The sequence below is a fragment of the Ranitomeya variabilis genome, chromosome 2 (genome assembly GCF_051348905.1).
Source record: "Ranitomeya variabilis isolate aRanVar5 chromosome 2, aRanVar5.hap1, whole genome shotgun sequence".
Taxonomy (NCBI): Eukaryota; Metazoa; Chordata; class Amphibia; order Anura; family Dendrobatidae; genus Ranitomeya; species Ranitomeya variabilis.
Window position 1 is genome coordinate 460,449,961 of NC_135233.1, and position 108,963 is coordinate 460,558,923.

At 46.2% G+C, this 108,963-nt stretch overlaps 1 protein-coding gene across 3 annotated transcripts; it reads left to right on the forward strand.

Annotated features, from left to right (window-relative positions):
• Positions 1-51,726: 51,726 nt before the first annotated feature.
• Positions 51,727-99,255, forward strand: RELA (RELA proto-oncogene, NF-kB subunit). 3 transcript variants are annotated; one of them, XM_077287467.1, is made up of 11 exons: positions 51,727-52,041; positions 67,259-67,297; positions 67,951-68,099; positions 69,308-69,456; positions 69,708-69,799; positions 69,904-70,038; positions 84,671-84,775; positions 86,322-86,534; positions 87,212-87,292; positions 95,907-95,966; positions 97,743-99,255. In XM_077287467.1, the coding sequence occupies exons 1-11, from the start codon at positions 52,035-52,037 to the stop codon at positions 98,333-98,335; spliced, it is 1,623 nt and encodes a 540-aa protein (XP_077143582.1). In that variant the 5' UTR covers positions 51,727-52,034; the 3' UTR covers positions 98,336-99,255. The 3 variants fall into 3 exon arrangements, with proteins under 3 accessions (XP_077143582.1, XP_077143583.1, XP_077143584.1); XM_077287468.1 differs by having other exon boundaries at positions 51,899-52,041; positions 86,325-86,534; positions 97,743-98,481; XM_077287469.1 differs by lacking the exon at positions 67,259-67,297 and having other exon boundaries at positions 51,904-52,041; positions 97,743-98,481.
• Positions 99,256-108,963: the final 9,708 nt, after the last annotated feature.

A 108,963-nucleotide genomic window follows, 5' to 3' on the forward strand; every position in this document is an offset into this window, starting at 1 on the left:
ATTCTCGGTGGAATAATAAATCATTTGTAGAACGTCGTTCTTTCTGGGACACGCTGGTCTGCGGAAAATCTGACATCTTACTGTTACACGGCACAAAACCGTCATCAGAACAGGGATACACACACCGACAATACGCAGAACGGCTGCAACTACCTAGAAACAAACACACAGATATCAAATACAAAACTTAAGGGCTTTCAGGACACTATTATTGATCAACTTCAAAATTTACGCCTGGTGTTTTTATTACATTTTAAAATCCGCACCATTTTACAGGACCGGCAAAATGTTTATGGGCGAGTCGAAAAGTAATCTCATCCGCATGTTGCTTTTTTATGCAGAGTCAGAAATAGGGTTTTATTGCATTTAAAAAAAAAAAGAAGAAATTCCCATCTTTTAATTTTTGTAGCAGAAACACAACAGAACCCATTCATTTAATTCTTGTTGTGTTTTTTTCTTGTGTTTCCACATTAAACAAAGGCACATAAAAACGCATGTATAAGTGTGGAAAATATGCATGTGTTTTAGAAGTAGAAATGAAAGATATATCAGTTTAGAAATACAAGCTTAAAATTTACACCAAATACGCAACATGGGAACAAGCCTAAAAGAAGCTAAAGGTATTAGAGGGGTTGCCCAGACATGCCGCTCAAGTCTGCAGTCACTCTATGTGACTGTAGACTTGTGAATCCTAACAGTGCGCACAGTGTGTACTGTCAGGATTCTACAGTGTCGGCGCCAGGAGGGAACATCATGTGACGGCAAGTTTGCAACTTGTATACTTCTGGCTACATCCCAACTAGACGTGTCTGGCAACCCACATCTAGTTGGAATGTGACCGTATGTATGCAAATCGTACTTGCAGTCAAGCGCTCGCCCACTGGAATTCTGACAGTGTGCACTATGCATGTTGTGAGGATTGGTCCTGAACTCCAAGCCTGGACAACCCCTTTAAAGAATTATTATGCCATTCTTTTCAAAAACTGTTACCTTGTATCCCTATGAGGTGATTTGGCCATAGCGCTTTTCCAGAATGATCCATGGAATCGGTGGGATGGCATTTCTTAGTAAAGTTGCTACAGTCTGCTGGCAGGTTACCTATGACTGTGTGGCAGGATTGCTTGCTTATGGCACAACTACTAGGCGTAAGATACTCATAATGCATTGGGATGATAGTTTGCAATGGCTTCATGTAATTCTCCTGTAAAAGAGAAAATATAAAGACATTATAAATTTAAAGTTCAGAAATTCCGAAAAACATTTACACAGAATAGTAGACGTGAAAAGAAGTGACTTTGTATATATCTTATCAGACAAATAAAAAAAAAAATCATCATCTCCTATAAAAAATGCAATATAAAAAGCAACATAAACATCGTATGGACTCTAAAACTGTAACAATAAAAGTGACAGCTCGTGTCAATGGGAAGAGAACAAAAAGTTCTGGATCTTGAAAGAAAATAAAAAAAATGACAAAAATGAAAAAAAAATTTCCTGCAGTCAAAAGCAGATTTTTATGTCATCCGATTGCAGTCCGATATTTTCCATTGGCACATTGACTTGCATGGCCGAGTGCGATCTGAATATCACATGAAACATGGAGATTCTGCAAGTTCCTTGGACTGGCTTGGTCTGAGGCAAAAATCGGACATTTGCGTGGCCCCACAGAAGAACATTGGTCTGTGTGATCCCCTGTTATTGTTAGGGTAGGGTCACACGACCGTTGTCGCCACATCCGAGAAAAACAGTCCAGTTATTCTGATCAGAGATTGATTAGAGTGGCAAAATTAGACCTGTGCTCAACCCCATTGAATATCATGGGTACGAGTGTTATCCGGGAAAACCACAGATATCACTCATCTGAGAAAATCAGCTATGTGCAGGAGCCAACAGGATTCCACTTTGTTTCACACTCCTGGAGTTTATCATGTGGTTGTTCACATGTGACTTGCATTCTTGTATTCACATGCCAACTGCTTTCCCTTCTGCTTCTCTCAATGGTCTCAATGGTCAACCATCTTTTCTAGGTGTAAGGAGATGGACATGCTGCCCACGTTAACTATTACAGCAAAAACTTGTTTCTTCAATATGTTATGTGATGTAATGTGAACTGTGATGTATAGTGTGAATTTTGATATGCATTCAAAGTGTTAGTAGGATTGGTAAAGTGTGTAGTGTGACAATAGAAAAAGTGAGAGTTAATGTTTGGAACGAGCCCATATTGAGAAGGATATGTTGAAGGGAAAGTGACAATTTCCTGTCAGAGAGGCATATAGGACATGGGAGTCCATAGAAAGAGGACTTAAGGTCCATTGTGAGCAGTTCCACATCCTGGGGTGTCCTTAAAGTAAGAGGAGACTGAAGGAAAGAGATAGTGAGATCTGGAGCAGAAGTGATTAAGAGACAGAGTGATCAATAGGAGTTTGTAATTCATGAAGGCAATGTGTCCAGACAGGACTGAATACGTGAGAAGTCCCTCGTGGAAGTTCCAGTGTCAGAGAGCTTTTTATTATTATTATTATTATTATTATTGTTTATTTATATAGCACCATTAATTCCATGGTGCTGTACATGAGAAGGGGTTACATCAAAATACAAATATCACTTACAGTAAACAAAACTAACAATGACAGACTGGTACAGCGGGAAGAGGACCCTGCCCTTGCGGGCTTACAATCTACAGGATTGTGGGGAAGGAGACAGTAGGTCAAGGGTTGCAGTAGCTCCAGTGGTGTTGAGGTGGCCGTGTAGTCTTTACAGGCTGTAAGCTTCTTTGAAGAGATGGGTTTTCAGGTTTCTTTTGAAGGATCCAAAAGTAGTGGATAACCGGATGTGTTGGGGCACTGAATTCCAGAGGATGGGTGATATTCGGGAGAAGTCTTGGATGCGATTGGGTGAGGAGCGAATAAGCGTGGAGGAAAGGAGGAGGTCTTGGGAGGACCGGAGATTACGTGAGGGAAGATATTGAGAGATTAGTGTGGAAATATACGGAGGAGAAAGATTATGGATGGCTTTGTAGGTCAGTGTTAGTAATTTAAACTGGATACGCTGAGAAATTGGGAGCCAGTGAAGGGATTTGCAAAGAGGGGAAGCAGGAGTGTAGCGAGGAGAGAGATTAATTAGACGGGCAGCAGAGTTAAGGATGGACTGGAGGGGTGCGAGAGTGTTAGAAGGTAGGCCACAGAGGAGTATGTTGCAGTAGTCGAGGCGGGAGATGATTAGGGCATGCACGAGCATTTTGGTAGAGTGTGGGTTGAGGAAAGGACGGATTCTGGAAATATTTTTGAGCTGGAGGCGACAGGAGGTGGCGAGAGCTTGGATGTGCGGTTTGAAGGACAGGGCAGAGTCAAGGGTTACTCCGAGGCAGCGGATTTTGGGGACAGGGGAAAGTGTGATTTCATTTATTTTGATAGATAGGTCAGGTAGGCAAGATATGCGAGAGTGAGGAAAGAATTAGTTCAGATTTGTCCACATTGAGCTTGAGGAAGCGAGAGGAGAAGAAGGAGGATATGGCTGATAGACACTTTGGGATTCTGGAGAGCAGGGAGGTGACATCTGGACCAGAGAGGTAGATCTGAGTGTCATCGGCATATAAATGGTACTGGAAGCCATAGGACTTTATGAGTTGTCCCAGGCCGAGTGTATAGATTGAGAAGAGTAAGGGTCCTAGGACAGAGCCTTGAGGGACACCAACAGAGAGGGGGCGAGATGAAGAGGTAGTATGGGAGTAGGAAACGCTAAATGTGCGGTTGGCAAGGTATGAGGAGATCCAAGATAGGGCGAGGTCTTTGACCCCAAAGGAAGAGAGGATCTGTAGTAGGAGGCAGTGGTCAACTGTGTCAAAGGCAGAGGACAGGTCTAGGAGGAGGAGAATAGAGAACTGTCTGTTAGCTTTGGCTGTAAGTAAGTCGTTAGTAATTTTGGTCAGGGCAGTCTCAGTGGAATGGTGGGGACGGAAGCCAGATTGTAGGTTGTCGAAGAGAGAGTTAGATGCAAAGTGAGAGGAAAGTTCAGCATGGACGTGCTGCTCAAGGAGTTTGGATGCAAATGGGAGCAAAGATATGGGGCGATAGCTGGACATGGCGCTTGGGTCAAGGGATGGCTTTTTGAGGATAGGTGTGATTGTGGCATGTTTGAAGGCAGAGGGGAAGGTACCAGAAGTTAGTGAAAGGTTGAAGAGATGGGTTAGGGATGGGATTAGTGTGGTGGTGAGGTTGGGGAGGAGGTGGGATGGGATGGGGTCAAGTGCACAAGTGGTGAGGTGTGATTTGGAGAGAAGATGAGCAAGCTCCCCTTCAGAGATTTTGGAGAGTGAAGTTATGGGGTTTGGGCATTGATCTCTCATACAAAGGGGTAGTGGTGGTTGGACAACAAAGACTTGCCTTGTTTGGTCTATCTTATTTTTGAAGTGCGTGGCAGAGTCCTCGGCAACGATTAGGGAAGTTGGAGGGGGCAGTGGTGGGCGGAGGAGGGAGTTAAAAGTGTTGAACAACTGTTTGGGGTTGTGGGATAAGGAAGATACGAGGGTTGTGAAATAGGCCTGTTTAGCAGAGGTGAGAGCTGATTTGAATGCCAGTGTTGCTTGCTTGAGTGCAGTGAAATCATCTTGTGAATGCGTTTTCTTCCAACGCCGTTCTGCAATTCTGGACATTTGCCGAAGCTTTTTAGTGATGTTATTGTGCCAGGGTTGTCTATTGGTTCGTCGCGCTCTGCTATGCATGACAGGGGCAACCGTGTCAATAGCTGATGCAAGAGTGGCATTGTAGAAAGCAGTGGCAGTGTCTGTGTCTTGTAGTGAGGATATAGAGGACAGTGGTAGGATAGAGTCAGAGAGTGTGTGGGTGTCTAGGTGTGCGAGGTTCCTGCGTGGGTGCGCATGGTGCTGGACATGGGTGACAGGTGAGGAGGGCAGGGATGAGAAAGTGAGTAGATGGTGGTCGGATAGAGGAAGAGGGGAGGTTGTGATGTTAGATAGGGGGCATAAACGGGTGAAGACCAGGTCTAATGTGTGTCCATCTGTGTGGGTGGCTGAGGAGGACCACTGAGTAAGTCCAAAGGATGAAGTAAGGGACAGGAGTTTGGAGGCTGCTGACTGGTGGGTGTCAATGGGGATATTGAAGTCACCCATGATGATGGTGGGAATGTCAGCAGAGAGAAAGTGAAGGAGCCAGGTGGAGAATTGGTCAATAAAGGCAGTGGCCGGGCCCGGAGGTCGGTATATGATGGCCATTTGGAGGTTGTAGGGGGAGTAGATGCGGACAGAGTGGACTTCAAAAGAGGGGAGGATAAGGGAGGGTAGAGGTGGGATTGCGTTAAAGGTACAGTTGGAAGAAAGGAGAAGGCCCACTCCTCCACCATGTTTGTTGCCAGGGCGAGGAGTGTGGGTGAAGTGGAGGCCACCGTAACATAGTGCAGCAGGGGAGGCTGTGTCAGAGGGTGTCAGCCATGTTTCAGTGATGCCCAGAAAGAAAAGATTACGAGAGGTAAAGAGGTCGTGAATCACATGGAGTTTATTGCAGATGGAGCGGGCATTCCATAGTGATCCAGAGAGAGGTTGCAGGGGGGTGGGTGTCATGGGCACGGATTTGAGGTTGGCAAGATTACGGGTATTTATAGTGGGTTGGGAGCGATAGGAGGGGGTAGTAATGGTTGGTATGAGCTGTGGGGGTCCAGGATTGGGAGATATGTCACCAGCAGTGAGGAGAAGCAGAGAGAGACAGAGCAGGTGAGAGAAGGAGAGTGGGCGGCTTGTTTTGTGTTTTATTAGGAGAGATCTGAGGTTGAGGAGAAGGTCAGTGGAGGAGGTCAGGTGGGGAGGCAGGAGGGAAGGAGAGATTATTACTTGGTTAGGGGGTGCTGGTGTTTGAGGATAGCGAAGGAGAGTGAGGAGTAAGGGAGCCAAAACTGTTAGAGCGTATGACAGCATAGTGTGGCAGAAAGTTAATGAAATTGAGTACAGTTATTAACAGGGGTTAGTCTTACCTTCTGTTCACTTCTGGCTCATTTCTGGCATATTTCTGCTATAATATTTGTTATTATCCTTTTAGCGACATCCTCATAGAGACAGACCAAGGTCCAGGCAGACCTGTGACTCTGAATTTATAACAGGCTAAGGGCTCATGAAATAGGCCAGGTGTGATCAGGAGGGAGGGGCAGCAGGGAGACTGGTCACAGACACAGGAGGGGATTAATTAGAAGTCAGAAGGGAAAATGCAAGGGGAAATAGACCAAAATGGAAAGATAAAGCCAAACTGTGTATTGGCATCAAGGAGTTACAATGAGAAAACATGCATGGGAAGGGGGAAAAAACAAAGAAAAAAAAAAACAAACACAGTCATAGCAGCCAGCGGACATACCAGGAAGAAATATCAGGGTGAGGAAGATCAGGAAAGTGGGGTGATGGTGATGGGATTGGGGTAGCAGCCAGCGGACATACCAGGAAGAAATATCAGGGTGAGGAAGATCAGGAAAGTGGGGTGATGGTGATGGGATTGGGGTAGCAGCCAGCGGACATACCAGGAAGAAATATCAGGGTGAGGAAGATCAGGAAAGTGGGGTGATGGTGATGGGATTGGGGTAGCAGCCAGCGGACATACCAGGAAGAAATATCAGGGTGAGGAAGATCAGGAAAGTGGGGTGATGGTGATGGGATTGGGGTAGCAGCCAGCGGACATACCAGGAAGAAATATCAGGGTGAGGAAGATCAGGAAAGTGGGGTGATGGTGATGGGATTGGGGTAGCAGCCAGCGGACATACCAGGAAGAAATATCAGGGTGAGGAAGATCAGGAAAGTGGGGTGATGGTGATGGGATTGGGGTAGCAGCCAGCGGACATACCAGGAAGAAATATCAGGGTGAGGAAGATCAGGAAAGTGGGGTGATGGTGATGGGATTGGGGTAGCAGCCAGCGGACATACCAGGAAGAAATATCAGGGTGAGGAAGATCAGGAAAGTGGGGTGATGGTGATGGGATTGGGGTAGCAGCCAGCGGACATACCAGGAAGAAATATCAGGGTGAGGAAGATCAGGAAAGTGGGGTGATGGTGATGGGATTGGGGTAGCAGCCAGCGGACATACCAGGAAGAAATATCAGGGTGAGGAAGATCAGGAAAGTGGGGTGATGGTGATGGGATTAGCTTGAAGCTAAGTCCGGCCATACTGGCACTCTGAGGGGAGGGAAGACATGAAACCGCAGGGCGAGGAAAGGGCTCTTACCAAGCAGGACTGTAAAGTAGTGAGAAACAGTGGAAACGGGAGGACAAGTAGAAAGAGTAAAGGTGAAGATAGAGGTGTAAAGAAAACGGTCATAAGACTGTATACTCACTATCTCTTGTATATATTCCCTACCATACTCCCCTTCAGTAAAAAGTTCATTTTCAAATGGTGGCATTCCTCACTGAACTGTCCAACATCTGGTCCTGGCCAACCAGCAATATCGGTTACACTCGCCTTTACGGGCGCAGCCCTCTCAAAGCACAAGTCCACACAACCAGCCAGGACATCTACCTTCATGTCACGTGCCGGGGTGTAACAGACGAGTACCCAGCCCACGTCTACCTCCCCACGCCACGTTACACTGGTGCCTATCTAATTATGCATTGATTTATAATGGGATAATGTAGAAGGGCAATGTGTCGCAATCATATAAGAAGATAAGGGGATTTCCACGTCAAACTGTTTTTTAGTACACAGGTTTGCTTTGTCTGAAAATAACAACATTCTTTCTTGTGATGAACACAAGCTGGAAGTTTAGGTGCCATGATCTGAGATTGATGGAGAACAATAGCTGCCACGAGAGGTGGTGAGTTCTCCTTCAATGGAGGCTGGACAGACATCTGTCTGAAATGGTTTAGTGAGTCCTGCATTGAGCAGGGGGATGGACACGATGACCCTGGAGGTCCCTTCCAACTCTAACATTCTAGGATTCTATCAGTGGAGATTTGCTATAAGCACCTTAGTGAATTTTATAGAATTACATCAGAATCTTGAAATCAGCCATTGTGGTGATATGCATGTATTGTGTTGCGGTGCAGGGCCGGCGTCAGCATCCGGGCAAGTGCCGGGGCCCTGAGCAGGCAGGGGGCCCCCTCGCCGTCGGGGACACTGGCGCGCTATAGTGCCAGCCCCCCGTGGGTGGACCCCCCCGCCTGCTCCGGGCCTCAGCACTTGCGATACTTACCTCTCCCGTTTCCAGCGCTGCAGCGTCTTCCATCCTCTGACTGTGACGTTCAGGTCAGAGGGCGCGATGACGTCACCAGTGCGCGCCCTCTGCCTGAGCAGTCACAGCACAGAGAGCAGGAAGACGCCGACAGTGAGGAGTCCAGAGCAGAGCAGCGTCAAGCAACGAGAGGTGAGTATTTCATTTTTTTTATATATATATTTAGAGCAATATATGGGGACCATCAGAAGGGGCCCATATATGGAGCATTATATGGGGCTAATTCTATATGGAGCATCTTATGGGGCCAATAATATAGGGAGCATCTTATGAAGCTAATTAAATAGGGAGCATTATATGGGCCCAATTTAATATGGAGCATCTTATGGGGCCAATTCAATATGGAGCAGTATATGGGGCCAATTACATATGGAGCAGTATATGGGGCCAATAATATATGAAGGATCTTATGGGACTAATTATATATGAAGCATTTTATATGGCCAATTATATATGGAGCATTATATGGGACCCATTATACATGGAGCATCTTATGGGGCCAATTATTTTTGGAGCATTATATGGGGCCCATTCTGTAAGGAGTATTATATGAGACCCATTCTGTAAGGAGTATTATATGGGCCCATTCTGTATGGAGCATCATATGGGGCCCATTCTGTATGGAGCAATATATGGGACTCAGTATACTGTATGGGGCCGATCGTATACTGTATGGAGCATTATATGAGGCCCATTATATATGGAGCAATAGATGGGGCCCATCATATACTGTATGGAGAATTATATGTGGCTCACTATACTGTATGGAGCATTATATGGGGTCAATTCCGTATGGAGCAATATATGTGGCTCATTCTGTATGGAGCACTCTGTGGTGCCCATTATACTTTGTGGAGCATTATATGAGGCTCATTATTCTGTTTGGAGCAATATATGGGGCTCATTATTCTGTATAGAGGACTATGTGGTGCCAATTATACTGTATGGAGCACTATATGGGGCCATTATACTGTATGGGGCAATATATGGGGCTCATTATTCTGTTTGGAGCAATATATGGGGCTCATTATTCTGTATAGAGGACTATACTGTCCGGTTTCTGAGCTAATGTAGAATGTACAATAGATATCACTCATGTAATGTAAGAAGTAAGTGAAATCTTTGGCATTGTACTATACCTTTATTTCTCTGCCTTATCGGTGCATTATGAATTGTGGTATGTGTCAAAGGAACCCACTGGGACTCTTTCGCCCAGGGCCCATGAAAACCTGGAGCCGGCCCTGTTGCGGTGTATTGATGTAGCAGCCGAACGTATCCGTTCTGAAAACCGAATGACAGACATAAAGGGTATGTGTACACATTTTATTACAGGCGGGTCCTTTCCAAAACTCTCCAGAAAAAAACAGTAACTAAATGTTCAAAAGAATGACCATACCCATAACTAAGTAAAAACTACTCGTTTTTTTGAGCGTATTGATGCCAAGTGGATAAAGGAAGTGAGATGATCGATCTTCAGGCATTCTCAATGCGAAGACTCAAAAAGAAGCCCGGATGATGCAAGGACATCTGTTGGAGCTTCAAAAACCACTATGGGAGGTAAAATATATAAAAAAAATAGTTTGTAAAACATCAGAACAAGAAACGCTCCAAAAACTATGGGAAAACGCTAAAAGAAACCAATGGAAGTAGAAGACACTAAAATAAGAGCTCAGGAAACAACCCAAAAAAGCGTCTGAAAAATGCTTCATAAACATCTGAAACTCTTGAAAAACTCGCCTGGAAAAGATATTGTGTGAACATACCCAAAAAAAAGTCCCAAACCTGATTAATTCTGACATTATCAGTCTTTGCAGCCAAATGTGCCAGTTCATGTTCAATTCTTTGGAAGTCCCGCAGCAAATCCTGATTTCTTCGATGTGCCTCACATTGTCTCTGGCACACGACGTCCAGCTGACGGCACAGCTGCATTTCTTTCTCCCTGCAGAGAAAAGAAGCACAAACCGATTCACACATCGAGATATACAATAATAAAACCCACAAAGGGATTGTTACAATCTGGAGCATTGGGGGAGTGAATCAGTAGGTAATTGGTAGTTTAGTATTTTTTTTTAATACATTTAATATTTGCCTGTTTAAGTCTTTGTAAAATCCTTCAACCCCTGAAAGGGGTAAAGGTCTGCAGTCACTCTACGTTTTTTTCAAAATTTGACGGATTGTGACTGATAGCAAAAAACTGATGTGTGAAAGTGGCCTAAAACATACAAAGACGGTGAGTCAAAAATCCACCAGGTTCTGCTCCTTCTCTGACCTAGGCCTGGTCATCCTGAGGTCAAATGATGAGATAACACAGTGGAGGCTTGTGAGACCATGGCTGGTCACCTTTTCATTTAATATTTAACCAGTTCAAGACCAGGCCATTTCGCCCCATCCTAACCAGCCACATTTTTGGGGGCTTTTTCATACATGCCGTTTAAAAACTTGTAAAATTCAAATGATTTTTGCATTTTTTTTCCTGATGTGTGGGTTCTAATTTTTACGTTATTTTCGTATTCTTTTTATTCTTAATGCCAATATCTGTAGGAAAATAAAGGAAATACGTGTCTGCTTTTCACTTATTTTGTTATGACCACAAAGGATAACCCTTAGGCTATGTGCACGCGTTGCGGATTTGCATGCGGATCCGCAGTGGATTTCACGCTGCGGATTCGCAGCAGTTTTCCATGCGTTGTACAGTACCATGTAAACGTATGGAAAACAAAATCCGCAGTGCACATGGTGCGAAAAATACCGTACGGAAATACTGCGTTGTATTTTCTGCAGCATGTCAATTCTTGTGCGGATTCCACAGGTTTTTACATCTGTTCCTCAATAGGAATCTGCAGGTGTAAAACCGCAGAAAAAACGCACAAAATTTGCGGTAAATCCGCAGATAACCTGCAGGTAAAACGCAGTGCGTTTTACATGCGGATTTTTCAAAAACGGTGGGGAAAAATCTGCACACGAATCCGCAATGTGGGCACATAGCCTTAATATTTTCTGAAATGCATTGCACCTTTCAGTGACAATTATTTTTATACATTAGATGCAGGGAGGAGGGTATTAGAGGGGGTTTTAAGGGGAATGTGGCTTGTAACTACAGTATGGTTTGGATTGGCAGTGGTTTTTTTCTGCTTTTTTATCATTTAGTTAAAGGGAACCTGTGACGTGAAAAAAAAGCTGTTAACTTGCAGATATTGGGTTAATCTGCAGGTTAGTAATGTTCTGACACCATGCTGTGCCTGCACTACGAGCCCCGCTGCTGGGAAGAAATGAACTTTATCCCCCCCTTCCTCGGCAGCATTCTGATTCCAGCCATGGGAGTGGCTCCGATACTGGTTCAGTCACCACACTATGTATAGAGAGCGGCGTCTGTAACCACGTCCCTGGTACTGACTAACAACTTGCTTATCATTAGGGCTGGCTGTCAGTCACTGTCCGGGGCGCGGTTACAGCCGCTGCTCTTTATACACTGATCAGTGACTGAACGCGCGCCGGCGCTGCCCTCGTACCTGGAAGCTGAATGCTGTCAGGAGGAAGAAAGTTAATTTTCTCCCAAAGAGGGTCTCTAAGTGTGGGTGCTGGGCAGTTTCAGAATGCTTTTAAACTGCAGATTAACTCCATGTGTGCAGATTAGTAGCTTTTTTTTTCACATGGCAGGTTCCCTTTAACACCTTGTGCACCACATATGATCCTAAAATACCTTTATGGTGCATTTAGAACTTTGATTTTGATCTGATTTTCCCTGTAACTGGGGCTGGTATAATAGCCACATTCACAGTGGAAATTCAGCCTCCTGGATGAAGCACTTGTTCAAAGCTATGTATACAGCAATCAGGAAGGCAGAGATGGTAACAAACGATCTCTGTCTTCTCTATGAGGTGTACAGCTGTGCCTAATAGCCGGCTTCCTGCGCCCACAGCTGCATTTTGCTGTGCAGTTGCTCTAAGGGCTGTCCCACACGTCCAGATAATTCCGGTACCGGAATAAATCGGTACCGGAGTTATCCGTGTCCGTGTGCCTGGGAACTCTCGTAGGCCATACGTGCGGCACACGTGTGCCGCCCGTATGGCGAGTGGGTACCACACGGAGCATGTGGTACCCACTCTGCATCGTGCTGAAGCCGCGATTCATATGTTCCCTGCAGCAGCGTTTGCTGCAGAGAAAATATGAATAATAGTGTTTAAAATAAAGATCTATGTGTCCGCCGCCCTCCCACCCCCTGTGCGCCCCCCCGCTGGTCAGAAAATACTTACCCGGGTCCCCCGTCGGCTGTAGCTCCTTCCTGGTCTGGCCGCGGCTTCTCTACTGTATGCGGTCGATTACACTCATGAATATGTGGCTCCACCTCCAATAGGGGCGGAGCCGACTATTCATGATTGTAAATGAGCGTAAGGCCGGTTTCACACGTCAGTGGCTCCGGTACGTGAGGTGACAGTTTCCTCATGTACCGGAGACACTGACACACGTAGACCCATAAAAATCAATGCATCTGTTCAGATGTCATTGATTTTTTGCGGACCGTGTCTCCGTGTGCCAAACACGGAGACATGTCAGTGTTCGTGGGAGCGCACGTATTACACGGACCCAATAGAGTCAATGGGTCCGTGTAAAACACGGACCTCACACGGACGTTCTCCGTCTGGGGTCCGTGTGCGTGCAGGAGACAGCGCTACAGTAAGCGCTGTCCCCCCCACATGGTGCTGAAGCCACGATTCATATGTTCCCTGCAGCAGCGTTTGCTGCAGAGAAAATATGAATAATAGTGTTTAAAATAAAGATCTATGTGTCCGCCGCCCCCCCACCCCCTGTGCGCCCCCCCGCTGTCCTGAAAATACTCACCCGCTCCCACGTTGGCTGTCATTCCTTCCTCTCTACCCCGCGCCTCCTACTGTATGCGGTCACGTGGGGCCGATCATTTACAATCATGAATAGTCGGCTCCGCCCCTATGGGAGGCGGAGCCACATATTAATGACTGTAAATGATCGGCCCCACGTGACCGCATACACTAGAAGCCGCGGCCAGACCAGGAAGCAGCGAGGGAGGCGGGTAAGTATTTTTTGAACAGCGGGGGGGCGCACAGGGGGTGGGGGGGCGGCGGACACATAGATCCTTATTTTAAACACTATTCTTCATATTTTCTCTGCAGCAAACGCTGCTGCAGGGAACATATGAATCCGCGATGCAGGGTACCAGACGCGTGGGTACCACACGCTCCGTGTGGTACCCACTCGCCATACGGGCAGCACACGTGTGCCGCACGTATGGCCTACGTGAGTTCCCAGGCACACGGACACGGATAACTCCGGTACCGATTTATTCCGGTACCGGAATTATCTGGACGTGTGGGACAGCCCTAACATACAGTGTACCGTCACTGTGCACCCTCGTTTGTATCTGCCGTCCCTGTATAATGTCCTCACCCCATGAAATGGGAAAATAAAGGACTTTGATTGCAACACTACTTGGTGAGTGCCACATCTTCATCTTTTTCTTTTATAAATATTGCAAACATTCTTTGACGCATGATGTTGAGCACCATGTTAAAAGTGTGAATCACCACCAACTAGCGGTTCAACGGACTATCCATTTAAGATATAAAAACTGCCACTTTACCTAGTGCCGTTCTACCTGCTCTCTTTTCGGAAAATAACGATAATAGTGCAATGCAAACAAGTTGACGATCACCCGACGAAAGAGCAAAACGCTAAAATGATCTTTTGGCTGGCTCAAGTGATCATCATTCTCAGCAGCAGTCGAAAAAAAAGCTCGAGCTGCGGCCGGCTGCATGACTCGTGTATGTTCGACAGCCGCAACACAAGCAAGGTTTTCCTGTTTGTTAGACAATCCCTGCACGTGTTGCCACATGAACAGCCACAAGACATGCAGCCACGGGGACCCTAACATATTTTTCGAGCACTTGATTAAGACACTAGCATGCTCAGATAACACCTTATCGCAGCATGGCTCACTCATCACTAAAATATTGCTTGTGAACCTAAAGCAGTGACTACCAACTTCCAGCTTTCTGTACTTTGTCTCCATCTAGTGTTATGAGAGGTCAATAACGATCCTCATTTATTCTTTCTAATATCTTGATGACAAAACTAACAATTAACCCTTGTGGAATGTTGCACTAATTTTATGTTTATTTTAAAATTGACTTTTGATTGACTCAATTTTTAATGGGTGGAAATCTGAGTGACGGGACCATAATCCTCCTAAATTCACTTTAATTAGCACAACAGAAGGTTCTCTGATTTCTACTTGTGTTTCTAGTGTTATATATATTTACAGTAATGCACGGTCAACAAACATCAGACGGAAATAACGAAGGAAATCAAAAGGTTATGGTCGAAGTGGAATATAAAGAAATCCTGGCTAAGAATTGTATCATCTTCTGATCTTGGTTCATGTTACATGTGGGTGTTTTTACCACTGACTAACAATGATGGGAATCAGATTTAGACTCCTTTTTAATGAGTATTTTGGTCAGTATTTGTAAGTCAAAACCTAAAGAAGGGCCGCCCGGAATACAGTAGAGGTTGAAAAGCTTGTTTAACCCCTTCACGCCGCTGCCCATTTTCTTTTTCGCGTTTCTGTTTTTTGCTTCCCTGCTTCCCAGAGCCATAACTTTTTTATTTTTCTGTCAATATGGCCATGTGAAGGTTTGTTTGTTTTTTTGCGGGATGAGTTGTACTTTTGAACAGCACCATTGTTTTTACCATATAGTGTACTGGAAAAAGGGAAAAAAATTGCAAGTGCGGTGAAATTGCAAAAAAAAAGTGCAATTCCACAACTGTTTTTTTAAATTTTTAATGTTTTTTAAAACTTTTTTTTTTTTTTTAACTTTACATTTGCTTCAATAGTCTCCATGGGAGACTAGAAGCTGTGATCATTCGATCGCTTGTGTTACAGAGAACAGGACTTTAGGCCTGCTCTATGTAGCAGAAATGCTCACTTCCTATGAGGTGCTTATATGACAGTGCAATGACAGTCCCATGGGTTTCCTGAAAACTCCGGGTTGTCATGTCAACCCACCCGCGACCCACGGTGACACAGGCACCAATGGGCGGGATTAGTGACGCGCTTCCGGTGCGATCACATTAAATGCCACTGTCAGAGATTGACAGTGGTTTTTAACAGGTTAACAACTGCGGGTGGATCCCAATTCCACCCGCGGCTGTGAGAGGCACATGTCAGCTGCTCAAATCAGCCCGCATGTGCCAGAAAAGATGTGGGCTCAGCACCGGAGCATGTCGTGAAGGGGTTAAAAAGAACTTGACTGGAGACTCATGCTGCTCAAACCAAGGGTGGCATGAATTAGAGCCATGCTCCTATTTTTGTAGCCACTGCAGTGTTTAGAGAAAACATAGTCTGAAAAATCACCGGGGGTCCCTGATGACTAGTCCAAGAGGTCAATCTCCAGTGGCTTCTTGCCGCCCTCCCCCCCTAGACTGACAGGTCTTTCTTTATGTGGATACATAGGGAAAAACATGTCGGTCTAAGGAAGCGGGATAGTGAGAAGCCATTAGGAACTTACCTCAGACTAGACATATGAGATACGGCTGGCTTTTCACAGTGTGCTTTTTCTGAAACACCGCTGCCATTCAGAGTAAATCATACACGGCTGCAATAACACATCCAGTGTCTGGCTTATTCTGCTCATGACTTTGCTCTTAGCTTCCCTTTAAGAAGGATCTTTCACCAGTTTGAGCATGCTAAACTGGTCACTTCATGGAAAAGTGGTTGCAGAGGTGGTAAAACACAGTTTTTATTTTTTCATTTCTCCTCTCCATTTGGTAGATATTAGCTTGTAAAGTTTAGGTTATAAGTTATGTTATAGATTAACTGGGAGTTATCAGTTATGCTTCTTCCCCTGCATGAGGTTGACCAATTATAAGCTGTAGCGTCATGCAGGTGAGAAAAGAACATCCCCTTCCCTCTTCACTGATCTCTGCAGCTACTGAGATCAGAGCTGAGTTATTTATCTATCACGCTGCTGCTCTGCAGATAAATGCAAGCTCCACTAGATGGCAGCAGGGTGGAGAGAGGGCTGAAATCCTGCTCATAGCAGACCAGCAGAACTCTTGCAAAGCAGTGCAGCGCCCCAGAGTCCTGGTCGTTGCAGTACTGTGGCTCCGCCACTATGGGGAGCTATGGTGCGTCCGATGGCACTGAAGGAGTTCATCTGATCAGGTATCACAGACACCAATAGATTTCACAGCTGGGCCTCCGGGGGAAGCTAAGGGTTCTATTCATTAGGCCACTCCCCACCATAGTGGGTAAACTGGGGGTCAGGCAGGAAGTTAGAGGAGAAAGCTGACTGGATTGAACGAAGCAACACCTGGTGGCAGAGGGTGTTGTGGAGGAAGAGACAGTAGGGTCTCTGTCAGGGGTGGGATCCTGACAGAGGCTTGGCATTGAAAAAGAACGTAACGGGTCCGCGCCAGCTCCGGGAAGCGGCGGGACCCAAGAAAGGACTAGAAGCGAGATAGATTGTGCTGAGTGAGAAACGAGATCAAGCAATAGGAGAATACCAGTAGGGGTCATGCTGTAAGACCGGAGCAACACCCTACTGAGGCGCATTACCGGTGGCCGGAACGCCGAGGGAGTATTTCATTAGACAGCTTCAAGCAATACTCTAAACAGCGGCAGGACAGTCAGTCTCAGGCGGGCTGTCTCACCTAAATCACCTATGAAGTCTTGGGAGGCAATTGCGGGAGAGGGGCGTCTCTAGGGTCCCGGAAGAACTCCAGGCCTACCCGACAAACGGGTGCCGTTCTAACTGCAACATCAGGAAGGGACGGAAGATTAGCAGAAGATCAGTTAATCGAGTTGTGAGGGAACACGAGAAACAGACACAACGGTTGTGGGGTACTTTCCGTAAGCATAGCAGGGAAGGACTACAACACATAGCGCTAAGAAGGAAGGCACCGATTTCCACCTGTGAAGTGAACTCTGTAGGTGCCATTGGACCGGCCGGACTTGCGCAGCCTGGTGAACCATATTCTGGACTGAGGACTCAGAGATCTCCAGTAAAGAGGTAAAGAGACTGCAACCTGGTGTCCTCGTTATTTACCGCGACCTGCACCCCACAACTGCACCACCAACATCCACACCTATCATTCACTGTGCGCCCCACGGCAGGGTCACGGACCGGGGCCTAGCCGCCGTGACAACCCCAGAAGCAGAGACTCAGAGGCCCGGTACCGGGTACCCCTCGGCCCTGTGGCAGTGGGGGCGCTACAACTTGGCGTCACGAACAGGATCTACTTAAGCCTGAAGAATCAGGTCATGTGTGTCTTGGAACTGTGATTTGTTGTGCTTGGACTGTACTTTATTGCAAAGACTGTGCTGCGCCATTTGCCGCCAAAAGTTCGCGCCAAAAGCCGCCGCCATTGCTACGCCAGAGAAGAAGGAGGGCGTGCCATGGGAGGAGACCACCAGAGTGGCGCGAGAAATGGCTACCGCCCCCTGCGCTTCTGGCTGCAAAGTGAGGACCTGCCCAAGCAGAGGACGACCCCCTGATTTGCAACGGCGGGAACGAGGTGAGGAAGGAGCCCGACCCCGGAGAAATGGCGGAGTCCGATGCATGCATTGCCACCGATCAGCAGATCATGATGAAGAACAGCGAGTGTCGGAATGGGGAAGGAACAGTCCCGGTTTGCCCTCGTTTATCGGGAGCGGACCCTTGTCCCCTGCAGCCGGAGGATCCGAAGCTCCTGGAACAGATAGCGGAGCTGAGTCCACCAATCCCGACCTCGGAGTCAGCGGAGGAGGAGTCACAGCGAGCGGAGCCGGGTTCGGGGACCGCATTGGAGGAGCCGCGGTCCGAGCAGCAGCCGACTCCAGCGTTCTTGTCAGCGGACCGGTTCGACACCAGTGGAACCACATCAGGCGCAGGTACGACAGATACCCCTGCCCCCACGTTCGATCCCGCCCCCGCGACCGATCCTTCCTGCAGCAGTAATCCTTCGTTCACCATCGAGCGGGTGGTCCTCGGCCCCAGCGCGATCGGGAAGTTGTTGCCGCCACTACCAACCAGGTGGGGGGAGCCCATAGAGATGGGCCCGGACGGAGTGATGTTCCGGTGGGACACCCCCTGGGTTGAGCAGGATGGGGTTCCGGTGGATGGTCTCACCATCGCGATACTTACCTGGGACCAGTACAATCAATGCGTGCTCCAGCACTGGAAACAGCGAGGTGAAGTTGAACAACGGGAGACGCAACGCAAGAAGTTTGTACATAGTGGGAAGGACGTGGTAAGGCGGGGAACTGTGTCGGCCTTCCACCCCAGGAAAGGATGGGGCCCTATACAAGAACCAGGTCTATTGACTGGCGTCTTTGTTGCTAGTTACGACGTGGAAACTCCCTGCTGTGATCGGGATGGCGAACCATTACGGGAAGGGGATCAGGTGACGTACACCCGTCACCAGAACGCACAGGGATGGCGTGCCCGGAATGTTCAGCGGTGTGAGCCTGAGAGAGTCTCACCTGTGGCCCCAATTATGGTTGATCCAGAGTTGCCAGATCTCGTTACTGTCTCCACTGTGCGCTTTGTGGCAGCTCCCGAACTCGCCAGCCGGGTCAGTCTTCAAATTCAGACACCGGGTGACCTGGTGGTCCCTGCGGGGCCTGCCGCTGGTATCCGTGCCACAGTAGTCGGGGGCCAGGGGCCAAGGCCACCTGAGTAAGAATAAACCTCGATACCATGAGTATGTAAATAGTTACTGTTTTACTGCTTTCATGTTGCTGCTAAAACCCGTACAGGGTAAACTCTTAAAGGGATCCCTTTGTTGACCCGGGATCCCTATTGTTTTTGGTTATTTTCTATTTTTCTATGTTATTTAAAAACTGCTGAAATCATGAACAGTGCATGATCCGAACTTTTTGTAAATAGTTTGCACCTTATTAAAGGCGCTCCCTACTGGTTTTATTTAAAGACTCTTAGCGAATATACCGCACTGGAACCTTTGCTGAGCATGGACTGGTAGTCTGAGAAGACGAACTACCTCAGAGAGACTTGATCCCCTCTTAAAGGGGATGTTCATTTGTCGTATTTTGATAGTAATATTGCTTAAGACAAGTAGCAATAATGTTGATGAGAGAAAAGTGATGATAATGTTTGCACGAGGAAGTTATATGTGTTCAATTGGTTAATTGTGAAGAAATGTTAATGATGTTATTTGAGAAGAAAAAGGTGAAAGATAGAAGAAGGATGCAGTGGACCCGTAGGGATAGACGTGGTCTCCAGCATGCATGATAGAAAGAAAGATAATGAGAAGGCTTAATGTTCAGGAGAAAATGCTTGATAATGTTGATAGATAGTTAGGATAGAAGGTAAACCCTGAGTCCTCCGTGGAAAGCTAGTTTATTGAAAGAAAGAGTTAATAATGTGTTACCGAAGACAGAAAGTGAACCCGTAGGGGTTAGGTAGTGAGTCCTCCTAGGAGCCATCTGAAGAAGGCTCAGTAGTCCTAAACTGAAAGTATGTTATGTTCTATACTATGTATAGTAGTAGAAAAGACAGAAGGCTCGGGCTGAAAGGAGCGGTCCTGTAACAGAAAGGAGAGGCAGTAGGTCTGGTGCCGATAGGACAGGCGGTCCTGCAGATTCAAAGAAGGAGAATGAAAAGTTAACTTACCTTATAATGTGATTATAGGAAGGCCTTTGGTGGATACAGAGTGTATGTCCTTAAAGGCAATGTTAAAGTACTGTTCAGCAATTTTTGCACTTAGTAGAATACCCGGTTGGGTAACAGGAGTTATTTATAGCCTGTAATTTATAATGTTTAATGTTTAACCATGTTTTGTAACGTTCAAGTGTCCTCACCTCCCATAAAGGGAAGCTTGTTCAAGTATACGTATTGTTATTTGCACTCAACAAAAATTGTATGTCTTTTTGCTAAACTTGTATTGTTGTTTTCTTCCCAGTCCCGGAGTACTGTGTTTAACCAGGGGGGAGTGCAGCGCCCCAGAGTCCTGGTCGTTGCAGTACTGTGGCTCCGCCACTATGGGGAGCTATGGTGCGTCCGATGGCACTGAAGGAGTTCATCTGATCAGGTATCACAGACACCAATAGATTTCACAGCTGGGCCTCCGGGGGGAGCTAAGGGTTCTATTCATTAGGCCACTCCCCACCATAGTGGGTAAACTGGGGGTCAGGCAGGAAGTTAGAGGAGAAAGCTGACTGGATTGAAGGAAGCAACACCTGGTGGCAGAGGGTGTTGTGGAGGAAGAGACAGTAGGGTCTCTGTCAGGGGTGGGATCCTGACAGAGGCTTGGCATTGAAAAAGAACGTAACGGGTCCGCGCCAGCTCCGGGAAGCGGCGGGACCCAAGAAAGGACTAGAAGCGAGATAGATTGTGCTGAGTGAGAAACGAGATCAAGCAATAGGAGAATACCAGTAGGGGTCATGCTGTAAGACCGGAGCAACACCCTACTGAGGCGCATTACCGGTGACCGGAACGCCGAGGGAGTATTTCATTAGACAGCTTCAAGCAATACTCTAAACAGCGGCAGGACAGTCAGTCTCAGGCGGGCTGTCTCACCTAAATCACCTATGAAGTCTTGGGAGGCAATTGCGGGAGAGGGGCGTCTCTAGGGTCCCGGAAGAACTCCAGGCCTACCCGACAAATGGGTGCCGTTCTAACTGTAACATCAGGAAGGGACGGAAGATTAGCAGAAGATCAGTTAATCGAGTTGTGAGGGAACACGAGAAACAGACACAACGGTTGTGGGGTACTTTCCGTAAGCATAGCAGGGAAGGACTACAACACATAGCGCTAAGAAGGAAGGCACCGATTTCCACCTGTGAAGTGAACTCTGTAGGTGCCATTGGACCGGCCGGACTTGCGCAGCCTGGTGAACCATATTCTGGACTGAGGACTCAGAGATCTCCAGTAAAGAGGTAAAGAGACTGCAACCTGGTGTCCTCGTTATTTACCGCGACCTGCACCCCACAACTGCACCACCAACATCCACACCTATCATTCACTGTGCGCCCCACGGCAGGGTCACGGACCGGGGCCTAGCCGCCGTGACAACCCCAGAAGCAGAGACTCAGAGGCCCGGTACCGGGTACCCCTCGGCCCTGCGGCAGTGGGGGCGCTACAGCTACCACTAGATGGCAGCAGAATAGTCAAACAAGCCGGGTCGATACCAGAGAGTAGCATAGTACCAAGGGGAATTCCAAACACAGAGTCAGAGGAGCGCCAAAAGGTCAGTACCGGTCCGAAGCAGAAGTACCCGAAGGAAGAGACAGAATCAGGTCACAGCCAAAGCAGAGTCGAGTACCAGGGAGTCCAAACACAAAGGGGAACACAGAGTCGGGGCGGGAGGAGAGGAATGTACAGACACAGGCAAAGACAGCTAAACGCAGCAGGACAAATCAGGGTTTCACCAGAGCCAGCTACATATGCCATAGACTGGAAATATAACTGACACTGCCTGCAGGATGCAGCGCAGAGAAATAGCAGACCTGACACTGGAACAAGGCAGAGAAAGTTAAACCCTACCATGACTAGACCGGGGAAAGGAGAGACAAGACCCAAAACCGGGTCTGGATCATGACAGTACCTCCTTTCAAGGGGGGCCACCGGACCTTCAGGTTTCCCAGGATAACGTGGATGAAAAGCCTGAACCAACCGATCAGCATAGACTGATCGCGCCGGGACCCAAGATCGATACTCAGGACCGTAACCCCTCCAATGTACCAAGTACTGAAGCGAACTGGGAACCATCCGAGAATTGACAATCCGTTCAACTTCATACTGTGATATATGTGATGGTGTAGTGACCCCTGTGGCAGCTAGGGGGCGCTCTGTGCGCTCTGCGAGATATGCATGGAGGCGTATCTGTTGTGGTGATATTCGTGGTGAACCTGTGATCGGCAGTGTTGTGAATGGCCGATATGTGTCGCAGAGGGAGTCTGCGTAGTAAGTCTGATGTTTTGTGTTTATGCTGGGACCTGTAGTCCCTCAAGAGTTTCTGTAATGTGTATAGTTAAGTTTGGGTGACTTACTAGGCTAGTCATGAGAGACGGGAGGGTCAGACTAGCCACACATCCACACACACATCCAGGGGTGTGGTTTCAGGTATATAATGTGACCAGGATGTGGGTCACATGGGAGGTGTGTCCGGTAGGTCCTGTGTGGTTCCTGTGTGGAACCTGTGTATGGACCTGACCGGTGAAGGTGCTGGATTGGCCTGGGAATGACCAGGGTCCTGCAAGCACCTGGGAACGGTGCGGGATTGTCCTAGGAATGACTAGGGTCCCGGGGACTGTCCTAGGAATGACTAGGGTCCCGTATGGTGCTGGATTGGCCTAGGAATGACTAGGGTCCGGAGAGCACCTAAGACCGTGAGACTTTGCTTCGGGTGGCCTGGGTATTGGACGTGCCCGGCTGCGGAAGGACGTCCTGAAGAATACCCGGACTAGGCCACCAGCGTGATCCTGGTAACCTGAGGTAACGGGTGGAGGACGGGGTCCAGGACCTAAGCTGACAGGTGGAGGACGGGGTCCAGGACCTAAGCTGACAGGTGGAGGACGGGGTCCAGGACCTGTTGTGACAGGTGGAGGACGGGGTCCAGGACCTAAGCTGAAAGGTGGAGGACGGGGTCCAGGACCTAAGCTGACAGGTGGAGGACGGGGTCCAGGACCTGTGGTAACGAGGTGAGGACCAGGATCTGCGGAGCCAGAGACTGTTCCTGTGTGGGGAAACTGCAGTCCTTCGGTGAGGTCCGGACTGACTACTGTGTGCCGGACAGGCAAGTTGGGGACCCCCGTTAGGCAGCTTACCCAGAAGCGTGTTAACAGAGTGTGGGGAAGCTGGAGTCCTTCGGTGAGATCTGGACTGACTACTGTGTATTGACCAGGCGAGTTGGTGATCCCCGTTAGGCAGCTTACCCAAAGGCTGTTGGAAGAGTCGGCAAGGTGGAGCAGGAGCTCCCGTCAGGTACCAAAGAGACTGTTGGTGCCTGTTGTATTCTATGTAATGAACTGTGCTTAACCCGGTTTATGTGGCTTAATAAACCGTATGGACTGCTTTCTTTTATAAACCCGTGCTGTGTGCTTAAATATCGCGGTCAAGCGAGTGTCCCCCAACACTCTCAGTAAGAGATACCTTACAATACTCAATTTGTCCATCCACAGACACAGGAGGCGGAGGGAGTGGAGACCCAGCAGAGGACGGTACAAATGACTTAAGAAGGGACTTATGGAACACATTGGGGATGTGAAGTGATGGAGGTAAGTGTAAACGAAAGGTAACTGGATTGACAACCTCAATGATCTCGTAAGGACCAATAAACTTGGGACCCAGCTTAACGGAAGGAAGTTTCAGACGTATGATCTTAGTAGACAACGACATTTTATCTCCTAACAGAAATATAGGTCCTACAGATCGTCGCTCATCAGCAAAATGTTTCTGTTTGCCCTGAGCCACCCCAATGTTTTTCTGGACCTCCCTCCAAACCTCCCCCAACAGTTGAACCGCCGAATCAGCCCCTGGACACCCCGAATCCAGCCTGGAAAATTCACCAAAATGGGGGTGAAAACTATAGTTACAGAAAAACGGAGAAGTGCCAGTGGACTGATTAACCCGATTATTAAATGCAACCTCAGCCACGGGCAACAAGGAACACCTATCATCCTGCTGAGACATGGCATGACACCGCAAAATTTGTTCAAGTGACTGATTGGTCCTCTCCGTCTGACTGTTGGTCTTGGGATGGTAGGCCGAGGAGAAGGTTAAGCTAATACCCAAGCTCTTACAAAATGCCCTCCAAAATTTGGACCAGAATTGCACCCCTCTGTCAGACACCAAATTCAGAGGCACGCCATGCAACCGCACAATGCGCTCAATAAAAAACAAAGATAGTGTTTCAGAATTAGGTAGTCCTGCCAAAGGTACAAAATGCACCTGTTTGCTAAATCTGTCAACCACTACCCAGACCACAGTTTTGCCATTGAAAGGAGGGAGATCGGTGATAAAATCCATGGACAAATGAGCCCAAGGTCTATCCGGAATTGGCAATGGCACCAATTCCCCGGCTGGCCGGTTATGGAAGACTTTAGCACTGGCACACGTATCACAGGCAGACACAAACATGCAGATGTCAGAAGACATGTAGGACCACCAAAACAGTCTAGCAATAGCTCTCCAGGTGGCCGCAACTCCCGGGTGTCCACTGAGAGCAGATTTGTGGAACTCCCGGAAAACCCTCAACTGATACTGAACTGGGATGAAGAACTTGTTATCGGCCAATGACGGAGGAGTAAGAGACTGAGCCTCACGGATTTCAAGTTCCATTTCAGAAGACACCCCAGCCTCCACCACCCTATGCTGAAGAATGGAGGAAGGAGGTTGGGGAGGAGATATCGGATCCAAGATGTGTGAAAAGGCATCGGCCTTGACATTCTTGGAACCAGGCCGAAAGGTGATAGATAAATGAAAACGTGAAGAAAAAAAAAAAAAAGCGACAACCTCGCCTGTCTAGGAGTCAAACCTTTGGCAGACTCAAAACAGGTTTTTGTGGTCCGTAATCAGTGATCCAATGAACAGCCCCCTCCAAAAATGCCTCCATTCTTCAAAAGCATCATCATTTCTCTCAGCAGGAGAAAATTTCTTGAAGAAAAGGCACAAGGTCTTAAGTTAGGTCTTAAGTTAGTCAAAGTGACGGGTCCCTGAGAAAGCACCACACCCACTTCCAGCTCCGATGCGTCCACCTCTACAATGAATGGTTCAGAACTTCCACAATAAAACATAATCTCCCTTCACATCGTCAATTCCTCTCCTTCTTCTTGAGGTTGGTCCCAACCTCCATAGGTTCCGTGTATGGCAACACATCAGAATTAGCAGGATGTACAGGAACCATTCGCTGAATTACACCTCTCTCCTGCAATCTCCAATCCATACAAATGGCCTGAGTCATGGCCTCCTCCAAGGAGCTGGGTGGCGTATGGAGAGTCAGAACGTCTTTAAGATGATCCGACAGTCCTCTCCTGAAGTGACATCTTAGCGCAGAGTCATTTCAGGACACTTTGGAGGACCACCGTCTCAACTCTGAACAATACCATTCGGCAGTGAGTTTACCCTGGGAGAGACCCATGATCGTGTCCTCTGCCATCCTTACCTGGTCTGGTTTGTCAAAAATAAAGGTACCTTCAAACGAAACAACGCTGCAGCGATAGCGACAACGATGCCGATCGCTGCAGCGTCGCTGTTTGATCGCTGGAGAGCTGTCACACAGACCGCTCTCCAGCGACCAACGATGCCGAGGTCCCCGGGTAACCAGGGTAAACATCGGGTTGCTAAGCGCAGGGCCGCGCTTAGTAACCCGATGTTTACCCTGGTTACCAGCGTAAAATGTAAAAAAACCAAACAGTACATACTCACCTGCGCGTCCCCCGGCGTCCGCTTCCTGCACTGACTGACTGACTGAGTGCCGGCAGTAGCAGGGCACAGCGGTGATGTCACCGCTGTGCTGTGCTTTCACTTTCACTTTGCGGCGCTCAGTCAGTGTGGGAAGCAGATGCCGGGGGACGCATGTAAGTATGTACTGTTTGGTTTTTTACATTTTACACTGGTAACCAGGGTAAACATCGGGTTACTAAGCGCGGCCCTGCGCTTAGTAACCCGATGTTTACCCTGGTTACCAGTGTAAAATATCGCTGGTATCGTTGCTTTTGCTGTCAAACACAACGATACACGGCGATCGGACGACCAAATAAAGTTCTGAACTTTATTCAGCGACCAGCGACATCACAGCAGGATCCTGATCGCTGCTGCGTGTCAAACTAAACGATATCGCTATCCAGGACGCTGCAACGTCACGGATCGCTAGCGATATCGTTACAAAGTTGTTTCGTGTGAAGGTACCTTAAGTCTTAAAGCTTCAAAGAACCTAACCACAGACACACGTTCAGGGACAGTAGCAGGTAAACAAAAAGCCCAAGTTTGAGGACCCTCCCAGAGTAATAAAATAATTATCCCCACCTGTTGACTCTCATCACCTGAGGATTGGGGTCTAAGCGAGAAAAGCAGCTTACAACTCTCCCTGAATGTATAGAACTTCTCCTTTTCTCCGGAGAAAGTATCTGGGAGCCTGACCATAGGTTCAGGAGAATGTAACAAGACATCCATGGGGTCCGAGTGCTTACAGGCTGATTGTGTAGTAGAACCCTGAAAAGACTTTACCGTCTCAGTAAGTTCCCAATGGAGTTGATTATGGGAAGTGGCCAGGGCTCTGTGTTCCACAGACAATTCCTGCATAATTAGAGTCAAATTAGACATTTGATCCGCCAGGGTACAAAGCGGATCCATAAAGAGAGGAGAAAAGAAAAAAAAATGTCTGTCTAGGGTCAGTTATAATGTCACGCTGCTGCTCTGCAGATATATGCAAACTCAACTCCACTAGATGGCAGCAGAGTGGAGAGAGGGCTGAAATCCTGTTCAGAGCAGACCAGCAGAACTGCAGCGAGGCTACCACCAAGTGGCAGCAGAATAGTCAAACAAGCCGGGTCGATACCAGAGAGTAGCGTAGTACCAAGGGGAATTGAAAACACAGTCAGAGGAGCGCCAAAAGATCAGTACCAGTCCAAAGCAGAAGTACCTGAAGGAAGAGACAGAATCAGGTCAGAGCCAAAGCAGAGTCGAGTACCGGGGAGTCCAAACACAAAGGGAAACACAGAGTCGGGGCGGGAGGAGAGGAATGAACAGACACGGGCAAAGACAGCTAAACGCAGCAGGACAAATCAAGGTTTCACCAGAGCCAGCCACACACGCTGTAGGCAGGAAATATAACTGACACTGCCTGCAGGATACAGTGCAGAGAAATAGCAGACCTGACACCGGAACGAAGCAGAGAAAGTTAACCCCTGCCATGACCAGACCGGGGAAAGGAGAGGCAATACCCAAAACCCGGTCTGGATCATGACAGTATCGTTACAAACACTTTCAGATCACACCTCACAGCAGTCAGTGTGGGTGAAGGGCGAGAGTTGACAGGATTGTGACATGAGATCTGGAACTGTTTGTAATGATACATAACTCAGTTCTGATGTATCTCTACACAGTAGCTGAAGAAATCAGTGAAGAGATAAAGATGTATCATTTCCTTTGCACAGAGTGGCTGGAAGTCGAATGCTTGTGGGGGGAATAAAGTTAATTTCCTCCCAGCAGCAAGGCTCTCAGTGCGTGCACTGGGTAGGTTCAGAACGCTATTAAGCTGCAGATTAACCCCATATCTGTAGGTTAATAGCATTATTTTACATGACAGGTTCCCTTTAAGCATACATCCTTTTCCTGGTCTTCTGGCTAGTAAGGGGATTTTTTTTCAATTCCTGATCGAAGATTTCAATCAGTATAACTGAGTCACCGTCACTATTTATTTTACTTGTTTTCACTTCTGTAGAGTTGGCATTCCTGCACACTTCCCATCCTCCTCTTCCACTGCAGAGACGTCAAGTTACTCACCGCCCCAGCCCTCATCCCGCGCATCCTCCTTCTCCTGGTGCTTTCCGAGGTTTGCGCATGCCTGACAGATTCCTGGGCACTGAGCTTAGGGTGCGTGCTTGCCCTCGGTCTTTTAAAGAGACAGTGCACACAATCCAAAAGAGTCCCGAGCTAATGGCTGGGTAACACTTATCATTTAAGGCACCTCCTCCTGTTGGGAGGTGCCTGAGCAATGTGTATAGTCAGTTAGTCTGCACACTTGTGAGTTCTTAGGTCCCCTGACTGTTAGTATCTGCCAGCACTCGTTAATGCCTACCAGTAAGTGCTTGTTCTTGCCTGTCCCTGCTTGTGTCTTCCAGCATCTGCCTGCCTGTGTACCAACCATACCTACCTGTGCAGCGCCCCAGAGTCCTGGTCGTTGCAGTACTGATGCTCCGCCGCTAAGGGGGGCTGTGGTACGTCTGATGGCACTGAAGGAGTTCACCTGACCAGGTATCACAGACACCAATACACTTCACAGTCTGGCCTCCAGGGGGAGCTAAGGGTGCTATGTATTAGGCCACTCCTCACAGTCTGGTAAAACTGGGGGTTGGATAGGAAGTTAGAGAGAAAGCTGACTGGGGATCGAACAGGCAACATCCCGTGGCAGGGGGTGTTGAAGGGAGAGACTCAGGGGGGTCCCTGTCAGGGGTGGGATCCTGACAGAGGCCTAGCGAACAGAGAGAACGTTACGGGACTGCGCCTGCACTAGATAGCGGCGGTGCCCTAAGAAAGGACAAGAAGCGAGGTTTATTGTGCTGAGTGAGAAACGAGATCAACGCAACAGAAGAATACCAGTAGGAGTCGTGCTGTAAGACGAGGCAACATCCTACTGAGGCGCGTAACCGGTGGCCGGAACGCCGAGGAAGTATAGAGCTCCAGGCCTAACTTCAAACCTACGGCAGGACAGTCAGTTATAGGCGGGCTGTCTCACCCAATTCACCTAAGAAGACACAGGGGGGGTAACAACAGGAGAGGGGTGACTCTAGGGTCCAGGAAGAGCTCCGAGCCTCCCCGTCATACGGGTGCGTCTTAGCCATATCATCTGGCGGACGAAGAAGAACATCATAATCGAGTTGTGAGGGAACACGAGAAACAGACACAACAGTTGTGGGGACTATCCCGTAAGCACAGCAGGGGAGGACCACAACACACAAGCGCTAGAAGGTAGGCACAGATTTCCACCTGCAAAGGGAGCTCTGGAGGTGCCATCGGACCGGCCGGACTTGCGCAGCCTGGTTAACCGTATTCCGGACTGAGGATCCTGAAGCCTTCAGTAAAGAGGTAAAGAGACTGCAACCTGGTGTCTTGTTATTTACTGCGGCCTGCACCACATCATAACATCGTCACCATCCCTCCATCTTCATTGTACGCCCCTCAGCAGGGTCACGGACCGGGTCTAGCCACCATGACAACCCCAGAGCAGAGACTCAGAGGCCCGGTACCGGGTACCCCTCGGCCCTGCGGCAGTGGGGGCGCTACACCTGCACCTGCCGTGTCAGTCTGTATGCTAGTTGTACCTGCCTGCACTTTCTGTACCAGTCTGTATACCAGCCGTCCTTCCTGCACCTACTGTGTCAGTCTGTATACCAGCCATACCTGCCTGCACCTGCTGTGCTCGTTTGTACACCAGCCGTACCTGCCTAAACCTGCTGTGCCGGTTTGTATACCAGCCGCACTTGCCTGCATCTGTTGTGCCAGTCTGTATACCTGCCGTACCTGCCTAAAAATGCTGTGCTTGTCTATACACCAGCTGTACCTACCTGCACCTATTTTGTCTTCCAGTACTTCTGCTGTGCCTGCCTGTACTTGTCCAAGTCCATCCATTCCTGGCCATTCCAGAGCAAATACTAACCCCACCATCTGGGGCTCTAGGGAAGAGTCGAGTGTTCGCCTAGTCACGCCCCTCTAAGCTCTCCTCGGTCCATGACACAGTGGTTCCACCACTATTCCTGTTACAACTTCAGGACTTGTTCAGGCTGTGGTTCCCTTATGGGTTCCCTCCTTATTGGTCAGGGGAGCAAGTGTGTGGCCATCAGGTTCCTCTCCCCCCATACAAACCCCAGGCTCCTCTCCCCCCATACAAACCCCAGGCTCTCCTCTGTTTGGAGGGGAGGCGATCTAGACTGTGTTCTACTCCTGCTTAGATGACAGCCCAGGGAGATGGTGAGAGCAAGATTTGAGTCTCCCTACGCTTTCTCTATGGGAGCCCATTAGTCTATGACCCTTGCTGTTGCCTTTTGGCTCAGAGAGACAGTGTGGTTTATTGGAGGCATTTCTCCTTTCGGAAAGGGTTGCAATGGACTGCATCCTAGTGCACTTTTTTGTGCCACTTAGTCACTTTTTAAAGGGCACTCAGGTGATAGAGCACAGTTATTGGGATAAAACTCAACAATGCAAATTTATGGGTCAGTGAAAAATTAGCACAGCTCTCGGATGCCATCTGTGTGCTGTCCATTTTCTTGGACTGTTTGTTAGGCTACTTTCACACATCAGGTTTTCAGTGTCAGGCTAAATCCGGCGAATGTTGGAAAAACAGGATCCGGCGCAGATTTTGAAAAACTGATGCGACGGATCCGTTTTTTTGACGGATCCGGCTAGCCTATCTAGATTATTGGATAAAAAAAAAAATTGGAGCATGCTCAGTTTAAAAAACCGGATCAGGCCACCGGATCCACCTTTTTCCGGATGCGGCACCTTCCGGCTCCCATAGGCTTTCATTGTAGCAAACAGCCGGAAGTGCTGGATCCGGCACGTCAGGCTTTTTCTCCAGAGACAAAAAACATTGCAGTAGATGTTTTCCAGACGCGGGAATCGGAATTTTAGCCGGATCCGGAAAAAAAACGGAAGGAACGCTGGGCCATGCGGCGCGATCCGGCACTAATACAAGTCAATGGGGGAAAAACCGATTCCGGTTTTTATTTTTTCCGGTTCCGGCTTTTCTCTAAAGAGACGGATTTAGCCTGAAACAAAAAGACGGATGTGTGCAAGTAGCCTTAGAAGCTTGAGAAACCTCCATCCGTTTTTTTTTTCATCTGAGAGAAACTGATGAAACGTTAACCAAACTCATTTTTTATCATCAGACACTGACCAAACTCTGATGAAGCTCGTACCGTTTCTTTTTCATGCAATAACAATCACTGACGTCTGAATGAACAATAAGTCCCTATTATTATTCTGCTTATTTTCCACCTTTTATATCAGAATTCTTAAATTCTTTAGACCTCAACTTTAACTTTTGTACTTGTCACTTATACATGTTAAATAATCTTCAAATGCCTAAACTGTGAATATAAACACCCTCTACGTCTATAAGGGATGTCACAATAGTATCTAAAAAGAATAGGAATGTAATAATAATAAAACATGACTCTTATCAGTCTATTCTAGACTACTAAAAGTTATGTTTTGTTTTTTTCTTTTAGCGGACTCTATGTACCTTTCTTTGTCCAGTATTACTTTTGAGTGTATTAAAAGTGGTTATTTCACAACCAATAGTTTTTAGAAAAAGTACCGTACCTGTTAACTATTTTTACTAAACAGCTCTTTGTTCTCCTTTTTATGTACTTCAATGCATACTGATTGCATCTTTCTCTACATACCGTATGTCGGTTTCAAGGGCATAAATATTGTATAGCTCAATATAAAAGTAAAGGGGTAACTACTGGGGTGGAACCTTCATTGAGCACCTACACACATCATCTCTCCTTCTTTAAAGTCAGTTTAGCATTTTAGATACATTAGATCAGAAATTGGAATCAAAGGTGTACATGGGTCCTAGTCTCTCAAATTGTAGGTGGTCTTAAAAGCAATCTCTCAGCGCAAAATGACTGTTCAAACCAAGCACAACACTCTGCAGAGGACATAATATTCTTACCTTAGTGTCCAAATTTGTGGCTGCATTTTCCAGTAATGATTTCCAATATGCTATGGAGGGTCTCGGTGCGCCCTTGTCAAGGTTCAGCGCACCTCCACCCCTACAAGCTTCCATCTACCTCCCGCTCTCCTCTTGTTCCTGATAAAGACAGAATTGTCGATCAAAGAAAAGGAGGGAGGAGACCGATACATAGTAAGGAGGTGGGAAGGAACTTCTGGTCCGTCCCAAGGATGTACCACGTGCCTCATTAAAATATCCGACTTAAGAGCATTTTTGGGGAAAAGCACAACAGATTTGGACACTAAAGGTGAAATTTTTATCAGGGCCATGTCCCCTACAAGGTGCTGTGCTTGGTTTGAGCAGTTATTTTGTGCTGTCGGACTCCCTTGAACTTGAGTGATCAGCAAATACAGCGCATTGATTAAACCTAATTATTCATCTTACCTCACCTGCTGCTGTTTCTTCAAAACCCTCTGTAGACTCTGCAGATTGGTCTCTGCTTGAGGCAATGGCAGAAAAGGGAAATATCCACCTTTCTCCATTTATGCATGTAGTCCACCTTTGTTATATTGCCAGAATGCATCATATGTCTGCTTGTTTTATCAGACAGAACATATCGACTCTTAAAAGCTGCTTCTTAGCTCCAGGAAGATTAAGAGACTTGGTAAATCTTGTCACCTTCCTTCTGGCCCTGTCACTCTAAGGACAGGCATCGTAAGCATATTAACGCTTTAACTTTCCATCCAGCCGACACCTTTAACTTTGAATAAACCAATATAAAACCAGGCTGCAGTCGCATTCCGGAGTTTTGCAGGCTATAAGCCTTAATGGAAATCCATCAGCATGATGTAGGGACAGAGACCCTGATTCCAGCAACATATCACTTAGTTTACTGGGTGCAGCAGTTGTAATACAATCGCAGTTTTCTCTTCTTCAGATCTAGCAGAGCTCAGAATGCTGAGCTGTGTATAAACCAGCCCACACCACTGATTGGCTGCTTTCTGAGTACACTGTATATTGACAAATATAAGGTTGGACCAAGAGGCACAAGACATCTAGTCCTGTAGTGATAATCTGCTGCTGATAAAACACTGATTTCATTGAAAGAGCATAAAGGAGCACAGTAAGTGACACATTGGTAAAATCAGTGTCTCTGTGCACACGTCATGCTGCTCTCAGACTACATAGCCGAAAACTGAAGATTCCCTTTAAAGGGTATCATTTCAAATAACCTTTCACAATGAACTGTCATGTGTGCGTACATGAGAAATATCACTATCTTTTGGCAATATACTCTGCATTTTTCACCTGTTTCAGTTTTCCCCTCTGCAGGTTCTATCTCTTAATTTGCACTTAACTCTGAGCTGGTGAGTATAGATGAGCTCCATCTATAAAAGATTTGGTAGTTAACAGCCATTACAATCCCCCCAAAACAAAAGAAACATGGCTAGTTAATAGATCGCTGGGTACGTTTAAAAGCGGTCATTGCAGTTTCTGTAAGTGTATTGTACCATCTAGTACATTCCAAAGTTCCGTTACCAAAAGAGTATATAAAAACAGATACTTCGGGAACTGTAAAACAGAGGGAGTATATATGTCTGTACCTGTTCTTGTCCCATGGACTACGTGGGAAAAACGAAACGGCAGCTACGAGTGAGGATAGGTGAACACCTGGGTGACATAAGAAATAAACGAGACTCCCCTCTAGCTAGGCATGTGAATTCGGTACATAACGGAGATGTGGATAGCATTACCTTTAAGATCATTGAGGTGGTGCATCCGTCAATTAGACAGGGGGACTGGGACAAAAAGATCCTACAACGAGAATGTAGGTGGATTTTTTGGATGGAAAGTATGAGCCCTGGTGGGCTAAATGAGCAATTGACCTACACCTGCTTCATATAAAACTGCTTGTACATAGGGATTTTATTTCTAATAGAGGACTCTTTTAGTCCATCTTTTCACTAACTTGTAGTCTAATCTATGCGGCTGGGTAATTGTATCCATGCAGTAGTACCTTCATCAGTATCTATTTGAGGGCTTTTATATAAAAATTTTGGACACTTTAGCCCTCAAGTGCACAGCAAGATATGCAGAATATACTTATCATAGGATGTGAACAATCAATTACTTAATTGATTGAGGTATAGCCATGATTGGGCACGCAGGGGCGGATTATCAGAGGGTCAATATGGGCGGTAGCCCAGGGCCCAGTGGCTTGGGGGGGCCCTGGGCCACCGCAGATTGACCCTCTGATAATCCGCCGGAGTGTGACTGAATGCCCGGCCCGCCGGCATTTATGTGCCCCACCCCCGGACCCGGTGGGCAGAGAGAGGGGGTCCACATCGGGCCCCTTCTCATCTGCTCACCGGGCCCCTTCCGGCGCTGCGGCGCTTTCCTTTTGACATGCGTGCGCGCGCGCGCGCCCGCACCTCAATAGTTAACAACAGCCGCCAGCCAGCCAATTGGAGGCTGGCAGCTGAAGTCGGCCGCAGCTCACACGTCGCCGGCGTCTGACGTCATTGTCAATCGCCGGCGAGTGTGAGCTGCTGGAGGGAGCTCGCCGCGTGGAGCGCTGGTAAGGTGAGGAGACTGTTTTTTTGTTTTTTTTTTCGGTTTTTTTTTATAAGCTAACGGTGGACTGTGGACACATTGGGGGCAATGCTGTAGACACTGGGGCAATGCTGGAGACACTGGGGCAGATTGCTGGAGACACTGGGGCAATGCTGGAGACACTGGGGCAATGCTGGAGACACTGGGGCAGATTGCTGGACACACTGGGGGCAATGCTGGAGACACTGGGGCAGATTGCTGGAGACACTGGGGCAATGCTGGAGACACTGGGGCAATGCTGGAGACACTGGGGCAGATTGCCGGAGACACTGGGGCAGATTGCTTTAGACACTGGGGCAGATTGCTGTAGACACTGGAGCAGATTGCTGTAGACACTGGGGCAGATTGCTGTAAACACTGGGGCAGATTGCTGGACACACTGGGGGCAATGCTGGAGACACTGGGGCAGATTGCTGGAGACACTGGGGCAGATTGCTGGAGACACTGGGGCAGATTCCTGGAGACAATGGGGCAGATTGCTGGAGACACTGGGGCAGATTGCTGGAGACACTGGAGCAGATTGCTGGAGACACTAGGGCAGATTGCTGTAGACACTGGGGCAGATTGCTGTAGACACTGGGGCAATGCTGGAGACACTGGGGCAGATTGCTGGAGACACTGGGGCAATGCTGGAGACACTGGGGCAATGCTGGAGACACTGGGGCAATGCTAGAGACACTGGGGCAGATTGCTGGACACACTGGGGCAATGCTCGAGGACACACTGGGGCAGATTGCTGGACACACTGGGGCAATGCTGGAGGACACACTGGGGCAGATTGCTGGAGACACTGGGGCAATGCTGGAGGACACACTGGGGCAGATTGCTGGACATACTGGGGCAGATTGCTGGACACACTGGGGGTAATATGCTGGAGACAATGGGGCAGATTGCTGGACACACTGGGGGCAATGCTGGACAATTGGACATACTGGGGCAGATTGCAGGACACACTGGTGGTAATATGCTGGACACACTGGGGCAATATGCTGGACATACTGGGGCAGATTGTTGAACACACTGTCTGGGGGCAATATGCTGGAGTCAGACACTGGGGCAGATTGCTGGAGACACTGGGGGCAATGCTGGACACACTGGGGCAGATTGCTGGTTACTGGGGCAATATGCTGGACACACTGGGGCAGATTGCTGGACACACTGGGGGCAGGACTGGAGGCATGGGCAGAATGTAGACACGGGGCAGAATGAAAGACATGGGGCAGGATTGGATCATGGGGCAGGAGAATACGATGGAGACAGATGGGGCAGGATGGGGAGATCACATGGGGTAGAATGGATACTCATGAGTGCAGGATGGGAGAACATATGGCAGGAGCCAGGAATGAGACACACGGGGCCAGGGTGGGGAATATTATTACCATAGGGGCTAATTAAGGGATATTATTACTGCAGTGATGTATTTATTTTATTTTTTTAGTATACTGTTTTAAATGGGGGGGGCGGTCCTGTTACTGTGCAGAGTGACTCTATATCGCCTTTTTTTCTTCATGTGTAATGTAGAAGTTGTGAAAAATTAAGTAATGTGTTCTGCAAGCAGAGCTCGAGATAACTGTGTTATTTCCTGCAGAAACGAGTCCTGGCTGGAAGAAATGATGGCGGTCTGTGCTGGATGAAAGATGAAGGACTTCACCTAGAGACGTCATTGGTGAGTCAGTGTTACCTATACATTGACACTATACACTATACTATATACAGAGGTCCTGTGTACAATGTCACCAATGATCACTGTATTACCTATACACTATATACAGAGCTCCTGTGTATAATGTCACCAGTGATCTCTGTATTACCTCTACACAGACACTGCATACTAAGTATAGATCTCCTGTGAATACTGGCACTTATGGTGACAGTATTGTGGGTTTTTTTTTCATTATTACTGATCAGTATTGTAGTATTCAGTCACTATGTGGTGGTAATATGTGGTCTGGAAATGGTGTTGTGGTGTTTGTCCCTTGAATGTGCTATTTGGTCACCAAGTGGTGGTAATATGTGGTCTTGACATGGTGCGGTGGTATTTGTTCCTTGTATGTGATATTATTCGATCACTGTGTTTGTAATTTGTGGTCTGGTCATGGCGCGGTGGTATTTGTTCCTTGTATGTGATATTATTGGTCAAAATATACCTAAATTATATTGCAGATTTTAACAAATATTTAATAGGTTACAGTAGAGTAGGGCCCGGCCATTTTTCTGGAATAATCTGGTTCGGGTATAATATGACCCCCCCCCCTGTCACATGACCCCCCCGTCACATGACCCCCCCGTCACATGACCCCCCGTCACATGACCGGGGGGGCCCACAGTGTCTGAACAGCCCGGGGCCCTGGCTACCCTTAATCCACCCCTGTGGGCACGTAAATGGTTAAATGTGTAATCTTTTATGTGGGTCCGTTTGCCCTGATTGTGGGGTTCTTTGATAGCCATGTATTTAACCTGGCATTTGGTTGGTAACCACTAATAGCTTTTGGCTGCGCATTTACTTATTGCCCGCTAGCACTGTGCGCATTATCAGACTTCTGGGATGTATCTGAAGCCTTAGGAGGAGGCGTGGCGCCTAGTCACGTCGACGGCACTACAATGCGCATGTCCACCTCTTTGAGACGCATCTGCATTCCACTAGACCGTGAGGTAAATGTGTACCGGAAGTTAGAGACAGAACGAGGCGTGGAATACTAGGTGGCGTGCGCTTCATGACATAAGGCAAGTGCGCGCTTTATGCAATGGACTAGCAGCGCAGGCAATGGGATGAATTATGGTATGCATCCATTTTATTGTATAAATGCTAATGTTTTAGAGTGATTACGGTAACGGAACCTTTATAGTGAATGAACCTACCTCGCTGTGTTCACATTCACTTTTGGAGCCACTGCAGCCAGATCCCAAATGGTCCCCTGATGAGCCCCTATACTGGGAAGGGGCGAAACGCGTAGGGATGGTGATATGGGACAGACTGAGTCACTTGTATTCAGATAAGTAATGCTGTGATCATGGCAGACTATGCCCGGCACCTCATGGCAGTAACATGTTAAGTGCTTCAGATTTGTAGCGCGGTAGCCATGAGGCATTAGTTATGGCTCTTTGTCAATGAGGCCTGTATGTATGTCTGAGATACTGATATGCAGACATGGTATTTAGTATGGTATATAGATGTGACCGAACAACCGACTGAGACTGCATTTATTTTTTGCTGGTAGTCCTTGATAGGTTCTTTATTGCATTAAGAATATGTTGAAACACGGAACAGGATGGCTATTAGTCACCAGCGATAACTCTAACCTATTTGAAGCCGTATTTCTTGCCTGCTATGGTCACGACTAGGTCAATGCTAATGTGCTTATCTAATTATTTATGGCAGCAGTAGACTGCGATTTGCACGCTAGCACCTTAGATTATTAGGGCCTCCAACTATTGATTGTTGAAGAAACCCGTTTTTGCTCACCTGTACTCTCCATTTATAACATCCTGTACTGTATAGATAAAGGAGACCACTATTTAGCTTAGACAAGATACCCCCTTTTTTTGTTCTCATTAAACAGAGTGAGCCTACAAGGTACTTATTTCTGTGCATGATATAGTGCATGTATCTGAGGTATTTACAGCAATATTTTTTGTACTGTTTATTTTTTAACATCTTTTCACATTTACAGTGTGACCTAGTTTTTTTGTTGTGTGTGTGTTGTTTTTGAGTCTGGGCGTGGGTAGTTGGTAGGGCCTGATCAGGGCTAGGAGGGACAGCCGCCGTTGAGTGGGGGCACCACATCGAATTCTAGGGTGCCAACCTCCGCTGTTAGGAAGGGGTCAGTTTCACTAGGGTCCTTATTAGGGACTTAGTCAGGAATTTTTTCCTTACCAAAAGAGTTCTCGTGTTCCCCTGGCACCTCTTTTCTACCCCGCACAGAACTATTGGTTTATGGTGTTGGTAGTTATCTTGTGGTTATTGATGAGACTTTAAGAAATATTTAATAAAAGCTATTTTTTAGGGTATTTTGGTTCTTCTTTTTTTGGTTTTCATAGATGAGCTCCTATAATGTCTCCTATATGCATTAAAGCACAAAGGGAAGAATTGCTGCTTTTCATTTCTTAGCTCACAAAGAGAGGCAACAGCATAGAGGGAATTATGCAGTACTGAGCTGTGTATAGGTGAATCCAGCTCTGTATTGAGGTAAAGGACTTATTAGAAAGCTCAGCGTGATCTTTTATTGCCCTCCCTCTTTATATATGCTCACTTTTGCTCTTCACTCCTCCTGCCCTCTCCACAAAGTATTACAGGCTGTATTTTGTTGTTGTGCTGATTTTCCTCCCCACAGGGACCTCAAAGATATAAGTGGTTTCGCTGCAACCATAAATGTCAGGTCTATCAAAATGTAAAATTAATTAACTCCTACAGAAGATACCATAAATAGAAAAATAATCAAAATACCAGAATTGCATTTTTCGGTCACCTCCTCTCCTTGGAAAAAAATGCAACAAAAATGAGCAAAACATCCCTCACAAATCTACGGTGACAGAAAATTAAAATTTTTATGGATCTCTGAAAATGTGACTTATCAAAGCTTTCTATGCCAGAATACTGGAGTTAAAGCTTTGATGACCCGGGCCTTTGGTTTTCATGAAAAATATGAGCAACTGCTCACACTAGTATTTAACAGCTGAACACAAAAATATGGAATTTTTAAACATTTTTTCTATTTTATACCTTAAAAAATGCTTACTATTTTAACCCCTACCCGATATCTGCCGCACATGGATGGCAAAAGTCGGGAGTGGGTGGATGAAGCAGTTTACATGACTTGATTCACCAAAAAGAAAGCATTGCACACAAAAAGGGGGGGATATGTCAGTTTTTGATACAGATCGAAATTGTACATTCAAGTCCATGAAAAACTCAAACCGAACACAGATGAATATTTGCCGGCACTATAAAATACATTTTTTTTAATAGGCCAAAAAATGCAGAGTGTGAACATACTCTAAGGCTACATTCCCACGATGAGCTTTTGGCGCATTTTTTTATTTCTGCACCTATTACTGAAAAGACGCGCAGCATGTCTGGAGTCGCAGGGCCGCCGCGTGCGGGTTTCCACGCATAGTGGAGACGGGATTTCATAAAATCCCCTCCACTATGCTGGAGCATCTGGACGCTGCTTGTTTGACGCTGCAGCTCTGCGCAGCGTCAAACAAGCAGCGTTTCCTGACCGTGGAAACATACCCTAATATGTCACACAAAAAAACAACAACTCTGAATCAGTAGGATCCGTTGAAGCATTCCAGAGTTATTACCACATAAAGTGACACTGGTCAGAATTGTAAAATTTGGCCTGGTCATGACAGTGAAAGCAGTCTTTGGGGGTGAAGGGGTTAAAACACTTGGACACTCTAGAAGCCGGTAGAGATATGTGAGATAAGAGTTGTCATGGGCACTTTTACACCTACACCTGAATCTCATGGGTATAAATACCTGGTACTTTCCACTGAACCTTTTATGAAGAGGATCTGTGAAATGAACTTGGTGATAGTTGTGTAATGAATGTTTGAAGTTTATTTGTTGTGGTTATTGCAGTATACGTTTTTTTATTGCTATTTTAGCCTGTTTAGTGTTGTGTTACCCTTTATTATAAATTTGTATTTTGATATCAGACTAGGCTTGCAGTAATAATTATTTTCCATCTAGAATTTTATACTATGGTGTTTTAATTTCCATTTAACATCCAAGTGTTGTGGGTTTTTTTTTCCAATTTTTCCTTCTCTGGCTCCATAAAGCTGGTTCTGTTAATCAACAAAGAGGGGAAACCAAGTAGGTGGCATGTGCACTGAACTGTTTGGCCACGCCATAGTGCACCTAAGGCCAGGGTCACACTTGTGAGAAACTCGCACGAGTCTCGCATCTCAAAACCCGGAACTCGGGACCGAAACGTGCAGCTACATGTAGTTCTATGCAGCTGAGCGCTCCAGTCTGAGTGCCGGCGGCAGTGCCGGGTATTGAGATGCGAGACTCGTGCGAGTTTCTCGCAAGTGTGATCCCGGCCTAACGCCTACTCTTCATTTGATCAGTAATTTTGTGCTGACAGTCCCTTAAGGGCACAGTCAGATGCAGGGCAGCCATCAGGGCATTACTGCTCTTACTGGCGTATGGGGCCTGATGAAGAGGCTGCTGCATTATACTATGGGGCATTGAGGTGCATTATATCCCTATGAGGCTGCTGCATTATACTATGGGGCATTGGGGTGCATTATATCTCTATGAGGCTGCTATATTATACTATGAGGTGTATTGTATCCCTATGAGGCTGTTGCATTATACTATGGGGCATTGGGGTGCATTATATCCCTATGAGGCTGCTTTATTATACTATGGGGTGTATTATATCCCTATGAGGCTGCTGCATTATACTATGGGGAGCATTATATCCATATGAGGCTTCTGCATTATACTATGGGGTGCATTATGTCCCTATGTGGCTGCTGCATTATACTATGGGGCATTGTGCTGCATTATATCCCTATGAGGTTGCTGCATTATACTATGGGGCATTGGGGTGCAGTATATCCCTATAAGGCTGCTGCATTATACTATGGGGTGCATTATATTCCTATGAGACTGCTGCATTATACTATTGGGTGTATTATATCCCTATGAGGCTGCTGCATTATACTATGGAGTGTATTATATCCCTATGAGGCTGCTGCATTATACTATGGGGTGCATTATATCCCTATGGGGCTGCTGCATTATACTGTGGGGTGTGTTATGCGCTGGTGGTTTAGGAGCAACATGGGACGTGCTCTTGAGGAGGTGGTACCTGTACTGACCGCAGTTCCTGAGCTTAACACAACACTAGAAGTAGCCGTGGGATGTTCCTGTCACTCCCTAGACACCTCATCACAGCCAGAGGACTAACTACCCTGTCATGATCTCCATGGCCAGAGAACTAGCATAAGCCTCTATAGGAACAAGCTCTTGGAAGATGTAACTGTACTGACCATGAACTAAACCTACCGCATCATCTAGAAGTAGCCAGGTAGCATGTCCTACTTTTTATCCCTATATGCCCAGCGCCGGCCGGAGAACTAAATAATGCTAGCAGAGGGAAATATAAGACCTGACTCACCTCTAGAGAAATGCCCAAAAGGAGACAGAAGCCCCTCACATATATTGGCGGTGATATGAGATGAAACAACAAACGCAGCAGGAAAATAGTTTTAGCAAATTTGAGGTCCGCTTTCTAGATAGCAGAAGACAGAAAGCATACTTTCATGGTCAGTAGAAAACCCTAACAAAACACATCCAGAAATTACTTTAGGACTCTGGCATTAACTCATAATACCAGAGTGGCAATTCCTGATCAACAAGAGCTTTCCAGACACAGTAACGAAACTGCAGCTGTGAACTGGAACCAAAATACAAAAACAAAACATGGACGAATGTCCAACTTATCTAGTAGATGTCTGGGAGCAGGAACAAGCACAGAGAGGCTTCTGATAACATTGTTGACCGGCAAGCATCTAACAGAGAAGCCAGGTTATATAGCGACACCCAGATCTAATCAGAACAGGTGAACAGGGAAGATGATGTCACAAGTTCAATTCCACCAGTAGCCACCGGGGGAGCCCAGAATCCAAATTCACAACAGTACCCCCCCCTCAAGGAGGGGGCACCGAACCCTCACCAGAACCACCAGGGCGATCAGGATGGGCCCTATGAAAGGCACGAACCAGATCAGAGGCATGAACATCAGATGCAGTGACCCAAGAATTATCCTCCTGGCCGTATCCCTTCCACTTGACCAGATACTGGAGTCTCCGTCTGGAAACACGGGAGTCTAGGATTTTTTCCACAACGTACTCCAACTCACCCTCAACCAACACCGGAGCAGGAGGCTCAACGGAAGGCACAACCGGTGCCTCATACCTGCGCAATAACGACCGATGAAAAACGTTATGAATAGAAAAGGATGCAGGGAGGTCCAAACGGAAGGAAACAGGGTTAAGAATCTCCAATATTTTATACGGACCGATGAACCGAGGCTTAAACTTAGGAGATGAGACCCTCATAGGGACAAAACGAGAAGACAACCACACCAAATCTCCAACACAAAGCCGAGGACCAACACGACGGTGACGGTTGGCAAAAAGCTGAGTCTTCTCCTGGGACAACTTTAAATTGTCCATCACCTGCCCCCAGATATGATGCAATCTCTCCACCACCGCATCCACTCCAGGACAATCCGAGGATTCCATCTGACCGGAGGAAAATCGAGGATGGAACCCCGAATTACAGAAAAACGGGGAAACCAAGGTGGCAGAGCTGGCCCGATTATTGAGGGCGAACTCCGCCAATGGCAAAAAAGCAACCCAATCATCCTGGTCAGCAGACACAAAACACCTCAGATATGTCTCCAGGGTCTGATTAGTCCGCTCGGTCTGGCCATTAGTCTGAGGGTGAAAAGCAGACGAAAAAGACAAATCTATGCCCATCCTAGCACAAAATGCCCGCCAAAATCTAGACACAAATTGGGTTCCTCTGTCAGAAACGATATTCTCAGGAATACCATGCAAACGAACAACATTTTGAAAAAACAGGGGCACCAACTCGGAAGAAGAAGGCAATTTGGGCAGGGGAACCAAATGAACCATCTTAGAAAAACGGTCACACACCACCCAGATGACAGACATCTTCTGAGAAACAGGCAGATCTGAAATAAAATCCATCGAGATGTGTGTCCAAGGCCTCTTAGGAATAGGCAAGGGCAACAATAATCCACTAGCCCGAGAACAACAAGGCTTGGCCCGAGCACAAACGTCACAAGACTGCACAAAGCCTCGCACATCTCGTGACAGGGAAGGCCACCAGAAGGATCTTGCCACCAAATCCCTGGTACCAAAAATTCCAGGATGACCTGCCAACGCAGAAGAATGCACCTCAGAGATGACTTTACTGGTCCAATCATCAGGAACAAACAGCCTATCAGGCGGACAACGATCCGGTCTATCCGCCTGAAACTCCTGCAAGGCCCGCCGCAGGTCTGGAGAAACAGCTGACAAGATAACTCCCTCCTTAAGAATACCTGTGGGGTCAGAGTTGCCAGGTGAATCAGGCTCAAAACTCCTAGAAAGGGCATCCGCCTTAACATTCTTAGAACCTGGTAGGTACGATACCACAAAATTAAACCGAGAAAAAAATAATGACCAGCGCGCCTGTCTAGGATTCAGGCGCCTGGCGGTCTCAAGATAAATCAAATTTTTGTGGTCAGTCAATACCACCACCTGATGTCTGGCCCCCTCGAGCCAATGGCGCCACTCCTCAAACGCCCACTTCATGGCCAAAAGCTCCCGATTCCCAACATCATAATTCCGCTCAGCGGGCGAAAATTTACGGGAAAAGAAGGCACAAGGCCTCATCACGGCGCAGTCAGAACTTTTCTGCGACAACACTGCCCCAGCTCCGATCTCAGAAGCGTCGACCTCAACCTGAAAAGGAAGAGTCACATCAGGCTGACGCAACACAGGGGCAGAAGAAAAACGGCGCTTAAGCTCCTGAAAGGCCTCCACAGCATCAGGGGACCAATTAGCAACATCAGCACCCTGTCTAGTCAAATCGGTCAATGGCTTAACGACATCCGAAAAACCAGAAATAAATCGACGATAAAAGTTGGCAAAGCCCAAAAATTTCTGAAGACTTTTAAGAGAAGAGGGCTGCGTCCAATCACAAATAGCTTGAACCTTGACAGGATCCATCTCAATGGAAGAGGGAGAAAAAATATATCCCAAAAAGGAAATTCTCTGAACCCCAAAAACGCACTTAGAACCCTTGACACACAGAGAATTAGACCGCAAAACCTGAAAAACCCTCTTAACTTGCCGGACATGAGAGTCCCAGTCATCCGAAAAAATCAGAATATCATCCAGATACACTATCATAAATTTATCCAAAAAATCGCGGAAAATATCATGCATAAAGGACTGGAAGACTGAAGGGGCATTAGAAAGACCAAAAGGCATCACCAAATACTCAAAGTGGCCCTCGGGCGTATTAAATGCGGTTTTCCACTCATCCCCCTGCCTGATCCGCACCAAATTATACGCCCCACGGAGATCAATCTTAGAGAACCACTTGGCCCCCTTTATGCGAGCAAACAAATCAGTCAGCAACGGCAATGGGTATTGATATTTAACCGTGATTTTATTCAAAAGCCGATAATCAATACATGGTCTCAAAGAGCCGTCTTTTTTTGACACAAAGAAAAAACCGGCTCCTAAGGGAGATGACGATGGACGAATATGTCCCTTTTCCAAGGACTCCTTTATATATTCTCGCATAGCAGTATGTTCAGGCACAGACAGATTAAATAAACGACCCTTTGGGTATTTACTACCCGGAATTAAATCTATAGCACAATCACACTCACGGTGCGGAGGTAGTGAACCCAGCTTGGGTTCTTCAAAGACGTCACGATAATCAGACAGGAACTCAGGGATTTCAGAGGGAATAGATGATGAAATGGACACCAAAGGTACGTCCCCATGAGTCCCCTTACATCCCCAGCTCAACACAGACATAGCTCTCCAGTCAAGGACTGGGTTGTGAGACTGCAGCCATGGCAATCCCAGCACCAAATCCTCATGTAGATTATACAGCACTAGAAAACGAATAGTCTCCTGGTGATCCGGATTAATACACATAGTCACTTGTGTCCAGTATTGTGGTTTATTATTAGCCAATGGGGTGGAGTCAATCCCCTTCAGAGGAATAAGAGTTTCCAAAGGCTCTAAATCATACCCACAACGATTGGCAAAGGACCAATCCATAAGACTCAAAGCGGCGCCAGAGTCGATATAGGCGTCAGTAGTAATAGATGACAAAGAGCAAATCAGGGTCACAGACAAAATAAATTTAGACTGTAAAGTGCCAATGGAAACGGATTTATCAAGCTTTTTAGTACGCTTAGAGCACGCTGATATAACATGAGTAGAATCCCCACAATAGAAACACAACCCATTTTTCCGTCTAAAATTCTGCCGCTCGCTTCTGGACAGAATTCTATCACACTGCATGCTTTCTGGCGTCTTCTCAGTGGATACCGCCAGATGGTGCACAGGTTTGCGCTCCCGCAGACGCCTATCGATCTGAATGGCCATTGTCATGGACTCATTCAGACCTGCAGGCACAGGGAACCCCACCATAACATCCTTAATGGCATCAGAGAGACCCTCTCTGAAAGTAGCCGCCAAGGCACACTCATTCCACTGAGTAAGCACAGACCATTTACGGAATCTTTGGCAGTAAATTTCAGCTTCATCTTGCCCCTGCGATAGGGACATCAAAGTTTTTTCTGCCTGAAGTTCCAAATGAGGTTCCTCATACAGCAAGCCCAAGGCCAAAAAAAACGCATCCACATTGCGCAACGCAGGATCCCCTGGTGCCAATGCAAAAGCCCAGTCTTGAGGGTCGCCGCGGAGCAAGGAAATCACAATCCCAACCTGCTGTGCAGGGTCTCCAGCAGAACGAGATTTCAGGGACAAAAATAGCTTACAATTATTTCTAAAATTCTGAAAGCTAGATCTATTCCCTGAGAAGAATTCCGGCAAAGGAATTCTCGGCTCAGATACCGGAGCATGAATAATAAAATCTTGCAAATTTTGTACTTTCGTGGTGAGATTATTCAAACCTGCAGTTACACTCTGAAGATCCATTATTAACAGGTGAACACAAAGCCATTCAAAGATTATAAGGAGAGAGAAAAAAAAGAAAGACTGCAGCATAGACAGACTGGCAAGTGATCCAATTAAGAGCACAGAGGAAAAAAAAAAAAAAACTCTCAGCAGACTTCTTATTTCTCTCCTTTCTCAGCCAAGGATTTTAACCCTTAAGTGGGCCGGTCAAACTGTCATGATCTCCATGGCCAGAGAACTAGCATAAGCCTCTATAGGAACAAGCTCTTGGAAGATGTAACTGTACTGACCATGAACTAAACCTACCGCATCATCTAGAAGTAGCCAGGTAGCATGTCCTACTTTTTATCCCTATATGCCCAGCGCCGGCCGGAGAACTAAATAATGCTAGCAGAGGGAAATATAAGACCTGACTCACCTCTAGAGAAATGCCCAAAAGGAGACAGAAGCCCCTCACATATATTGGCGGTGATATGAGATGAAACAACAAACGCAGCAGGAAAATAGTTTTAGCAAATTTGAGGTCCGCTTTCTAGATAGCAGAAGACAGAAAGCATACTTTCATGGTCAGTAGAAAACCCTAACAAAACACATCCAGAAATTACTTTAGGACTCTGGCATTAACTCATAATACCAGAGTGGCAATTCCTGATCAACAAGAGCTTTCCAGACACAGTAACGAAACTGCAGCTGTGAACTGGAACCAAAATACAAAAACAAAACATGGACGAATGTCCAACTTATCTAGTAGATGTCTGGGAGCAGGAACAAGCACAGAGAGGCTTCTGATAACATTGTTGACCGGCAAGCATCTAACAGAGAAGCCAGGTTATATAGCGACACCCAGATCTAATCAGAACAGGTGAACAGGGAAGATGATGTCACAAGTTCAATTCCACCAGTAGCCACCGGGGGAGCCCAGAATCCAAATTCACAACACTACCCCTAAAGATAAAAATAGGAAAGCTATCTTGCCTCAGAAAAAATCCCCCAAGGATAGGACAGCCCCCCCACAAATATTGACTGTGAGTGGAGAGGGAAATGACATACGCAGAATGAAACCAGGATGTAGCAAAGGAGGCCAGTCTAGCTAGATAAATAGAACAGGAAAGAATACTGTGCGGTCAGTATTAAAAACTAGAAAAATCCACCACAGAGTTTACAAAAATCTCCACACCTGACTAAAGGTGTGGAGGGTAAATCTGCTTCCCAGAGCTTCCAGCTTAACTGAATAAATCCATACTGACAAGCTGGACTAGAAAAAACATAGAAAGTGCAGAAAGATTAAGTCCACAACAAGTGGACTGCAAAAGAACAAAGCAAGGACTTATCTTTGCTGAACTGGTCAGAATATCAGGGAAATCCAAGCAGAGATGTGAATCCAACCGGGAACCATTGACAACTGGCACAGGCTGAAGGATAGAACCAGGCTAAATAGCCGAGCCAGAAAGACAATCAGTGGAAGCAGCTGCTGACTACTAAATCCAAGGAGCAGCAGTACCACTTAAAACCACCGGAGGGAGCCCAAGAGCAGAACTCGCAAAAATGCCACTTACAAACACCGGAGGGAGCCCAAGAGCGGAATTCACAACAGGGGTGCATTATATCCCTATGGGGCTGCTGCATTATACTATGGGGCTGCTGCACTATACTATGGGTACATTATGCTATGGGGCTGCTGCCTTTTACTATGGGTGCATTATGCTCTTATGGGGGTGCATTATACTGCTATGCGGGTGCATTATATTCTTTTGGTGGTGCATTATAGTACTATAGGGTGCATTATATTATATAGGACTATGGGGTACATTATACTATTATGGATGACTGGGGGCAATATGGAGAGACATGGGGGAAGTATGGAGAGACATGAGGCAGAATGGGAGGACACGTGGGGTCCAGAATGTGGGATATTATTACTGTAGGGGATAATTAAAGGATATTGTTTTTGAGGATACTGTTTTCAGTGTTGGGGAGGAGATGTCCTGTTATTGTGCATGGCGACACGGTTGCTTATTTTGTACATCTGGTGTAGTGTGGAGGTTGATGAAAAATTGGGGAATGTGCTCTAGATAACTGTGTTATTTTCTACAGAGACGAGTCCTGGCTGGAAGAAGTGATGGCGATGTGTGCTGAATGAAGATGAAAAGTCAAGGACTTCATCTAGAGATGTCACCGATGAGTCAGTGTGCTACCTGTACACTGACACTATACACTGTATACTATATACAGAGCTCCCGAGTATGTCACTGGTGATTACTGTATTACCTATACACTGACACTATATACAGAGCTCCTGTGTATAATGTCACTAGTGATCATTGTATTACCTGTACACTATATACAGAGCTCCTGTGTATAATGTCACCAGTGATCACTGTATTACCTCTGTACCCGGACACTGTATACGAAGTACAGATCTCCTGTGTATAATGGCACTTATGGTGATATTAGCATTGTGTGTTTCCTATTAGTGATTAGTATTGTAGTATTTGGTCACTATGTTGTGGTAATATGTGATCTGGTCCTGGTGTGGCGGTATTTGTTCCTTGTGTTTGCTATTACCGTATTTGGTCACTGTGGTGGTAATATGTGGTCTGGTCATGGTGTGTCGGTTTTTCCTACTTTTAAGTGGTATTTTTTGATCACTATATGGTGGTAATATGGTGTCTGGTCATGGTGTGGCGGTATTTGTTCCTTGTTTGTGATATTATTGGTCATTTTAAAAATTGAAAAATAAAAATATACCTAAATTGTATTGGATATTTTAACAAATGTTTAATAAGTTACAGTAGAGTCTAGCCAAAAGAGTTGACCTTGTCGTGGTGGACTGTGGATGGTTCGGGGAGTGGAGGTGGAGATGGGGCGGAGTCTCAAGGGAGGCCCTGAAAATTTTGCCAGTATGGGGCCCTGAAATTCCTAGTGGCAGCCCTGGTCAGACGACTGTATAATTTGGAGCGAGATCAGACTGCAATGCTCAAACCAGCAGGCAGCTCTCCTGACCCAAGTGTGACAGCTTCATAGATTTCCATGCAGCTGTCCCACTGTGGTCAGGACAGTCACCGGCCAGTCTGAGCATTGCAGTTTGGTCTTGCTCAGATTTATACAGCCGTCTGACTGCGTCCTTAAGCAATGAATAAAATGATGTTTTTTTTTTTTTGTTTTTTTTTAGACAAAACTGCTTATAAAGTGCTCAAAAAAGATACCTGGGTGTATTTCTGGCATCATATTTACACATAACAAAAAGATTTACCTTCCCATTGACTGATATTTTAAAGTATGGAGTGGCTTCATAGCATAGAATGCCTACTGAGTGGTCTGCTCACTTCTTTTGGTGTTTTTGGAGTTTTTGGAAACAAAGTTGTTAAAAAAATGTTCAAAAACCTTAACGTATGAACACCAATGTTGTTTGAGGCTATGGTCCCCCGATAAGCTTTTGATGAGCTATTGACACTGCCAAATTTCTGCACGTATTATCTAAATTGAGTTACTTAAGGTTTTTTCATTGCGTGTGTTTTGTTTTATTTTTTGTTGTTGGTGTCATACTTTACATAAGGGCTGTCCCACACGTCCAGATAATTCCGGTACCGGAATAAATCGGTACCGGAGTTATCCGTGTCCGTGTGCCTGGGAACTCACGTAGGCCATACGTGCGGCACACGTGTGCCGCCCGTATGGCGAGTGGGTACCACACGGAGCGTGTGGTACCCACGCGTGTGGTACCCTGCATCGTGCTGAAGCCGCGATTCATATGTTCCCTGCAGCAGCGTTTGCTGCAGAGAAAATATGAATAAGTGTTTAAAATAAAGATCTATGTGTCCGCCGCCCCCCCACCCCCTGTGCGCCCCCCCCCCCCCCGCTGTTCTGAAAATACTTACCCGCCTCCCTCGCTGCTTCCTGGTCTGGCCGCGGCTTCTAGTGTATGCGGTCACGTGGGGCCGATCATTTACAGTCATGAATATGTGGCTCCACCTCCCATAGGGGCGGAGCCGACTATTCATGATTGTAAATGAGCGGCCCCACGTGACCGCATACAGTAGGAGGCGCGGGGCAGAGAGGAAGGAGTGACAGCCAATGTGGGAGCGGGTGAGTATTTTCAGGACAGCGGGGGGGCGCACAGGGGGTGGGGGGGTGGCGGACACATAGATCTTTATTTTAAACACTATTATTCATATCTTGTATGCAGCAAACGCTGCTGCAGGGAACATATGAATGGCGGCTTCAGCACCATGTGGGGGGGACAGCGCTTACTGTAGCGCTGTCTCCTGCACGCACACGGACCCCAGACGGAGAACATCCGTGTGAGGTCCGTGTTTTACACGGACCCATTGACTCTATTGGGTCCGTGTAATACGTGCGTTCCCACGAACACTGACATGTCTCCGTGTTTGGCACACGGAGACACGGTCCGCAAAAAATCAATGACATCTGAACAGATGCATTGATTTTTATGGGTCTACGTGTGTCAGTGGCTGACGTGTGTCAGTGGCCACTGACGTGTGAAACCGGCCTAAAACTGCTTTGTTTTTTACTACCTGGTATTCGACAAAACTCTATTGCTATACTAATGTGTTGATTTTTTTTATGCGTTTCCGCTGTGGAAACACACGGTCAGTAATTATCAGCGCTTTGCTATTGAACGCTGGTGATTCCGCATGTGTTCATTGAACCGTGCGGAATCACCACGTCCAATACATTGTATGGGTGAGATTGATCTTGCGGAGGTTCGTGTCTCTACAAGATAAATTGACATGCTGCGGTCTGGAAAGACGAGCCGCATGTCCGTCTCCGCGGGCGTCTCTGGATGCATAGCGAGCATGGGATTTCTTGAAATCCCATCCATTATGCTGTAACATGTGGATGATGCAGGATGTACGCAGCGTCCAACCCGTTTACAGACCGTGGGAAAGTACCCTAAAAAAGCAAGTGCGTTTTTTACATGCAGATCTAATGCAAGTCTATGGGGAAAATCTGTACACAAAACTTTGAGTACCCGCAAGAGAAACTGACCTGCTGCAGACTTGAAATGCGCACCGCAGGTCGGTTTGCCTCCCGTTAATAAGCATGAGATTTCTATCATTCCCATCCACATTGCTGGAACTGTTAGACGCTCCGCTGCAGATGCAGTGAAAATACGCAGTGTCAAATAACGCAGCAAAAGCTCATTGTGGGAACGCAGCCTTACAAAACCAATAAATACGGAGTCATTCAAGGAGAAGTAATTTACAATGCACTGCACCATATTCCTTATATGAACCAATACAAAATCTAGAAAAAGTCATATCACAAGAACATCAAAAATCGCACGTTGTATTGCAGCGCGTATTAATAGCCCAATGAATAAAATATGATATTTATCCCATACAGAAAATGTTAATGCTCAAAAATTTACAGATCTAATCGCCGCTCCATCCCAAAGGGATAAAAGTGCCCAATTCTATTTACCAGTGAGGGTCCCAGCAATCAGACCCCCAATAATCAATAGATTGGTTTCACTGGACAGCCCCTTTAAATATGGCCTCTATGCTAGGACAGTAGGCTCCGGCAGGGAATGGGAAACTCCTTAAACTAGTGGATTTCACAGGACATTTTTTTTTTCTTTTTGTGCACAGATACAAGGCAGTTGACCCCTCATTTTGCAGTGTTCTGACATTGTGCACGAAAAAATCTACTAAATTCAGTTCTCCTACACGCACCAAACATGGCCACCAAAACATCCGCGTCACACCGAGAGCGTTTTTTTTTTTTCAAACTAGAAAGGAACATTTTTTTCTCTCTTTTTACGTTTCGGGAAACGAGTGTTAATTTCTCCCCAGTCCCTGACGACTTCCCGCAGTTCGCCTGTTTGTTTGACTAGAACGACGAGGGAATGCGACTTCCGGGGCCGCTGATTGGCCGCTGCCTAGGACGGGAGCACGCGCACTGGTCAGGGCGTTCCATCGGTGACGTCATTTGGGTATTTCCGCAAAGCTTCAAGGGACCGTCTGTAATTTCTCGTGTAAGAGGGGGGCGTGGGATTAAAGAAGCCAAAGTGAAGTGGAAGGAGAAGAATTGATTCCGATAACTCCAAGTGTTAATTGCGGGACGTGAACCGTTCTCCCCTATACCCCGGCCTCGGAGGGCTGACTGCACCGAATATGGAGGGTAAGGGGGGATTTAGGGAGTGGGAGGCTGTGTGTCGGGGACGAGCCCTCTAGCTGGGCCTGCTCTATGGGGTTTCAGTACAGTTTGGAGGTTTTTTTTTTTTTAAGGAGCTGATTTTATTATTATTTTTTTAAGGAGCTGATTATACTTTCTCAGTGTGTTTTTAATGTGTGGATGGTTGTAAAAGTGCTACAAGTTGTTGGTTCTATTTATTAGGCAGAATCCATGGCTACACATTACTTCTATCTGTTACTTTAGTGTTACTAATAGCCTATCATTCTGCCCAATATTTGTATGTTTTTACTGTTTTTTTTTACTAAATATTAGGTGGGATCTTTGTAAATCTTTACATTTCCTGCCTTTTTGAGTCTTCCTGATTGTGAAGATAGGCGATGAGTTACTTTTCCTGTATCTTCCATCGCACTCTCTAAATGCACCGTTTTGAGCCAAGCCTGTGGGTTTTTTCCCCCACCACATGTGTTGTCTGTGGTTTGTGTGTCCACTAAAAAATCTTGGAAAACTTTCCGTGTTGTGTGTTTTTTTTTGTTTTTTTTTTAAACCGTGCCATAGACCTGAATTGTTTATACACTTTAGGGTCTTTAGGCCTCATTCAGCCGTCCATGTTGTTGTTGTGTTTTTTTTTTGTTTGTTTTTTTTATTATTTTTTTTTATATTATATTTTTTTATTATTATTCTTGGATACAACAGGTACACATTATAATCTATCGTATCTTCACCCATCTCTTGTAGATTGAGTCCTCTCTCCTCCTGTACCAGTTGGTAACTCGTTTTGTTCAAGATTATTTTATTTGTTTATATGTATTCCCCCCCCTCACATGTAAAGCACCACGGAACAAATGGCACTATAATTATCTATGGGACTGTTCATCTGTCCATGTTTATCACAGTCCATGTGTCAGTACAAAACACACGGAGACAGTTTTTTTTTTTTTTGCGTCAGCACGGGTGACAAGGGCCAATACAAGTCTATGGGTCCATGAAAAACACGAATGGCATTCGTGTGCTGTCCGTGTTTAACATAGCAAAGTATAGGAGAAGCTTTATAACTATTATTTTTATTAATCTGTGAGAAACACAGATGGTAAAAATGAACAATGACACTGGTACCATTTTTCCACATACATGTTTAAACACGGACTTGTGAATGAGGCCTTAGTGTATGGGGCTGCGAAAATCACGAACATCATTAATGTGCTGTCCAGGATTAAAATGACTGTGTTTAGGAGAGGATGTGTAAAGTTTACCGGTATTTATTATGCTCTCTTATATAGCACCATCATATTCCATAGCGCTTTACAGACCTCGTCATCGCTGTCCCCATTGGGGATCACTATCTAGATTCCCTATCAATATATCTTTGGAGTGTGGGGAACCTGGAGGAAACCCACACTGGGAGAACACACAAACTCTTTGCAGATGTTGACATTGGTGGGATTTGAATCCAGGACCCCAGTGCTGCATAGCTACAGTGATAACTACTGCCCATGTTATGATAAAAAAAATTATGTATACTTTTTTTTTTTAATTTATGAAAATCACTAATGGTAAAAACTGGCACGCTGTTGACAGTCAGTCCATTTATTTGCAAATGTGAAAGCTTGAACTGCTGTGGACTCTACATCTCCCAGCATGGACGCCCTGGATTAATCGTTGCTTCACAAAAGCTTGAAGTCTAGTAACCTGTTGGATGTGCCCATGAGCCAAATAATCAGCGTAAAATCCTCTCCAATTTTTGCAGATTCACAGCAAATGGCACAGATTGGAAATATGCACATTTTTTCCCCACAGTGTATGGATAATTCATTTTCTGCCATGACAATTTGTGTTTTTTTTTTTGTTTTTTTTTTGCCCTTGAGAGCAAAGAAATGCAGTTTATGAATACAGAAAGCATCCGTTGCCTTCCTTTTAAATTGTCTGACTTAGTAAGTGTGAAATAACCTGAATTATTTATTCTGGTAGCGCTATTTTCTAACAATCCTGTTATCGCTCCTGGAAATTCACGACTATGGCTACGCTCACATTTGCGGTCTGCGCCGCAGCGTCGCCGCATGCGTCATGCGCCCCTATATTTAACATGGGGGCGCATGGACATGCGTCGCACTTGCGTTTTGCGCCGCATGCGTCCCTGCGGCGCCCGCGTCCGGGCGCAGAGGACGCAGCAAGTTGCATTTTTGCTGCGTCCAAAATCAATGAAAAAAAGGACGCATGCGGCGCAAAACGCAGCGTTGTGCATGCGTTTTGCTGCGGTTTTGTTTGCGTTGTGCGTTGCGGCGCCGACGCTGCGGCGCACAACGCAAATGTGAACGTAGCCTATGTTGACACTTGGGTGATTTGTTTCTATTGCCAAAAGGTTGCTTCTCTGCAAATTCTGAGACTGACAGCAAGGAACTGGACAGCGTCAGATTACGTAGACATGTCTCCAACTACTAATGTTCATTTGTTCTTTCCGAAATTTCCCTGAATAAAAAGGAATATCGCACCAGAAGGTGATGAGAAAATATGAGCCAGAACTATAAATCCAAAGTATGGGCAATCACAGAAATTGCCACATGTCCAGAAGGGCTCATACTTATCTACATTGCATTACGATAAATCGGATTGCACTCTGACTGATGTTATTGAATGATTGCGTTCATCTGCGATTTCCCGCACCCCCGCTCCTCGGATCAGACTGAGAAAAAAGCCACCGCATGCTGCAAGTGGCAGCATTGATAAAAACCGCATTGTACTCTCATGATACTCTTCCTACCTCTCAGGATCAACATCGGCCCAATGTTATTTACGCTGATGAGTGCACTGTCAGCCCTTAATGAAACAAACATGCAATTTTTATCTTGGTTTTGAGAATGATGACGCTCGTCTATTCACGTCCATTGTTTTTGAACTGTCATCTGGTAAACATAGCCTGGGAGGCTAGAAGAGGCGCATGGTGTTAATCATTGTGTTTGTATACACTTTTATGCTTTCTTTATTTTAAAGAATTTCGTTAAAACTGTCCCGACCAACAACGAAAATATGCTTTGTCAGGTATCGGTTCCAGCTATGTTTTCGTCAACCTGATCTCACAGGTGCTGTCGGGCGAAATTCAAATAACGGAATAAAGCACTATTGATTAGAGAAAAGGTAAAAATGCATCTGTTCTCTTAAACAGAGCAGTTCCCCCAAAAAAAGGGTCAGAGAAAAAAAAAAAAATTGTTCTTTAGGTCAGTTTCATACATCCATGATGGCCGGGTCTCCGAGCCTGAGCAAACTGCTTCATAAATGTCTATGAAACAGTTAGCACAGATTGGGAAACCTTGATGTCAAGCTGGGTCTTCTGATGCAAGATTGGCTTGTGACATTTCAGAGCTACCTATTCAATAGTGAAGCCTCAATCCAATGAAACTGTTGTTTTTTTTTTTTTTTTTGTTTGTTTGGTTTTTTTTCGCTCTATCCAGAAAACCCACATTTTGCAGTATATTATCACATGATCACAACCTTTTGGCTCCCATAACAGTCAATATATTGTGGACAGCGCATTCATTGTCTCCATAGGAAGTTGTTTTATTTTTGGGGTGACTAGTAATGATGGGCGAACCTGTGGATGTTCGGGTCTGGCGGGTTCAGCTGAACAATTTAAAAAAATAAATAAATAAATTTTGTTTCGGGTAATGGAACAGTACCCGGACCCCATTCACATCTATTTTTTGCCACGCTGCCTCTGATTGACGGTAACATCATTACTAGTGATGAGCGAATATACTCGTTACTCGAGATTTCTCGAGCATGCTCGGGTGTCCTCAGAGTATTTTTTTGTGTTCGGAAATTTAGTTTTTATTGCCGCAGCTGAATGATTTACATCTGTTAGCCAACATAAATAGATGTGGGGGTTGCCTGGTTGCTAGGGAATCCCCACATGTACTTATGCTGGCAATCAGATGTAAATCATTCAGCTGCGGCAAGAAAAACAAAATATCCGAGCACTAAAAAATACTCGGAGGACACCCGAGCGTGCTCAAGAAATCTGGAGTAACGAGTATATTCGCTCATCACTAATCATTACTGTCTGTCAGAGAGAAGCGTCTCCCTAGCTGTCAGATGATAGCGTGAACCTGGCAGCTGTGACCAGAGGTAAAAGGTTTACCTCCAGTTACAGGCATTGGCTGATGGGACTACACTCCATTAGCCTACGCCTGCTGCCGCTAATGACAGCGAGTGGAGGTGCCCGCTGATGGGAGTATTCATCAGCTGATTCCTGCGCTATAAAGAAATTTATTTATTTATTTTTTTAAATGGCATAGGTTACCCTGTATTTTTGATAACCAGCCAGGCAAAAGTGACAGCTGCGGGTTGCAACCCTCAGCTATCAGCTTTAGCATGGCTGGTCATCAAGAATAGAGGAGTCCCTACATGGGTTTAAAAAAAAAAAAAAATAATAATTAATTTAAAAAATCGTTGTGGGGTCCCCCTATTTTTGACAACCAGCCAAGTTAAATCAGACAGCTGGGGACTGGTATTCTCAGGCTGGTAAGAGAGAAAACTGCACTTAATTGGGGACTTGTAATAAATGGTCTATAGCAGTGCTCCCCAACTCCGGTCCTCAAGAGCCACCAACAGGTCATGTATTCGGGATTTCCTTAGTATTGCACAAGTAATGCCTTTCCAGGAAATGCAATTATCAGCTGGGCAATACTAAGGAAATCCTGAAAACATGACCTGTTGGTGGCTCTTGAGGACCGGAGTTGGGGAACACTGGTCTATAGAATAGAATTTCTCTTTCTTCCTTCTCAACAATTTCAGGTGCTCATTCAACCGGCAAGACTTCTTTCCGAAAAAAAAAAAAAATAACTCCACTGTGTAGATTCTTTTCTGTCATCGATGTGAGTGCCTAAGTTCCAGAAGAACTAGGAAAATGCCTTCCTTTTTAAAGACCCAAAGCGCATAGAGATGTAGGATTCATAAAACAAAGGTTCAGGACGCTATATTAAAATTGTAGGTTGCTTAATGTTTAACAAAAAACTTTGTAGAAAAATATCCAGCTCACCGCGGTAGAATCCAATGACCGTGCAAAATAATTCAGTGGTCACATTACTAATCACACAGCCCCATAATAATTCTTCAGGTTTTCTGTAAAGTCTTTATAATCTACTGCCCGACCTTTAGACTTTCCTCTGCTCCAAGGGCCTTCAAGAATATTATAATAAAGATGGTAAATGCCCTAAGAAAAAGGTAATCATCATCATTTTCTACTTGGTGATTTTTCTCTTGATTGCAGAGACAACAGCAGTAACTCCAGCAAATCTTGCCAGAACCTTCTAGTTTCTCAGACGTAGGGTAAAAATCACCTTAAGGCCTCTTGAATTGAATGGGTCTGTGCACTTGTCAGTGTGTTTCCACAAACCGTGTGTCCCTGGGCAAAACACACAAACATGTCCGTTTTTTTTACCACCAGCATGGGCCGCAAAACGTCATGCACCCGGATGACACACTGGGATGTAATCCATGTGACACGTCCTTGCGACCTGAGAAGCAGTGGTACAGTAATCACTGTTCCCTGCCGCCGGGTACTGAAGACTGCTCTCATTATTCTTCCCTGCTCTGTCGGCGAGCAGGGTAGAATGATGACTTATATTCAAGTGATAACAATTACAGCAGTTAGGGGCTGATGGGAGTATTCATCACTAGAGGTGGGCGGACACCTGGATGTTTGGGTTCAGCCGAACAGTTTCAAAAAGTTCGGGTCCAGAACCCGGACCCCATTCACTTGAATGGGGGGCCCGAACATCAAGTGTTTGCCACGCTGTCATGACGGCGGTGACGTCATCGAGGTTACCGCTGGTCAGTGAGGCTGCGTTCCCAGCCAGGCTGAACTGTGGTGACCTCAGCACCGTGGGGACAAGTCAGTGATAAGGTCACAGCAGTTCAGCTCAGTGAGTTCACAGCAGATCACTGTGACAATTTCTCACCGTGACCCTAAGTCAGTATAGTTATTTTAAAGGCAATCCTGAGGTTATCGAAGAGGCTTTTTATTCTTTGTTCCTGTCCCTACCGGGATCAAGGGCCAACCACTATGAGATACAGTTATAGTGGAGTCACGAAAACCAAATTATGAGTGAGTAGAAAAAAAAAATGCTTTCTTATGGATAAAGCTAATCATTTTAAAAGTACACATAATTGAAATGGCTGAAACCATAATGACCTACAAACTAAAACTAAATGGGAGCGTTTGTTGGCATTGTGGTTGTCCATTTAATGTGTACTTCTGGCGACCTCCGGAGCTGACAACAGCTGACTGGGTGGCGCTTGTCGTACTAAGACCAATCTGAAATTGTTGACCTATTCTAGACTACAGTATAAGCCTATTCTACTTGGCACAGGCCTTAAGAAAGGTCCATCGATGGACTGAAATGTTGGCCACCATTGACATTGTAGATGCTTGCCTTATGCTGTTCTTTCTGTAAAGAAGATAGATATCGAGTGTGCCTTGGTTTTACTGACCCTATAACAATTTTAACCCCTTCATGACCCAGCCTATTTTGGCCTTAATGACCTTGCCGTTTTTTGAAATTCTGACCAGTGTCCCTTTATGAGGTAATAACTCAGGAACGCTTCAACGGATCCTAGCGATTCTGAGATTGTTTTTTCGTGACATATTGGGCTTCATGTTAGTGGTAAATTTAGGTCGATAATTTCTGAGTTTATTTGTGAAAAAAAACGGAAATGTGCCGAAAATTTTGAAAATTTCGCAATTTTCACATTTTGAATTTTTATTCTGTTAAACCAGAGAGTTATGTGACACAAAATAGTTAATAAATAACATTTCCCACATATCTATTTTACATCAGCACAATTTTGGAAACAAATTTTTTTTTTTGCTAGGAAGTTATAAGGGTTAAAATTTGACCAGTGATTTCTCATTTTTACAACAAAATTTACAAAACCATTTTTTTTAGGGACCACCTCACATTTGAAGTCAGTTTGAGGGTTCTATATGGCTGATAATACCCAAAAGTGACACCATTGTAAAAACTGCACCCCTCAAGGTGCTCAAAACCACATTCAAGAAGTTTATTAACCCTTCAGGTGTTTCACAGCAGCAGAAGCAACATGGAAGTAAAAAATGAACATTTAACTTTTTAGTCACAAAAATGATCTTTTAGCAACAATTTTTTTATTTTCCCAAGGGTAAAAGGAGAAACTGGACACCAATACTTATTGTACAATTTGTCCTGAGTACGCCGATACCCCATATGTGGGGGTAAACCACTGTTTGGGCGCATGGCAGGGCTCGGAAGGGAAGGAGCGCCATTTGACTTTTTGAATGAAAAATTGGCTCCAATCTTTAGCGGACACCATGTCGCGTTTGGAGAGCCCCCGTGTGCCTAAACATTGGAGCTCCCCCACAAGTGACCCCATTTTGGAAACTAGACCCCCCAAAGATTTTATCTAGAAGCATAGTGAGCACTTTAAACCCCCAGGTGCTTCACAAATTGATCCGTAAAAATGAAACAGTACTTTTTTTTCACAAAAAAATTATTTTAGCCTCAATTTTTTCATTTTCACATGGGCATCAGGATAAAATGGATCCTAAAATTTGTTGGACAATTTCTCCTGAGTACACCGATACCTCACATGTGGGGGTAAACCACTGTTTGGGTGCACGGCAAGGCTCGGAATGGGAGGCGCGCCATTTGACTTTTTGGAGCTAATTTTCCATTCAATCGTTAGCGGACACCATGTCGCGTTTGGAGAGCCCCTGTGTGCCTACATTGGAGCTCCCCTACAAGTGAGCCCATTTTGGAAACTAGACCCCCCAAGGAACTAATCTAGATTCATAGTGAGCACTTATAACCCCCAGGTGCTTCACAGAAGTTTATAACGCAGAGCCGTGAAAATAAAAAATAATTTTTCTTTCCTCAAAAATGATTTTTAGCCCAGAATTTATTTTCCCAAGGGTAATAGGAGAAATTGGACCCCAAATGTTGTTGTCCAGTTTGTCCTGAGTACGATGATACCCCATATGTGGGGGTAAACCACTGTTTGGGCGCACGGCAGAGCTCGGAAGGGAAGGCACGCCATTTGGCTTTTTGAATGGAAAATTAGCTCCAATCATTAGCGGACACCATGTCTCGTTTGGAGAGCCCCTGTGTGCCTAAACATTGGAGCTCCCGCACAAGTGACCCCATTTTGGAAACTAGACCTCCCAAGGAACTAATCTAGATTCATAGTGAGCACTTTGAACCCCCAAGTGCTTCACAGAAGTTTATAACGCAGAGCCATGAAAATAAAAAATAATTTTTCTTTTCTCAAAAATGATTTTTTAGCCCACAATTTTTTATTTTCCCAAGGGTAACAGGAGAAATTGGACCCCAAAAGTTGTTGTCCAGTTTCTCCTGAGTACGCTGATACCCCATATGTGGGGGTAAAACACTTGTTTTGGCACACGTCGGGGTTCGGAAGGGAAGTAGTGACGTTTTGGAATGCAGACTTTGATGGAATGGTCTGCGGGCATCATGTTACGTTTGCAGAGCCCCTGATATGCCTAAACAGTAGAAACCCCCCACAAGTGACCCCATTTTGGAAAGTAGACCCCCCCCAAGGAACTTATCTAGATGTGTGGTGAGCACGTTCAACCCCCAAGTGCTTCACAGAAGTTTACAACGCAGAGCCATGAAAATAAAAAATCATTTTTCTTTCCTCAAAAAAGATGTTTTAGCAAGCAATTTTTTATTTTCACAAGGGTAACAGGAGAAATTGGACCCCAATATTTGTTGCCCAGTTTGTTGTGAGTACGCTGATACCCGATATGTGGGGGTAAACCACTGTTTGGGCACACGTCAGGGCTCGGAAGGGAAGTAGTGACATTTGAAATGCAGACTTTGATGGAATGGTCTGCGGGCGTCACATTGCATTTGCAGAGCCCCTGATGGTCCTAAACAGTAGAAACACCCCACAAGTGACCCCATTTTGGAAAGTAGACCCCCCCAAGGAACTTATCTAGATGTGTGGTGAGCACTTTCAACCCCCAAGTGCTTCACAGAAGTTTATAACGCAGAGCCGTGAAAATAAAAAATAATTGTTCTTTCCTCAAAAATTATGTTTTAGCAAGTAATTTTTTATTTTTGCAAGGGTAACAGGAGAAATTGGACCCCAACAGTTGTTGCCCAGTTTGTCCTGAGTACGCTGGTACCCCATATGTGGGGGAAAACCACTGTTTGTGCGCACGTCGGGGCTTGGAAGGGAGGGAGCACCATTTGACTTTTTGAACGCAAGATTGGCTGGAATCAATGGTGGCGCCATGTTGCGTTTGGAGACCCTTGATGTGCCTAAACAGTGGAAACCCCTCAATTCTAACTTCAACACACCCCTAATCCTAATCCCAACTGTAGCCATAACCCTAATCACAACCCTAACCCCAACACGCCCCTAACCACAACCCTAACCCCAACACACCCGTAACCCTAATTCCAACCCTAATCCTAACCCTAATCCCAACCCTAACCACAACTGTAACCCCAACACACCCCTAACCCTATCCGTAACCCTAACCACAAGCCTAATCTTAACCCTATTTCCAACCCTAGCCCTAATTCCAACCCTAACCCTAAGGCTATGTGCCCACGTTGCGGATTCGTGTGAGATTTTTCCGCACGATTTTTGAAAAATCTGCAGGTAAAAGGCACTGCGTTTTACCTGCGGATTTACAGCGGATTTCCAGTGTTTTTTTTGTGCGGATTTCACCTGCGGATTCCTATTGAGGAACAGGTGTAAAACGCTGCGGAATCCGCACAAAGAATTGACATGCTGCGGAAAATACAACGCAGCGTTTCTGCACGGAATTTTCCGCACCATGGGCACAGCGGATTTGGTTTTCCATAGGTGTACATGGTACTGTAAACCTGATGGAAAACTGCTACGAATTCGCAGCGGCCAATCCGCTGCGGATCCGCGGCCAAATCCGCACTGTGTGCACATGCCATAACCCTACCCCTAACCCTAGTTCTAACCCTAGTTCTAACCCTAGTTCTAACCCTAGTTCTAACCCTAACCCTAGTGGAAAAAGAAAAAAAAAATATTTTCTTTATTTTATAATTGTCCCTACCTATGGGGGTGATAAAGGGGGGGGGGGTTAATTTATTATTTTTTTATTTAGATCGCTGTGATAGGTTCTATCACAGCGATCAAAATGTACTTTTAACGAATCTGCCGGCCAGCAGATTCGGCGGGCGCACTGCGCATGCGCCCGCCATTTTGGAAGATGGCGGCGCCCATGGAGAAGACGCATGGACACCGGGAGCCCTCGGTAAGTATAAGGGGGTGGAGATTGGGGCACGGGGGGGGGGGGGGCGTCGGAGCACGGGGGGTGTCATAGGAGCACGGGGGGAGCGGGCAGGAGCACGGGGCAGCGGAGCACAAGACCGAGGGGAGCGGAGCACAGATCGGTCGCTTGGGGGGGCGATCGGTGGTGGTGGGGGGGGTTTTCACATAAGTGTTTCCAGCCATGGCCGATGATATTGCAGCATCGGCCATGGCTGGATTGTAATATTTCACCAGTTTTTCAGGTGAAATATTACAAATCGCTCTGATTGGCAGTTTCTCTTTCAACAGCCAATCAGAGCGATCGTAGCCACGGGGGGGGGGGTGAAGCCACCCCCCCTGGGCTGAAGTACCACTCCCCCTGTCCCTGCAGATCGGGTGAAATTGGAGTTAACCCTTTCACCCGATCTGCAGGGACGCGATCATTCCATGACGCCACATAGGCGTCATGGGTCGGATTGGCACAGGTTTTCATGACGCCTACGTGTCGTCATGGGATTGGGAAGGGTTAAGGATAGATCCTCCCTACTATTAGACCAAACAACCTTGTTTTGGGGGGGAAAATATTAGAGAACTGTTCTAGAAGAGCATGTCATGAGAAGATTCACAGGATTAGTGGAATCCGTATCGTCCTGTGCCTTTGTAGAAGTTGTAGGAGTAATGGTGGTGGTGGGGAAGGGGATCCCTCAACTTAGAGATTTGGATCTCAAAATGCATAAACACTTACCGGTAAGTATTTTTGATGGTAATTAGTGATGAGCGAGTGTACTCGTTGCTCGGGTGGTCTCCGAGTATTTATGACTGCTCGGAGTTTTAGTTTTAGTCACCTCAGCTGAATGATTTACAGCTATTAGCCCGCTTGAACACATGTGGGGATTCCATAGCAACCAGGCAAACCCCTACATGTACTCAGGCTGGCTAGTAGCTGTAAATCATTCAGCTGCCGCTATGAAAACTAATAAATCTCCGAACACTAAAAAATACTCGAAGACCACCCGAGCATGTTCAGGAAAACCCGAGCAATGAGTATACTCGCTCATCACTAATGGTAATCTAATGGTGTGCTTTTTGAACTTCTGGGATAAAAGGGAGTCAGTTCGAACCTACTAAACTAATAAAGCACTTGTATTTGATGGCAACAAACAATCAATCTTTCCCAACTATCCTGCTGAAGATTCATACATGAGAAGAACCTTTTGACATTTATGTGGCCTCTAGCAAGAAAAGGAAAACCATTTTTACTTGATGGACCCTGCTAGATTTAAGATGTGCTGTGTTTCCACCCAATTTTTTAGAGGGGTATTTTTTTTGGCATTGGACGGTGTGTGAGGGAGCGGGCACAAAAGGGTGACAAAAAGAGAATGACTAATTTGATCCATGCAAATGATGGGATGTATTTGGTGCAGATTTTTTCCATGTGGATATGTATGCAGAATTCCTAAGAGGATTAGCTAAGACTTCTAACATGTTGTCATTTTTTTTATGTGTGTGTAAATTGACTTTTGTGGATTTTGAAAATCTGCAACATGACATTTCTTTATGGATTTTTCTTGAGGATCCACACCAAAAACCGCATCGGTTTCCGAATATTGGCAGTAATGTAAATGCACCTAAGTTTTAGGATTTTTTTTTTTCCATGTTTTATGCCTAATAATTCTAAGCAGATTGTTGAGAAATCTGGTCCTTAGACCCCCCAACAACAGTTGAAATTACCTTTAGGAAAAGTGCAAGCAGAACGGATGCAGGAGAAAGTCATAATACTGCTGCCTAAGCTGTGCACTTCCAAGAGATCTTTTGGAGCAATCTGTGCGGATCTCAAGACCCAGACTCACACCAATGTGTTCAGAATTAATGGTGTAGTATAGTGACCTATGTTATAGGTAGGGGGCGCTGTATGAGCTTCCCAGAGTGTGCATAGAGGCATATGGAGGCCATAGGAATGCATGATAATCACAGATATAAGTGTGGTGATGAGTCTAAGTCCGGCAGAATTGTAGATGGCCGGTATGTGTGTCGCAGAGGAGGATACTCTGCGCTGTCGGTCTGAAGTTGTGTTGTGGTCTGGGACCAGTAGTCCCACATGTAAATGTGTAGTTCTAATGGGAGATTGGCAGGGCTAGTTATGAGAGATGGGAGGGTCAAACTAGACACACACACACACACACACACACATACTCTCCCATCTAGGGGAGTGGTTAGTTCCATATAATGTGACTGAGGTCTGGTCACATGGGCTCTGGGTGTGGACCTGAATGGTCTATGCTGGAAGGTCCTGGAGAGAGCCCATGTGTTTGGAGTGTTGGCTCCCTGAAGAGCACATGGCGGGGGCTCTGGACCTCGCACAGACCAGGCTGTGGAACGGATGGAGATCCGTGTTGTACTGACCGGGGTCAGAGTGAAAAAATGTTTGAAGGATGCCTCTGGTGAAGAGAGGTATCCGAGAACCTGTGTGGCAATGGCAGGTAACGAATGGAGATTCGTGTTGTACTGACCGGGGTCAGAGAAAAGGAAAGACAGAGTGTGAACATCTGAAGGATGCCTCTAGGGAAGAGAGGAATCCGAGAACCTGTGCTGCACCAACAGGTAACGGATGGAGATCCGTGTTGTACTGACCCGGGTCAGAGTGAAAGAAAAAGAGACATTGTGTATGGGGCACCTCTGAGGCCAAGAGGTGCCCAGGAACCTGTGAAGGTCGCCAACAGGTAACGGACAGGGGTCCGTGTGTTATGCTAACTGGGGTTAGAGACGAACAGTGGTAAAGCTGAATATGTCCAGATGGTTTTCAAGCTGTTATCAAGTTCCTGTGGATGTGGTTTTGCTGATGTGAAATAAACCTAAGAGACTGTGTTTTGTAAGAAAACCGTGCCCGAGTGCGTTAATGCCATGCCAAGCGAGTGTCCCCCAAGACACGTAGTAGGTGCTATGCTACAATGGACATAAAACATATAAGATATCTCCCAAAGTTAAGGTATTTTTTAAATGGTTAATAGTGCTCCTGTGTGCTCCGGCAATGTAGCCATGTGCGGCCGGTGGCTCCGGCAATGTAGCCATGTGCGGCCGGTGGCTCCGGCAATGTAGCCATGTGCGGCCGGTGGCTCCGGCAATGTAGCAGTGTGCGGCCGGTGGCTCCGGCAATGTAGCAGTGTGCGGCCGGTGGCTCCGGCAATGTAGCCATGTGCGGCCGGTGGCTCCGGCAATGTAGCCGTGTGCGGCCGGTGGCTCCGGCAATGTAGCAGTGTGCGGCCGGTGGCTCCGGCAATGTAGCAGTGTGCGGCCGGTGGCTCCGGCAATGTAGCCGTGTAAATGAAAACCAAATACAGTCCTGCGAGTGAAGGTCCTGCTCGCAAGTACAATCTATTAGGAAAAAGTGGGGGACACAATAGGTAGAAAGTGCTCATCGTATACAGTCCGGCCATCATTATAATAAATAGCATTTCAAAAAAGCTGCATGATCCGGTCACCAGCTGAGTACAGTTACCAAGTCCTACTGGGTGCATGGGCATGGAGGATGTGGAGACAGATGAGTAGGAAGGACCAGATTCTGAGAGAAATTTAGGATGATGGAACAGGGAAGCGTTAGATTAGTGAAGTAAGTTAATAGACATGTCTAAAGACACATGTTTTTGAAGCGCACAAATTGTGGGGGCTAGGTATCAATGAGATCATCCAGGGTAGTGCATTCCAGAAAACTGGCCCAGCACGAGAGAAGTCTTGGAGACTGAAGTGTGAGGTTCGGATAATGGAGTATGTTAGTCTTAGATCGGTGATGAACAGAGATGAGGGAGGAGATGTAGGGTGGTGCAGAACTGTGGAGCGCTTTGTGGGTGAGGAATAAGTGTATATTGTATTCTGTAGCATATGGGTAACTAGTTGAATGACAGGCACAGGGTGGAGGCATCAGTGAAGCAGCTGGACCCTGACTGCCCATATTCAGGACAATTTGGAGAGGAGAAAGTTTGGTTAGAGGGAAAGCGATCAGTAGAGAGTTGCAATAGTCCGAATGAGAATGAAACTGTGAAAACTTTTACTGTCACTTACTTAAAGGTGAGAAAAAAGGTTGGATTCTGGGGTTCAGGTAACATGTGCTTAAAACACTTTATTCCTATCCATTTGCTTAGAGACCGAATATTAATACCGGTATTTGATTTTGGCACAAAGGTGAGCTTTAAATCTCATGACACTCAAACTCTAGTTAAATTGTGAACTCCTTATTTGCGAATGATTCAGCAATATTCTTAACAATGCTCGTAATTGTTTGTGCAAGCTGTTTCTAGTCATAACAAGCCTTGAAGTAGCACGGCTAAAGCACCTAAGATACAATTGTTAAGATCTATGTGCTGAGAAACCAAAGAACGGCACAAACAAGATGAATCTAAAGCTCGAAACTCATGTTCTGCTCTGAAACAGAAGAATGGCAGTAATCTTGAGCGACTTAAAGGATTACTGCCATGTGCATGGATGATCGGCGGGGCTGCTGGGTGTTGGTACTGCTTGTAAAAAATACATACTGTAAATAAAAATCATATATACAATATATACAATTTTTTTTTTTTTAAATCATTTTTATTTTATTTATTTATTTTCCATGCAAGAAAAGTAACTGATGTCTGATCTTATCCCTTCCGAACCTTCTGAAGTCTGAATGAGGACTTGATTTCAGCTACCGGCGGAGATAACTGTTCCTTGTTGGGGTATGCTGAGTGATGGACCCCACAGATCTGATATTCATGACCACCGTCAGTTTAGGTCATAAATATCAAGTTGGACAATCTCTCTATAGCTGGACAGAATGATGGTCGGTGATAAAGTTTTGTGTTTCTGTACTGTAAAGTATTATCTATTACACCTTGATTTATAATTTAATGGGTTTTCATTTTATTTTTTTCTCTTTTCTTTCTAGATATAATTAATTCTTTTACAAAAGACTGGATTGTGTCAAGTAAGAAATTATCTATCATATTTAAAGGAAACTCCGTCAAGTTGAAAATGGTCTCTGATCTGCAGGCAGGAGGAGCGGATCAGATTATCAATATTTATGGAAAAAAAATCCAGTAAAACTCATTTTATTCACTGAAATCCCTGGTGTTTATATGTAGGAGTCCAGTGGGCGGTGCTACTAGCTATTTGTGTATGCACAGTCCTACTCGAAGGAATGTTATTAACTAGTAGGACTGCCCACTGGACTTCCAATGTTTCCAGTAGGTCCGCCCACTGGACTCCTACAAATAAACACCAGGGATTTTGATGAATAAAATGCAAGTTTCATTGAATTTTAGTCTATGGATCTGATCAGCTCCTCCGGCTCTATAACATCCTGCCTGCGGGTCAGAGCGCATTCTCATCTTGACACTGTTTCTTTAATCATGAATGTTGATGTTCTTTCTTTTCTTGGGTTTTCTTATTTGGGCTAATGCACCTTGTCTTTCTTTTCTGTCACTTTCACACATCAGTATTTGCAAACCAAAATCAGAACTGGTTCCAAAAAAAAAAAATTAATCTCCCCTGACTAAAATCCTGCCTTGTGATAGGCTCCTTATCCTAAGAGTATTATGTTTATTCTGTATTTTATTCTCATTTTTCCTGTGTATTCAGGCCAGTCTCCTTCGGTTCCATATGTGGAGATTATTGAACAGCCGAAACAGCGAGGGATGAGATTTCGGTACAAGTGCGAGGGCCGTTCTGCTGGAAGCATTCCTGGGGAGCGAAGTACAGATACAACTAAAACACATCCCACTATTAAGGTCAGTACTTACTCAATGTTTGATTGGCAGCTTTCTGCCTATGCACAGTGAACACAGAAAGCTTCCAATCACTGGTGGGGACAGGTTATGCAGAGCTTGTGAATATGAAGAACTACACGGTTGATATAACTGTGATTTTTATCAAAGCTTCAGCAATCAGGCATCCCTGGAATCGGGGTCTCTGCCCCTGCATCTTGCTGCTCTTGGATTGGGTGGCAAAATCTTTTTCATAGATTCCATATAAAGCCCCCATACATGTTAGGTAAGTCGGCCAACTGACTGCAGCAGGATCGGACCACCATTTAAAGCTTACAGGGGTCTCCCAATTGTCCCCCAATAGATTATGTTGTTGGGCATAAAGATCGAGACGTTAGAATTTAATTGGGTGGAGATAGGTAGGTCCCCGGCAACTTATCGGACAGCATTGAATCGCTTACTGGGAAGCGCTCCAGTGCTGTAGATGTAGCAGTGATCGGAATGCTGAGCTCTGTAACCCCGCCCACACCAATGATTGGTAGCTTCCTGTGACAAAGCTACCAATCGGTGATGGGGGGCGGGGTTACACAGATTAGCTGGACTTTCTGGCACATCACACCTAGTCCTCCAGTGATAATCTCCTGCTGATAAAACACTGATGGTATTGAAACTACAGCAAGCTGCTGAGAAAGTGACACCTCTCTCTAATCAGGGTCTCTGCCCCAACATTACATAGCAAAAACATGGCGACAGATTCCCTTTTTAAATAAGTATCCAACATTTTTTCACAAGACTGATTGTGAAAATAAAAAATGGTGGCATATAAACCAATGTTTAGGTGTATGGTACAAGCTTGACGAACTAGGTTAGGTTCACATTTTGTATGTTGTAAGCCAAAATGAGTTAAAGAGAAAAAAAAAATCGCTTGTATCAAACTAACCACAAGAAGGAGCGGTTGATCAACGAGCTAGACCGCCCACTGTACTGACGAGGCCATAGTCAGAAACCTATAGATATTGCACAAAGCTATAAATATTAGTGCATTATGAAAATATATTTAATATTTGGGTCTTCTACAAGGCAAGTTTTTCTAAGACAGGACAATATGTGATGATCGGTGGAAGCAAATTATTAGGCTTTATATTCGAAATTGAGACTTTTTTTTCTTACTCAAAATTTTTATTGTTTTATAATACACAACAAAGACTTTTTTTTTTCTTTTTTTACGTCAGGTAAACAATTACCAAGGTCCAGCCCGGATAAGGATATCTCTGGTTGCGAAAGAGGCCCCCCATAAACCCCACCCTCATGAACTCGTCGGGAAGGATTGCAAAGATGGTTATTATGAGGCTGACCTGTCGCCTGATCGTAATATTCACAGGTAATTATTAACGTGACTGTTTGGAAATCTTCCTTCACCATAAAGCCAATGCACAATGGATTGCCTCTGTGCAGCCTTGACGGAGAAGTAGTAAAAGCAATCGTGAAAAAACAAACAATAGAATAATCATTATTATTATTACTTTTTTTTATTGTTATTTATCATCTTGTCTTTTTTGTAGTTTGTTATATTGTGTTTATTCAGCACGGATTTGCGTCTTCATGTTTTGCATTAATATATTTTTAATCCAGTTTCCAGAATTTGGGAATTCAGTGTGTGAAAAAGAGGGAAGTGGAAGAAGCCATCGCACAACGAATTCGGACCCATAATAACCCGTTTAACGGTAACCTAGAAGTATACGTAGTCTTGCCGTACGATCCTATTTATGCTGCTGCTTTAGTTTGTTATATATTTATTAATACTTTTTTGTTTTTGTTTGTTTTGTAGTCTCCCCTGAAGATCTGAAGTCTGAGTATGACCTGAATACCGTCTGCCTTTGCTTTCAAGTTTACATTCGTGACCAGAGCGGAGGGCTCGCCCCACTCGTTCCATTTGTGGTTTCTCAGCCCATCTACGACAACAGTAAGTCCCTGCTCAAGACTAGTGATGAGCGAGCGTGCTGGGATAAAGTGTTATCTGAGCATGCTCAGGTGCTAAGCGTGACGTCGGCGTGCTTGAATAATATGTTCCAGTCCCCGCGGCTGCATGTCTCACGGCTGTTCGACAGCTGCAACACATGTAGGGATTTCCTGTTACTCTGTCGCCTCATTGGGGGACACAGGACCATGGGTGTTATGCTGCTGTCCACTAGGAGGCGACACTATGCATAATCTGAAAAAGATTAACCGTGGCTCCTCCTCTGCAGTATACACCCCTGGACGGCATCAGCCTTCTCCAGTTTTTGCTTAGTGTTGCATAGGAGGCACACCTAAGATTTTTCTTTTACTCCGTCTTTTTCCGACGGATTACAGATGAAGAAAAGTGTGTCTCCTGTGAGACTCCCGGCATGGCTCCTTCCTCGGCCCCCATTACGGGGTGCCTGGTTGAAGTAGAGATGGCTATTCCCCATGTTGCTCCTTCCCCAGTCCCTCGGGAGCTGGTTCGAAGTCGAGACTCAAACACCCCCCCCCCCCCCCCCCCCCCCTCCATCCCCAATTCCTCTTGGTTTCTGGGTTGAGGTCGAGGCGAGGATAAAGCCCCCTGAAGGTGACAACAGCACCCTCCCTAATCCCCCTCTGGGGTGTTAGGGTGAGACACCTCAGGTAGGGCCTGTACAGGCAGCACTCAGCAGCTCCCAGCAATGGGCCAGCACACTGCGCCTGCATCCAGGGACCCCAGCCCAGCTGCGGGCTCCTGTTGGGGCCGGGGGAGTGCAGGCAGGCATGGCACATACAGACACAGGGCTCCCTGCGCCCCTGTCTCTGCGGCAGCACCAGCTCTATACTGCCTCAGGGGGACCCCTCACCGGGCCCCCCTTCCGCTTACAGCCCCACCGCTATCCTGCCTTTAAATCCGGGGGATCCGGTTCAGATCCGACCCCCTCCTGGACTTTCGCACCGGCCTGGAGCCCTTCTGGGCATCAGGCATCTAATTTAGGCCCCGGCTTCGGCCTAGCTGTAGCCGCCGCCTCCTCTCCACCCCCTGGCCCGCCCCCCGGATGACAAATATGACACTATACAGTGTCATAGAGGGGGCGGATCGAGACAGAAAGGGCGCGTTTTTACACAGCTTTGCCGCATTTTTCTCAGCTCTCCGCCCCCTTCTCCCCCTGCCTCTTCTCCTCGGCAGCCATTTCTACTGCAGCAAGGATTAACCCTGCATCTCCCGGTCAGCAGGACCAGGCCAGCCAGTCTCCGGGGGGGCATAAGACTGTGAATCTTCGGCGCTGGACCTAGGGGCATACTGGTGGTGGGGTAAGATCACAGCTGGGTTGTTTTACTCAGGCTGTGAATCCATATTACCTATAAGGCTCCTCTATAGCAGGGCTGTCAAACTGCATTCCTCGAGGGCCTCAAACCATGCGTGTTTTCAAGAGTTCCTTCTCATTGCACAAGGTGCTGGAATCATTCTGTGCAGGTGATTAAATGATCACCTGTGCAATACAAGGAAATCCTGAAAACATGACCTGTTTGCAGCCCTTGAGGAATGCAGTTTGACACCCCTGCTCTATAGGTTTCTCTACCCCTGTAAGGTCCTTTGCAGCCAGCCCTTCTGCACTCTGTGCACTATGCCGGGCTCAAGGTCCAAGAGAACCAGGCAGGACTGCTATTATGCATTCTGTACAGCCTGCAGGACAGCTCTCCCCAGTGGAAGCACGTAACGCGCTGCCAGGACTGCATCCAGACTACTGCGTCAGAGCCCCAAGAAGCCCCTGCCAATGCCTCGGTGTCTAATACCACGCCGGAATGGGTCACCCAGAGGTCGCAATCTATGACGCAGTCTATAGATAACCTAACCTCCACATTGCTTCAGGCTCTGCAGAGTCATGTCTCGGCTATGGCCGCTACCCAGCAGAGGGAGAGCTTGACTCAGGAACAGAACAACCTGGCACATCCACGTCTAGGTCAGCACGCAAGCGGACCCATAGGTCAAGTCCATCTGCGTCATCCCATAGCACACGGTCATCCCCTTCTAGGGAGAGACACCGTAGTTCCAAGTCATCTAGACCGTCCCTTTCCAGGGGCAGACAATGCAGATCTCCGCAGTCCCCGATCAGAGAAGGCCTCCTCCCCAGCTCACCCAGCAGGGGACGCCTCAGTGATACACAGGATTCGGAAGGCATCTGCGACTTCGACTTAGACAGGGTAACGGAGGGGTCCCTGATCCCAATCCCCCCTAGCAATACAGCGCTAGTCGAGGACATAATCTCTTCCATCCATCGGGTGCTGGACATTTCTAATCTGCCACCAGAGGATTTCCTTTGAAGGACCTCTGAAGCCGCCTAAGGTTTTCTCTAACCACCCAGAGTTTAAAGCGATCCTTATAGAGCAGCTCTCACAGCCTGAGAAAAAATTCGCTAATTGCAAATATCGGGAGACAAGGTACCCTTTCCCACAGAAGGACACCAAGGAATGGACAGATCCACCCGAAGTGGACCCCCAAGACTCTAGACTAGCAGCACAGACCCTCTTTTCACTGCCAGATAGCTCAATAGGCCTCCCTGACTCCCGCGTTCGCTTCAGTTTGGGCTGCCAAGGCCATACTGGCTTGGGCCAAAAATTTACAAGCTGGCCTCCATGCATCTGCTCCTGAGCTGTTGGACCAAGCGGTTCAAATAGTAGTTGTAGTAGATTACATGCTTCATGCAGCTCTGGATTCAGCTAGGGGCGTAGCGGGGATAGCATCAAACGCCATCACGATTCGGCGTATCCTCTGGCTGCGGAATGGAAAGCGGACGCAGCCTCAAAGAAGTCCCTCACGCACCTCCCGTATCTCAGTGGGTGACTTTTCGGTGAAAAGTTGGGCACAATGATATCCAAAGCCACTGGGGGGGGAAGAGTATCTTCTCCCTCAACTCCTCAACTGAAACCTATAGGCACTTACAAGATTTTTTTTTTTTCCTCCTTATGACTCACGGACCCCGGAAGACATCCCACCCGTAGGCGGCCGACTTTGCTCTTCCAGGAAGTCTGGATGCCTACTACAGAAGACAGGTAGGTCAGGGAACTAGTGTCTTCCGGATACAAGACAGAGTTCAACCTCCAACCCACTGAACCGAGTCTTCCTCTCTGTTCCCCCAAAACCACCAGCCAAGGCTCGTGCCTTCCACCAAGAGGTTCCCTCACTTCTTCAAGCAGGCGTCATAGTACCGGTTCCCACGGCCGGGCGCTTCCGAGGGTTCTACTCCAATCTATTCGTAGTCCCCAAGAAAGGAGGCAACGTACGGCCCATACTGGACCTAAAACAACTCCACAAATATGTACGGGTTCGTCACTTCCGCTGGAGTCCCCTTCGGTCCATCATTGCGTCCATGGAGAAGGGAGAATATCTCGCCTTCATAGAAATACAAGACGCATACCTGCATATACCGATTGCACCTGCTCGTCAGAGTTTTCTCAGGTTCGCAATCGACCAGGACCACTACCAGTTCGTGGCTCTTCCGTTCGGATTCACCACGGCTCCCAGAGTGTTTACCAAGGTCATGGCAGCCACCATGGACGTCCTGCACTCCAGAGGCATAGTAGTTGTTCCATACCTTGACGACTACTCATCAAGGCTCCTACCTTCAAGGACTGCGAGCTCAGCGTCTCAATCACAATCGACACTGAGTCACATGGGCTGGTTAGTCAACCTACAAAGGTCATCACCAACCCTGAGTCAGTCTCTGACCTTCCTGGGAATGCTATACAACACCTCCAGGGGTCTAGTGCTCTTTCCCAGGAACAAGGCACTGGCTCTCCGCCTAGGAGTTCACATCCTCCTCTGCAAACCCCCTCGATCTCTCCGGTTTGCCATGAGTCCTCGGCAGGATGGGGGCAGCAATAGAAGCGGTCCCAATTTGGCCCAGTTTCACCTCAGGCCTCTCCAACTAGCCATTCTCAAGTCCTGGGACAGGAATCCCTTTCTCTCTCGACAGGGAATTCCGGCTAACGTCGTCAACCAAGAGGTCCCTGCACTGGTGGCTCAAGCCAACCTCGCTAGCAAAGGGGAAATCCTTTCTCACAGGTCAGTGGAAGGTTCTGACAACCGATGCGAGCCTGTCTGGTTGGGGTGCAGTGCACCTACACCATAGAGCAAGTGGTCCCCAGTGGAAGCGACCATGCCCATCAACATCCTGGAAATTCGTGCCATCCTCCTGGCATTGAGGGCCTTCCATCACTTACTGGCAGCCTCTCACATCAGAATACAATCGGACAATGCCACCACTGTGGCATATGTGAATCACCAAGGGGGAACCCACAGTACCCAGGCGATGCGAGAAGTGTCACACATCCTCCACTGGGTGGAGGACACAGATTCAGTTCTCTCGGCGGTCCACATTGCGGGTGTGGACAACTGGGAAGCAGACTTCCTCAGCCGACAAGAAATAGACTCGGGAGAGTGGTCTATCCATCCTGAAATTTTTCGCCAGATCTGCCATCGCTGGGAGACCCCGGATGTGGACCTCATGGCATTCCACTTCAATGCCAAGGTCTCCAACTTCATGGCCAGAACACACGATGCGTGTTCGCTCGGAGCAGACGCTCTGGTTCAGGACTGGACCCAGTTCCAGCTTCTGTACATTTTTCCACCTCTCCCCCTGATATCCAGAGTGGTGAGGAAGATCAAACGAGGGAGTTCCAACCATCCTAATTGCACCGGACTGGCCCAGATGTACATGGTACGCTGACATCGTACAACTTACGGCAGACGCCCCTTGGCGTCTCCCTGACCGCCACGATCTTCTATCACAAGGCCCGTTCTACCACCAGAACTCAGGGGCTCTCAATTTGACGGCGTGGCTCTTGAGACCTGGGTTCTAACCCAGGCAGGGCTCTCGCCGGACGTCATTGGAACCATGATCAGGGCACGGAAGCCAGCGTCTGCCAAGATTTATTACTGTACCTGGAAAGCTTTACCTGGTGCGAATCTCGTGGCCAAACCCCACTCCCTTATTCCCTACCCAAAGTACTTGGTTTTCTCCAATCGGGTCTGGAGGCCAGGCTGTCATTAGGCTCGCTTAAGAGCCAGGTGTCAGCCCTCTCAGTGCTTCTTCAAGGGCGCATTGCTACCAAGCCGCCAGTAAGGACTTTTCTTCAGGGGGTTTCCCGATTGGTTCCCCCCTACAGACGACCACTAGAAACGTGGGACCTCAACCTGGTCCTGACAGCATTGCAGGAACCACCCTTCGAACCCCTTAAGGAGGTCCCACTCCGTCTTCTCTCCCAGAAGGTGGTTTTCCTGGTGGCAATCATCTCACTACGCAGGGTGTCTGAACTGAAAGCACTCTCCTGCAGATGGCCCTTCATGGCTTTTCACCAGGACAAGGTAGTTCTTCGTACGGTCCCATCCTTCCTTCCGAAGGTTGTGTCCAACTTCCACCTCAATGAGGAAATTTCTCTGCCTTCCCTTTGTCCGGTTCATAAAGTGGAGAAGGCTCTGCATACGCTTGACCTCGTCAGGGCATTGCGTATATACGTGTCTAGGACTGCGTCCTTCCGGAGGTCTGATTCTCTTTTCCTCCTTCCGGAAGGCGGCCACAAGGGTCTGCTAGCTTCCAAAAGCAACCCTTGCCAGGTGGATCAAATCCACCATACAAGAGGCCTACCGCATTAAGAATTCTCCTCTTCCAGCCGGTATTACGGCACACTCTACACGGGCGGTAGGGGCCTCCTGGGCCATTCGGCACCAGGCTTCGGCACAACAAGTGTGTAAGGCGGCCACTTGGACTAGCCTACACACGTTTACTAAACACTACAGGGTTCATACCCAGTCCTCAGCGGACATGAGCCTGGGTAGATGTGTTCTGCAGGCGGCGGTGCCCTATGTATAGGGGCCTTTCTGCACAATATTCGTCCATTGCTTCCCATCCAAGGACTGCTTTAGGACGTCCCATGGTCCTGTGTCCCCCAATGAGGCGACAGAGTAAAGGAGATTTTTGTGTACTCACCGTAAAATCTCTTTCTCTTAGCCTCTAATTGGGGGACACAGCTCCCACCCTGTTGCCCTTTCCGGGCCGTTGTAACTGTTGAGTTCTCATATTGTTTTCTTGAGCTCGTACATAGTTCCCTTCTTACAGGCATAATTATGTTATTCATGTTACGTTCCTCCTACTGCTTTTGCACAAAACTGGAGAAGGCTGATGCCGTCCAGGGGTGTATACTGCAGAGGAGGAGCCACAGTTAATCTTTTTCAGATTATGCATAGTGTCGCCTCCTAGTGGACAGCAGCATAACACCCATGGTCCTGTGTCCCCCAATTAGAGGCTAAGAGAAAAAGATTTTACGGTGACTACACAAAAATCTCCTTTTTAGGCCATCCCTGCATGTGTTTCAGCTGTCGACCAGCCGTGAGACATGCAGCCGCGGGGACTGGAACATAGTATTCGAGCACGCCGAAGACACTCGGTTAGCACCCGAGCATGCTCAGGTAACACCCTTATCCCAGCACGTTCGCTCATCACTACTCGAGACCTTTACATTCAAGGATAGAATTTCACATTTTGTATTAGTCGTGGTACTCTGTAATTGAGTTTTTGATAATTTGATGTTATTCTGTGTTTTGAACCCAGAGGTGCAATGTGATATAAATTTATACATTTCAAGATATTTTTCTGATTTAAAAAAAAAAGTTATTTTAAAATAGTGTTTTTTTGGGGGGGAGTTATACCCTAATCTTTTTCTATGTTTTTAATGTGAATTTGATGTACAATTACAAAAGACTTTCAAGACACCTAAAGTAAAAAATGTAAAAAAAAAAAAAAAAAAAAGTTAAAATTACCCCCATTTATTCCCATCAAAAATACATACCGTATATACTCGTGTATAAGCATTTTTTTGTGCTGAAAACGCCCCCCTCGGCTTATACACGAGTCATTGTCCATAAAGCCAGCGGGGGAGGGGGAGCAGCGGGTCACAGAGGCAGGAGCCGGCTTCCAGCCCTCATCATACTCTCCTACCGGCGTAAAAAAAAACACCATTGGAGGAAAAACCTCCACTATACTAAACAAAAAAAAAAAAAAAAAAACACCAGAAAACAGGCAGAGATGCTTACCTGTTCAAGGCCTCCAACAATTGCACTAACCAGGGTGCACCAGGCCCAAGTAAAGATAGCAAAAACACAGGTGCAAATAATACCGATGCAGCCAACCTACAATCAGGAATTGGCTGCTTGGAGCACCCATGCACAAAAATAGTCTGTATGTGGCATGTTCACACAGGAATGCAAAGTATATGGTGCAAAGCCTATTAATGACGCCATATATATAGCGGGCTAACCATGATGCATCCTGTGTGAACAGAGGCCACAGTGTACAGAGCCATCTAGGGCCCAGCCGCACCCTGGAAAAATGTACAGTGCACCAAAAACATAACAATGTATGCAAGGTATTGGTTGATATTATGGCCACAATATTGAAGCTGCCAACCCACGTCAAGGGTCCTTGTATCTTGGCAGTCCTAATCTAAAAAAAACACCATTGGAGGAAAAACCTCCACTATACTAAACAAAAAAACACCAGAAAACAGGCAGAGATGCTTACCTGTTCAAGGCCTCCAACAATTGCACTAACCAGGGTGCACCAGGCCCAAGTAAAGATAGCAAAAACACAGGTGCAAATAATACCGATGCAGCCAACCTACAATCAGGAATTGGCTGCTTGGAGCACCCGTGCACAAAAATAGTCTGTATGTGGCATGTTCACACAGGAATGCAAAGTATATGGTGCAAAGCCTATTAATGACGCACCGGCGTGCCCTCGGTGCTGGCACTGCATCTTGTTCTGGCCACCGGCGCCTGCAGCTCTTCCTGTGCTGAGCGATCACGTGGCATCGCTCATTAAGGTAATGAATATGCATGCATCTCCACACCCATAGACGTGGTGCACATATTCATTACCTTAATGAGTGGGGCCACGTGATCACTGAGCACAGGAAGAGCTGCAGGCGCGCGCAGGTAGGTGAGTATGATGTATTTTAAGGAATGAGGAGCCATGCACACCAGGACAGGGACTGAGGAGCCGTGCACACCAGGACAGGGACTGAGGAGCCGTGCACACCAGGACAGGGACTGAGGAGCCGTGCACACCAGGACAGGGACTGAGGAGCCGTGCACACCAAGACAGGGACTGAGGAGCCATGCACACCAGGACAGGGACTGAGGAGCCATGCACACCAGGACAGGGACTGAGGAGCCATGCACACCAGGACAGGGACTGAGGAGCCATGCACACCAGGACAGGGAGTGGGGAGCCATGCACACCAGGACAGGGAGTGGGGAGCCATGCACACCAGGACAGGGAGTGGGGAGCCATGCACACCAGGACAGGGAGTGGGGAGCCATGCACACCAGGACAGGGAGTGGGGAGCCATGCACACCAGGACAGGGATGAGGGGACAATGCATACCCGGCTTATACTCGAGTCAATAAGCTTACCCAGTTTTTCGTGGCAAAAGTGGGTGCCTCTGCTTATGCTCGGGTCAGCTTATACTCGAGTATATACGGTATGTGGTATCACTCCATTCAGAAATGTCCAATTTATCAAAGTATAAAAATATAATTAACCCCACCATTAAACGAAAAAATTCAAGAATGCCAAACTTAAGTTTTGATTTGCTTTTCTTTTAGTCACTGTAATTGGCGATCAAAACGTCATATCCATCCCAAAATGGTATAAATAAATACGTCATCTTGCCCTGCAAAAAATAAGTGGTCACCCAGCTCCATCAACCGAAAAGTGAATGGGTCTCAGAAAAATGGCAACACAAGAAGAAAAAATATTTTCCAACATGTGATTTTTTTTTTCACCACCTAAAATAAGATTAAAAACTGGACATGGTTCATTATTGCCAGAATACTGTGAATTTTGCAGCAGGGCCCCCGTTCTTGTGTTTCCACCACACTATGCCACGACAAAATAAACATATAGATATTCTATATTTTTTTCACACTGGTCTCTCAGGCCACGTTCTCACGGTCAGTATCTCACATCAGTATTTGTAAGCCAAAACCAGGAGTGTAACGGTATGTGCGGATGTCCTGGTGTGCGGATTTTTCCGCACTGATTTTGATAAATCCGCAGGGCAAAAACACTGCGTTTTTCCTGCGGATTTACCGCGGTTTTGTGCGGATTCTGCTGCGGTTTTACACCGGTGGTTTTTTAACCCCTTCACCCCCAAGGGTGGTTTGCACGTTATGGACCGGGCCAATTTTTACAATTCTGACCACTGTCCCTTTATGAGGTTATAACTCTGGAACGCTTCAACGGATCCTGGTGATTCTGACACTGTTTTCTCGTGACATATTGTACTTCATGATAGTGGTAAAATTTCTTTGATATTACCTGCGTTTATTTGTGAAAAAAATGGAAATTTGGTGAAAATTTTGAAAATTTCGCAATTTTCCAAATTTGAATTTTTATGCAATTAAATCACAGTGATATGTCACACAAAATACTTAATAAGTAACATTTCCCACATGTCTACTTTACATCAGCATCATTTTGGAACCAAAATTTTTTTTTGTTAGGGAGTTATAAGGGTTAAAAGTTGACCAGCAATTTCTCATTTTTACAACACCATTTTTTTTAGGGACCACATCTCATTTGAAGTCATTTTGAGGGGTCTATATGATAGAAAATACCCAAGTGTGACACCATTCTAAAAACTGCACCCCTCAAGGTGCTCAAAACCACATTCAAAAAGTTTATTAACCCTTCAGGTGTTTCACAGGAATTTTTGGAATGTTTAAATAAAAATGAACATTTTACTTTTTTTCACACAAAATTTAATTCAGCTCCAATTTGTTTTATTTTACCAAGGGTAACAGGAGAAAATGGACCCCAAAAGATGTTATACAATTTGTCCTGAGTACGCCGATACCCCATATGTGGGGGTAAACCACTGTTTGGGCGCATGACAGAGCTCGGAAGCGAAGGAGCGCCATTTGACTTTTCAATGCAAAATTGACTGGAATTGAGATGAGACGCCATGTTGCGTTTGGAGAGCCACTGATGTGCCTAAACATTGAAACCCCCCACAAGTGACACCATTTTGGAAAGTAGACCCCCTAAGGAACTTATCTAGAGGTGTGGTGAGCACTTTGACCCACCAAGTGCTTCACAGAAGTTTATAATGCAGAACCGTAAAAATAAAAAATCATATTTTTTCACAAAAATGATCTTTTCGCCCCCAATTTTTTATTTTCCCAAGGGTAAGAGAAGAAATTGGACCACAAAAGTTGTTGTGCAATTTGTCCTGAGTACGCTGATACCCCATATGTGGGGGTAAACCACTGTTTGGGCGCATGGGAGAGCTCGGAAGGGAAGGAGCGCCGTTTGACTTTTCACTGCAAAATTGACAGGAATTGAGATGGGACGCCATGTTGCGTTTGGAGAGCCACTGATGTGCCTAAACATTGAAACCCCCCCACAAGTGACACCATTTTGGAAAGTAGACCCCCCTAAGGAACTTATCTAGAGGTGTGGTGAGCACTTTGACCCACCAAGTGCTTCACAGAAGTTTATAATGCAGAGCCGTAAAAATAAAACACAAATTTTTTCCCACAAAAATTATATTTTAGCCCCCAGTTTTGTATTTTCCCGAGGGTAACAGGAGAAATTGGACCCAAAAAGTTGTTGTCCAATTTGTCCTGAGTACGCTGATACCCCATATGTGGGGGGGAACCACCGTTTAAGCGCATGGGAGGGCTCGGAAGGGATGGAGCGCCATTTGGAATGCAGACTTAGATGGAATGGTCTGCAGGCGTCACATTGCGTTTGCAGAGCCCCTAATGTACCTAAACAGTAAAAAAAAAACACAAGTGACACCATTTTGGAAAGTAGACCCCCTAAGGAACTCATCTAGATGTGTTGTGAGAGATTTGAACCCCTAAGTGTTTCACTACAGTTTATAACGCAGAGCCGTGCAAATAAAAAATATTTTTTTTTCCACAAAAATTATTTTTTAGCCCCCAGTTTTGTATTTTTCCAAGGGTAACAGGAGAAATTAGACCCTATATATTGTTGTCCAATTTGTCCTGAGTACGCTGATAACCTGATATCTGGGGGGGAACCACCGTTTGAGCGCATGGCAGAGCTCGGAAGGGAAGGAGCATCATTTGCAATGCAGACTTAGATGGATTGGTCTGCAGGCGTCACATTGCGTTTGCAGAGCCCCTAATGTTCCTAAACAGTAGAAACCCCCCACAAGTGACCCAATATTGGAAACTAGACCCCCCAAGGAACTTATCTAGTTGTGTTGTGAGAACTTTGAACCCCCAAGTGTTTCACTACAGTTTATAACGCAGAGCCGTGAAAATAAAAAAATAAAAAATTTCCCCCCAAAATTATTTTTTAGCCCCCAGTTTTGTATTTTCCCAATGGTAACAGGAGAAATTGGACCCCAAAAGTTGTTGTCCAATTTGTCTTGAGTACGCTGATACCCCATATGTGGGGGGGGAACCACCGTTTGGGCGCATGGGAGGGCTCGGAAGGGAAGTAGCGCCATTTGGAATGCAGACTTAGATGGAATGGTCTGCAGGCGTCACATTGCGTTTGCAGAGCCCCTAATGTACCTAAACAGTAGAAACCCCCCACAAGTGACACCATTTTGGAAAGTAGACCCCCTAAGGAACTCATCTAGATGTGTTGTGAGAGCTTTGAACCCCCTAGTGTTTCACTACAGTTTATAACGCAGAGCCATGCAAATAAAAAATATTTTTTTTTTCCACAAAAATTATTTTTTAGCCCCAGTTTTGTATTTTCCCAAGGGTAACAGGAGAAATTGGACCCCAAAAGTTGTTCTCCAATGTGTTCCGAGTACGCTGATACCCCATATATTGGGGTAAACCCCTGTTTGGGCGCACGGGAGAGCTTGGAAGGGAAGGAGCACTGTTTTACTTTTTCAACGCAGAATTGACTGGAATTGAAATGGGACGCCATGTCACGTTTGGAGAGCCCCTGATGTGCCTAAACAGTGGAAACCCCCCAATTATAACTGAAACCCTAATCCACACACACCCCTAACCCTAATCCCAACGGTAACCCTAACCACACCTCTAACCCAGACACACCCCTAACCCTAATCCCAACCCTATTCCCAACCGTAAATGTAATCCTAACCCTAACTTTAGCCCCAACCCTAACCCTAACTTTAGCCCCAACCCTAAATGTAACCCTAGCCCTAACCCTAGCCCTAACCCTAACCCTAGCCCTAACCCTAATGGGAAAATGGAAATAAATACATTTTTTAAATTTTTTTAATTTTTCCCTAACTAAGGCTACGTTCACATTAGCGTTCTGCGCCGCAGCGTCGACGCATGCGTCATGCGCCCCTATATTTAACATGGGGGCGCATGGACATGCGTTGCACTTGCGTTTTGCGACGCATGCGTCACTGCGGCGCACGCGTCATGGCGCAGAGGACGCAGCAAGTTGCATTTTTTGTGCGTACAAAATCAAGCAAAAAAAGACGCATGCGTCGCAAAACGCAGCGTTGTGCATGCGGTGTTCCTGCGTTGTGTGTTGCGTCGCCGACGCTGCGGCGCACAACACAAATGTGAACGTAGCCTAAGCGGGTGATGAAGGGGGGTTTGATTTACTTTTATAGTGGGTTATTTAGCGGATTTTTATGATTGGCAGCTGTCACACACTGAAAGACGCTTTTTATTGCAAAAAATATTTTTTGCGTTACCACATTTTGAGAGCTATAATTTTTCCATATTTGAGTCCACAGAGTCATGTGAGGTCTTGTTTTTTGCGGGACGAGTTGACGTTTTTATTGGTAACATGTTCGGGCACGGGAGATTTTTTGATCGCTTTTTATTCCGACTTTTGTGAGGCAGAATGACCAAAAACCAGCTATTCATTAATTTCTTTTGGAGGAGGCGTTTATACCGTTCCGCGTTTGGTGAAATTGATAAAGCAGTTTTATTCTTCGGGTCAGTACGATTACAGCGATATCTCATTTACATCATTTTTTTATGTTTTGGCGCTTTTATACGATAGAAGCTATTTTATAGAAAAAATAATTATTTTGGCATCGCTTTATTCTGAGGACTATAACTTTTTTATTTTTTCGCTGATGATGGTGTATGGCACCTCGTTTTTTGCGGGACAAGATGACGTTTTCAGCGGTACCATGGTTATTTTTATCTGTCTTTTTGATCGCGTGTTATTCCACTTTTTGATTGGCGGTATGAGAATAAAGCGTTGTTTTTTGCCTCGTTTTTTTTTTTTTTTTACGGTGTTCACTGAAGGGGTTAACTAGTTATGTAGTTTTATAGGTGGGGTCGTTACGGACGCGGCGATACTAAATATGTGTACTTTTATTGTTTGATTTTTTTTTTATTTAGATAGAGAAATTTATTTATGGGAATTTTTTTAATTTATTTATTTATTTAGGAATTTTTTTTATTTTTTTTTTTTTTTTTTTTTTACACATGTGGACATTTTTTTTTAACTTTTTTACTTTGTCCCAGGGGGGGACATCACAGATCATTGATCTGGCAGTGTGCACAGCACTCTGCCAGATCTGCGATCTGCTGTGCAGGGCTGCAGGCTTACCAAGTGTCTGCACTGAGCAGACACTCGGTAAGCCACCTCCTTCCCTGCAGGACCCGGATGCCGCGGCCATCTTGGATCCGGGACCTGCAGCCAGGAAGGAGGTAGGAGACCCTCGGAGCAACGCGATCACATCGCGTTGCTCCGGGGGTCTCAGGGAAGCACGCAGGGAGCCCCCTCCCTGCGCAATGCTTCCCTATACCGCCGGTACACCGCGATCATGTTTGATCGCGGTGTGCCGTGGGTTAATGTGCCGGGGGCGGTCCGTGACCGCTCCTGGCACATAGTGCCGGATGTCAGCTGCGATAGTCAGCTGACACCCGGCCGCGATCGGCCGCGCTCCCCCCGTGAGCGCGGCCGATCGTGCTGGACGTACTATTCCGTCCTTGGGAAGTAGGGCCCACCCCACATGGACGGAATAGTACGTCCAATGACAGAAAGGGGTTAATATGGAGCAGGTGTCAAACCGCTGCGGATTCCGCACAAAGAATTGACATGCTGCGGGAAAAAAAACGCAGTGATTCCACGCGTTTTTTTTCCGCAGCATGTGCACAGCAGTTTTTGTTTTCCATAGGTTTACATGGTACTGTACACCGCATGGAAAACTGCTGCGGATCCGCAGCAAAAACCACAGCATGTGCACATACCCTTAAAGTATCATAGAAACTCATCACCACTTCTGCATTTTTCACCCACTCTGGATTTTGTCCAATTATTTGCACCGGAGTTTTGTATTGTACATCTATCTAGACCACACAGATTAAAAAAAAAAAAAGTGTATTTTTATTGTCTGCCACTCAAAAAAAATAAAAAATAAAATTATGCCAGTAACCGAATTATAAAAAAAATTACTTTTACAAAAGTGTTAATGAAGGCAAAATTTAAATACATGGGATAAAAAAAATAGTAAAAGCATATATTGAAATAATATATAGGTGTTATTATGTAACCGTTAATTGCTTTTCACTGGTGGTACAGTTGTGTTTACTTCTGTGTCTTTATTGTATCGCCTTGTAGGAGCTCCTAACACTGCCGAACTGAAGATTTGTAGAGTGAACAAGAATTCTGGAAGTTGCTTGGGAGGCGATGAGATATTTTTACTATGTGATAAAGTGCAAAAAGGTACCGTGTCGTATAGGCCTCCAAATGTCCTTTTGATGTTGTGTTTCCATAAAAGTACTTTATTTTGGTGTAATTCTTAAGTTTGCAGCCTGGTAGATGACTGACTTGGGAACTAACCCCTGAAAAATAGTTGGTCTTATCAAAGGGACTCTCATATTGATGACTTATTAGTAGGATATCTCATCATTATGAGATCATTGGGGGTCCAAAACCCAGCACAGCCCACCAATTAGCTTTGTCTGATCTAGTGGTTGCTGAATATAAGCAATGCATGGGGTAGAAGACGGCAGCCCCCTCCTCTGCTGTGTAATGGACCTTATATTTTTTACTGTGTACTACAACGGTCACAAAACATGACCCCACTTTACAAAATAACATCTTCAGGATTTTCTGTATTTCGCGGATTGTAAGACGCACCCCAAATTTTGGGGTGGAAAATAGAAAAAAAATGTTTTTGTTTTAATGGTAGCTTACATGAGGGGCAGCAGCGGAGGAGCGGGGTAACAGGAGCCGGGGTCGGCGTCGGCAGCAGTGGGGCGATGAGTGGCCCCATTCTCTCAGAAGGGTCACCGATTCAGGAGGTCGGCGGCAGGAGGAGCGGGGCGATGCTGTGGACCCTGTTCTTTCAGAAGATGTCAGCACCGGTGAGCGGAGGTCCCCTCTCCCGTACATATCCCTGCGGTGGGCTACGGGAAAATAACTGCCGGAGGCGGCGCACGCGCAGATTGAGATGTGATATCCCAAGATCTCAATCTGCGCATGCCCTGCCTCCGGCAGCTATTTTCCCGAAGCCCACCGCAGGGATATGTGTGGGAGAGGGGACCTCCGCTGACTGGGGCCAACATCTTCTGAGAGAGCAGTAGAATCGTCCCGCTCCTGCCGCCGACCTACTTAATCAGTGATCCTGGCTCCTGTGACCACCCCCGCTCCATCGCCACCACCTCCCAAGTAAGATACCTTTGAAGCTATTATAAGACACACCCCGTTTTTCCTCCCAAATTTGGGGGGGGAAAAGTGCGTCTTATCTGAAAAATATGGTATTTAGATACTCACATCATTCCACTTGGATAACCAATTCAATTCCAAGTGTAAGGGAGGAAATCTTAAGTTATGCAGTCCGGTTATGTGATCAGAGCTCAGAGCAACTGGTTGTAACCTGCAAACCAGTGTCATCTCGCTTGCAGTTGCTATCCCAAGGGAGGTTTAAAAAAGTTTAGAAAACGCACATACATATATATTGGCAGAAGCCAAGCTGCACTTTTCCGGCGTTCAGAGGCCAAGCTGCACTTTTCCGGTGTGCAGAGGCCACGCTGCCTCTGCTTGCAGAGTCTGAGAATGCACAGTACAGCGCAGTGGTGCAACCATACCGCCATCCTGAACTGTCAAAGGGGATTATGTTGAATGCTGTTGATCACTTTGCAGGAAACAAATGTTTAAGAAATGTAGATATTTATCAAGTAGAAAGAGACAGTGTTTTATAAGATTTAAATGAAAAGGGTTGTTAAAAAAAAATAAAAGATAACTAGTTCTTGTTTTAACTTCCCAGAAGACATTGAGGTTGTGTTTGTACATGGAAATTGGGAAGCACGAGGGTCATTTTCCCAAGCAGATGTTCACAGGCAGGTAGCTATAGTCTTCAAGACACCCGCCTACCAGGATCCAGAAATCCGGCACCCTGTGAAAGTCCAGATGCAGTTGAGAAGGCCATCTGACAAAGAAGTCAGTGAACCGATGGAGTTCCAATATGTACCGTATGAAGGTATGTTGGCTCACACGGCCGAAGATTCTTTCATCCATGAAATTCGGGGCCGATTTATGCTGATGGCACAGTGAGTGTGATCAGGAGGAGTGTGATCAGGAGGAGTGTGATCAGGAGGAGTGTGATCAGGAGGAGTGTGATCAGGAGGAGTGTGATCAGGAGGAGTGTGATCAGGAGGAGTGTGATCAGGAGGAGTGTGATCAGGAGGAGTGTGATCAGGAGGAGTGTGATCAGGAGGAGTGTGATCAGGAGGAGTGTGATCAGGAGGAGTGTGATCAGGAGGAGTGTGATCAGGCAAATGGATCAACCCTTGTTACTATAATAGTTTTCTAAATAACAAAAGATTTTAAAAAAATGCAAACCATATGTTCCACCGACAACACCTTGTGCCTCAGTATTCTAGATAACTTGCATGTTTTAACATTTCCTTACTTTACAGTTATGGATGTAAAAAAGTTTGAGTGACATGTTCCCATCACTTGTGCCTATATTTACTTACTCTCCTAAATATACCGAAAAGCTCATTTAGATCTAGTTAATTGTTTTATTTTAGTTTTAGAATTCTCCAATTGCGTCAGTAATTTCTTCACTCCACACCTGCAAAACATGAAGACATATCTACATTTGGCAACTTCAAAATATCATAAGAAATAAATTGTTTGTATTTTATTGTCTAGGCGATCTTCATCATATTGAAGAAAAAAGGAAAAGAAGTTTAGAAAGTTTTAAGCATATTGTGAAAAAAAGCCCTTTTGCTGGTAAGCCTACTCTGCGTTTACTATTGTCACCGTTGTGGTGCAGTGACCAATGTTACAGCCAGGGGGCGCTGTCTGTGCACTTCAAGATGCACTTGGAAGCATAATTGTGATGAAACAGTGACTGGCAGTGTTGTGAATGGCCGATATGCATTGCAGAGGTGGGTGGCCCTGTGATGGAAGCCTGGGTATGTTTTGCTAAAGCAGATCTACTGCTGAGTGTTTTGTTTACATTGGGAAGGCTTCCAGGTGATTGGAGAGATGTGTGGGTCCAGTCACCTTCAAACCCACCCAAAGAGGCGTGTCTGAACACCTAAGATGGTTTTGCGTGTAAGGACCTGTGGTGATGTCACGCTCACCTGACTGGCCATGTGACAGGTACCTGGGTGTGGTTACACCTATGTAAAAGAGGTGTGTGTGTGTGTGTGTGTGTGTGTGTAGCACATGGTGTGAGTGTTTTTGGGAGTCTGTCAGGGTGGACACACTTCCATGTGTCCTGGCTGGACACTGCAGAGTGGCCTGTGTGCTGTAGGTCCTGGATGGTCAGTGTTGGAGGCTCCTGGGAGTGGAGTTGTCCTGGAAGCACCTAGAGACCGTAGACCTGGTCGGACTGTGTTGAGGACCTGGGATTGACGTGAAGTGGAACTCCTGAAAGGTAACCCCGGACAAGGGGATTGTAATATATGGCAGAGAAGTGTATCTGCTACATGAACAGACTGGTGGTCGTGATAAGTTCATGGACATAATGAAATAGACTGTATGTCATGTGGTTTATGAAGTTTAATAAACCATATTTGACCAGATTTGTGTGAGGTACCGTGCCTGAGTGCTTGAACCCTATGCCAAGCGAGTGTCCCCCAACACACTCAGGTAGCGTATCACCACACCGTGTATACGAGAATGTGTGTGTTGGGCATTGCTTGATATATTTACAAGTCCGTACTTTTTTTTTTTTTTTTTTAAATATACTTTGAGTCTCCTTCTTGCCCTATGGATACTTGTAACATCAAACAATATAATGTACAACTGTGTATTAATTAAAAGCAGGAATAAAACTATTTTTACAAAAATTTATTTTTATAATATAGGATAACTTAAAATGAGAATGTTTAATACATTTTATAATATTGGAATATAATATTTTACGTTTTATAATATTGAATATTTTAATAGTATTTTAGGCACAATTTTATTTTTGTTACAAAATATCTTTTCTCTATGGGTACTGTCACACAGTGCAATTTTGATCGCTACGACGGTACGATTCGTGACGTTCTAGCGATATCGTTACGATATCGCAGTGTCTGACACGCAGCAGCGATCAGGGATCCTGCTGAGAATCGTACGTCGTAGCAGATCGTATGGAACTTTCTTTCGTCGCTTGATCACCCGCTGACATCGCTGGATCGTTGTGTGTGACAGCGATCCAAAGATGCATTCGCTTGTAACCAGGGTAAACATCGGGTAACTAAGCGCAGGGCCGCGCTTAGTAACCCGATGTTTACCGTGGTTACCAGCGTAAACGTAAAAAAAACAAACAGCACATACTTACATTCCGGTGTCTGTCCTCCGGCGTCTCAGCTTCTCTGCACTGTGTTATGCACAGCGGCCGGAAAGCGAGCACAGCGGTGACGTCTGACGTCACCGCTCTGCTTTCCGGCCGCTGTGCATAACACAGTGCAGAGAAGCTGAGACGCAGAGGAACAGACACCGGAATGTAAGTATGTGCTGTTTGGTTTTTTTACGTTTACGCTGGTAACCACGGTAAACATCGGGTAACTAAGCGTGGCCCTGCGCTTAGTTACCCGATGTTTACCCTGGTTACCCGGGGACTTCGGCATCGCTCCAGCGCCGTGATTGCAACGTGTGACCGCAGTCTACGACGCTGGAGCGATAATCATACGATCGCTGCGACGTCACGGATCGTGCCGTCGTAGCGATCAAAATGGTACTGTGTGACAGTACCCTATCGCCTCATTGGGGGACACAGGAACCATGAGGTGTATGCTGCTGCCACTAGGAGGCTGACAGTATGCACAAAAAGTTAGCTCCTCCTCTGCAGTGTACACCCCACCGACTGGCATTATGAACCTCAGTTTAGCTTAGTGTCAGTAGGAGGTGGACACGGGTCTTTCATTAGACCCTTATCTACCTCAATGTGCGTCGTTCCTTTTCAGATTTTCCGGAGGGATACAGTGTGAACAGTCACAACTGTAATCCCACATTATGGACTATGAGTACGGCGTGTACTGCCACCCCGCCCCGTATCCTCATAGATCCCACAGCAGGACCAAGATCCTAGCAGACAAGCGTGCTTAGAAGCCCGGTCCTAGCTCCTTCCCCCACCCACTCGCCCACCAGAGCCTGTCGGTTGTGGAGACGAGGACGTCCATCAGCTCCCTGGACGTCTGATATCTTCCCCCGGATTGAGGTTAGTAAGGACGGCGTGGGATGTTTTATGTGAGTATTCCACATACCCCTACCCTGGTCAGATCCGGGGTAGTCATTGGGAGGTCCCTTGGGATCCGGCAGTTGCCCCTATTTCACACAGTGATGCAGAGTTTTTTCCAGGGTGCCTTGGCCTGGTCAGCACTCCTTATTGGCCCCACGCGTGGCAGCCATGCTACTTCCTTTGGCGGCCGCACTGTTCTGAGTCTGGCGCGGTGGCCTTATAGGCCACTGCGCTGCTTTTTTCCTCCGGCCGCACTGTATTCTGACGCACCGCTTCCTCCCCCCAGCACGGTGGCCGTGCAGGCAGCCACGCTGCTTTCCTCCGGCAGCCGCACTATTCTTTTCTGACAAGGCGCGGCTGCCTGCACTGCGCTTTCTCCTGCGGCCGCACTGTGCTTTTTTGTGTAGGCCCTTCCCGGGACCTACATCCGGCGCCACGACTCCACCCACTTCCTTTCCCTCGGGCGGGCTTTTCTCCCGCCCGACTATCATCGGCGAGCTCCGTCCACCGGCGCCATCTTGGTGCTCCTGGCCTGGTGGTTAGCTCTGCCCACAACTCCCCGTGCCACTGCAGGTACTCATTTCAGTGCCAGGAACACTTTTCTTCACCCATCTTAAGAGCGCGAATTCCTGGCGTCCTCACCATCTCCCCTGTCCCCTAACCTTCTGACATTTTCCTCAGGGGCCCGTTCGTCAGGTCTAATTCTAAGGGAGGTCGCTGCCGACCTCCTACTTTTTCCCCTACTGCCTGTGCCTTAGTGAAACACTTTGCGTGTTCGTCTTGTAACTGCAAGCTTCCCTCAGGCAGGCCTGCAGCAACCCCATTATGCCCACCACCCAGGAACCCCCTGCTGTTCCGCCTGAGAGCGAAGTCCCCACCCCAGGCTGGGCCTCCTCTGTCTCTATCAGTAGCGGATCTCACACGGGAGTCCCAGACCCTTGTGTCCGTGCTCGATCGGTTGCCCCTGCAGACTTCCGTAGTAGCCAGCGGGTCGCAAGAAGCTCCATCCGAGACTTCCAATATAGGCCGCAAAAGATCCAGACAGGAACGCCGGTCTGAGTTCTCTTCTCGGTCCATCTCGCCCCACGGTCCTTCTCTGTGGTCGACTTACCCCTGGTCCTTCTCCCCGGACTCAGGCGAGGCTTTCTCTGATGCGCCTTTGGAGGTTAATTTGGGGCCGGATTCGAACCAAATCGCCAGCATGAGGGATATGGTTCAAAGCCTCATTGGAGCGACCAATCAGACCTGTGCCATCAAAGATTCCTCTACGGAACCCGCAGATCAGGCGGTTTCGTTTAGACGGTCTAAACTACCTCCCAAGGTATTCGCTCCTCATCCTGAATTCGATGAACTTCTGGCCAGAGAAAGGGAGAATTCGACCAGACGTTTTCAAAGAGGCAAGCGCCTTGGCGTCTTATATCCCTTCCCTCTGGATCTCATCGCCAACTGGACGACTTCTCCCTCTGTGGATCCGACGGTTTCTAGACTTGCCACCAACACAGTCCTCACGCTGTCCAGTAGAGCGTCTCTGAAAGATTCCATCGATAGGATCATTGAATCCTTCGCGAAGTCGGCTTTCGAAGCTGCCACGTCTTCCCTATGCCCGGCCTTTGCTTCCACTTGGGTTTCGAAGTCTGTATCCGAATGGGCTAAACAACTCCGTTGGGGCATTCAAGCCGGAGCTCCACCAGACCGGTTGGCGGAACTTGCCACCCAGATTACTCACGCCGGGGAATATTTGGTTTCCGCATTCCTGGACGCCGCGTCTTGTGCCGCTCAGGCGTTCAGTAATGTTGTTGCCAGCCGTCGCACCGTTTGGCTCAAGCCCTGGCAGGCGGATTTGTCATCAAAGAAGTCCCTTACCAGCCTGCCTTTTCAAGGATCACGTCTTTTCAGTTCCAAGCTGGACCAAATTATTAAGGACACCACCGGGGGCACCAGTTCCCTTCTCCCCCAGTCCAGACCTCGCCGACCTCCCCCTAGGCGGCAACTTCGGTCTTTTCGGCCTTTTTCGTGGTTTCGCGGCATCAGATTCCTTTTCCCAACAGCAGAGGCCACAGGCACGTTAAGAGAAGTAGGTATCCTTCAGACCCACTCCTTCCTGGCGTTCCCGCTACTCCCAATGTAGATCCTCCAGGTCTAGGACTGGAAGATCCACCGAGGCATGACTCACGACTAGGGTTGAGCGACCTTTAGGTTTTAGGGTCGAGTCGGGTTTTGTGAAACCCGACTGTCTTAAAAGTCGAGTCGAGTGTAATCGGCCGACCACCGTTAAAAGTCGGGTTTCGGACGAAACACGAAACCCAATGAAGAAATTTTTTAATTATTATTTTTAAAAATTCTCTCTCTCTCTCTCTCTCTCTCCCTCTCCCTCTCCCTCTCCCTCTCCCTCTCCCTCTCCCTCTCCCTCTCCCTCTCCCTCTCCCTCTCCCTCTCTCCTAAACGCTGATTTTCCACATCACTCCCAGAACGCTCATTTTACACTTTTGCACATCGCTGTGATGCACGCGAAAAAAATGCCTGTTGTTGTGTACGCCCCCTAACACCTACGTCATCACTCTACCGCTCCTTCATTGGCTGCAAAAATGGCGCTAAACGCGTCATACGAAACGCGACTTTCGCGCCTAGATCGCGTACCGCATGGCCGACCCCACACAGGGATCGGGTCGGGTTTCATGAGACGCCGACTTTGCCAAAAGTCGGCGACTTATGAAAATGAACGACCCGTTTCGCTCAACCCTACTCACGACTAGACCCCAGCACATTTCCCAGGCTGGGCAGCCGTCTCCTCTTCTTCAGAGACGTCTGGGTCTCCTCAGTAGAGGACGCTTGGGTCAGGGAACTTGTATCCTCTGGATACAGAATGGATTCATTTCACAGCCCCGGGATCGTTTCTTCGAATCCCGACCTCCAAGAGACCCCGCTCTAGTCCCGGGTTTCTTTGCAGCCATTGTTTCCCTCCTTAAATCTGGGGTAATTGTTCCCGTCCCAGAAAAGGAACGGCTCACAGGCTTCTGTTCGAGTCTCTTTGTACCGAAAAAGGACGACAAGGTTCGTCCCAGTCTGGATCTCAAATTGCTGAACAAGAAGTTTCGTCTGAGACACTTCAGGATGGGATCCCCTCGTTCAGTAATCGCTTCTATGGAAGCTCAGGAATTTCTGTCTCAGGCTTCCGAAAGTCTATCCATCGTCCTCGACACTCTAGCCCGTTTCGGGTGGCTCGTCAATAGGAAGAAGTCCTGTCTTGTTCCTTCTCAGCGCCTCGTATTTCTGGGCATGCTAGACACTTGTCGGACCAGAGTCTTCCTTCCCGAAGACAAGATATCCCTCCTTCGTCGGGAAGTTCGCTTGCACCAGGGTTCTCGGCTTCCCTCCTTTCCGATTGGCCATGAAGGTCGTGGGGAGGATGGTTGCAACATTGGAAGCGATTCCCTTTGCCCATTTCACTCAAGACCTCTTCAGCAGGTTATTCTATCACAGTGGGACAGGTCTGTCTTTTTCCTGCACCGTCAGATCTGGCATTCTCCCCGGGTCAAACGGTTCCTCAACTGGTGTCCGAGGTCACCTCTCATATCCTAGGGCAGACCCTTCCAGTTCTCTGGCAGGTGGTGACGACGGATGGCAGCCTGCTCGGCTGAGGTGCGGGGCTTTGTCACCTGACTGTTCAGGGTCGTTGGTCGGCGCAGGAGTCCTCTCTGCCGATCAATGTCCTCGAGTTCCGGGTCATCTTTCTGTCTCTTCTTCACTGGGTAAGGATTCTCAGGGGTCTGCCAATTCGAATCCAGATGGACAATGCCACAGCAGTGGCATATGTCAACCACCAAGGGGGGGGACTCGGAGTTCTCTGGCCTCGGCCAAGGTATCCAGGATCCTCCTTTGTGCAGAGGCAACGGTCCTGGTGACATCCGGGGTGCATGTCCCCGGCGTGGACAACCGGTCCGCCGACTTCCTCAGCCGCGAGGGCCTCGCGGCAGGGGAATGGTCCTTGCTTCAGGAGGTCTTCCATCAGATTTTTCTTCGATGGGGGACTCCGGAAGTGGACCTCACGGTGTCCCGAATTAACAGGAAGGTCCCTCAGGTCATCCCAAGGTCCCGCGATCCTCTCGCAGTGGTGTTGATGCTCTAGTCATTCCTTGGTTGCAGTTCTTGCTCCCCTATCTGTTTCCACCCCTGCCCTTGTTTCCCAAGCTGTTGAAAAAGATCAAGGCGGAAGGGGTGCCGGTCATTTTAATCGCCCCGGATTGGCCCAGGAGATCTTGTTTTGCAGAGATCGTCAATCTTCTCGAGGACGCCCCTGGCGGCTTCCAGACAGACCTGATCTGCTGTCTCAGGGTCCGATCTGCCACCCGAATTCTCGGTCACTCAGTTTAACGGCGTGGTTGTTGAGACCGCAGTTGTAAGGGCGTCCAAACGGATCGGGTGATTCACACTTTGATCCAGGCTAGGAAACCTTCGTCTTCCAGGGTCTATTATCGTACCTGGATGGCTTACCCCGTTGGTGCAAGTCCAACCACATTTCACCTATGTCCTTTTCTCTTCCTTCCATTTTGGCCTTCCTTCAGGCAGGATTGAATGCGGGCCTTGCCCTTAGCTCCCTAAAGGGCCAGGTTTCTGCGCTCTCCATCCTCTTCCAGAAGACGTGATCTTCTCGGCCACAGGTCAAGACCTTCAGGGAGTAGCTCATACTGCTCCTCCGTACAGGGCTCCTGTTGATTCATGGGATCTTGATCTTGTCTGGAAGTTCTGAGGGGTTCCCCCTTTGAGCCTCTCAGGGAGGTCTCCCTGTCAGTTCTATCTTGGAAGGTGTCTTTTCTTGTTGCCATCACCTCTGTCTGGCGTATTTTTGAGTTGGCGGCCCTTTCTTGCCGACCTCCTTTCCTGGTTATCCACCAGGACAAGGTGGTCCGGAGGCCTCCGTCTTCCTTCCTAAGGTGGTTTCCACCTCAACGAGGACATCGTTCTCCCTTCCTTTTGTCCAGCTCCGACTCATCCTCTGGAGCGATTGTTGAACAAGCTGGACCTCGTCAGGGCGGTAAGGATTTACCTGGCTAGAACCGGCCTCTTTCCGGAAGACGGATTTGCTTTTCGTCATTCCTGATGGCACGCGTAGAGGCTTGCCGGCCTCCAAGGCGACTATTGCTCGCTGGGTCAGAACGGCATTTTTGGAGGCTTACCGGGTCAAGAACAGAGTGCCCCCTCCTGGGATTAAGGCTCACTCTACCCGGGCAGTCGGCGCCTCCTGGATGGTGCACTACAGGGCTCCCGCCCTACAGCTTTGCAAAGCGGCAACCTGGTCTTCCATCCACACGTTCGCCAAAAGGGCAATACCTACGCTTCGGCGGACGCCAGCCTAGGCAGATGGATCTTGCATGCGGCAATGGTGAGTCCTCTGACCTGATGGAAGTCTGTTTTTTCCCCCCCAGGGACTGCTTTGGGACATCTCATGATTCCTGTGTCCCCCCAATGAGGCGATAGAGAAAACAGGATTTTTGGTTGCTTACCATAAAATCTGTTTCTCGGAGCCTTTATTGGGGGACACAGCACCCTCCCATGTTGTTTAGTTTCTACGGTTCTATGTTCTATGACTGTTCTAACGTTTACAGTTCTCATGTTTGTGGTTATTTCAATCTTATTGTTTTTCTCCTACTGCTTTCTCACTAACTGAAGTTCATAATGCCAGTCGGTGGGGTGTACACTGCAGAGGAGGAGCTAACTTTTTTTGTGCATAGTGTCAGCCTCCTAGTGGCAGCAGCATACACCCCATGGTACTTGTGTCCCCCAATGAAGGCTCAGAGAAACAGATTTTACAGTAAGCAACCAAAAATCCTGTTTTTTTGTTTTTTTTTCTCTCCTGCTTCGCTGACACACATTTGTACATTATATTAGTTTTTGCTGTTAAATTCCAAATAGTATATGTATACTTTTAATTTTTTTTAATTATTATTATGAAAGCAAAACTTTTCATTATTAAATGTAATACAAAATTATGGAATTTCATTTTTATTTTCATTGCCAGGACCATTAACCTAACCTCAAATTCCCCTAATAACTCACTTTGTCTATATTTTTTTTCTTTTTTCCTTTCAAAATTGGTTCAATGCAAAAGTGAAGCCTGACATGTTTGGATCAAACTTTAAAGTCAATTTCTCATTTGTGCTTTTATAGGGGTTGAATTAAAGACCCAGCGAAAAATTGCTATTCCAAACCGGAATATTGCAAAGATTGGTATGTATGGTTATGGTGCCTATAGTATTTTTAGTACTGTGACATGCAGGCGTGTGTTAATTGCAATATATCAATGAAAAATCTTAATTTATATGCAGAAATTTTAGGCATGTGTGGGGAAAATGCTGCAAAGCAAGAATGCATTAAAAAACTCTGTGTTAATAATAGTTATTTTATTCCATTAGCATAATGCAAATTGAATTAAGAGAAATTGAAATCCAATCAATATTTGATGTAACTGCCCTTTTGCCTTAAAAAGTTTATCAAATCATCAATTCTTCTTGGTACTGTTCATTTGCACACAGTCAGGGATTTTGTAGGATTATAGTCAGGTTTATGAGTAACCAATTCTACCAAACAGGTAATGATCATTTTCGTGTGGAGGTTGAAACAGTGATTAACTGAAACATCATCTGTGTAAGAGACTTTAATACTGGGTGAGGAACAGACAAACTGTTACAAAGGTGAGGTTGTGGAAGACCGTTTCACATCACAGGTCATACACCATAGCAAGACTGCGCACCGCAACAAGACACAAGGTAGTTGTACTGCATCCAGAAGGTCTCACCCAGGCAAAGATTTACAATGCGGACTGGGCTTCAAGATGTGTTGTTCAAGCTCTATTTGAAGAAGCACTAAGAAATGGGCAACATTGAGAACCGTAGGCGCAGTGGTTGGCCAAGAAAATTTAGTGTAGGAGATGAGACACATCATTCTTACATCCATTTGAAATCGGAAGATGTCCAGCTGTGACATTAGCTCAGCCTTGTGAGATCCAGCTACACCCATCAATTGTTTAGAGAAGTGGTCTTCATGAAAGAATTGTGGCCCAAAACCATACCTTCCACATGAAAACAAAGGCAAGCGGAAACATGGGAACTGAAGTGCAGAAGAATGGCAGCAGGTGCTCTGGGCTGTGAAATATTTGCCTGTAACACAATTAATTTGATTTGCCGAATGCCTTGAGGGCGGTTCAGTAATAAGTGCAGGAACAAGTGAAGCATGGTGGAGGCTCCTGCAAGTTTGGGGCTACATTTCAGCAAGTTGATTTGGGCAGGATTAATGGTGTCGTCAGTGCTGAGAAATACAGCTAGTTACTTAGTTCTCCTAGATATTTGGAAAAACCTCCCTGCTGAGTTCTTTCAAAAACTGTGAAAAATTGCTGCTGTTTTAAAAGTACAAGGCGATCACACCAAATATTGATTCGCTTTAGATTTCTCTTTTGTTCATTTACTTTGCATTTTGACAATTGATAAAAATAATCTTTTAACACTTCTGTTTTTGGAAGATTCTTGATTTGTTAGCATTTTTTTCCATTCCAGCCTAAACTTTTACACATTATTTTACATTGTATGGTTGCTTTCACAATGCGTTCTGGAACCCGTTGGTTGCATGTCGGAGCACAAGTTTGCTATGTCGACATCATTCTAGTCTATGGCCCCGTCGGTGCATACACCCAAATAACGTTTTACGGGAGGGTTCGGACGGTGGGACCAACGAATGAGTGCCAAAACACAGTGTGATTGCACCCTAATTAAAAAAAAAAAAAGTGGGTTCCCTGTCATCCTATGGCTGGTATTGATAATTCAATAAATAATTACCTTTTTCCGGGCTACAAAATCTGTTTGCTATATAGTGTCAACCATCAACCCATGTCTATGCCTTGCCTACACCAGTACCTTATTCGGGGGGTTTAGTAGACTAGTTGTATGCTTGGGAAGGGGATTGGTTACATTTTAGAACATTCCATGATTCTGATTCTTTTCTTTTTCTTAGAACCTTTACCGATCTCTGTTCAGAGAACCCCTCCGATGCCTATGCAGATCGGTCCTTCAGTCTCTCCATACCCAGTCACTGTGGTGAAAGCGGATGGTGGAAGTTCGATGACCCCGCTCTACACTGTAAATGCTAATGATTTTAGCAACCTGGGATTTTCTCCGCTACCTCCTGCTCAGCAGCCTCCAGCGTTGGTAGAGGAACGTTTAGACTCTATGTTGGGCTACCCGTCCTTCACAGATGATGGAAATCTTGACCTAGTAAACATGCTGCAGAACGACCCGGACAGCCACTGTGCAAGTCTGAGTTCTATTGACAATAGTGATTTTGGGCAACTTCTCAGTGAATCTCAGTCTTCAAGTACTCTTTCACAAGGTCTTCATGAGCCTGGGACTAGCCAAAATACCCTGATGGCTTATCCCGAATCTATTACTAGGTTGATGACTACTGGACCCAATGAGGTGGCAGGAAGTGAAAATTCAGAAAGGCTCGACAGTGCGCTAATGAATGGGTTTTTTGACATACAACAGGCGGAATGCTTAAACTCTATGTTGGATCTTGACTTTGCATCTTTCATTGGCTCTATGAAATGAAACGTATCCCTACGAAGGCACTTTTCGTAACTCCATGCTGGGCGACGTACATTCAGATACATGGATCTCCTCAAGAGAACTGTGACCTACCGGAATGCTGTCGTCTTCTCAATACTGGAACTCCGATTGTGCTGGCCCAATTATATTGACATCCGTTTGAGAAGAAGCTTGGTTTTGGAAAACAACCATACAGTCTGTAAATCATTGCAGGAACTGGAGCTTAATTACTTTTTTTGGAATTTTGAACAGAAGGTGCAATTTTTCATCAACTATAGGGGTCTTTTGTATTTTTTATACTCTTAATTCGTGAATTCTAATTCATGAGGCTTTTCAATGAATGTACACGATTTTACTCTTTATGTTGGCTATTCTTCAAATACTGAATTGTTGGTGAAAGAGGATGGCCAAGCTATCATTGCCTCTCCCAATTTGCAGAACACAAGCACTATTAGCAATATAAATATACACATACACGCACATTGTATGCACATGTGTATATATTACACACAGAACATATGTATTGGTGTATATAATTTATATATCTATACACAGTGTGTGTATATAATGTGCATACAGTGTGCAATATATACAAACGCAGGCACACATTGTGCGTGTGTGTATATAGTGTGTGCGCGCGCATGTGTATACATTATATACCATATGTATTGTGTAAATATATATATAATATACGCACTGTGTGCGCATGTGTATATAATACATACAGAACATATTTTAGTGTCTATAACTTTATATATATTACACAGTTTTGTATGTGTGTGTGTTATATACAGCAGAGGTCCCCAACCTTTTTTGCACCAGGGACCGGCTTTAAGCCAGACCAGTTTTCCATGGCCCGGTGGGGGTGGGGCAGGGGCGGGGCTTTGGTCATATGGGGGTGGGGTTATGGAGGGATGGAGCTTAGTGCATACTTATCATATAATTATGACATTTATAATGAGAATGTGATTCAACTTACCATAGGTTCAGGAATGAGTGGGAGCACCATGCTTGTTTCCCTGGTGCTCTGCACCATTATTGCCCCATAGCTGTGCCATATAGTGCTCTGCACCATTATTGCCCCATAGCTGTGCCATACAGTGCTCTGCACCATTATTGCCCCATAGCTGTGCCATACAGTGCTCTGCACCATTATTGCCCCATAGCTGTGCCATACAGTGCTCTGCACCATTATTGCCCCATAGCTGTGCCATACAGTGCTCTGCACCATTATTGCCCCATAGCTGTGCCATACAGTGCTCTGCACCATTGCCCCATAGCTGTGCCATACAGTGCTCTGCACCATTATTGCCCCATAGCTGTGCCATACAGTGCTCTGCACCGTTCATTATTGCCCCATAGCTGTGCCATATAGTGCTCTGCACCATTATTGCCCCATAGCTGTGCCATACAGTGCTCTGCACCATTATTGCCCCATAGCTGTGCCATATAGTGCTCTGCACCGTTCATTATTGCCCCATAGCTGTGCCATACAGTGCTCTGCACCATTATTGCCCCATAGCTGTGCCATATAGTGCTCTGCACCGTTCATAATTGCCCCATAGCTGTGCCATATAGTGCTCTGCACTGTTTATTATTGCCCCATAGCTGTGCTGCTGCTGCTGCAATAAAAATAATAAAACACATACTCACCTGTCTTGCTTGCAGCTCCTCGGTGCCATCTTCCCGGCGTCTCCCTGCACTGACTGATCAGGCAGAGGGCGCCGCGCACACTATATGCGTCATCGCGCCCTCTGACCTGCAGTCAGTGAGGAGAGAGAGACGCCGGGAAGATGGAGACAGCGGCGCCCGGCGTGTGGAACCAGGACAGGTGAATATGAGATACTTACCTGCTCCCGGCGTCCCGCTCCTTCCCCCGGACAGCTGCTCTTCGGTGCCGCAGCCTCTTCCTCTGTCAGCGGTCACCGGCACCGCTGATTAGAGAAATGAATAGGCGGCTCCGCCCCTATGGGAGGTGGAGCAGCCTATTCATTTCTCTAATGAGCGGTCCCACGTGACCGCTGAACAGGGGAAGAGCTGCGGCGCCGCGGACCGGCTGAAAAACCCCAACGGCCCGGTCCCGGTCCGCGGACCGGCGGTTGGGGACCTCTGATATACAGTATATGTTTTCATGTATATAATATATGCACATATGTGTATATTATAGTCACTAATCTATTCTGTATTTTTCGGACTATAAGATGCACTTTTTTCCCAAAATTTTTTTTGGGGAAATGGGAGTGCCTCTCCTAATCGGAATATACTTACAAATACTGTAGGAGTCAGGCGATTCTGCGGCGGTCCCGGTCCAACGCTGCAGGGCGATGATCACACTCCCTTCCCAGGCTGGTGCGGCAGGTTCGGCGGTGGTTCTCTGTGGTGCGGGGGGCTCCGCCGGCATTTTGTGAAAGCCCAGAGGGCCCCGCACAGCAATTGCTGCGATGCGGTTGCCCCCGGCGGCCATTTTCCCGGAGGCAACTGCATCGCAGAGCACCACCGCCGCGCCAGCCTTGGATGGGATTTCCTGGAGGCTGCTGCACCACCGAACACCCCCTGTGACCACGCTCCACCAGCGCTGCCGATTTTCACCCAACCCCCCTTTCGGTAAGCTGAATTCAGACTGTAAGACGGACCCCCATTTGGCGCATTAAATTTTTTTTCTCTATTTTCCTTCTGAAAATTTGGGGTGCGTCTTATAGTCCATAAAAAACTATATATATATATATATATATATATATATATATATATATATATATATATATATATATATATATATATATATATATATATATATATATATATATATATACCACACACACACACACATCCATACTGTACAAAGACGCTATATATAATGTGCCAGTATGTGTGTGTGAAAATAACTATATATGTGTGTGTGTGTGAAATTTGGTGATGAGCATCTAATAAAGATTAGTAAGTTGCTGATAGTGATGTTTCCAGCATATTGAAGAAATAATGATAAAGTTGTCAACCCCTTTAAGATATGCATTTTTTTTCTTTAACAAAACTGTATGTATGACATTATATCGTATGCATTCACTAAGAATCAGTCTTATAAATCTTGTAGTTTGGTGTGCTGATTTTTAACAAACAATATACTTCAGTCTCTTGATCTCGGCTGTATTTCTTTTTTTTTCTTATTAGTAGAGATTAATTCTATGAATTTACCTGAACTTTACTTAATGACCAGTGCGCTCTTCAAATGTATGGTATGAATCTGACCCTCAAAGCTCTTAATGTTCTAAATGTTTTATTATGGAAGGAAATTAAAATATGAATTCTAATCAGTAATTGATGCGGTTAAGCACTCAACGAAGCTAAAGCCAAGGCTTCTTTCATACCACTTTTGAGTCATAGTCCCTGTCTCTCTTAGAGGCCTTGGTTTGATCTGATATTCAGCTCGCGCTCAGTCATGCAAGTAAATGCGTGTGTGGAAACCATTGGGCTGCACTCAGATGACATCTGAGTGCAGTCTGATTTCTGCACATTGACACAATGGAGAAGATGGGGGGGGGAATGTCTCCATCTTCTCATCTGACCTCACAATTTGCCCGACTCTCTCAGGTGAGGGACTCTACGGCCGTTTCGCACCAGTCTGTCTACATCGTATGTGGGTCTTTTTCTCACGCTTGTGACATGGACAAATAATCATAAGACCGAGTTCCACAGTGAAAGTACAAGAAACCTGAATTTATGTAAATATGTACCCCAGAATGGAATCAATGTAAACTAAAAAGTGTAGCACAAAAACCATAGCATAAAACAAAACAACTATGCAGATATTGCTCGTCATTTTGGCGATACAAAAGGAATAAAATATATATTTAATGTTGTAGCTAGAATTTAAGTTTAGGTGTCAATTATCCTGGATAGATGAGATAAAAACAGATACCAAGTATTACTAAAGTTAATCACTATATAAGAGTTTCTGCTTATATGCAAAAAGGGGAAAAAAACATTCTGAAGTCCATCGCATCCAGTACATAAAGGTCATCACCAATGTCTGTATATGTTGGAATCTTGCTCAAATGTCTGCACGTTTTACAAAATAAAATAACTTTGTGTGAGTTGTCCTTACTTTTTCATTTGACTGTTGATGCCAAACTGTCAATTTGTCAAATTTATTCCACATCCATTGTGCTGCATTAGAATTGGTCACTTGAGATCATTGCTACGTTCCCACGATGAGTATTTGATGGGGCAGAATCTCTGCACTTTTTATGTAAATTAGGTTATTTTAATTTTTATTACATGTGTTTTTATCCTCTCAGTTTTTATGTTTTATATAAAGCTTCTTTGTTTTTGATACTTCATAGTATAGCTCAAGTGATCAGATGATCCCCTAAGGGGACTACAAAAAAAAAAAAAAAAGTTGGAAATACCGTATATTACAATATATTTAAGAAAAATTCAAATCACCCCCATTAAAAATAAAACCTGTGGTATCAGAGTTCAGAAAAGTCCACGCTATCAGAATAAGAATAATTAACCTGATCAGTAAACAAAAGCCAAAATTATGTTTTGTGTTTTTTTTCTTTTTTTAACGTTGTCATTCTACAATAAATACTACTACAAGCGATCAAAGTGTCTCGTATCCCGAAATGGTATCAATAAAAATGTCATCTCATTCTGCAAAAAATAAGCAGTGACCTAGCTCCATTGGCTAAAAAATAAAAACATTACTGGTCTCAGAAAATGAAGACACAACCCCAAATGTATTTATTTTATTTTTTAAAACTTTTCTTTTTTCCACCACTAAAACAAAAAACTGGACATGTTGGGTGTTGCTGAAATTGTATTGATGAGCAGAATTATATTGCAAGGTAATTTTTTTTTCCATAAAATGTACACTGTAAAAACAATTCCCAAAACACTATTTCAGAATGGTGAGGGTTTTTTTCTCACAATTTCTCCCCACTTGGATTTCTTTTTTCCATTTTTCCAGTACACTATGTGGTAAAATGAATGGTGTCATTCAAAATTTTTTTTTTTTTTGCTCTCTCCTTCACAAACACGACAGGATATGAGACATGGTTTACATACAGTAAACCATCTCATATCCCTTTTTTTTTTGCATATTCCACACTACTAATGTTAGTAGTGTGTATGTGCAAAATTTGGGGGCTCTAGCTGCTAAAATAAAGGGTTAAATGGCGGAAAAAATTGGCGTGGGCTCCTGCGCAATTTTCTCCGCCAGAGTGGTAAAGCCAGTGACTGAGGGCAGACATTAATAGCCTAGGGAGGGTCCATGGTTATTGGCCCCCCCTGGCTACAAACATCTGTCCCCAGCCACCCCAGAAAAGGCACATCTGGAAGATGCGCCTATTCTGGCACTTGGCCACTCTCTTCCCACTCCTGTGTAGCGGTGGGATATGGGGTAATGAAGGGTTAATGTCACATCAGGGTTCACAAATGTATCCATGGGAGATGGAGAGGAGCATGTAGTCACAAGGTACGCGTGTAAAAAGAGAGGGGGACACTACAGCCGAGATTTAGCTGAAGCAGCTTACATAGTCTATATATAATAGGTTTAGACATCAGAGAGAGACAGGTAGGATTAGATCCAAATTGTTTAGTAAATATGAACAATAGATTAGGGCCCAGCAACAAACAGGCACAAATACATCCCAGGTAGGGCCGGGATCAACCGGAAGGCGAGCCCCAATGGAGGGGGGCTTTATCTGTTATTTATCCAATGATGTGTAGCTAGGCGCCATTATAAAAAAGCAGTAATTGCTGCGTAACGTTGACCTCTGGAAATAGCAGATAGAAAGTTCACATCAGCAGCAGGCTCAGAAGCATGTTTGATGTTGGATCAAGGTATCAGAGAGAGGAAGAAAACTTCAAATGGCAGCAGGGGCAGTAATGAGGTAGAAATGCTCACCCAGGGGCTGTACTTACTTTATGGATATTAAAGGTATATGGGCCAAAAAAGACGGCCCTCAAAAGAATCTCCGGTACAAACTAGACCTTCTGCTAAGATCGTAGGAACAGATGCGGCTCTGGTGTGCCACCTTCAGGAAGGGTGAGAGTGAGCTGGTGACAGTCCCACTAGTGATCACAAGTGAGTGGGGTATATTTTCGTTACCACCCTCGCCTGATGGCTGTGCTAGGAGCTGAGGATAGGGAACTATTTTAATGAGGCGCAGGGATCTGTGGTGTGGCTCCACTCACCAGCCTGAAGTGTCCGGTCCTGCTGGGTTTCAAAGCCAATATCTTGGCTGTGCCAGCACGTAGAGGGTCACAGGTGGTCTTGGATTGCTCCACAGGCAGTTCTGAATCCATCCAAACAGGGTCCAAATGAGACCAGCTTCTTTTAGTTGCGTTATAGGTCACTTTCTCTGGTGTCCCCATGGAGCTCAGGAAACCTGCTTCCTACATGCCAGGACTTCAGGCCACGCCCCAGAACTAAAAATGTAATGAGATCTAAATCGCAACGTTGAGAGTTTTTACAAGCGCTTTGCAATTATACCAATTTATGATCATGAGACCCTTTGAGGCTGTTATACATAGTCTTCAAAATGTCTTCCTTGATGATCACATACCTAAGAATACTGATTTGGCTTTTATCCGAAGTCATATTGCACGACTCGTTAAATTGTTGATTGTGACTTGTAGGATCGCTACTTCCAACAGGTGGCGCTATAGAGTTAAGTCCTCTTTTTCTCAGAAGAGGCAATTTGCATATTATATTTCCCAGAGGAGCATTGCACGGCGAATAAGCCTCCTTACCTTGACAAGCCAGAGCTGATATGTCACTCTCCATAAGGAGAAACTTTGCCCCTTAGACCGAAGAAAAAGTAGACTTTTGTCTATTGCGCCTCTCATGACATTGAAAGACTAAATAACGTTCTTTAATTTATTTCACTGCGTGCACCTGTAAGGGGGTAAACTATGTCCTAGCATTTCCTGTTTCTCCGGGTACCATATGTTATGGCGAATAATTATGTAAAACGTAATGTTTTACCTTTGTCTACTGCTGTTCGGTATAAGAAGATATTTATTGTTCGTAATAGGGAAAGTGTAGTACCCAAGTTTAGCCACAAGATGGGGTACATTATAGTTTCAGATATAGCACTGTAAATAGTTAACATAGGAGGGGCACAGTGGGATAAGGCAGGAAGGAGTTCCTGGTAGAGTCAGTTAAGGTACCGTCACACTAAACGATATCGCTAGCGATCCGTGAAGTTGCAGCGTCCTGGCTAGCGATATCGTTGTGTGTGACAGGCAGCAGCGATCTGGATCCTGCTGTGATATCGCTGGTCGTTGAAGAAAGTTCAGAACTTTATTTGGTCGTCAGACCGGCGTTTATCGTCGTGTTTGACACCAAAAGCAACAATACCAGCGATGTTTTACAATGGTAACCAGGGTAAATATCGGGTTACTAAGCGCAGGGCCGCGCTTAGTAACCCGATGTTTACCCTGGTTACCAGTGTAAAATGTAAAAAAAAAAAAACAGTACATACTCACCTTTGCGTCCCCCGCCGTCCGCTTCCCGCACTGACTGTCACCGCTCTGCTGTTAGGGCCGGCGCTCAGTCAGTGCAGGAAGCGGACGGCAGGGGACGCGAAGGTGAGTATGTACTGTTTGTTTTTTTTACATTTTACACTGGTAACCAGGGTAAACATCGGGTTACTAAGCGCGGCCCTGCGCTTAGCAACCCGATGTTTACCCGGGGACCTCGGCATTGTTGGTCGCTGGAGAGCGGTCTGTGTGACAGCTCTCCAGCGACCAAACAGCGACGTTGCAGCGATCGGCATCGTTGTCTGTATCGCTGCAGCGTCGCTTTAATGTGAAGGTACCTTTAGGGCCAGGGCGCCCATGCAGCTCACTTGGGCTGACTAGCCCCGGGCAACACCGTGCCACGCAATGTTGAAGAAGAATAAGGCTTAGCCATATAGCATCCCTGGACATGACCTCATTAGGAGGAACAACAGTACTAGCGGCGCAGTATTAGTGGGACTGCAGTGGCTAGAAGAGGCTCCCAATGCAAAATCTTCAACAAAGCCCCAACTATGGCAGGTCTTTAATAGCAATAATCTTGTCATAAGAGTCAAGGCTCCAAGGCCCTAGGCTCCAAGGCCCGAATGCGATTGCAACCCCTGCACCTATTACAGTTACACCCCTGGTTGCAGCTCAGCAGACAGTGTGACATTGACAACCTCAAGACCCTCATATACATTTGACTAAAGTCTGCTAAACCTATATATATTGGTTTGATTGACCCACAATCTAATGTGTATGGGGGCCTACCAACCCTTCACCGATCCCTTAGTTCTCTGTGAGATAAGGCGCTGCCCGAGGAGTGCTAGGCTATGCCGAGCATCCCTGTGTTTGAGGGAGTCGGGGGAGATAGCCATGGACCAAACCATCATTCATCCGACAACCATCTGGTGTGTATGGGGCTTTATATACGTCGACTCAACCGACAGCATCAAATGTTATCAGCTTAGATAACTTATCTCAGCATCCAGTATCACACATGATAGACTTAGATACATATGGGGCAATCTACCAAGACTGGAATCTTGTACAAGTAAGGTGCGCCACATTCATTAAGCCACAGTCTCATGGTATATGTGTTGCACTTTTGGGTTGTCCGTTCTCCAGAAAATTACATCTACTGTATTAAGGTAATGAGCTGGCAGATTCCTCCAGTTTTCTGGTGTACTTGATAAGTAAATCTGTTGCGCAGTAGTAAGCTAAACCCCATTTTACTAGACAATGTCTACTTTTTGTAAAAGTGTCAGAGCCAGCGCAGAATGTGTCGCAAATATCACTGGCAAAAATTTTGACTTTTTACACCAATTTTAGTCAATAAGGGACAAATCACCTGTTTGCTAGAAAACTTGGGGGAAAACGTCACAAGTGGGATTTGTGACAAGTTATGTATCTTTTTACCCTTTACGTTGGCTCTGACACTTTAATAAAAATTACCATAACCGGACACTGGCACATGTAGCTGAATGTTTTACCAGCTGTGACTGGCGTACACTCCATTTTCTGTTGCCCAAAGAGGTTACAAATTTAGTAAAAAGCCTGCGACAATCAATACATTTTGCCCACTCTACTCCAGCGATGTAAGAAACGGCGACCTTGATAAATTTTCTGCCATATTATGAACTTATTGGTCACTACATTCAGCCTTGTGCCAGACTATCAGATGCCAGAATAGGAGATAAAGATGAGCAAATCCATCCGATGCAAATCAAATCCATGTGGAATTTTTAGGACTTGAACCTGGTGTAGTCAAACAATTTGCAATGTGTTTTGCATGAAATGTCTATTTTACAAATTGCAGAAGATTTCATCAGCTGAGAAAGCTCCTACATGACCTCAGGCACGGCTGCGGAGGCTTCCCCATAATGCCTTGCAACTATCAGAACACATGATATAACACGGCCAATCATAAGAGACTATCACATACACTATAAGGTCATGTTCACGCTTTGCGGGTTTTACCGCGGATCCGCAGCGTTTTTGCAGCTGCGGGTCCGCAGCAGTTTCCATAGCGTTTACATTTACATGTAAACCCTATGTGAACCGCAAACCGCTGTGCACATGCTGCGGGAAAAACCGCGCAGAAACGCAGCGGTTTACAATCCGCAGCATGTCACTTCTTTGTGCAGAATCGCTGCGATTCTGCACACATAGGAATGCATTGATCCGCTAACTTCCCGCATGGGGCTGTGCCCACAATGCGGGAAGTAAGCGGATAATGTGCAGATGGTACCCAGGGTGGAGGAGAGGAGACTCTCCTCTAGGCCCTGGGAACCATATTAGTGTAAAAAAAAAATAATTAAAATAAAAAATAATGATATACTCACCTCTCAGCGCTGCACGCGGCCGTCCGGTCTCAGGGTTGCTGTGCGAGCAGGACCTGCGGTGACGTCGCGGTCACATGACCGTGATTACACCGCGGTCACTTGACCGTGACGTCACGAAGGTCCGCGTGCAGCGCTGAGTAGATCGGGACATCAGAGGGTGAGTATAAACCATTTTTTATTATTTTTAACATTTCTATTCATGCTGCATATTAGCATCAATAGTATAGGAGTAAAACCCCCAGCGGAAACTGGAAGACAAACCGCGATAAATCTGCAGGGATATCCGCAGCAGTTTTGCCCTGCAGATTTATCAAATCCGCTGCTGGAGAACCTGCAGAGCACGCCGCAAAGTGTGCACATAGCCTAAGGCCGGCGTCACACTCTGCGTAAGACAATACAGTCCGTTTTTTACGGCCGTAATACGGAGAAATGTTCCCAAAATAGTGATCCGCATGTCATCCGTAGGCAGGGTGTGTCAGCGTATTTTGCGCATGGCATCCTCCGTATGTAATCCGTATGGCATCCGTACTGCGAGATTTTCTCGCAGGCTTGCAAAACCGACATCTAATGGATTTATGTGCTCAAATGTTCGTTAAAGCCTATATACAGTATATATATATATATATATATATATGTCATTGAGACACATATATATATATATATATATATATATATTCTGTATTAATATTTAATTCAGCGCGATATATGTGAAAAGCCGGTAATTCAATTGCCGGCTTTTCATTTCTCCTTCCCAAACCCGACATGATATGAGACATAGTTTAC

What these genes read in the sequence shown, in the direction of transcription:
- RELA (XM_077287467.1), top strand. An exon ending in AAAAGACTGGATTGTGTCAA is followed by an intron (nt 67,298 to 67,950) that starts GTAAGAAATTAT and finishes CTGTGTATTCAG; the next exon opens with GCCAGTCTCCTTCGGTTCCA. An exon ending in ATGTGATAAAGTGCAAAAAG is followed by an intron (nt 84,776 to 86,321) that starts GTACCGTGTCGT and finishes TTAACTTCCCAG; the next exon opens with AAGACATTGAGGTTGTGTTT.